Source organism: Canis aureus, chromosome 5 (genome assembly GCF_053574225.1).
Source record: "Canis aureus isolate CA01 chromosome 5, VMU_Caureus_v.1.0, whole genome shotgun sequence".
NCBI lineage: Eukaryota > Metazoa > Chordata > Mammalia > Carnivora > Canidae > Canis > Canis aureus.
Window position 1 is genome coordinate 84,537,882 of NC_135615.1, and position 136,909 is coordinate 84,674,790.

Below are 136,909 nucleotides of genomic sequence, written 5' to 3' on the forward strand. Positions count from 1 at the left end.
AAAAAAGGTAGCAGTGATCATCATAAACTGGTGGGAATTTGGGTTATATCTCCACCCAACTTCTCTGTATTTTACTGAACACCGTCCACACACATATTCTCTTTCCTTCACCGGTAGTGAAAATAAAGGTGTCTTTCATCTTAGAATGTAGGGAAGTGATAAGAGAAGCCTGGGGAGGACCTGGTACCAATACCGCAGGCTCCGGAAGCAGAGCTCTGGGGTGTCTCTACCGAGCCCTGACCTCCGCATACCCCACCCTGCCCTTTACCTGGTGCACAGGTCAGGGGTACCAGAGAAGGCATGCGAAGGCGCGAGGTACCCTCCCTGCTTCCCTTCCAGGTTCCCCCGGGGCTTTGGCCCTGAACTCACCCTTCTCCGCGTTTCTCTCTTCTCAGGGTTGGGCTCTGTCCATCTTGACTAAGTTTCCTTCCAGGTCTCTTGGACAGATGGACGATCACAATCACCTGTTCTGAGTGCTGCAGCAGCTTTGGTGGATGGAGTGGTTTCTCCTGGTACCAACGGCAACAGGCCGCACCTGCACACTCCTGACTTACGGTGACAGTGTTTGGTCCCTGAGGACCCCGGGTCCATTCCGCAGCCCCAGATCCAGCAGTGCGGCCTCCTAGACCACCTCCAGGCTCTGGCCTGGGGATCGAAACTGCCTATCACTGAGTGTCTGGCGGCTGCCATGGCATTCGGGGGAGTAGAGCCCAAACGTCCCCTGAGCTTCGCACCTGCCACGTGGCTCAGCCTCTGCTGTCACAGTTGCTCACCCCCCAGGGCCCTAGGTGCAAAACCCCTGCCTTATATTTAAGCCAGATGTTAGGCAGATGCTAAAATTAAAATCAATGCCACACTCATCGTGGTATTGGTTGAAGTGGTAACTCGTGGTTAATAGTTAATTTATGGTTAGCAGTCAATTTTATGTTGTGTGAATTTTACCTCCACTAAAAAAAGTGCCTGACAGAAGGTTACACAGTGTATGATTCCACTGATGTCAAGGATCCAGAATAGGCAAACCGTAAAGACAGAAAGTAGATTCACTGGTTGTCAGGAGCTGGAAACTGAGCGTAACCGCTGCTGGGCACAGAGTTCCTCTGGGGGCAAAAAAAATGCTCTAAAATCGATATGCTGGTGGACACACAGCTCTGTGAATAGACTGAAACCATGGACTTATACCCTTCAAGTGGATGAATTGTGTGGTATGTAGATTATCCCAATAAAGCTGTTATTTTTTTTAATGCCACACCTTGCACTCAATTTTTTTTTTAAATTTTGGAAAACATAACTTCTTTGGATAAAAATCTGGCACTTGTTCTCCATAGGTGATAGGTTGGGTACTGTTACATGTAATTGCATTAATAAACATGTTCTTAACATTTTTCCATTTTAATTAATATGGCAAGTATTAATAGACATTACCCCCCTAAACTGAAGCTCTTTGGGATCTTTGATACATTTTAAGAATATAAAGGAGTCTTGAGATGCAAACGTTGAGAACTGCTGACCTAGGAAGAAAGTCTACCCAAAAGGAAAGCAGTGGTTTCTCCCAACAGACACATGCAGCAGGCTGGGAGGCTGGGAGGCTGGGGGGTTGAGAGGCTGGGAGGCTGGGAGCTGGGAGGCTGGGGGGTTGAGAGGCTAGGAGCTAGGAGGCTAGGAGCTGGGAGGCTGGGAGCTGAGAGGCTGGGAGCTGGGAGGCTGGGAACTAGGAGGTTGGGAGGCTGGGAGGTTGTCCTCAAGACCCCTGGGTCCGAGGACTCCATCTCTTCCGTTCCTGATGGAGTTGCTGAGCATCCTGAGGAATACTCTGATGTCACATCTATTTCCAGAACTCTCCTCGTGCCAGGTCTCTGCCGGCGGGAGAGACATTCCGGAGGGAAGGAGGTGACTCAGAGCCCACGTTCCCAGGAAGTTCCTTGATAACTGTCCAGACCCAGCCCAGGGCCCTCTCCTGCACGGACGCGGATGCTGGTCTGGCAGGGGGCCTCAGAGGTGAGCTTTAGGCCGCTCCTGATGCCAGCTGCTCTCCCGCTCCAGCTCCAGCTCCAGCTCCAGCTCCAAATCCAGCAAGTAGGCACCACTGCAGCCAGGACTGTCAGATTTTCCCGTCTCCCACTACCACTCTGGGGCTTCTAAGCTTTTGCTCTTCCAAAATCTTTTCCAAATCTAAAGTGCAGGGGCCTTGCTCCCTGTCTCCTCCTCCCTGGTCTCCCTGTCCAGACCTTCTTGTGTCTCCAGCCACCAGAGGGCACTGTGGGCCTGGAGTTGGCTCCAGGGGGAGGGTCCCGGGGAAGGCACCCTGACCTCTTCTTAAATCAGGGGGAAACACAAGGAGAGGAGAAGAGGCAGGTGGGACATAACTGCCAGGGCAGAGGCTGGCTGGGGCGCCACTGGAAGTTTGTAAGTGGGGTTGTGACAGATCTGTTGCATGATTTCCAGTCCTCCCCACACCACACCACCCCCATTGCTACTGGATTGTGTTCCATGGGGGAGTTAACAGTGAAGCAGAGACCCCAGCCAGTAGACTTCATGCTCCGGGTGGGGGATCCTGGCTTGCCCTTGAGTGGCAGTGGGGTCGGCTCTGTAGACTTCCTGGAGGACTTGCTTAGAGCAAATGTGAAGTGTGAGGGGCCTAGAGACCCTCTAGAGCTTGGTCCTGACTTTCTGAGATTGAGAGGAATGGGAAGGGAACAGGTATATTTTAAAAAGCAAGAAGTCTGCTGGGCTGTGTTACATTGCAGATGATTACATCATTGAATGAAGAATAAAATCCAGTACAGAATAGCACATGCAATAGAATTCTATTCATATAAAACCATATATATATATATATATATACTCATTCAACAGCTACTTGCAAATGCCCCCAATTGATTTTGTATCTCATACCTGGTGGTGCAGGGTGGGAGGGGCAAGGGGAATTCCATCCAGCCTCACCACATTCCAAAGCCAATGCCCATAACCAAGGTGGTTTTAGGTCTGGAAGAGCAACTAAGTAACCACAGTTCCCCCGCAGTCTCTCCAGAGACTTCAGAGACATCCTATTTCTCAGATGGCTGGAATTGAGACCTGGAAGTGAACCCCACGGGCTTGCAGGCCTTTAAATTCATGCCTGAGTTCTCTGCCCCCCAACTTGGGAGCACCCAAATACATAAAATAGCTAATGGTGAACATAAAGGAACTAATCAATAATAACACAGGAAGAGTAGGGGCCTTTAATGCCCCACTTACACCAATGGACAGATCATCTAAACAGAAAACCAACAAGGAAACAATGGCTTTGAATGACACACTGGACCAGGTGGATCTAATAGATCTATTTGGAACATCACATCCTCAAACAGCAGAAGACACATTCTTTTCAGGTGCACACGGAGCATTCTCCAAAACAGATCACATATTAGGCCAAAAACAAGCCTCAATAAATACAAAAAGATTGAAGTCATACCATGCACCTTTTTTTTTTTTTAAGATTTATTTATTTATTCATGAGAGATAGAAAGAGAGGCAGAGACACAGGCAGAGGGAGAAGCTGGCTCCACGCAGGGAGCCCAGTGCAGGACTTGATCCCAGGACCCCGGGGTCACGACCTGAGCCAAAGGCAGATTTTCAACCTCTGAGCTATCCAGGTGTCCCTCATGTGCCTTTTCTGACCACAATGTTATGAAACTGGGAGTCAACCACAAGAAAAAAATCTGGAAAGACCACAGCTACATGGAGGTTAAACAACATGCTACCAAACAATGAATGAGTCAACCAGGAAATAAAAGAAGAAATTAAAACATACGTAGAAACAAGTGAAAATGAAAACACGGCAGTCCAAAACATTTGGGATACAGCAAAGGTGATCCTAAGAAGGAAGTTTATAGGAATACAGGGCTACCTCAAGAAGCAAGAAAAATCTTAAACAACCAAATCTTGCACCTAAAAGAGTTAGGAAAAGCAAAATGAATGAAGCTGAAAGCCAGTAGAAGAGAAATAATAGATTCGAGGAGAAATAAATGATACAGAAACTAAAAAAACAAATAGATCAATGAAGCCAGGAGTTGGTTCTTTGAAAAAATTAATAAAATATGATAAGCCCTCTAGCCCTCTTTTATTAAAAAGAATAGAGAAAGGACCCCAATAAATAAAATCACAAACAGGAGAGGATAAATAACAACAAATACCACAGAAATACAACTAATTATAGGAGAATATTATGAAAAACTATATGCCAACAAATTGGACAACCTGGAAGAAATGAATAAAATTCAGAGAAACATGTAACCTACCAAAACTGAAGCAGGAAGAAATGGAAATCTTGAATAGATCAATTACCAGCAAAGAAATTGAATCAGTAACCAAAAAACTCCCAAAAATAAAAGTTCAGGACCAGATGGCTTCACAGGTGAATTCTACCAAACATTTAAAGAGGAGTTAAAATATGCATTCTCTTCAAATTATTCCCAAAAATAGAAAAGCATGGAAAACTCCAAATTCATTCTATGAGGTCAGCATTACCCTAATACCAAAACCAGATAAAGACGCCACACAAAAAAGAGAACTACAGGTCAATATGTGTGATGAACATGGATGCAAAAATCTTCAACAAAATACTTCCAAACCTCGTCCAAAAATGTATTTAAAAACTCATTCACAGTATCAAGTGGGATTTATTCCTGGGATGCAAGAGTGGTTCAATGTTTGCCGATCAACCAGCATGATACATTATGTCAATAAAAGAAAGGATAAAAACCATACATGTGATCATTTCAATAGAGGCAGAAAAAGCATGTGACAAAGTACAACATCCATTCATGATAAAAACCCTCAACAAAGTAGATTTAGAAGGAACATAGCTCAGCATAATAAAAGTCATCTACGAAAAACCCACAGCTAACATCATCCTCAATGGGCAAAAATTGAGAGCTTCCCCCGCTAAGGTCAGGAACAAGACAAAGATGTCCACTCTCATCACTTTCATTCAACATAGTACTGGTCCCAGCATAGCAATCAGACAACAACAAAAAATAAAAGGTATCCAAATAGGTAAGGAAAAAGTAAAACTTCTGTAATTTGTATATGAATAGAAACCCAAAGGACTATATACATCGTCTCTATAGAAAACTCCAAAGACTCCACCAAAAAGCTGCTAGAACTGATGAATGAATAAAAATTTAAAAAGTCACAGCATAAAAAAAAATCAATCTACGGAAATCTGTTGTATTTCTATACACTAATAATGAAGCAACAGAAAGAGAAATTAAAGAATCAATCCCATTTACAATTGCAACAAAAATAATAAAATATGTAGGAGCAAACCTAACCAAGAAGGTGAAAAACACTGATTAAAAAAATTGAAGATGACACAAATAGACAGACATTCCATGCTCATGGACTGGATGAATAAGCATTGTTAAAATATCCATATTTACCCAAAGAAATCTACACATTCAATGCAATCCCCATCAAAATACCAACAGCATTTTTCACAGAGCTGGAACAAACTATCCTAAAATGTGTATGGAACTCTGAGTAGCCAAAGAAGTCTTGAAAAAGGAAAATGGAGCTGGTGGCATCACAATTCTGGACTTCAAGTTATATTACAAAGCTGTAGTAGTCAAAACAGTACAGTTCTGGCACAAAAATAGACACATAGATCAAAGGAACAGACCAGAAAGTCCACAAATAAACCCACAATTAATCTTTGACAAAGCAGGAAAGACTATCCAATGGGAAAAAGACAGTCTCTTCAACCAATGGTGCCGGGAAAACCTGACAGCTACGTGCAAAATGAAACCGGACTGTTTTCTTTCACCATACACACAAAAAACTGTGAGACCTGAAACCATAAAAATCCCAGAAGAGAGCACAGGCAGTAATCTCTCTGACATCAGCTGTAGCAACATTTTTCTAGATATGTCTCCTGAGGCAAGGGAAACGAATGCAAGAATAGACTACTGGGACTTCACCAAAATAAAAAGCTTCACACAGCACGGGAAACAATCCACAAAACTAAAAGGCAGCCTACCGAACGGGAGAAGATATTTTCAAATGACATATCTGATAAAGGTTTATTACCTCAAATATATAAAGAACCTATACAACTTAAGACCAGAAAACAAATAATCCAATTAAAAATAACCCAAGTAATCCAATTTTTAAAAATGAGCGAAAGACATGAACAGGTATTTCTCCAAAGAGGACATCCAGACGGCCAACAGACACGTGAAAAGATGCTCAACATCACTCATCATCAGGGAAATGCAAATCAAAAGTACAATAAGACATCACCTCACACCTGTCAGAATGGCTAAAATTAAACTTAAAAAAAAAAAACAAACTAGAAAGAAGTGTTGGGACAAAAGTGGGGGAAAAGGAGCCCCTTTGAACTATTGGTGGGAATGCAAACCTGTGCAGCCATTCTGGAAAAAAATACAGAGTTTCCTCAAAAAGTTAAAAATAGAACTACCCTATGGCCCAGTCATTGCCCCACCGAAGACAGAGGCACTCGTGCGAAGAGGTGTGTGGTCCCCTAAGTGTAGAGCAGCATCACTTACAAGAGCAAATTGTGGAAGCAGCTCGAGTGTCCGCGGACTGATGCAGCATGGCCAGGGCAGACGCGGCGGAGCCACAGCCAGGGGCGTCCAGAAACAGAAAATAGAAATCCAGACGTTCAACCATTTAAGGGAATGAATTCTTGCCATTTGCAATGACACGGATGGAGCTAAGGAGTATTGTGCTGAGCGAAAAAAGACGGAGAAAGACAAATACCATATAATTTCATTCATATGGGAAATTTAAGAAACAAACAAGCAAAGGGAGAGAGAGAGAGAGAGAGAGAGAGGGATGGAGAGAGAGAGAAACCAAGAAATAGAGCCATGACCCCGGAGAACCGACGGTGACCCGAGAGGAAGTGGGCAGGGAGATGGGCTAAACCCGGTGATGGCGAGTCAGGGGCGCACTTTTCCCGAGGAGCCCAACAGCCCACGCCTGAGTTCCCTGGGTATCGGCCTGCCCAGGTGCGCGGCCACGGGCTTCCCAAGAACAAAGAGAAAATCTGGTTTTGAATGACTCTGGCAGGTGTGGTTAGCGGCATCCCGGGGCCCCACCTGCAGTCACGGGCGCCTGAGAGCCAGTGGCAGGGGGCAGGGGACAGGGGGCAGACGGGGGGGGGTGGGGAAGGCCACCGCCTGTCTGTCCGTCCGTCCCGCTGGCCGCCCTCCCTGGCCGGTGCTTGCCCCATTCAGTTTGCTTGAACAGCAGCTGCCGCCCCGGCGGAGGACCTCCCGTGGGCCGCCGCCGGGCTCCGTGTGTCCGTCTGCATCAGAGACAGTCACTGTGTCCCCCGCTGGGGCAGGGACACGCAGAGAGGCGCGTGGCTCCTCCAGGTCACACGGGCTGCCTGCGGGAAACTGGGCCCCAGCGCCTCGAACCCTCGGCTGCGTGGTCCCAGCACCCGGCGCTGCTCACCGTGCATCGCGAGCTCGATCCGAGCCCCGGGCTCCTCCTGCTGCCGGGAAGCCTGAGACCCCCTGGCTCCAGGGCTTTGCTACCGTTTCCACAAACAGATGAAGAGCGCAGCCTACAGAGTGGGCCCCAAGCTGTGTTCCCCCAACGGGCAGCATCGGCGTTGCCTGCGAACCGGTTAGACATCTGCCCTCTGGGCCCCACGCCTGACCCGCTGACCCACGAACTCAGAGGGCAAGGCCCCCCGCGCTCGCCCCGCCACGCAGGCGCTGCTCAAGCCCGAGAAGCGGGCTGAGGCGGGGACGCGGGGGAAAGGCCCCGACGGGCTCAGGTTCTCTCTCCTTCCCACTCCTTTTTGGAAAAGACCAGGCGACCGTCGACCCCGATTTCGCCGGGGCTGCTGCTGCCGGTTGTGCAGCCTGATTTGCTGATCTGGCTACAGTGCTTTAGCCTGATTTCCGAATTCCTACTAATCCGATTCCAGCACTTCGGCACCTGTAGTGTTGATACAGTCTGTCTGTCTCTATTTTTTTTTTTTTAAGAGAGAGAGAGAGAGTGTGGGGGTGGCGCAGGGAGAGGGAGACAGAGAATGCCAAGCAGACTCCCCGCTGAGAGCAGAGCCCGACACAGGGCTCGATCCCATGACCCCAAGGTCAGGACCTGAGCCGAAATCAAGACTCGGACGCTTAACCGACTAAGCCACTCAAGTGCCTCCACGGCCACTTTTAATCTGTGTGTGAAAGGCCAAGGAGCGTCTTGGGCTCGTGCAGACCCACCCCCACCCCCACCCCCACCTTCCCAATCACCAGGAAAGGACTCGATGTGTCTCAGGGTTCGGTGATGGAACACACGCTGAGTGCCGAGGACTCCTGCCTGGCGTCCAGGCTCCAGATGAATGATGCACCCCTCCCCCTGACCGGTGTCCGCATCCTCAGCCCCCGAACCTCTGGAGAGGTTGCCTTATAGTCCAAAAGGACATTGCAGAGGTGACTAAGGATTTGCGACGCAGGGATTACCCTGGATTACCAGGGCCACGTAGTGACAAGGGTCCTGTATTTTTTTAAGAGCCCTCTCCTCCGCCTGCTGGAAGCCTCTGTGATGTCAGTGCCTGGTGTTACCACGGCTCAAGGGATGTTTGTGGGATGGACGGGCGGCTGCCGGAGGTGTGAGGAAGGCCAGCCGGGTGCCAGCCCCCAGCTATCACTTGGGGCTCTTCTCCTGGCACCAGCCCCCTCACTCCCCCTCCTCTTCCTGCCACCGCTCGCTCAACAAACATGACTTGCATGTGCCAGGCTCGGACTTCAGGAAACTTTGAGTCTGGTCGGGAAGACGGGGTCATTGAGCAGACTCCCGGAGAAGTGGGCGATGGCTCTGGAGTGTGCTGAGGTCAACCTGGAGGAGGCCTGGAGCCAGCAGGTGTCCTTGAAAGGGACGGCCCAGAGTCTTCCTCTACTTTGAGTCACGTTACGTGTGGCCCAGAATCACAGCCAACCTCGCGCGTACACACACACACACACACGCCCCCGAGCCAGGCGCACGGCAGATGGCCACGTCCAGCTGGTCCCAGGGTTTCTGCTGTCATTTCCTTGAAGAGACACAGGGCTGAGCTTGCTCTGCCACCAGCCCGCCCGGGTTCAAGTCCCAGCTCTTGGATTCATTCCCTGTGCAAACCCAGGCCAGCCCGGCAAGCCCTATTGTCTCGGTCCCCTGCCCTGTTCCCACTTCTGTAAACAGAAATGATGCTTATAATCCCGCCCTCGGGGCACCTACCGTGGATGGTGGTAGCGACCAGTCAGTGAGATAATCTCATTTAGGCCCAGATTCTGGCTTTTACTGCTTGTTCAACCCAGAATAAATATTAACTTTTTTTTTTCTGGCCTTTATTATTATTTATTTTTTTTCTCGATCATTTGCTAGAATGTGGTAGCAGGTGCCAAAAACGTAAGGCAAGGATTCCCGGAAGGATACTTCCATTCATGTCTTTTTCTCCCGAGCAGAATAAACAACCGTTGGTTGTGGCAGATGTGAGATGGGCTGGCGGAGGCCGAGAATTGTCCTGATGCCCTTCCACGGACGGACGGCCAGCTTCTAAAGGATGGACAGGCGGAGAGGTGACTTCCTCTCTGACGCTGGCAGGATTCTAGGGGGGCCCACTTCTCTCTGATTCAGAAGCGGGAGTAGCTGAGTTCTGGGAAGAGTGAGGGGTCTTTGGGCATCAAGGTGGGTTGGGGTCTGGACGGAGGTCCACCTTGGGGCAGGGATTTGGGGGAGCAGCTAGATGGAGGCTCGGAGTGTGGAACAGGACCGGGTCGTGGTTGAGTGGGGTGCAGCCCCCCAAGAGACAACGGTTCATTCGTTCGTCCAGCCGAGGATCACTCAGCGCCAGCAATACACCACGCGTGGCGCTCACGGTGAACGGGGATAATCAGGGTGGAGGCAGAAGGCAGGGAAGGCGGTTTGGAGACAGCCCCGGCAGGCAAGGCAGATGCGGGCTGGCCATTCCAGCCAGAGCTGGACTCCACCAGGGGACCCCATCCTGGGCGAGGACAGCACCACGTCCCTGCGCCAGGGCAGCTCCCTGGTTCTCCTGTCGCGCCGGGGTGCCATCCTCACTCTGGAGCACTCACTGACTCCCCCTCCTCAAACTTGGAAAAGGTTTGAGAGCTCAGAGGTGGAAGGGACATGCTGTGTGTCTTCCCTCCCTCTGAGCCCCGGGTTCAGTGCACGCCCTGGGGTGCGGGGGGGGGGACCCTGACGGCCTCTCCTGCAGGGACATCTGCTCTCCCATGGAGTTCCGCAGTGGGTGTCCTAGTCGGCTCCCCCCCCGTATGGACCTGGCGCTCCTGGAGGGTACGCACCACGCTGTGAGAACCCGCCCGAGCCATGTTACCTCGCTGGGCCTCAGTTTCCCTTCATGAGAACCGAGGGAGAGGCCCTCTGACATTCTGCAGAATCCTGCATACACACGACACTCCAATCCGCCCAAGAGCTTTAATTGTGGGATGGCAAAGAAAGGAACCCGAGGGTTTGGAGGCGGGGTGGGAGCACGCCTGGGCCAGATTCAATGCCCCGGGGGCTCCGGTGGGTTCTGGCCGCACTGCCCCTGGCGTGGCAGTTGTCAGAGGCGCGGGACAGGGTGCAGGCGAGGGGGGGGCACGGGGATGGCATGCTCCCGCCGGGACATAGCACACACGGGCGGGCTGGGGTAGGATGAGGTGTAAATGCTCTCCCGCGGGGCAGCCTTGGGTGCCAGCCACCTCCGCCTCAGCTGTTCGTAGAGTCCATAGTTTGTAGGGGGAGCTGCAAGAGAAAGCAGGGTGTGGGTGAACAGGGCGCGGGCTGGCCAGGGGATCGTGCGGCACGGGCTCTGGGGGAGGAGGGCTCGCAGGGGAGGCGGCTCAGGCGGGGCCCACTCCCCGCTGGTCCTCGGAGAGGTGACCCCCCGACTCGTCGGGATGGCCCTGCGGGCTCCTGGGGAGCCGCGCTACCCCAGTCCAGGCTCGGGAGACCGAGCCCCAGGAGAAAGCCCTGCAGGAGCATCGCACAGCGACAGGCAGCTCACCGTGGAGCCCGGTCCCTCTGCACCAAGGGCGGAGCCCCGGCAGCTGATGCAAAGAATGAGGGCGCTGGCGTGTCAAGCGGATGGAGGCACCCTCTTATCAAAACCCCTTGCTGCTGGAAGGACCAAATCCACACTCCTGCTCCCTCCACCTCAACCCACTGGAATGACAACTCCCCAAAGGCAGGAATTCCTCCCTGCTCATCACTCTCCGTCCCCAGGTGCCACTTCAGGGCAGGGCACCTGGAGGTAATAGTCACTATGCCAAGATGATTGATCTGAGGGCAGGGATGCCGCTCCCGCCACCTGTGCTCCGGGTAAACCGTGCTGCCGTGGTGCCCAGTGAGGCCTTCACCCCCGGGCCCCTCGGGTCGGGCCCCTGTGCTCGGCCTGGACGCCGTGGCCCCTCGCGGCCCCACACACGGCGAGTACCGAGGAGGGGGAAGTCCGATCTCTCCGGGAGCCACAGCAACTGGTGCCCGTTCCAGGTGCGCCGCGCGGGCAGCGCCGGGTTGTGACCACGCCGGTTGTAATGGTCGTCGTACGTGCTGATCAGATGGCGGCGGCAGGGCTCCTGGTGGCCTGCGAGCAGGTGTCTGTGCGGGAGGCCCTGGAGGGACAGGCGCAGGGGCCGTTACCTGAGGCCAGGCATCCCCGTGGCGGTGGCCGCTGGGGGTGTCACCGCCTGGGCCCTCGGGGCCACCGCACGGGACACGCAGCTGCCCGGCCCACCGCCACCCAGCTCACCTCCCACACACACTCAGCTCTCCGTCTGGGGACCCCCAACCCAGGCCAAGTGGGTTCATCCCTGGAACGGGCTGCCAGGGGCCCGCCGGAAAGAAAGGAGGACACGCAGCTGAACGGGAGGGTCGGGGCCACCCCACCGCGGCCCTTGGGGCTGCAACTACACCCTCTGACTTGTCTCTAGCCTCCTCCATCCGAGTGCCCATTTCCATGGCGGGTGCAAGACATTGAATACAGAGCCTGGCATGTGCACCTTGTACTGCAGTCAGTTGCTGTGGGAAGAGTCAGAGAACGGCCCATAAATCGCCTTCTCCTGCAAAGGATTTATGGCTCCCTCCGCTGGAAACTTCTCTGGTGGGAGTTATTTACAAGGAGAAGAAAGCCTCGTCCTCCTTACTCTGGGACGTTTGCCTGCTTCAGTGCTTTTCCTAAGAAAATCCTCTTGGCCCTGGAAGGGAATCTTGGAGGCCTGGGCTGATTTACAGGGGAGGATAATGTGGATTTCCATGCCTGTCCTCCTGTCTGGAGCAAACAGGGAGGTCTGTGTCTGCCGTGGTCTGGAAGTGCCGGCTGCACATAATATTTCAAGTGGTGGTTCCATAAATAAGTCAGATCACAATGCCAAAGGGAGACGAGGGGGACAGGCACAGACATTAGGCAGGGGTTCCCAAGATCCACATCACCAGGTGCCCGGAGTGGGTTTCCAATGCCCGGGAAGGCAAGTTGGAGGGGTTCCCAGGAACCAAGGGATGTGCTGACGAGGTGTCACGGCAGGGAAGAGAGACGGGGACTTTCTTGCTGCTCTTCCTGACCCGGGGCTTGGCCCTGCTGTCTCGATTATGGGGCTAGGATTTTTGTTCTGATAAGACATGGTTAGGTGACGGGTAGAGAGATAACTGCCTTTGAAAGAAGCGATATTGAAAGTTTATTAGTTTCCCGGGAGGGGGGCCCGCTGCACCCCACAGGGCCACAGAGGGCAGCGCCAGGCTCACGGAAGGAGCAGGAGAGACAGAGAGACCGACAGAGAGAGCGTGCGTGGCCCGGGGCATCCATGTGGTTTCCAAGGGAAGGAACAGGTAAGGCAGGGTAGGGAGGTTGAGATGGTTAGGATTGCAGCGTTTGAATGATTTCAGCAGGCTCTGGGTTAAAGGGTTGCCTCTGGTTGTAGGTGCCCGGCCCTGCAGTGATTTAGGGCAAAGGGATGTTGGCTTGGCATGTGAGCCTTACACAAAAGAGGTGGGTGTGGGCTCTGGATTGGTTGGCCTGTATCCCAAAGGTGTGCCTCCGGGCAGGCTGTTTACTGTCTGTAGGAACTCGCTAGCCCCGGGAGGGCAGTCTGGCCAGGATTAGCACGGCCCCTAAGACAACAAACCATCTAAAATACAGAACATAAAAAAAATGTGATGAATATACCTGCCTGGGGGGGGGACACAGGGAGGGGGTCCTCTGGGGGATGCTAACCCCATCTATCTCGGTTTTTTTTTTTTTTTTCTATCTCGGTTTAAGGGGCGCATCGGCATTTGGCCAGGAAGGAGGAAGTGCGAAGCTGGGATGGGGCCGGGTGTCCCAGGAGGAAGGGCGGAGTGAAGCCGAGCAAGGTCCAGGGTCCCCGGCACACAGATTTGAACGGAGTCCTTCGAAGTGAATATCTGATTACGTGGCTCTATTTTGTGTATGTGTTGGGGGGGGGAGTCCTTAATTTTAACCAGATTATCTAAAGATTTATTTATTCACTATTTTAGAGAGAGAGAGAGAGAGAGCAGGGGGAGAGAGAGAGGGAGAATGTTAAGCAGACTCCCTGCCGAGCGCAGAGCCCAACTCGGGGCTCGATCTCAGCCACCCCGCAATCACGACCTGAGCCGAAACCAGGGTTCAGATGCTTAACGGACTCAGCCACCAGGCGCCCCTTAACCGGATTCTATATACGTGTGTGTGGTTGTCTCCTCATCAGGGGTCTGTAATGAGTCCAGAGGGCACTAATGTGTATTGAGAACTAGGCCGAGAGCCTCGTATATACCGATGCTCGGGCACCGGGAGCCCCAGATCCTGGGTTCTTGTCCTGACTTCCTTACGTTAACGCGCGTTTGTGCCTTCAGCGCACACTAATGGTAAAGACCAGCAGCCGCAGAGCGTCAGCGCGTCCCGGGGATGTCGGTGCCATCCGGAGATGCCAGCTCGGGGCTGAAACTTGGGAGCTGTTTATACGGAGATGGCTCCCAAACGCAGGCGGCAGAGAGGCGACCCCAGCAGACCAGGAGGGGGGATTCGAGGACACTTCCTGCGTGATTTGCCGATCAGCCACCTGCTTAGCCCCTTACCCACCAGCTACACAGTCTGGGACAAGACATTCGCCTCACCCTCACCCGGGGCACCTTTTACTTGAAAATGAGGGTGCTGGGAGCGGAACAATCTCCTGGGTCCCTTCCAGCTCCAAGCTGCTCCCGTTCCGACAATGTCCGCCCCGAGTTTAGGCAGGTATGGGGTTGGGGGACAGGGTGGAGCAGGTGTGTCCTGAGGTCGCAGTGGCTACTTCCTGCTGGGGGGGGCCTGCAACACAGCGGCTCACAGCCTGGCACTCCCTTTTTATTTATTATTATTATTTTTGTATTATTTTTTATTGGGGTTCGATTTACCAACATATAGTATAACACCCAGTGCTCATCCCGTCACGTGCCCCCCTCAGGGGGAATGGTCCTTGACTTTTTATACAAAAGGCCAGGGCAGCCCGGGTGGCTCAGTGGTTTAGTGCCGCCTGCAGCCCACGGTGTGACCCTGGAGTCCTGGGATCGAGTCCCAAGTCGGGCTCCCTGCAGGGAGCCTGCTTCTCCCTCTGCCTGTGTCTCTGCCTCTCTCTCTCTCTGTCTCTCATGAATAGATAAATGTTAAAAATCTTAAAAAAAAAAAAAAAAAGGCCAGGAAGCTGGGGCACAGATGATACAAAATACTCCCATCCAAGCATCCACATAAGGCCTCCGGAGGGCCTTATGCTATCCCCCACCGTGTTCCCCTCCATTGTTTGTTGCTTTGGTCCCTACACCCTTTACCTACACCCTGTTGGGAGAGTGTGGAGGAACAGGGAGGGGACCCGGGAAGCGCTGGGACAGGGCAGGGGGAAGGCTACCAGCCTGAGATTTGGCGGATTGTAAATAAAGGTGAGGCCAACAGCAGCCCCCGGGTTGGGGAGGGGAGTGCTCGGGGACTACTCTCCTGCCCCTGGGGGGACAGAGCTGGCCGGTGGTGTCTCCTGAGTCTGGGGGAGCCCAGGCCCGAGTGTGGGGCCCCCACTCCTCTTACCTCAACTCTCCTCTTGCCATACCACCTGGAGATCTGGTCCGGCCTGTGGCCTGGGAAGGGCACATACTCTTTTCTGTAAATGCTCTGAGGTGTTTTCTCAGTGGCTTTGGTGAACTGGAAAAGATGAAATATTCAGGATGACTCATGCAACGCACCTTCTCAGGCTTCTGGAGCATCCCCTCCCCTCCGGGGCTACGGGAAGCAAGCGGAGCCCAGGGCATCCTGCACAATGCAGGCTTCATTTTGCTCCCTCCCCTCCAGAGTTTGCAAAGGACCATCGCTCAGGCACTCGGCACCTCATCCCTCAGCAAAGCTGTTACTCGGGCACCTGACCATTCCTCATGTCTGCACCTGTTCCCTTCGACTTCTCTCTCCGTTTGCCCCTCCTGCTTGCCTCCTTCCTCTCTCTTGCTTCTCTGTTTTCCACTCTCCCCCACCGCCCATCTTTTGTTTCCTGGTTCACTTTTTAAAATTTTACTGTGAAAAAAAAATAAAAATAAAAAAAATAAAATAAAATTTTACTGTGGTCAAATATACCTAACAAAATTTACCATTTTAATCATTTTTACATACAGAGTTCTGTAGCATGAAGTACACGTACGTGGTTGTGCAACCATCATCATCATCTGTCTCCAGAACTTCATCATCTTCTCAGACTCTGAACCCCTTAGACAGCTCCCTCCCGCAGCCCCTGGCACCCACCATTCTGCTTTCTGTCTCTACGAATTGGACCGCTCTAGGGACCCCACGCGAGTGGAATCATATACAGCGTCTGTCTTTTGATGCCTGGCTTATTCCACTTAGCATAGCGTCTTCGAGGTTTACCCCCATTGTAGCCTGTGTAAGAATTTTCTTCCTTTTAAAGGCTGAATAATGACTGCTTCATTGTATGCATGCGCTACGATTTGCTTATCCATCCCACACTGTGAATAATGTGAGCATGGATGTGCGAATCTCTCTCTTCCAAATCCCACTTTCGGTTCTTTTGGGTATAAACCCAGAAATGGAATTGCTGGATCGTATGGTCATTCTACGCTTACTGTTTTCAAGCAATTGCCATACTGTCCACCAGAGCAGGTGCACTGTTTTACATTCCCGCTGATCATGCACAAGGGTTCCAGTTTCTCCACGTCCTTCCCAACACCTGCTACTTTCTTTTTCTTTCTTTTTCTTTTTTTTTTAACCATAGCCATCCTAATGTGTGCAAAGTGGTATCTTACAGTTTTGATTTGCTTTTCCCTAATGAATGGTGATGCTGGGCATCTTTTCATGTGCTTATTGTCCATTTGCATAACTTAGAGGAATATCTGTTCAAATTTTTTTTCCCCATTTTTAATCGTTTGGGTTTTTTGGTCGTTGAATTGTAGTTCTTTATATATCTTGGATATTAATTAAGTCTGTTGATACTGTTCTTTGATGCATAAAAGTCTTCAATTTTGAGTAAAATCCAATTGATCTATTTTTATCTTTTGTTATCTATGATTTTGGTGTCCTCTCCAAAACAATCATTGCCAAATTCAATGTCACGAAGCTTTTCTCCTATGTTTTCTTCTAAGAGTTTTACAGTTTTAGCTAGGTTTTTGATCCATTTTGAATTAATTTTTGTATGCAGTGTAAGGTAAGGGTCCAATTTCACTCTTTCACATTTGGATATGCAGTTTTCTCAGCACCGTTAGTTGAAAAGACTGTCCTTTTGCCTTTGAACGATTTTGCCATCTCTGCTGAAATCATTTGGCCAGATATGTGAGGGCTTATTTCTGAGCTCTTTATCCTATACCATTAGTTTATATATCTGCCTTTATGCTAGTATCCCAATATTTGGTTACTGTAGCTTTGTAGTAATTTTTGAAATCAGAGAACATGGGTCCTCCAACTTTGTACTTCTTTTCAAGATTGTTTTGACTATTCAGTTTCTTGAGATTCCAATGAATTCTAGGGTGGATTTTTTAATTTCTGCAAAAAAAGAAAAAAAACAAAATCATAAGGACTGTGTTGATTTTGCAGGCCATTTTTAGGTAGTATTGATGTCTTAACAATATTATGCCTTCCAATCCATGAACATAGGACATCTTTCCACCTATTGGTATGCTTTATTTCTTTCAACAATATTTTGTAGTTTTGCCTCTGTGGTTAAGTTTGTTCCTAAGTATTTTATTCTTTTTAGTGTTATTGTAAGTAGAATTGTTTGGTTTTTTTTAGTCCCCCTTTTAGATAGTCATTGTCAGTGTATAGAAATGCAACTGATTTTTGCATATTGATTTTTATCTTGCTACTTTGCTAAAATCATTTATTAGCTTTGATAGTTTTTTCTGGATTTTTTGTTTGTTTTGTTTGCGTATGTGTTGTTTCTAAGGTTTGGTACAAATAAGATCCTGTCATCTGCAAACAGAGATAATTTTACTTCTTCCTTTCCAATTTCTGTGCTTTTTATTTCTTTTTCTTGCCTGATTGCCCTGGCTAGAACTTATAATGCTGTGTTGAATAGAACTGGCAAAGCAGACATTCTCATTCCTGATCTTAGAGGAAAGAAGTGAAGCCATCTAGTCATGAACTTTTATTTTCGAGATGTTTTCGTTCCTTACTAGCTATACATTTATTCAGATTTTCCATTCCTTCATGACCCTTTCTTCAATACATACTGTCATTTTTTGGCTCTTACAACAATTTTTTACTTAAAGCCTTTTTTTTTTTTCCTATGAATCAGTATAGCCAATGTACTCTCTTTTGGTTGCTATTTGGATGGGTATCTTTTTCCGTCTTTTCCCTTTCAACCTATGCATACCCTTAGATTTAAAGACAGTATCATATCTACACGTTCAATGAAATCCTTATCAAAATACCATGGACTTTATCCAGAGAGTTGGAACAAATAATCTTAAGATTTGTGTGGAATCAGAAAAGACCCCAAAAAGCCAGAGGAATATTGAAAAAGAAAACCAGAGCTGAGGGCATCACAATGCTGGATTTCAAGTTGTACTACAAAGCTGTGATCATCAAGACAGTGTGGTCCTGGCATAAAAACAGACACATAGATCAATGGAACAGAATAGAGAACCTGGAAATGGACCCTCAAATCTATGGTCAACTAATATTCAACAAAGCAGGAAAGACCATCCACTGGAAAAAGGACAGTCTCTTCAATAAATGGTGCTTGGAAAATTGGGACAGCCACGTGCAGAAGAAGGAAACTAGGCCATTCTCTTACACCGTACACATAGATAAACTCAAAATGGATGAATGATCTAAATGTGAAACAAGAATCTATCAAAATCCTAGAGGAGAACACAGTCAACACCCTTTCTGAACTTGGCCACAGTAACTTCTTGCAAGATACATCCACAAAGGCAAGAGAAACAAAAGCAAAAATGAACTACTGGGACTTAAGATAAAAAAGCTTCTGCGCAGCAAAAGAAACAGTCAACAAAACTAAAACAACCTACAGAATTGGAGAAGATATTTGCAAATGACCTATCAGATAAAGGGCTAGTATCCAAGATCTATAAAGAGCTTATTCAACTCAACAGCAAAGAAACAAACAATCCAATCATGAAATGGGCAAAAGACATGAACAGAAATCTCACCGAGGAAGACATAGACATGGCCAACACGCACATGAGAAAATGCTCCGCATCACTGGCCATCAGGGAAATACAAATCAAAACCACAATGAGATACCACCTCACACCAGTGAGAATGGGGAAAATTAACAAGACAGGAAACAACAAATGTTGGCGAGGATGTGGGGAAGGGGGGACCCTCTTGCACTGTTGGTGGGAATGGGAACTGGTGCAGCCACTCTGGAAAACTGTGTGGAGGTTCCTCAAAGAGCTGCCCTACGACCCAGCAATTGTGCTGCTGGGGATTTACCCCAAAGATACAGATGCACTGAAATGCTGGGACACCTGCACCCTGATGTTTATAGCAGCAATGTCCACAATAGCCAAACTGTGGGAGGAGCCTCAGTGTCCATCAACAGATGATGGATAGAGAAGCCGCGGCCTGTGCACAGGGGGTATCACTCAGCCACCAGAAACGACGACCACCCACCATTAGCTTCGACGTGGCTGCAGCTGGAGGGTGTGATGCTGCGTGGAGTCAGTCAGTCGGAGAAGGACAGTGAGCATATGGTCTCACTCACATGGGGAATATGACATAGTGGAAGGGATCGTAGGGGAGGGAGGGGAGCTGAGGGGGAAACATCAGAGGGGGAGACACACCACGGGAGACTCCTGACTCTGGGGAGCGACCAAGGGGCAGTGGAAGAGGAGGTGGGCAGGGGTGGGGGTGACTGGGTGACGGGCACTGAGGGGGGCACGTGACGGGATGGGCACTGGGCGTGATGCTATATGTTGGCAAATCGAACTCCAATAAAAACATATACAAAAAATAAAGACAGGGATCCCTGGGTGGCGCAGCGCTTTGGCGCCTGCCTTTGGCCCAGGGCGCGATCCTGGAGACCCGGGATCGAATCCCATGTCGGGCTCCCGGTGCATGGAGCCTGCTTCTCCCTCTGCCTGTGTCTCTGCCTCTCTCTCTCTCTCTCTCTGTGTGTGTGACTATCATAAATAAATAAAAATTTATTTAAAAAAATAATAAAGACAGTCTCATAAATGGAATACAGTTGCATCCTAGGTTTTGGGTCCCCCTCCCCCCTCATTTTGCCATTCTATGCCTTTTGATTGAAAGGTTAATCTATTTTCATTTAAAGTAATTACCGTCAGGGGAGGACTTTCTTCTGCCATTTTATTGTTTGTTTTCTTACAGGATTTTTTTTTTTTTTGGTCCCTCATTTCCTCCATTACTAACTTTGTTTGTGTTGATTATTTTCAGTGACAATTTTTATTTCCTCCTCATTTCCTTTTGTGTATATTCTAGAGCTATTTTTTGTAGTTATCACGAGGATTGCATATAACATCCTGAAGTTAAAACAATCTTTTTTTAACAACCTATTTTAAATTGACACCAATTTGACTTAGCTCATATATTAAAACTCTTTTTTTTTTTTTTTTTACAGCCCTTCCATCTCCCATTTTATGTTACTGGTGTCATAAACTCCAAGTTGATATATTTTGTACCCATTAACACGGATTTATAATTATTTTTATGCATTTGTTTTTTAAATCCTATAGAAATAGTGGAGTTACAAACCAAAATTATGATAATAGTGGTTTTTATATTTGTCCACGTGTTTACCTTTACCAGAGGTCTTATTTCATACGGCTTTCAGTGACTGTCTAGCATTGCTCCATTTCTTTTTTTTAAAGATTTTATTTATTTGTTCATGATAAACAGAGAGGGGGGCGGCGCAGAGGGAGGAGCAGGCTCCATACAGGGAGCCTGATGCGGGACTTGATCCCGGGACTCCAGAATCACACCCTGGGCCGAAAGCAGACTCTGAACCGCTGAGCCACCCAGGGAATCCCCTCATTGCTCCATTTCTTGTAGGGCAGGCCTAGTGGTAATGAACTCCTTCAGCTTTGGTTTATCTAGGGATGCTTTAGTTTTTCCTTCATTTTCGAAAATTGGTTTTGCTAGCTATAGTATTCTCAGTTGGTAAGTGTGTGTGTATGTTGGGTTGGTTTTTTGGGTTTTTTTATCATTTAAATATATCACCCTACCTCCTTTCGGCCTGCAAGATTTCTGCTGAGAAATCTACTGATAATCTTATAATCTAATAATCTTATAAAGGCTGCTTCGTACTTGAGTCATTTTGATCTCAACAGGTTGAGTATATGTCTTTTGTGTGGGTCCTTCCAGATGTTTCCTATTGAAGTTTATGGAGCTTCTTGGATTTGTACACCCATGTCTTATCTTTACATTTAGAAAATTTTCAGCCATTATTTCTTCAAATATTCTTTCTGCTCTTCTCTCTTTTTTCTCCCATAATATGTACACTGGTCTACACGATGGTGACTCTGTTCTCATTTCTTTATTCCTTTTTTTTTTCCTCCTCAGACTCAAGAATTTCAAATGATCTCTCTTCAAGTTCTCGGATTCTTTCTTCGGCCTGTTCAAGTCCACTGTCAAACACCTCTAATGAATTTTTTCAATGTAGTTATTGTATTTGTCGATTCCATAATTTCTGTTGATATTTTTTATAATTTCTATTTTTTATTGATACTCTCACTTTGTTCATATATCATTTTCCCAATTTCCTTTAGTTCTTGCTCATGTTTTCTTTGAGCTCTTTATGCATATTCGAGGTGGTTGTTTTAAAGTTTTTGTCCAGTCCATTTAAAGGAGGGTCTCCACTAACAGGTCATGTTCCAAGGTAAGTGAAGGCTTAAGTTCTCAGGAGTTTTCTGAACTTACATCTTGCCTGAACCCGTGTGTGTGTGTGTGTGTGTGTGTGTGGTATGTTTTTTATTTAATCTTTATACACAGCTATATTTAAATGCCTTATTTTCCCAAAGAGTGTATTTCTTGCTTCTTCTCAAGGCCTTTTATGTTCTGTTGCATTCCTCCACCTGTAATCTCTGGCCTCAGACCTCCACAGGTCTGTTGTGCCCTAGAAGCTTTCACCAACTGTAATCACCCCCACTTTTAACAGCTTTTCTTAGCCTGAAACATGAACTATGACATTTCCCCCTATTTGAGCTCTAGGTTAAGCAAAACAGAGACACAAATTCCTCAAGCAGCGTCTAGACAGATTAAAATATTGCTCTAAAAAATTAAAATGAAAAATAAAATAAAATAAAATGTTGCTCCACTCTCTCTGGGTTCAAGGGAGGTAACTGGGAGCTGAGCCATTGCTTCTCTTACCCTACACCATGCTGTTCTAAGGAGAAAATGAGAAAAAAGCAAGTAAAAATACCATGGCATTTCCTACCATTTTGAATGTGACTTTTTCTAAACTGGGCATTTGTGTGGTTGCTGCGGACCTCTGACAGCTTTTCAGAGCTCTTCCATAGTTATTTTAGGTAGGCTATAGTTTTTTGTTTTTTTTTTTAAGTGTTTCTGTGGGAGAATAAGGAGCTAGAGCTTATTAGTCTGCCATGTTTCTCATATCACTCCAACTCTGCTCTCTTTATGCAATCTCTTCTGGGCATAGGAGTAACTGATAGTATCCTAGAGGGATTGCTCAGCCAATCCTCCTTGCCCTTGGACCTTCCCTTACACACACCTGCTCCCCAAATAAGGCCAAGTGCAATGAGAGTGAACAATGGCCACAGGCCACATTTAGCTGGAGGGGTGGTGAATGCCTATGTTCTCCCTGAAAACAGCCTTTTCCAGTTCTCAGAAGTCACCATCAACCTTCCCCACGCTTACACCAAAGCTGCCAATTATATATCGCCCTACTTTCCTTGCCCATTTCCCGAGAAGATGGAAGGATATCTACATGTCTCTGCAGAAATTTAAGTGGCTCGGTCTTGATTGTCACAAATAAAGATACTCAATTTCAAGTAGGCCAGTTCAGGCAAAGTATTTTTGTGTTGGCCTTTAAAGCACGTGGGGACACCGAGAGCCCATGTGTTCTGTTTTGAAAGTAAAAACTGAAATGCTCAGGCAGGGCAAGGTTGTGGAACAGGTGTCAGAAGGCAGCAGCTCATCCCAGGACATCAGGGCGGGTTGGGGGGGGCGGTAAGTACCACACTCTGAGAAGGGCCAGGCCCGGGATATAGCAGGTGTTCTTCATCCCAAGGTACAGAGGAATTAGGAACAAGGAACGCCAGATGTCTAGGCACACTCCGCTCAAAGTAATGCTGTGAGTCACAACTCTGTTGACAACTCTGCTACAGCATTTTCAAGATTTCACGGGGACCTTAATGATTGCTTGAATGTAACTCCTCTGTGAAGAGCACAGACTCTATTACCACATTCTTAAGACATAACCACCTGTGGCCCTTAATTTGGAAATAGTAATGACCTCATTCCTACCTCTGCCTGCCAGGCCATCCCTAAGCCCTCTGTCCATTTTCCCCCAGGGGTTCCTTACCTTCCTCCTCTCTTCCACCCAGTTTCCAGTGAGCACTCGGGTTGAATACTTGGTCTCAACCTTCCAGCTTGGGGTAGAGAATGGGTGTGGACTTACTGCACTCAAAAACTGCATGGTAACTGTTTGCTCCAAGTCTTTTGACTTGACACAGTTTCAGGTTTCGGGAGTGGGGAGACGTTATGCAGTTGCTGAGTTTAAGGAGTCTTTTTCATCTTCCCAGTCACCCTTCTGGGTGCATATATGTGACACCCTGCCAGTTTCACAAAAATGGCCTGAGAGTCTACTTTCAGCCTCCAGGGAGAAGTGATGTGATCTTGGATTGCCTACTGTTGACTGTCTCCATGGTGATAGGCTGTGCATGTAAATATTCTCCTTAAGGGGGAAGCTGATTCTTCAGGAGCAAAACTGACCCCTTCAAAGCAAATCAAACCAACAATAACCACCACAAATGCAAGGCCAGAAGGTCCTCGTTTTAGTGGAGTCACCCCATGAGAAGCATCATCCTTGGGGCACATTTACAAGGGTGAGTTGAGATGATCTCATTCTTTTTTTTTTTTAAGATTTATTTATTTATTTATTCATGATAGACATAGAGACAGAGAGAGAGAGGAAGAGACACAGGAGGGAGAAGCAGGCTCCATGCTGGGAGCCCAACGTGGGACTCGATCCCAGGACTCCAGGATCGCACCCCGGACCAAAGGCAGGCGCCAAACCGCCGAGCCACCCAGGGATCCCCAGATGATCTCATTCTATTACTAATTCTATTACTCTCAGGCTGATGTGCTAGGCCCATGTGGAGACATTTGTATATATTCAGTCATTTAATTCTCACAGCCACTATGAAGCAGGTGCCGGTATTATACTCATTTTATAGATGAGATCAGTGAAGCAAAGAGAGATTAAGTAACTGTTTAAAGTCACATATGTGGGACAACTGGTATTTGAATCCATTCTGATTCAGGCATAGACTCCTGGGTTCCACTCAGTGCCTGCCTGCCCCTTTGCTTAAGGTTTCCACAAAGAATCCCGTCTTTGTGCTCAAACTGATACCATGTGGTTTATTCAGTTAGTCTTCATTCACCCCCACAATCATTTATTGAGCACGTGCTACATCTTGGGCATTGAGCTGTGGCTGTAATGCATCAGTAACTAGACCAGAGTCCCATTCCCACAGAGGGATCCCACTGAGGTTCAGTGGGAGAAAGGCCATTATTTTGTTTATTCACTAAGCAAAAAAAAAAAGCCAGGAACCACCTAATTATCTATCAAGCGAGGACTGGTTCAATAAATTGTGACACATCCATAAAATGAAGTACTCTGTAGCTGTTAAAAAATGCTAACACAGGGGATCCCTGGGTGGCTCAGCGGTTTAGCACCTGCCTTTGGCCCAGGGCACGATCCTGGAGTCCCGGGATCGAGTCCCATGTAGGGCTCCCGGCATGGAGCCTGTTTCTCCCTCCTCCTGTCTCTCTCTCTCTCTCTCTGTCTATCATGAATAAATAAATAAATAAATCTTTTTTAAAAATGCTAACACAGAAAGATGCCTATAATATGATTGAATTAAAGAAGTCGAGCCCTATCGTCTCACTTGCCACAAATGAGGACATCCAATTTCAGGTGGGCCATTCAGAGACCATATTTTCCAACAGCCTTTAAACAAAAATACAGGAACTCCAAGAAACTATTTGTTCCCTCTTGAACTAACCATATGGGGGGAAGGACACAAAGACACACCACAGAGCATGGCAAGCCTCTGTTTGGCAGGGACTCCAGTCTGGGCACTCGAGCCAGGAAGAGAGGATGTCCTTCCAATCCAAGTACAGGGGGGTCATGTGTTCTGTGTAATTCCATTTTTAAAAACTTTTCATATAAAATATAACATAATATGAACAAGTACATTAAAATTAAAGGTACAGATGAATGAATTATGGTAGGGCAAAACCCACAAAATCAGCATGGAGGTCAAGAGGAAGAGCACTGCCCGCGCTCCAGAAGAGCCCCACATGCCTCCTCCCTTTCCAACCTGACTTCTGTAGCTGCCACTTCCTTGCTCTTTTTAAATATGCTGAACACCAAAGGATGCATTTCTATACCCTTATGCTTCGCCTCGCCTGTTTGGTGAGTTGGTATAAATGGAGCTGTATAGTATTCATTTGAGTCTGATTTCTTTTCTGCCATATAGTTAATATTTTAAGATTCACTCATGTTGCATGTAGCTGTGGTTGCTAGGACCCTTTTGTACTGTCCCCTGCTGCCCAGGTCCAGCCATTTCTCTAGGGCAGTGGTTCTCAAATGTCTAGTTTCTTAAAAGTTATTGAGCAATCAAAGGGTTTTTGAAATATATATTGTATTGTGGTCTGCGGCCAGGTCATAGCAGCCCAGGGGAGCCAACTGTGTCCATTTCTTCCCAACACTACATCCTGTAAAATCACTTTGGTATCTCGAAATCATTCATGGTGGGAATATTTATATCACAGACTGGGCAAACCCAATAGGTTAACATAAATATATTGATTATTATTTATTGTTTTCAAAAAATTCCATCTGTGGTGATATATTGTTTTGTAGAAGGGAGAAAATCTAATCTCATATGGATATGTAGTTAGAAAAGAGAGAAATCTTTTAATAGACTTTGCAGCTAATTGTGGATATTCTCTGATACTACAGCAAAACCCAGTGAATGGTAGTTTCTTAAAGGTCAGTTACAATGTGGAATCTGAACTTTTCAGTCAACTCTCCGAACTCTGTTACATTAAAATCCACGGGTTGCGCTTGTGTTTTGGGCAGATCTTTCAGTTATGTGTGATTTTGTGGCATCGTGGTGGTCATTTGGAATACATTGGTATCTTGAGCCATGCACATCTTCCAAACATTGGCGTATTATATGATATTTTAAAAATTGGGTCACCTGGGTAGCTCAGTAGTTTGGCATCTGCCTTCTGCTCAGGGCATGACCCCGGGGTCCTGGGATCGAGTCCCACACCGGACTCCCCGCAGGCAGCCTGCTTCTCCCTCTGCCTGTGTCTCTGCCTCTCTCTGTCTTTCTCATGAGTAAATAAATAATATCTTTTAAAAAACTAAAATGAATCAGATTTTGTCTTTGTGTGTGTGTGTGTGTGTGTTTGGTAAAGTGTGTTTTTCTAGGAATTTACACATTGCATCTAAATTCTCAATTTTTAAGAAATGTTATTCATAATTTCCTCTCATTATCTTTTCAATATTTCTAGGATCTATAGAAAGTCCCTTTTAATTTCTGGTATCTACCATTTGTGCTCCCCCTTTTCTTTATTGGTCTTACTAGATGCTTATCAATTTCCCAGTGTTTTCAGAGCCCAAACATGGCATTATTGATCATCTCTACTATGTGATTATTTTATATTATATTTTATATTTTAGAAACTTTCCCCAGAAGATATAAGAAATTATATAAAGATTATATATACAGATAGATAGATAGATAGATAGATAGATAGATAGATAGATGTAATGCTTAATCTTTCAATCATTTTAGGAAATTCTCAGCCATTCTATGTTCAAATATCGCTATTGCCTCCTTTCTTTCTCCTTGCTTTCTGGGGCACCAGTTACATATTTGCTACACCTTCTCACTGCACTTCTCAATGCCTCTTGTGCCCTCCCCTGTGTTTTCTACCTTTTGTCTCTTTGTGCTTGATTCTGAATAGTTTCTTCTGACCTGTATTCCAGCTCGCATATCCTCTCTCTTAAAGGGTACAATTAAACCCACCCAGTGGATTTTTAGTTCCACTGTTGCATTTCTCAGCTCTAATATTTCTGTTCGATTCATAGACATGTCATATTTACAGTTCTAAATTTTTAATTGTTCTACATTTTTAATTTTTAATTTATTTATTTCAGAGAGAGAAAGAGAGGGAGCAGGGAGACGAGAGAGAGAATCTCAAGCCAACTCCCCACTGAGCACAGAGCCCAACACAGGGTTTGATCCCATGACTCCGCGATCATGACCTGAGCTGAAACCAAGAGTCAGATGCCCAACTGACTGAACCACCCAGGCACCCCCTACCTTTTGAATTTTTAAATCACCACTTTTTGCCTTCCAAATTTTCAAATCTATAGATTTATGGATTATACTTATATATTGTATTTAAATGTACAGATTATATTTATAAATTGTGTATAGATTTACCTATTCTACTTATATAGATTATATGTATAAATATATTTATGTAGATTTTATCTCCTTGGACATAGTAAGCATAACTATTCTACTGCATATGACTCCTTTTATTTTTTATTTACTCTCTACACCCAATGTGGGTCTCAAACTCACAACCCCAAGATCAAAATTCACACGCTTTTCCAGCTGAGCCACCCAGGGGCCCTCCTTTTTTTTTTTTTTTTAAAGCTGTTGTTTCTGTGGCTTCTTTTTGCTAGTTTTTCTTTTCTATGTACCTGGTACCTGAAAAATTATTTGCAAAAATAATGTAGGATGACATTATCCTCCTGCAGAGATGACTGTCATTTGCTTTTCTAATCACTTGTGGATATTAGAAATTGGAGATCACGTCCATCTAGTTTAGGAGCAAACATTCTTGGTCATTGTATGATCCCAATACTGTGTGATTAGCACTCTGTTAAAGGAATTACAGCAAGCTCTGCAAGCTCTGAGAAGGTCCTAACCCTGCTTGGCTTTCCAAAGAAAGCAGAACCTAAGATGAGTCCAGAGAGAGATCGTGGATTGACTTCTCCCTTCCTGGTCCAGCATGGCCTAAAAACACTTCTTGAAGATGACCAATCTGCTTTGGGTCATTTCACAGAGAAGATAATGGTGGTGGGTGTTAGACTTGGAACTCAGACACATTTGGCTTGAACTTCAAGATTGCCCAAGTCAACCTTGGTTTCCTAATCTAAAACCTGGGAATGAATACCATGTGCACCATGAGATTATGAGAATGCAATGAAATGTCATCTATAAAACACTTCATAAGATGCCTGTCACAATAAGGAGTAGATAAATATTCAGTTCCTTCTTCCCTTTGTGCCTAAGCCAAGTTTATTTTAGTGACAAAATCCATTCCTTCCCCTATGATAGAGGAGCATATCTGGAAAGTTGGAAAATATGAGGGCTTTTTCTTATGACTAGAAATGCCTTGAAATGGAGCCACACACTGTCTTATCTGATTCAACTCTGTGCAGTAATTCGCAAGACAACCAGCTACGATGTTGGGGCAGAGATATTCTAGCCAGGGAATAGAGCAAGCCATGGCAACCATGGGAATGAGGAGCCAATCTGCTGGCTTTGGCATCCTTTGCTTTCTTCTATGGGATGCAAAGATGTTTTGGAGGCACCAAACCAACAATGTTGGTCTGCCCCAACTCTTCAACTGACTCTTGTAGAGGTTCATTTGAGTGAAGGAACCTTCCTTTTTAAAATACAAGCATGTGGTTGAGCATCTGGCTTTGGCTCAGGGCGTGATCCCGGGGTCCTGGGATCGAGTCCCACATCAGGCTTCCTGCATGGAGCCTGCTTCTCCCTCTACCTATGTCTCTGCCTCTGTGTGTGTGTGTCTTTCATGAATAAATAAATAAATAAATAAATAAATAAATAAATAAATAAAATACAAGCATGCCATACCAACTTGGTCTCACCCAGCTGATTCTCAAGCCAATTGGTTTTCTTTTTGCCTTTGGGATTGATGGTTATAATCCATTGATTTCTCTCTCAGTTGAGATCTTCTGGGGAAAGGGAATGGGACAGACATCTCAGTAGCATCCACCAACATTTAAAATGTGCCCAGTTAACAGTTCACCTTGAATCCATCACAGAATCACACATGCAGAAGGGGGCGTGTGCCGATACATTTACTGTGGATTTATTTATGAAAAACTAGAAAGAGATCAAAAGTGTCTACCACTTGGGAATGGCTAAGAACTATAAAATAGTCACATCAGGGAATACTATGCAGTAGCTAAAAGGAGTAAGATAAATTTATATTGTTTACTAGGCTAGACTTTTAATGTGTATCATTGATTGAAAACATTCAAGTGTCACCACATGTACAGAATAATATCTTTTATGTACCAATATATGCAAAGTCACCCCACAAAATAATGCTTTACATATCTGTGTATGTAAAAGCATAGAAAAGGCTTTAAAGGATTGGAAGACCACCCTCTGTCAAAAAGGTGACAGTGGGTACCACCAGATATAAGCCGAGAGAGTGAAGGAAGGGTGATCAAAAATGACCGTTAGCCTTATCTCCAGTATTTGAAGGTTTTATTTAACAAGATAATATTGTGAAGCCTGGGTAGCTCAGTTGGTTAAGCATCCGACTCTTGATTTCTGCTCAGGTCATGATCTCAGGGTTGTGAGATCAAGCCCTGTGTCTGGCTCTATGCTCAGGGCAGAGTTTGCTCTTTCTCTCTCTCTCTCTCTCTCTAAAATAAAAAAAGAACTCTTTTAGGGGCACCTGGGTGGCTCAGTCAGTTAAGCATCTGCCTTCAGCTCAGGTCATGATCCCAGTATCCTGGGATCAAGCCCCATATTGGGCTCCCTGCGCAGTGGGAGCCTCTCTCTCTTCCCCTCCCCCCACTCATCTTTCTCTCTCTCTCTCTCTTGCTTGCTTTTTCTCTCTTTCTCAAATAAATGATATTTTTAAAAATCTTTTAAAAAATGAAAAGAATATCTTTGTGTATCACTTATATAATTTAAAATTAATTTTTTTAAGGTAGAATGGAAATCTTATGATTGAGAGCATGGTAAGCTGTAATATTGTCCAAACAATATCTGATGCCCCTCTCTGGGGAGAATGATGCTTCTCCGTCTCAACAAGGTCAGGCATGGCTGCATGACTTGGCCAAAGGAAGATGACCAGAAGCTTGCGGAGCCAGCATGTGATTTGCCATATTCTTGTCTCTTCTGCCGTGAGACTGGAGACATTTACAGAGAGGCTGCTCCATCAGCCTGGAAGCTGGAGAAGACAATTGTGGAGCAGAGCTCCAGTTGACCCGTGAAGGCCGTGTGATGTGTAATGTGAGCAGGAATTAGACCTTTACTGTCATAAGCCACTGAGACCATGGGGCCACTTGTCATTGTGGCAAAACCTAACCTAGCCTGACTGACCAGGGATAACAGAGAGCCAGCAGTCACTCTGGAGCAGGGAGTGCAGGCAGAGAAGGAGACAAGGCTTGGGGCCAGAAAGGCAGGGAGGTCCTGAGTGGGGGTGTGGAGAACCCTGAGGGAGACACCAAAAGGGAAGTGGGGAGAAGAGCAGGAGAGATGAATTTTGCCAATTTTCCAACTTTGCTTTAGAACTTTGTCCTCAGTTGCCTACTGATGAATGAGAGCAATTTGGGATGCAACACATTGTCCTTTATCAGACGACGTTTGCCCTGGCCTAACTGGTAGATCTTTTCAGGGAAGTCCTGGGAATTTACTGAGAAAACACTTGGACAATGTCAGGGCTTAATAGTATGTAGTTGTCCGATCGCCCTGAGCTGGTATTAGCTGGGCACCGCAGCTACAGTGACCAGTTCTAAAGTCATTCAGACTTTGACAAAGCTACAGTCAAAATGGTAAAGGAAACCAGGTGGCAAAAAAATACCTGGCTGCATCAACATGACTCAGATCGAACAATAGCAGACATCTAAGTGGATGGCAAAGGACTCAAATAAGCTCATATGGCTCAGTTGAGTCTTTTATTTTAATTCTGAATGATGGAAAAGGAAAGAGCTAATGGGCCACGGGGCACAACAGAAAGGAGGTGTTGTCAGGTGGATCAGGGTTGCAATGCACAGTACCCGGCCAACGACGCATCCTTGAACCTAACAGGAAATAAGCAGTATTATTAATGGCTCTGGGCCTCCATTTCCTCATCTATTAAATGGGTCTAAGAATACCTACTTTGTACAATTCATGTAAATAACAAACAAGTGTGTTGTGGGGGCATATTAAATTAAATTTAATAATTAAATTTAATAGTTGATATATTAAATTAAAATATGCAGATCATGACCTGCTGAATGAGGAGAAATAAGCTACCCATGTGGGGTTGGCACGTAGCTCCCTCAGCATCCGAGCTCCCACCTTGGGGAAGTGGAAACCCAGGGTCGTTTTGATGGAAGGTGCAGTTTCAATACACTCACACGAACGTAATAGACTCATGAGTTTTATTGCTTACAGATCCCAGAAACAGAGTTGGGGGTGCGATGAGCCAAGGGAAGGCCAGTCCTCTATCTCAGGTCTCAAGCGAGCAGGAGAGAGAGCAGGATAGAAAGCACCTGCTACTGATTACGTGGCTGGGGCAGAGATCACTCACTTCTTGAGGGTGTGGCCCTAAGTGGCTATTTTAAAAGGTGCCCTGGGAAAAGTAAAGTGGGAACTTATGGCAGGAATTCTAAGCTTGAGGTTTTTATCTACATGTCCAGACTGTGGAGCAGGGTTGTCATGCTGTAGAATGCCTGGGCAGCAACTCGAAATAGCTGTTTTCTCATCACAGTGAAGTAGAAATTTAAATCCAGAGATACTTCCAGTCCTGAAAATGTAGCCTCTAGGAACGCTCTTCGAGTTGCTCACACGCTCCGCAGCACCCCGCAGTAGAAGAGCTAGCCACCCAACTTCCCAGAAGGTCAGCCCGGTCCCTCCGCCTGTGTCCAGAGATGGAATGAAGCAATGAAGACCACACTCCAGGAGAGGAGTGGACTCAACCCACAGACCTCTTCTAGAAGGGACCATGCTCCTTAGATCTCAGTGCTGCTCAACAGCTGAGTGGCCACCAGATGAAGCGCCTTCAGCGAGTGGTTCCTATTTCTCCAACAAAGACACCTACTGTCCTGCCATGAATGAATCCAGAAGCCACCAAATGGGATTCCTCTTTGCCCCACGTTTTAGCACAAACATTCAACTGAAAGCAAGTTAAGGGCATGCATAGGGGCCTCTGTGCAGTAAACCTGGGCCTCGGCCTATGAAAACCGTTAGCCAACTAGGAACAGGGCCTCCAGAAGACCAGGTAGGACCAGCCTGGGAACTTGCACCAGCTCTTTCCCGGGAATATTTATTCCTCAGGGACAAGTGGTCACCTTGCCTAGTACTCCTTGACATCTCCTGCCATTTCCAAGTACTCTGACTCCGGGTTCACTTAGCTTCTGCAGCAGAGGAAGCATTGATAACCACCCAGCGGAGTAAGCATTGATGTCTACCGTAGAAGAGTTAAGTGTTGATGTGAGGAAACTCCTCCCTCCCTCCCTCCTGTTCTGCCCAAGCATGGGTGGAATTGACCCCACCCTCCACTCCAACTCGGGGCTTAGCCCGGGTCAAACCATTCCATTCCCTCGGTTGTGGCAACTGGACACACCCCTCAGAGAGCCCACAGAGCCATCGAGTTACAATGTGGTTTCTGCTGGGATGACTGGGAATGAGGCAAGTCTATAATAACAGACTTGACTCTGGAGAATGTAAGTGTGCTCAGGGCCATCATAGGCAGAAGTGACGGGGAAGTAAATGCAAAGGAGCGCAGGACGGAGGAAAGAGGAAAAGGCAGCTGGTGGCACTGTTTGAGTGTCTGGATCAAACCATACCTGATTTATCCCTGGAACTCACAGCTACCAATAGGTTCTTTCTCTGATTTAGGCCAGTTTGAGTTGGTTCCATGTCTTAAAACAGAAATCGTTTTTGCTGACACATCTTCCATCCCTCTGGCTCCTTGGACTCCGAGAGCTCCAGGGCACCCCCGTCAGGTGGCTCTGGGCTGTCTTCATCTGCCCCTAGGTGCCAACCATTATGGGAAACCTATCCTTTCTCTCCTGACTCTTCCTGCCCAGACAGTTAAGATTCCGAGCTCAGAGGTAGAGGAATAGCAGGGGAAATGTCACTGTGTACCCAGGGGAGGAGAGGGACACCTGTTTCTCCACGTCCACCAGCCATCGAGAACACCAGAGCCCCATCCTCTGAGCTGGACTGAAGAAAACCCTTGGGACTGCACATGACGTCCCTGCTTCATTCCAAAGCCAGCTGTGACGTGTGACGCTCCTGCTCCTCGCAGCCCAGACCAACCTGAACGCTCCTCGGGGAAGCCCTACTTGATGGTTCACTCTCAGGTGACCGCTGCAGACCGTCAGCCCAAATTTTCCCAATGGTGATCGTGAACAGAGCGCCACCCTCCCCCCAAACCTGTCTCTCCTACTGCTCTCCCTTCAGACATCAGAAAGCTGCATTCCACAGTTCCAGAACCTGAAGCAAGAAGGCCATGGCAACCTCGACCCCCTCCCTAGCCCCGCTCAGCATCACCTACGTCACAAGAGAGAGCCCTGCCGGGGAACTAGAAGCTGGTGGAATGTGTACTCTCGTAGCTCTAGCAGGAAGGAAAGATGATCACAACCTCTTTAGAAAATGGACTAGGGAATCCAGAATCCTCATGGAGCAGGGGAATTGCAAACACCCCATGTCTAAGGTGCTAAGCACCCCATGGAAACCATCCTCCATGTGGTACCAAGTCACCGGGACCCCCAGGTCCTCCAACCGCTTCTTGTACAACAGCGAATCGTCCCGGAGAAGGTCGTACTCACAGCTCACAATGCAAGCCTCGGGGAGCTGAGATATGACCTCATCTTCCGCAATCAGGGGTGAGTTCAATAAATCCAGAGCGAGGCTTGTCTCCAGATAGGCCGCCTCATTGAGGGGCTCTGGGAGCACTGGCCGGTAGGGTCTCTTCTTAAACCTCTCTGGGATATTTTCAGTGCCCAACCATTTTCTATACTTTTCCCAGACTTCAGCAGGCAAGTGGGCGCCTTTCAGGACGGTGCTTTTCCAGGAGGGCTTGATATCCAGGTAACGGTGCCAGCAGTAGAAGGCAAAGTCTCGACTGGCCAGCGGGACGTTCTTGTTCTGCTGATAGGAGGGGAGCTGGAAATGCACAGCCTGGAGTTGGGCATAGATCAGGATCTGAGCACGGATCTTGGGGAGATCCGGGCAGCCCAAAAATTTTTGACAGACTACCGTTGCCACTGCCCCTCCCACGCTGTCACCGCAGACCACGACCCGATCTGGGTCCACCCCGTACACGTTCAGGGACTTCAGGAAGTGGGTGGTGGCCGCGAAGCAGTCTGTTAGCGCCGCCGGGAACTTATGCTGGGGCAACTTGCGGTATCTAGAAGAGGAATCAAGAAACAACAGTTTACACCCAGCACCCTAGCAGAGCCAAAAATACCCGTGGCTAGCGTCCCGTAGGCCAAATTTCTTCCATTAACTTCTCCTGCGGAAGCCCGAGCAGGTGAAGTTAAGGTATGAGGTTCAAGTGAAGTGATAGACCTGAGGACCACAGTGCCTGGCACCTAGGCTCGGGGAGTGGTGGCTGCTGCTCCATCTGCCTCGATGCCCCTTTGGGGCGCAGACGGTGACCACAAGAGCCCTGTCGTTCACCTATTGGCCAACAACTTACCAATCATCAAGCACGAACCCATCTTTCTGAACGTACCTGTTGGTGCGTCCTTGGCTCACACTCGTCACCTCTTATGGTTCTTTTATGAGCAATTCCAGGTCTGCCTGGGTTTCTACTCTCAGTAGCCCTGCCCTGCTCGCGGGTTTTATGGGAGGAGCTTGTAAGGTCTAAGCACCACCGGGTGCAGCAGTTGGCGCGTGGGTCTCCCCCAGGCCGGCGAGTCCCCTCCGGACCATTGCTGCCCGGCAGGTGTGCCAGGCGAGTGCCGGAGCTCCATGCTCAGGTTGCTGCCAAGCAGGCTCACCACCTGGCACGCTAGGCCCTCCCTACTTTTCAAGAGATTCCAGAAATCTGTCGTGAGAAATGCTACCATCTCAAAAAAAAAAAAAAAAAAAAAAAAATATATATATATATATATATATTCTATGGGCTCAACGAACTTTTTCCATTATGATGCCTCCTGTTTTAAGCTACCCTGAGTTCATGCTGGGACAGCAAGGTTTCAACCCCAAGACCTTGTCTACCTCGGATTCATAAAATAATTTTCTTGCAGAAATTTGCTGGCCCACGATGTCGCGGTTCAGCCCCACCAGAGCTGTAAGGAGTGTCGTGGCCACCACCTGGATCAAGACGTCCTCCCCCCTGCAGCAGAGAACTATAACGTGAGTGGTGTCCCCGGGTCCCGCTCCCTCATCCAGGACCGATTCCTGTACTTTTTCACTCTTATTCAGCCAGCTGTGCCACAAGGGCAATGTATTCCTGCCAAGACAATGGTACTTCTCTATGGCCTGTGCGGTTAAAGGCAACCGCAGGGAAGATTAACGAGGAGGGACCACCTGCGCCCGTGGGACCGCGTGCCCGGGGCTGGGGGTGGGGAATGAGCCACAGCACCCCAGGGACAGCCGGGCACGCGTATTCAGTGTGCCTGATGTGGAGGCTCAGGGAAGGGCCATCCCGGTGTCCCCTGCGCCGTGTCCACCAAGGCCTCTTGGAGGCTCCAGACTTCTCCTCGAGGCTGCTCACGGCCCCTCCCCTGCCCTGGAGTCCCCGTGTCCCTCCGGGTCCCCACCTGCCCCGGTCCCGCCTCCCACCCAGCACCCAGCTCCAGCCCTTCCCTGTACTCACCCCACCGCCAGAACCACGGAGCCACTCTTCTTGCACAGATGACAGCAGATGGCATAGTGGGTTTCTAGAAGATAGAAGGGTTCTGGCGTCCACCCGGAGGCAGTGGCTTCCCGCCCGGCCGCCACCTCAGGCTGCCCCTTCTCCCCGCCGCCCGCCTGCGGGGGACCCGGGCTCATCCTAATGAGCTTCGCAGACCACCTCCCCGCTTCCTAGGCTTTCTCCTCGGCCCTCCTGTCCCCACAACTGCCCCTTCGCGTCGCTCGCCCCCCAGCGACTGCAGTTCCTTCGGAAGATCCGCGAGCTGTTGGGCCAGCGTCGCATGCGGCGCGTCCCCCGGCCCGAGGCCTCCCTGGAGGGGACACAACGGTAAGAGCAGGGCCGTGCGGGGCTGGACAACGCGTGGAAGGCGCTGCCGCGCTGCCTGCCGGGGGATCAGCGACTGTTAGCAAGATCACGTAAGGCCGATCGACACGCAGGCCAAACCGAACCCGCGGCTGCGTTCAGTCCTTTATTTTTCCAAGGCTCCTGCAGTGGCTGCTGGCATTCGTTTAGAAGGCAGGGCTGGAACCAAATGAAGGTGTCCCCACCCCGAATCCATGGGGCACCCGTGTAGGGGAGGTGAAGACTATAAAGTGGTCTCAGTTGTGAGTTTTTCCTCTCATTAGCTTTGCTCACATTTCTGGTTCTCCTGTCTGGACCAGAATACGTCCCGGGCAATACCAGGCATGAAACAAAAGCATGTGCTTTTTTGTTTGTTTGTTTTTTACTTAAAAAAAAAAAAAAAAAAATCGGGATCCCTGGGTGGCGCAGCGGTTTGGCGCCTGCCTTTGGCCCAGGGTGTGATCCTGGAGACCCGGGATCGAATCCCACATTGGGCTCCCGGTGCATGGAGCCTGCTCCTCCCTCTGTCTGTGTCTCTGCCTCTCTCTCTCTCTCTCTCTCTCTGTGACTATCATAAATAAATAAAATTAAATTTAAAAAAAAATTTTAAAAAATCATTATTTCCAACTAAATAGAGGTGGTGGTTGTAGACCACTGTACATGTACTAAATGCCACGGAATTGTACCATTTAAAGTGGTCAATTTTAGGGGCAGCCCGGGTGGCTCAGTGGTTGAGCACCTGCCCTCGGCCCAGGGTGTGACCCCGGGGTCCCGGGATCGAGTCCCACGTCGGGCTCCCTGCATGGAGCCTGCTTCTCCCTCTGCCTGTGTCTCTGCCTCTCTCTCTCTCTCTCTCTCTCTCTCTGTCTCTCATGAATAAATAAATAAAATCTTTAAAAAATAAAGTGGTCAATTTTATGTTGTGTGAACTTCATGTATATACACAGATACACAGACATGGATTATGTGCGTATATATATAATATTCCATACACAGGCCTCCTTACTTCCAGAAAGGGAGCAAGACATTCCGTATCTTTGCCACTGGAATGATCCAGGACCCACTAACCCTCTGGATGTGCCCTGTCCTAGCCTGGCTCATCGCCGCCAGGAGGGTGACGGGAGTGTGGCCTCCTGATGGAAGGTGGGCGCCCCCCAGCCCTGATTCCGAGGCTGCCCCACGACAGGTGGGCGTCTAAGGGAAGGATTCTTACTCAGGCTCCCCATGACTGCCCCGCCTCCGTGGTAGAAGACGATGCCAGGCCTGGGGGTGCAGGACAACCCCTTGGGCTGGTACAGCTTCACGGGGACTGTCCCGAAGAGGAGGTCGGTGACCACGACATCTGGATCCTCCTTGAGTGGCACCAGATCATGCACGAAACGGACAAATTGGGGCATGGAACAGATTCTCAGCTTCTCGAGAATCATTCCCTGTTGGTGAGAGAAGAGGGAATGAGGCAGGAAGGGTCTCAAGGTGTGACACAGCAGGGGGGGTGGCTGGAGGGCAGACGGGACCACAGCCCTGCTCCGCCCCCTGGGCCCGAAGGCACCTGCAGTAGCCCCACCCCACCTCGGCCTACATTGCTCCTCATCCTCTCTCCCCCGGACACCTGACAGCCAGCCTCTCCAACCAGGCTTCTGGCCACCCCACCGGGGTCCCTCTAACCCAGAACGCCCCCCACCGTGGCCTGGACATGACCTCGCTTTTCCAGGGACACCCTCCCAGACTAGCCTGGCCAACATGGCCATTCCAAGGGCCTGATAACTGCATTGTGGTTGTTTTTTAAAAGGGGAGGGGTTCTTGTCTTTAAGAGATACCTACTGAAACCTTTTGGATAAAATATGAGACCCAAGATCTGCTTCCTAAGAAATGGGAAGGAGGGAGTGGGGGGGGGGGTCACAGGTGAAACAAGATTGGCCAGGAGTCGGCAGCCAGCGCCGGGGGTGGGAGCACAGAGCGTCTCTAGAGTAGTCTTATCTTCTTTGCGGGAGGTCTGGAAGTCCACATCATAAAAAGTAAAAATAGACAAAGTGTTCCGCCCCGGGCACCCTCGCTCTGCGCCAAGGCCACTTGGGCTTTCGGTGATGCCCGTGAACCTCACACACAATGTTTTCGACACGTAGAACATGTGGGATTACAGAGGAAGGTGATGGTTCTTCAATCGTAGTCATCGGAACAGGTAGGTAGGCGTGCGGGGGGATGGAGCCCGCGCCTCCTGGTTAGGACACCAAGTAGCAAGAGCTGGCGGCCCGTCAGCACGATTACAAGCTCGGAGAAACGAGGCGCGCACACAGCTGCTCGCAGTATCTGCAGCAGACGCCGCACGCTCTGAAGGTGTCTGTGCTTCCCCTCGCTTAACAGAGCCTCGGCCGCTGCGGTCGCCACGCGGCCGGTGACCCTCCCTCCTCACGGAAGGGGACTCCACGCTTCCTGCAGAGGCCGGTGCACGTGGAGAGACTTTTACCTCCCTCCAAACTGAGAGACCCCTCGCCTTCGGGCGCCCTTGGGGATTCGGGGAACCTTGGCCTCAGGAGCCCTGTCGCACCCCCTGCCAGTGCCCCGCGCCTCCTCGCACCTGCCGCCCCGCAAATCAGCGTGTTCGGAGCGGATTTGCTGCTTCTCACTGTCCCCCCACCGACCCTGCCCTGACTTAGGCAGGCTCTGTCTGGGACTTCCTTTCTCTTGTCCATCCTTGACCCCACAGCGAGGACCGGCAGGCGACACATAGCAGTCACGCAACACATCTTTGTAGAAAAGAACCAAACCAGGGGCGCCGGGGGTAGCGGGGGGGTCCGCGATGGGCCTCTGCCTTCGGCCCAGAGCGTAACCCCGGAGTCCCGGGATCGAGTCCCACATCAGGCTCCTGTACGGAGCCTGCTTCTCCCTCTGCCTGCGTCTCTGCCCCTCTCTCTGTGTTTCTCATGAATAAATAAATAAAATATTTAAATTTTTAAAAATCAACAAATAAATAGCAGGAAGGCTGATACTAATTGAGGGCTTGCTCTGCGCCAGGTATCCTAACCCGCACGTGGGATGGCTTCCCTCCCCAGAGCCACGCTGCCGGTTATTTCCCCCTCTTCTGTTATTTTCCCCTTTTCTGCAGATGGGGAAACCGAGTCACGTTTGGGAACCCAGACTACGGACTATGAGGGCCAAGGCCAGGAAAACCACGACAGATCGAGTCTCCCGCTTTTCTAGACGCCGACCCCGCGGGTAGGAATCATCCACCTGCGGGTCCCTCTCCTCCTGCACGGAGGCTGGCAATCGCTCTTCCTCATGTGAGAGACCTAACCTTCTGGAGTCCCAGCGTCACCACCGGTCCCCGTGGGCAACATTGATGCGGATCCCCCAGGATCCGTTTGTATCTGTTTTATTAAATGCACACCCCAGAAAAAAAAAAAATAAATAAATAAATAAATGCACACCCCAGGAACCACGCGCAGAACCCGACCATGTCATATGAATAGTTGCCCGTCTCTCCAAGGTAACAAGACGTATAGAGACAGGTCATCTAAGGTCACATTCTGCAGTTTTGCTCATTTGTACTAATTTGCGAATTGGCCGCGTGTCTCTTTGCTGTCGCTGGTTCCAGCAGGTAGGAGGTGATGGAGCTCGAACTTCAGAATAACTCGCTCCTAACTCGACAGCACGTCGGTGCGCGCTGTGCGGACAGGAAGCAGGGCGAGCAGAGCAAGGGTGGGTTTTTTTTTTTCCCTCTTAACTGAGGAAGTAAATCATCTTTTCCTTTGGTGGCTGCGAGCCCGGCGCAGCTTGAGCAACACCCCCGAGGGCTCGGGAACCTGTTGGCTAATGCGTTACCCAACACAGGCCGTGCAGACCCGCGGACAACACGGGCAATGCGCAGCCGCGAGCACATTGGACCCTCCCGGTTCGCGCGTTCCCACCAGGCCCTCAGCCCTCGGGAGGAGGAGGACAGAAGCCACGACTCACCCACGTCATCAACAGCTCCAGGAGGCAATGGAGGACCCGCAGCCTCACGGGGTGGCCGACAGCCGCGGGGACGTCGGCGCGGAGGAGGTGGCTGCAGACTACCCAGAGCCCCACCCCCAGGGAGAAGGCGCAGGCCGCCTGCAGGACAAGCAGGAGCAGGGCCATCGCTGCGCCAGCGCCTGCGGCCCGACGGGAGGCCGTGCGAGAGCGGCCACGGGCCAGTGCTGGAGCCGGCGATGCTCCCGCACTTATACACCACACCCTGCCCTCCACACCTGCCCATCCCCACAGCATTGGCCAGGCCAGGTGAGTCACAGACTCAGGTGAGGACGTAGTTCTAGGACAGGGCCCATGCGGAGGACACAGAAGCTCATGCAGCCTGACTCAGCTAGAAAGGAGAGCTCCGGAGTTCCAGCGTGCATCCTGGAGCGCCCTTCCCGGAAATGGCCCTGGGGAGGTCACCCTGCACATCACAAATACCATTCCCTCCCACTGCGCTCTGTGGGCACCCACCACCCCCCTCATTCTGCTCTGGCCACACTTGCTATTCCTTAGTCTGCCAAGGAGGCCCCAGGGCATTTGCACCTGCTATTCTCTGTGCAACATCGTTCCCCGGACAGCCGAGCAAAACCCCTCGCCTACAGGTCTCTGCTCAAATGCCACCTTCTGAGGGAGGCTGGGCCTGGCCACCTTATTTAAAGGTCTAACTCCCCTCCAGCATCCCTCTGCCTGATCCACACACACACACACACATCCTCACTTTGTCTTCCAGGCCTTTATTATCACCCCAAATACCACACGCTTCACTCATTCCTTTATTGCCCGTGGCACGTCGCCTCTGTGAGGACGGGAGTTGTGGTGCCGCCCCTTCCTCAGAGGCTGGGTCAGGGTCAGCTACTTGCTGGGTGCTCAGTAAATGTCTATTGAATGAAGGAACCAATAGACGAGCTTTGTCCTTTTCGTTGTAAAGCAGGAAACACTGAGCTCACCTGCCTTCCCAGGTTGGGTCGGAGATTGATGTCAGCGTCCAGCGCTTCCCTGATGGCCCCACCTCAGGTGCACGGTCCTAGGTGCCTGCCCCCCGTGCGCCTCCCCGCGGCACCTCATGGGTAGACGCCGCCGGGGATGTTGCTCAACATCCTGCAACGTGCACATGACCCCACAATGAGGACTCACCTGGCCCGGCAGGTGGGGAGGCCCCAGGAGGAAAGGCCTGCGTTCGTGAGACTTGGATTAGAATCTCAGCTCTGCTCAAGCCCGCAGTTTCGCCGTGAACAAGTTCCTTACCCTCCCTGAGCCTCGGCTCCCAAGACTCTAAGGTTGGGACAATAACCGTCCCTCCCCGTAGTTCAGTGCGCGTCTCTGTGAACCCAGTGAAATAGAACATTGTTGCATGTCGTTTCGGTTATTTGGGTTTTTTTTTTCCTTTATGGACTCATGCGAATTTATTTTGTGCGCTTGTACCCTCTACCTATTTTGCTATTTTTGTTTATCCTCTTGCGCTGATTTCAAAGATATTTGCGATCACAATACTTGCGTGGTGGCAGATGGGGACTACACGTATGTGGCGAGCACGGAGTAACGTGTGCGATTGCTGAGTCTCCATATCGTACACCTGGAACCCGTAGAACACCATATGGCAGTTAGAGTTCAGTAAAAAAAAAAAAAATTAATTAATATTTTTAAGGATATTTTTTTCTATTTGCCTTTCAACTCTGTGAATGCTGTTTTTCTGGGTAGATGTTTATCACTGTTATGCCGTGAAATCCCTCATCCGTTCTCACATTATGCTTAGAAGAATCTTACGGTTTGTGAAACCATATGACACTGATTTTAAAAAGGAAGAATTTCTTTGTCAAAACATAAATATCTGAGGCGCCTGGGTGGCTCCGTCGGTTGAGCGTCTGCCTTGGGCTCAGGTCATGACCCCAGGGTCTTGGGATCGAGTCCCGCATCGGTTCCAGGCTTGGTGAGAGCCTGCTTGTCCCTCTGTCTCTGCTTGTCCCTCTGCCTCTGCCTGCCGCTCCTCCCACTTGTGCGCGATCTCTCCCTCTCTCCCCTCCCCCCATTCTCTGTCAAATAAATAAATACAATCTTAAAAATAGAACAAACAAAACATAAGTATCTGAACTTCACCCCAGAAATGGAAAACCCAGGTGGCCTGATTCCGACGAGAGGGACTGGAGATCGAGGAACACAACCTGGAAACCGTGCAAAAGCCGGGGCCGAATGAGAGGCTACCGACCTGTCAACCCTGAACCTTTTGTATCTCGGGCACATGTTAGGATAAGTAAGGCGGCTGCTCTAACAAATGGCCCCCGTAAGTCAGATTTTCAGGGGATTAAAGACCTTTCTCCCCCTCCCAACAGAGACGTCTGCGGGTCTGGTGGGCAACCAAGCCGCTGGGTGATTACGGCACCCGGCTTCTTTCCACCTGAGGCTCACGGCCCTAGCACCTGCCCTGACACCCCAAACCTTGCCGGGAGCCCGAGGAGCAGTCCGCTCGTGGAGGAACCCGGGCAGGAGAACTCGAGGGCCAGGCCTGGAAATGCATCCCCTTGGCCAGATGGCCTGACGTGGCCTCACCTGGACCCGTGGGATCCCGGGGAAGGCCAGGCTTCGCCTGCGGAGGATGAAAATGAAGCTGCTGAATTCACAGGCTCTTCCCGGCGGCAGCCTGTGGCCCCCCAGGCGGGAGGAGGCCCAACGCGGCGCCTTGAAACCCCCAGCCGCGTGGCAGGAGCAGGCGCCGAGGGCGGGCGGGCTGTCAGGAACCCAGAACCTGCCGGCGTCCCAGGAAACCCCTGCCGTCTGGGCGCCGGGGAGCTCGGAAGCCCCGGAGGCGAGGTCAGACGTAGAGGCCTCGGGTGGCCGGTGCTCCCCCGCCCGCCGCATCTGCTCTGCTGCCTCCCGGCTCACGGGACCCCCTCTCCGGGCCGCCGGGGCACCTGGCCCCCGACCCAGGACACACTGCAGAACAGGGAGGAGGGTGCACGTGAAGTGAATGCCAGGGTGATCGTGACCCAGAGCCTCGAAGCCCAACCATGGGGCCGAGGGCTCCCTGGGCCAAGGTCAGGTGACCCTGTGACGCATCCTTGCCCTGCCCACGCTCCCGAGTGCTAGTCACAGAACTGCTAGCAGTCTTTTCCTCTGCGTGTTTTGCCGCAATGTTGTTCGGCACAGATGGTACACCTGCTGTGGAAGCCACCTGTCCCCGACTGCAGGGGCTGCTCTAACAAAGGACCCCAGGCCGGGGGGCGGGGGCTTAGCCACCGAGGTTTAGGGCCCCCCGCTTCTGGAGGCTGGAGTCTAAGGCATCTGCAGAGCTGGCTTAGTGGGCTCTGCAAGAAAGAGCTGTTCCGGGGGCTGTTCCATCTACCGCGCCCCCCTCCCGGCCGCGGTAATTCTGCTACAGCTGCCTGCACCGACTCACGTCAGGACAACGCGCAAAGCCCGCACAGGCGAGCACAGCTGGTGACATCGGGGCTCTGTCCTCCTCCCCTCGGATCGGGGCTGCGTGGCGGGCTCCCTGTCTGCTAAGCCACCCCACGGGGGCAGGGCCGACTCGTCCTCCTCCCTAGGCCCCCACGCTGCTGTGCTCCCCCGTGCAGGCCCTGCAGGAAAGTGGATGGCACAGGATCCTGCCGGCGGGGTCCCCGCGGGTCAGCTTCCCAGGAGGAAGTGAGGGGCCACCGGCAGGGCCGAGGTGGATGCCCAGCACAGGGGTATTTGCCCCTCCAGCCCCTTGGCTCCTAGTCAGTTGGTGCTGAGCTCGCAGAGGCAGGGGGACCACGTTCTCCTTTCCCACGGCTGCCGTCACAAATGTCGGGCTTTAAAATGACACCAGTCCGTCCTCGCAGAGCTCTGGAGGCAGGAGCCGTAAATCAAGGTGTCGGCAAGGCTGGGTTCCTGTTAGAGACCCACACCTGCTCCCTGTCCTTTCCCGGCTTCTGGAGGCGCCCGTGTTCCTGGGCTCGGGCGCTCCCCGCACCCCTGCTGTTGGCCCACCTGCCCCCCGATGCCCACCTCTCCCGTCTCCCTCTTAGGGTGCCCGTGACTACCTCGCACCCACTTGCATGGTCCAGGGGAATCTCCCCACCTCAAAATCCTTAACGTCACCACGTGCGCAAAGTCCCTTTCGCCGCATAAGGTAACGTAATTGCGGGTTCCGGGGATCAGGACGTGAAAGGCTCTGGGGGGGCTGCTTCAGCCACGAGGCCTTTGGCTTTGAGAGGTCAGCGCGGGAGGTTTGCCTTCCAGACGCCTCCGCCCACTCCAGGAGCTCTTGCTCTTCCGATTAGGGTCGCCAGCGAGCCCCACCGAACTCCCCGCACCTTCCAAGGACGTCGGAGACTCCGCTCCTTCCTCAGGAAGTTCTCTGAGAATGACTTGTCTGATGCTTGCCAGGAGCGGGGAGTGCGGGCAGCGAAAATGGGTGAAGGGGGTCAAAAGTCACAGACTTCCAGTTATTTGTTTTTAAAGATTTTATTTATTCATTCATGAGAGAGAGAGAGAGAGAGAGGCAGAGACACAGGCAGAGGGAGAAGCAGACTCCACGCAGGGAGCCCGACTCGGGACTCGATCCCGGGACCCCAGGACCAGGCCCTGGGCTGAAGGCAGCGCTAAACCGCTGAGCCACCCGGGCGCCCCCCCAAACTTCCAGTTATAAGAGACATAAGCCTGAGGGCCGTGAGGACCCCGTGAGCAGCGCTGCGGGCTGCAGGCCGGCCGCCGAGGGAGGACCCTCCGGACCCTCATCACAGGACAGAGAAACCGAACTACGGGCAGCGACAGAGATTAACTAAATTCTTTCTGGTGATCATTTTGCAACGTGTCTGCATACACATTTGGAATCACTACGTCTACACCCAAAACGAATGCACTGCTGTCCGTCCGTCCATTGCATCTCAATAAAAAAACGAATAATTACCTGCCTCGAGTGTGGCCTATTGGTGGCCCTTGTCGGGGGCATGCTTGTCTCCTTTGCTTCCTTCCTTCCGTCTTCCGACCGTGTGCACCTCTGTGCATGTTTCACTTTGACTTCTTTGCACGTGAAAATCCTCTGTGAAAAGAACCATCAGTGACAAACCACGAGAGACCCCTAACTCCGGAGAACAAACAAAGGGTAGTGGAAGGGGAGGTGGGTAAGGAGATGGGGTGACCGGGTGACAGGCACTGAGGAGGCCACGTGCTAGGATGAGCACTGGGTGTGATACTACAGGTTGGGAAATTGAATTAAATTTTTAAAAATGTAAAATTAAAAAAAAAAACCATTGGGAATCTTTAACTTTTTTTCCCCAGCTTCCAAGTGAATAAAGGGGGAAGGTATGGAAAAAATGACTAGAATAATCCTCCTTAGTAGAGTTTCTGCCTTCAGAACTTGCTCCATAAATGGATACCGAGCACGTCTGTCTCCTTCCCCACCTTCACGCCCGCTGCGAAGGGCTCTTAGTCCCCTAGGAAAATCCAGCCGCGCTGGGGAAGGAAGTGAGGGCGAAGGGGCGGGGGAGCGGCGGGGCAGGTGTGCACGTTCTAAGGGAAAAATGAGCTGGAAGTGGTTTCCTGCAAACACATTCCCGGGCTTGAAGAAATAAAGGCAGAAACTCCCTGGAGCCAGACTGAGTCCCTGGCACGGGGTTTTGAAGGACGCTGCTTGGGGAGGAGGCCGACCGGGGGTCTGCAGGGGCGGGCGGGCTGTCTGCACACGGAGGCCGCAAAAGCTGTATCAGGCCACCTGACCCTTCGGGTCGCTTCCTCGGATGCAGGCACATCTAAGGGGCGACACTCGGGCGTGATGGTTCAGGGAGCCACGAGGAAGGGCCCCGCCCCAGGAAGCAGATGGCACATGAATTTAAACTTGGGGGCAGCCCGGGTGGCTCAGCGGTTTAGAGCCGCCTTCAGCTCAGGGCGTGATCCTGGAGTCCCGGGATCGAGTCCCACATCAGGTTCCCTACATGGAGCCTGCTTCTCCCTCTGCCTGTGTCTCTGCCTCTCTCTCTCTCTCTCTCTCTCTCTCTCTCTGTATCTCTAATGAATAAATAAGGAAAATCTTTAAACTTGGACCAGACTCCAGCGGTGCCGGCTCATCCTCCACGTGGCACCAATATGGCACCAGATTTGGAAAAACATGTCTCTATGTGTAACTCTCCTTGTTGGCAGCATGGGACAGCGCATTCATTCATTCATTCATTCATTCATAAGTGTTTGGGAGTGCGTAGTCTCCTGGCAGCTGTCTGGGGAGAGCCTTCCTGAGGAAGCCCCTGGGAAAGGAAGGGACCCGCTTGGGTTTCAGGAGCTCCTCCTACCTCAAGGACAGGTAAGCCAGCTTTGAGTTGCTAAAGGCTGAGTCAACTTTCCAAAATCTGAAGGAAGGAACCCTGGCAGCCTCTTCACAGCGGCTTTGTCAATAATCCATATCAAGGTCACGGTGGCTTTAAGGCTAGACGTGGTGGCCGACAGGTGGAGCACCTGCAGACCCGCAGGAACCCTTCGGGATATCCCACTCCGTCCGGATCACTCACTGCTGGGGGCTGATTGTCAGTAAAACAAGGATTCTTCATCTTTTTCACGCCGCACACCCCTTCTCAGAATAGTGTTAGTACTTTGGTAAAAACAGTGTTTCTAAATAACTCTCAAACAGACACAGATTTTCAAGGAAAATTAATTACATTAAGATGATTTTCAATTTCTGATATAGAAATAGAAGTGCCTTTTTAAAAAACCATTAAACAGCACGATCTAGTGGCAGATCTAGTAATGCCGCATTTCGAAAGAACGACGAACATAAAAGATGTTTTGTAATATTTGCCACAGCTGAAATACATGAAGATATTTGTGATTTCTATCGGTGATAAAATCTGGTCAAGCACTGTTACTGCGGCCTGTGGCCCTCCCTCATCTCTTCCAGGAAAAAAGAAAAATTCTAAATTTCAGTGAGAGTTTCATGAAAATAACAGTATGATTTCTCTCCCCCGTCAAGCTCTTGACACCTTGACTGCCGGCCACTGAGTCCCTGTTTGAAGTTACGATGATTCCGTTGAAAAAACTTGAACTGCAAAATAGACTTGGCGTTTCCCAAAGATGAGAGACCATGTTGGTTTCATGTACTCAGAGGAAAGAAGTCTTCCCACGAGGTACGAGGCAGATACAATCCCCTCCCTTCTGTAGCCACAAGCTGCTTAGTGGCTTGACAGGTTTGGATCCTAATAATTGATCCTGGATTTGAAAGGCAATAAAGCAAAGCCATACTGGGAAACACAATTACTGGGGTGTCTGCACTGTTTCACACCCTAGAGCAGCTGCATAAAGCCGGAGCTCTTCAGTGGACCACTTCTAATATTCTCAAGTACACCCGAAGATCAAGAAATGTGGGAAGTGGGGCCCCTGGGTGGCTCAGTGGGTTCGGTATCTGCCTTCGACTCAGGTCATGATCCCAGGGTCCTGGGATCAAGCCCCACATCGGGATCCCTCCTTAGTGGGGAGTCTGCTTCTCCGTCTCCCCCTCCCTCCTGCTTGTGATCTTTCTCTTTCATGTCTCTCAAATACATAAATAAAGTCCTTAAAAAAAGAAGGAGAATTAGTATGGGAAGCAGTAGGGAGCATCCCAAGCTCTCATGCACCACTGGTAACTTGGCACAACTGCTCTGGAAGACTGTTGGGAAGCGTCCACTAATTCTGAACACACGCGTGCTCTCTGATCCAGCACTTCTACTCCAAGGGATGGAGCCAAAAAGAAGTCGAGCGTGTGTGCTAAGAGACATGGACAGAAATGTTGATGGCGGCATTATTCGTGATAGCTAAAACTGGAAACAATCCAGACGCCCATCAAGAGTGGAAGGGATGAAGACATGATCATTTGTTCCCACAATGGGAAACTGAAGCGCAAAAAGGGTGAACAAGCTACAAGGACGTACGACGACGCGGATGACTCTCACCAATGTTGAGCAACAGGGGCCAGACATGAACGAGTACGGTCATGATTCCATTTTATAGAGTTCGAAGGCGGGCTAAATGAATCCGGTCTATGACATGGTGACAGAAAGAGGGCAGGGGAGAGGCTTCTGGGACACCGAAATGCTGCTTTTTGGTCTGGGTAATGGTAGTTGGTGTGAAAATGCATCAAGCTGTACACTTCTGATTCATGCACTTTTCTCTAGATTTATCCTCCTCTGAGAACAATTTTAAAAAAGACCAAGTTGAAAAAAGCCAGGCAAACGAGGCCATATACTGTATGCTTCCATTCCCATGAAATAACCACAACGAGCAAGTTCACAGGGACAGAAAGAAAATTAGCAGTTGCCAGGCTCTGGGTGGGGCCCAGGACGGAAATGATGGCTTAATGGACAGGGTCTCCTTTGGAGGTGATGAGAATGCTCTGGAACTAAACAGTAGGGATTGTTACCCAGTGTTGCGATGCCCTGAATGCCACTGAATTGCACGATTTGAAACGGTGACTTTTATGTGTGTTTTACCACGATAAAAAAGACTCATCTGAGAAAACCCTTATTTCCCCCTTTTAGAGATAAGAAAGCCGAAGCCAGCAGCAGATAAATCACTTGCTCAAAGTTGGCCAGTGCGCCGTCAGGGTCGGAATTCATCCAGGCCCGTCTGACTTCATTGCCTTTCTTGTGCTCCTAGGGTGATGTGACTCAAACTGTCGTGAGCACATGAATCACCTGGGAATCTGGTTAAAAATGCAGATTCTGATTCAGTAGGTCTGCAGAGGGGCCCCAGGTTGTGCAATCCCAGCAAGGTCCTGGGCGATGGTGGTGCTGCTGGCCCAGGGACCGCTGTTCGAGAAGCAGGGCTCCAACCAGCCGTTAACAGTAACAGCTTCTCCTTTATCTTCTGGATGGTTCTTCACAGAGGCTTCAAGGACGGGTTTCACCTTCCATCACAGGCAACTGCCTGTCTGTGCCCCTCCCAACCGGAGCAGGAGGAAAGCGTCGCCATCACAGTCGGAGAGCTTCCATTCTGGGTTCGGTGAGGGTGAGCCCATGCACAGATTCGTTAGGAAACCAGCAGCAACATTCCTAATCTTCTCAGCTCCAGAAGGACGCCCACTAATGCCGCAGTGTCGGCGGCTCCGGGAAAGCCACCTTCAATGTGGCACCAGGTCACTGGTACCCCCTTGGTCCTCCAGCCTCTTCTTGAACGTTCGGGGTGTCACCTCGGAGGACGTCACACTCAGGGCTCACAAGACAAGCTCTTGGGGAGCGGTGGATGATGTCACCCTCAGCAACAAGAGGCAAATGTTTTAGGTTAAGGATTTCTCTGCTCACCGGATGGGCTTCCTCCCTAAAGGTCATGAGCACGCCGTGTCTGCACTGACAAGCCAAGTCAACCAAATCGGTCACCCACTGGTAGACCCAATATGACCCCACGCTGGCTCTACATGTCCCCTCCAGCGAATGCAGATGAAACTCACAGCCAGCCAGCACGCTAAGGGGGGAGCTACTGCTGCGGCCAGGTTTAGGGGCTCCTGTGTCTCTCCCATGAACGATATATGTTGTTCCCAGTCCCCTGCAGCCGTTGGAGCCCCTCTGCTCTTTGTAACCACACCAGAGGGAAAGGCAGATGTGACACAGAGAGAGGACGTAGGAATATTGCACAACCCAGGGTAGAGTTTCTACCTTCTGGCACCTTCTCTGTGCGCTAACTTGCCCCTTGCTTCTTGCCGTGTGGATTTAAACCTTGTGACTCGACCAACTTCATTCGGTCTGTGAGCCTTTCTGTTCAGTGACCTTTAGAATTCCTGGCTTGGTGGTATTGGGGGCTACACTGTGCCAAGCTAATTTCCCATAGAACACGTGGCTTACATTGAACAAAACTGTGGGTTAGGAACTTGCCTATGACCTTTTCTTTCCCTGTTATGCCTACACCCTGCCCCACAGCCACCTGGGTTCTCTCCAGTAAGATCTGCTCCTTACTCTGGTGACAAAGATTTTTTCCCTCTACACACTGTCTTATTAACCAAAACTTTTCTGTCTTGTGTATCACTCTGTCATCTTACTGCTGTTATTTCCAATCTGAGTTTGCAGAATCCACCTTCAAAACATGCCCTCCTTAGAAATTTAAACCTGGAATTGGGTTTAGGTTACAAATTAAATAAACCCACAAACTTAGTTTGGAGTACGCTGCCACCAAGTGGCACAGCTACACCTCTCCATTCGTGAAGGAGTGAGAAGAGGGAGATGAGAGGGCTCCTAAGGGTGGAGCGCAGAGGCCCTTAGGAATTAGGGTGGTTATGGAGAAAGCAGTTAATGAAAAGCCAAAAGCAAAAATCTAAGGCTTAAACGGAAAAGAAATTTGATCCTCCATAGACAGAAATGGAGATGAGCTCTGCTGACTGTGCCTTGTCTTGGTTACATTCTTGGTGACTATAAACCATACTTCGGGGGGCTCTGGAGCTCATGTGGGTTCAAGGGAGAGGCTGGGTAGATAGACCTTCTGTCTAGACTTAACCAGACAGCTCTGCCTTTCTGTGTTATACATCCGGGTGCCTTAATCATTTTCATCTGATAAAAAGTTTCTATAATTTAAACAAAGGGACTGTCCTATGTTTCAAACTCCCCTCAAAAGTTGTCATTCCATATATGACATTATTATCATTCTTTTAAAGATTTTATTTTATTTATTCATGAGAGACACAGAGAGAGAGAGAGCGACAGAGACACAGGCAGAGGGAGAAGCAGGCTCCATGCAGGGAGCCCGACGTGGGACTCGAGTCCCCAGGATCAGGCCCTGGGCTGAAGGGAGCGCCAAGCCACCAAGCCACCCGGGCTGCCCTATTATTATCATTTTTAAGCTATAAATACTAGCTTATCCTACAGACCCAGCTCTATGGTGGGTGGTGTGCTGGGCAGGGAGGAGGGGAGGACAGCGTTTGGAGATGGGGGGGCCCTTCTCGGTGAGGGAGAGGACATGGACGGCCCTCGCCAACAACAGGAAAGTGCTAGACTACGTGTTGTCAAGGAAGAAAAGTCCACTCCTGCGACAAAATTTATAAAAGATTGGTAGTTAGGGGGCGCCTGGGTGGCTCAGTCAGTTAAGCATCTCCCTTCGGCTCAGGTCATGATCTCGGGGTCCTGGGAGCGAGCCCCACATCGGGCTCCCTGCTCATTGGGGGAGTCTGCTTCTCTCTCTCTCTCTCTCTGCTCTCACTTGCTCACTCTTTCTCAAATAAATAAATAAATATCTTTCAAAAAAGAAAAAGGATTTGTAGTCAGGGCCCAATGCAGCCACCAATTGCAAACTGAAACCAACACCACATATTCCATGGCACACAAGAGTCTCTAGTCAAGGGGACACCTCCAGATACTCGGATGTCCAATCCCGAAACTGGAGAAATTACCCCTGACTTGTGATGGCTTCACTCGCAACCACTGTCCAGGACCTGCTAGCAGGGAGCTCTGTCTGCTTCATTCCTCATCATAGGACACCACCTGGCACATGCCAGGTGTTCAGTATACATTGTCGAACCAAGGTCATTGCCCAGGGCCACCTGCGCTTTAGAGCAGAACCAGGACTTCAGTCTGCCTCGCATGGAGAGTGCGGTCATGTGTTTTCCACGGCGTCATGTCTCATCAAGGATTAGTCCTCAAACATGTGTGCAGGGTATTTTAGTGGACATTATTGGTTCCTTTTCTTATAATCCTTGGAGAATTAGCCTGTCCACACCATTGCCAGCCACCCCTTTCAGCAGAGACACAGGGTTATCCATATGCCTCTCTATCTGGCTTATCATCCATCTTCCTGAAAAACATGGACCCAGGGAACTGCCTCCAGCCTGTGAAAGCGCCTCCCATGGAGAAGAGACAAAGCACAGAAGGAAAATCCCTCTGAGTGGGTGTCAGGAGACATGGCTTCTAGTCTTGTCTTTGCCACCAATGGCTCTGAGGACAAGACCCTTCACTCATCCCATCCCAGAGGCCTTGTTGGAAAATGAGGGCCCCTGATTAATCCCTCCTCCTCCTCCTGACACAATCCGGTTCACAGGGCCCGGGCTCCTGCCCCAGTCTGGCTGTCCTGTCGGAGTCCTGTGCTGCTGGCTGACATCGCCTTCCTTCAGCCTCCTGGAGGGGAGATCCCACCTCCTTACTCTTCCTTTTCCTTTTCCTGAGGATTTGGCCAGCTGCCTCTCCCCTGCTACTCCAGGGTATATAGGAGGTCAGTTCAACTCGAGGAGACCTGAGCTCCTTCCTCCCTCCCCAACCCCATTGCCCACCAGCACTTTACCCAGGGCACGCTCTTCCTTACTTACCCAATGGACAGAAGTACAGAGCCTCAAGGTTAATAAGCTCATGAGAATTTTTTTTTCAGATCTGTTTATTTGAGAGAGAGAGTGCGTGTGCAAGCACGGGGGGAGGGGCAGAGGGAGAGAGAACCTTAGGAAGGCTTCACGCCCAGCATGGAGCCTTGCACAGGGCTTGACCTCACAACCCTGAGATCATGACCTGAGCTGAAATCAGGAGCCGGACGCTCAACCATCTAAGCCACCCAGGTGCCCCTAAGCTCATGAGAACTTAAAAGAAACAATGCTAATTGCTGGTGGAGACGAGGAAAGATCCAAAAGCCAAGATCACGAATGCGGATTCTGTTGAGCGAGTGCAGGTTTTTACGGCCGTCCACAAATGACCTCTATTGCCGGATTTTCCAGAGAGGCTGTGCCACGTTACATCTCTGCGAACAATGGATGAGGGAGCGTCCTTGCCAACATTTAAGACTACCGCTATTTTATATTTTAGCCAATCTGCTGGGAGTACAGTGATATCTTGTGATTTTCTGTCTGTGTCCGATCATGAGAACAAGATGGCATAAAAGGCGCATCCACTGGATAGTATATATCATCCTGGCAGGACACGGGAAAATAATTCCATCTTACATAGGTCAGTATTTCTGCGGTAAACCTGTGAACACTCACGTACGTGCAATAAGCAAGGGCAGTATGTATCCTCATCCCAATTTAAATCCAAATGTGCCAACCAAGGAGTTCAAGTCAGATGGGGCCACCAAACAAGTCATGAAAAAAATTCTCAAATTTCCTAGCTGTCTGGATTTTGGAATTCCAGATAAAGAACTTGGGGCCTGTTGATAAATAATTCCGAATGGCCTAATTCCAGTAAGGCACTAGGGGGATTGACTCAGTGGATGGTAACAGGCGAGGCTGTCGTTCTTCACTTACTCTATGAAGCTGGGTGAGGAAGCCCCTTATCCAGGCTTCCAAGTACCCTGCTGCGTCCGGACTGGAAGATGATGCCTTGGTGGGGCTGGGGGACCCCCCTTGGGGCTGCAACAGCCTCAAGGGTGCGGTTTGAGAGTCTACTCTTTTTTTGTTTCCATGCTGCCATGTACAAAATGGACGATTCTGGGCACTGAGCACATTCCCAACCCCGCAAAAACACGCCCCCGTGTGAGAGGGCGAAGGAGAGGCCACTTGCCCGGTTTCGGGATGAACCAATTCGCTTCACCCAGCTGGTACTGCCCCCCCGACTTGCTGCCTCTTTTCAGTGAGGTTCTTTCTCAGACGAAACTGCCCTTTGGATGTCCTCTGAGTCGTTCCCCCCCTGGAGGACGGATGGACGAAAGCCGCTCATAAAGCTCTGGAAGGTAGGGTGGGTGTGAACGAGAAGGAAGAGGGAGCGATTCCCTCTCACTGGACAGAGCCCCACCCCTCGCCAGCCTGTCCTCCGTGCACAACACCCTCGGCCCAGTTAGTCTTCATCTGCGTGGGCTCTTGACTCACTTCTGACCCCCCAGCGCCTCACTTGCAAAGCACTTGGGCGTCTTCACTTTTTCTTTCTCCGTTCACTCAACAAATATTGGTGGAAGCCACTCTTCTCGAGGCCAGGGGGGGACACATGATGACTTTCACAAACCCCCCCAGGCCCCCGTTCCTTCATTTCTACTCTATGGCAAAGCCAAATGGCTGACCCAGGATTTGCCCTTGACTTAGGCCCCTTGAGCACAGACCTTGCAAGCTGAGACCTCAACTCCCACTTGTCCCTGACGCCGCATGCTTTTACCTAAACCGACTGCACCTTCATCTCAGCCACTCCCTCAACAAAGGAAGCAATGAAATGTGCCTCAAAGAGTTTCTAGGTGAATTAAATAGATTTATTTGTGGAAATGGCCATAGAATCCACTCTGCGAAGACTAGTTACCTTTCCTATGATGTCGTGAGCGTCTGCTTGTGGCTGGTGGGAACTCAGCAGGACACTCCTAAGTGTGAGAGAGGTAAGGCTCAAGGGCACAGGGCCACAGCTAAGCCCATAGTAACTTCTGATTTTTGAAGGTGGAAAAGGTGTCCCTGGGTCCTGCTGGCCACTAACGTCCCACAGAAATGAGCCGATTTGCAGCCCCGGTGGCGCAGCCTGTTTAGCACCGCCTGTAGCCCAGGACGTGATCCTGGAGACCCTGGATCGAGTCCCACATCGGGCTCTCTGTATGGTGCCTGCTGCTCCCTCTGCCTGTGTCTCTGCCTCTCTCTGTCTCTCTGTCTCTATGAATAAATAAATAAAATCTTTAAAAAAAAAAAAAAAAAAGAAATGAGCCAATTCGCTCTACACCAGCCGTGGCTGGGATTGACTTACAGGAGCTTTATTCGTTATTCTGCAAACAGGGTCATTGCTCAAAGGTGACTGGACACATAGGAAGCTGACTGCAGTTGGTATATAACTACCTGGGGACCCTCCACGTGGCCTCGCAGCTCACTCGAGGACCTTTGAGCATCCTCGGAGCCCCCCCCCGCCCCGCCTCCCCACCCCAGCCCTCTGTGTCCCCTGCTCACGCTGGCCTCCTTGCTGTCTCCCAGACACACAGGCCCCTGGACCACCCTTCCCCCAAGAGGCTCCTGCGTGTCACTCCTTCACCTCCTGGGGCAATTGCTCCGAGTGTCAAGGCTCACCAAGGGCCTCCCGGGCCAGGTATTTCCATCCGCCCACCCGCCTTTTCTTCTCCATCGTACCCAGCCTCTCCCAGCACTGTGTGGTTCAGTGGGCAGCTGAGCGCTTTCACTGGTTACCCACCGACCCACTAGCAAGTAAGCTCCCTGGGAGACTTGTCCTTTTCATTCAGCACCGTGTCCCCAGAACCTCCGGCAGGGCCATGCTGGTTGCCTGCTGGTTGCCTGCTCTACCGATCTGCGTTCTTACCGTGGAAACCTTGCAAACCCGTGTACCGCGCCGTCCTCGACTCAGGGCATGCACATCTTTACACTTATTTGAGAATGCTGACAGGTGGCTCATCTTTTGGTTTCCTTTCTCAGGTTGTCCTGAGAACAGAGGGTTTCCTGGGCCTTGTCCCGGGATCGGGCCAGCAGGGCCTCAGCCCTCCGGCACTCGTTTCCAGAAGACCGTCCCCAGGCCCGGCCTTCGACAGAGTGCCCTGCGTCGGACAGGGGCCCAGTCAGCGTTCACTGAATAAAGGACTGATGAGGTGAAGCTAAACAAATGAGGTGGTAAACATGGACATGCAACGGACCCCAACGCAGGCCACTTCACACAGCCGAAGAGTGAGCAGCAAAACGACATGAGCTCCAGCTTCGGTTCTATCCAAGGCAGAAAGTTGAAAGACAAAAAGGTGAGAACACCTAGATCCAGCGTGGTTAAGAAATTTGTTCTGAGGGATGCCTGGGGGGCTCAGAGGTTGAGCGTCTGCCTTGGGCTCAGAGCGTGACCCCGGGATCCTGGGATCAAGTCCCGCGTTGGGCCACCCGCAGAGAACCTGCTTCTCCCTCTGCCTGTGTCTCTGCCTCTCTCTCTGTGTCTCTCATGAATAAATAAATAAAATCTTAAAAAAAAAAAAAAAAGAAAGAAAGAAACTTGTTCTGAGTCGCTGAGCTGGCTGCTGGCAGATTAGGGTTCGGCCATCCCTCCACTGCTCCCCAGATGCCTCCACCTCTAAGTCAGGTTTTGAACAAGGGAACTAACAAATACTGAAATGCGCCTTCACTTTTTGTAGCTGGCTTGGCGTCCTTCCTTCTGTCTTAGATGGATCGTCTCTGCTCCTTTGCCCCTCACAAGCTCCGCGAGCCACTACCTCCTGTCCAGGCCAGGACGTAAGGGTGTGTCACCCGCCTACAGCTCACATCATGTCTTTTCCTTTCTGTAATAAACTTTCCAGGTGGGCATTTCCTGCTGAGGAAGTTGGGACTCAGTAGAGCTCCAGGGCATCCGGAAGAAAGGGGACGTGAACCCCAGTCTGCTTGACCTCAGAACAAAATCCATACGACCCTCTTCTACTACTGAAGAGCTTCTCAGCCTCGGTGCTTTTGACATTTGGGACCGGATAACTCTTAGTGGGGGCCATCCTGCGCCCTGTAGGATGTTTAGCAGCATCCTGGCCTCTACTTACAAGATACCAGTAGGGCCTCCTCGGTAATCACAACCAAAAATGTCCCCAGACATTGCCAAATGTCCCCTGGGGGGGGGGGCAAAAGCTCACACACTCCTGCCCCTGTTGAGAACCACTGCCCTACATCATGGCACTTGGGACCCTACCACACAGGACGTTACTCAACATGGATGCACATCACATGCCCCCTCAAAGAACACGGAACCTACTTCGCCTCCAGTTTGGTATAAAAAGGCAGTTTAGCATAATGTTCTTCAGCAGATGTTCCGCAGCTGGAATGCCTGGGTTCAAGTCCCGGCTCTACAGCCAACCAGCTGTTGACTTTGGACAAGTTGCTTAATCTGACCAAAAGGAATGACCATATGACCAGACTCGGGAAATGAAGTGAGAATAAATGTGCAAAGACTACCGCAGGGGATCAGAAGATGCCACCCCCCAAACGGGCCACTTTGGCACAAGGGTTTCTGTGAGCTGAAGACAATTGAAAAACAGGGAACCCAAAATAACTCTCTGTTCTCCCTCATTTGCCTAAACGGAGGATATAAGTGTCCCTTTGTGCAGATCCCTCCCCTCCCCTCTCTCACACCAGGAAGGACTGGAGGAGACAACACTAGGCCCTCATCAGCCCAGAGGTGCCACCAGAGGAATCTGCACAACCGATCTAGGATCAAGATAAACATACCCTTAATCCCCTCCACTTATTTCCCCCATCCCTCCACCCAGCTCCCCTCTGGTAACCAGCAGTTTGTTCTTTATAAGTCACGAGTCTGCTTTTGGTTTGTCTCTCTTTTTTCCCCTTCATTCATTTGTTTTGTTTCTTAAACTCCACATATGAGTAGAATCATGCGGTATTTGTCTTTCTCTGACTTCACTTAGCACTATACTCTCTAGATCCATCCATGTTGTTGCAAATGGCAAGATTTCATTGCTTTTTATAGCTGAGTAATATCCCACCGGAGACATATACCGTCTCCTCTTTATCCATTTCATCTATCGATGGACACGTGGGCTACTTCCATAAATTGCCTGCTGTACATAATGCTGCTATAGACATAGCGGTGCATAGATCCTTTTGAATTAGTGTTTTCATATTCTTTGGGTAAATACCCAGTAGTAGGTATGATTGCTGGATCATATGGTTGTTCTTTTTTTTTTTTTTTTTTTTTTTTTTTGAGGAATCTCCATGCTGTTTTCCAGACTGGCTGCACCAGTTTGCACTCCCACCAACAGTGCAAAAGGGCTCCCCTTTCTTCCGCATCCTCGCCAACACTTGTTGTTTCTCATGGTTTTTTTATTTTAGCCATTCGGACAGGTGCCAGGTGATGTGTTTTTGATTGGCATTTCTCTGATGATGAGTGATGTTGAGCATCTTTTCATCTGAATGTCTTTTTTAGCAAAATGTCTTCTCACTTTTCAGTTGGGTCGTTTGGGTTTTTTTGTTTGTTTGTTTGTCTTTTGTTTTTTGTTTTTTGGGGGTGGTTTTTTTTTTTGTTTTTTTGTTGTTTGGGTTTTTTTGTTTTTGTTTTTGTTTTTGTTTTTGTTTTTGTTTTTGTTTTGGTGTTGAATCATAAAAGTTCCTTACATATTTTGGATATAACCCTTTATTGGATATGTCATTTGCAAAGATCTTCTCCCATGCAGTAGGTTGCCTTTCAGTTTTGTTGATTGTTTCCTTTGCTTTATTTTGATAAAGTCCCAGTAGTTTTATTTTTTTCCTTTTATTTCCCTTGCCTCACAAGATATATCTAAAAAAATCTTGCTACGGCCAGTGTCAGAGAAATTACTACCTGTACTCTCTTCTAGGATTTTTATGGTTTCAGTTCTCCCATTTTCTTTAATTTTTGTGTATAATGAAAGAAAGCGGTCCAGTTTCATTCTTTTGCATGTAGCTGTCAGGTTTTCTGAACACCATTTGTTGAGGAGACTGTCTTTTTCCCATTGGATAGTCTTTCCTAGCTTTGTCAATGATTAATTGTGGGTTTACTTGTGGATTTTCTGTTCTGTTCTATTGATCAATGTATCTATTTTTGTGCCAGGACCATATTGTTTTGACTACTGCAGCTTAGTAATGTAACTTAAAGTCCAGAATTGTGATGTCCCAGCTTTGCTTTCCTTTTTCAAGATTGCTTTGAAAAAAAAAAAAAAAAGATTGCTTTGGCTACTCAGGGTCTTTTGTGGTTCCACACAAGTTTCAGGATTGTCTGTTCTAGTTTTGTGAAAAATGCTATTTGTATTTTGTTAGGGATTGCATTGAGTACATAGATTGCTTTGAGCAATATGGACATTTTAACAATGTTTGTTCTTCCAATCCATGAGCATGGAATATCTTTCCATTTGTTCGTGTCATCCTCAATATTTTTTTTTTTTTCATCCTCAATATTTTTCATCAGTATTTTGTAGTTTTCAGAGTACAAGTCTTTCACCTTCTTAGTTAATTAAGTTCATTCCTAGGTATTTTATTATTTTGTTACAATTATAGATAATTTTCTTAGCTTCTCTTTCTGCTGCTTCATTATTAGGGTAAAGAAATGCAAAGGATCTCTGTACATGGACTTCACATTCTGTGACCTTACTGAATTCATTTGTCAATTCTAGTAGTTTTTTGGTGGAGTCCATAGGGTTTTATATATATAGTAGTATTATGTCATTTGTAAATAGTGAAAGTTTTACTTCTTCCTTACTAATTTGGATGCCTTTTGTTCCTTTTTCTTGTCTGATTGCCATGGCTCTGACCTCCAGGACTATGTTGAAAAGTGGCGGGAATGGACATCCCTGTCTTGTTCCTGATCTTAGGGAAAAACTCTCAGTTTTTCACCGTTGAATATGATGTTTGCTGTGGGCTTTTCATATATGGACTTTGTTACATTGAAGTACATTCCCTCTAGACCTACTTTGTTGAGGGCTTTTATCATGAATGCATGTTATACTTTGTCAAATGTATACATTTGCATATATTAAATAGTGATATTTATTTATTTATTCTCTCATTGATGTGATGTCTCATGTCAATTGTTTTGTAAATATTGCATCCCAGGAATAACTCTCACTTGACTGTGGTGAATGATTTTTTTTAATATATTGTTGGATTCAGTTTGCTATTATTTTTTTGAGGATTTTTGCATCTATGTTCATCAGAGATCCTGGCTTGTAGTTTTCTTTCTTTTTTTTTTCTTTTCTTTTCTTTTTTTTTTTTTCTGTAGTGTCTTTATCTGGTTTTGGTCTCAGGGAAATGCTGGCCTCATAGAATGAATTTGAAAGTTTTCCTTTCTTTTTTATTTTTTGGAATAGTTTGAGAAGAACAGGTATTAACTCTTTAAATGTTTGGTAGAAGTCACCTGTGAAGCTGTCTGATCCTGGACTTTTTTTTGTTGGGAGTTTTTAAATTATGATTTTATTTCATTGCTGGTAACTGATCTGTTCAAATTTTCAATTTCTTCCTGAATCATGTTTCTAGGTATTTATTCATTTCTTCTACATTGTCCAATTTGTTGGCATGTAATTTTTCATAGTATTCTCTTACAATCCTTTGTATTTCTCTGTTGTCAGTTGTCATTTCTCCTCTTGTATTTCTTATTTTGTTTGAGTTCTCTCTTTCGCTCTCTCTCTCTCTCTCTCTCTCTCATTTGATGAGCCTGGGTAAAGGCTTATGAATTTTGTTGATTCAATAAAACTAGCTCCTAGTTTTATTGAGCTGTTCTATTGTTGTTGTTGTTGTTTTTTGTCTCTATTTTATTTATCTCTGCTCTAATCTTTATTATTTCCTTCCTTCTATTGATTTTAGGCTTTATTTATTCTTTTTCTAGCTCCTTTAGGTATAAAGTTGTGGTGTTTGAGATTTTTCTTGCTTCTTGAGGTAGCCCTGTATCACTTTAAACTTCCCTCTCAGAACAGCTTTTGCTGTATCACAAAGGTTTTGGATCATTGTGTTTTCATCTTCATTTGTCTCCATCATTCTTTTTTTAATTAATAAACTTCTGATGAGACCTTTGGTGGTGAACAGACTATGGTGGTCCCCATGATCTCTATCCCCTGGCATTCACACACTTGTGGGATCCCCTTATATGGGCAAGGCCTGAAATTTGCTACTAACAGAATATGGCAACGGTGATAACATATATGTGATTACAGGGACGCCTGCGTGGCTCTGTGGTTGAGCATTTCCTTAGCTCAGGGTGTAATTTGAAGATCTGGGATCAAGTCCCACATCGGGCTCCCTGTGAGGAGCCTGCTTCTCCCTCTGCCTATGTCTCCGCCTCTCTCTGTGTGTGTCTCTCATGAATAAATAAATAAATAAATAAATAAATAAATAAATAAATCTTTTTAAAATTATGTGATTCCATATTTGTAAGTATTTTAGATTTTAGTGGCCATCTTGCTGGAATCTGTCTCTCCCTTAGTCACTCGAAGGAAGCAAGCAGTCATTTGGAGTATCTTATATGGCAAGAAACTGTGAGTGGTTTCTAGAGTCTAAGGGTGGCCTCTGGCTAGCAAAGAACTGAAGCCCTCAGTCTACAACCTCAAGAAACTGATTTCTGCCAATGACCTGAGTTAGAAGTAGACTTTTTCCCAGTCAAGACTCAGATGAGACTACAGGCCACAGACCAGACTCCTGATCTACAGAAACTATGAGATAATAAATGTGTATTGTTTTAAGCCACTAAGTTCACTGTAATGTTGTTATCCAGTAACAGATAACTAGCATGCTCTTCCATCAAAGTTACTCACATATAACACATGGTTCATGATGCCAATAGGATGTCCTGAGAAACTCAATCCGAATTCCCTTTGTAGATATTTGTCTTCTTTCCAAGGCTCCAAGACACCTGTAAGAACCCCTCCTCCACTGATCACAAATGAGGTCCTTGGTACCAAGAGAGGCTATGGTTGACAGGAAGGGAAAGCCTCCAGCTCCAGCACTTAGGTGGATCTAGACAGGAGTGAGGCTCTGTGATATCACAGATGCATCTAGCAAACATCGGCCCAATGTAAAAATTAATGTGGAGTGCACAGCACCAAGATTCTCTTCCCTCTCCCTGCAAATGGAGAAAGTGATATGGGCTAAGCAAGGACACGGTTCCTTTTTTTTTAAAGATTTTATTTATTTTTAAATAATCTCTATACCCAATGTGGGGCTCAAACCACAACCCCAAGATCAAGAGTCACACGCTCTACCAACCAAGCCGGCTAGGTGCCCCCAGGACAAGGTTCTTTGTAAAAGTAGGAACAATACATAAGCTCACCAAAGAAAGAGTGTGTAAGAAGATATCTGCCTTTGAGGATGCAGTTTGCGTATTCCAGATGGCATCCAGAGGTTCCCAAGACAGCTTTGGCCCTGAGAGCCTGCCTCTTGGTAGTCAGGGACCTGATTTTGGAATTCAGATTAGAGACTTGAGCCCAGACAACATTCACAGCCCCCCAGAGCCCATTCTTTCCCGCACAGCCTCTCTTTTCCCTCTTCCCCCTCTCCTTTTCCAGTCACGTCCCCTGAAACTTGCCTTTAGTCCAGTCGACAGGTTGCTAACTTGAGAGAAGAGTTCTACTGCAACAGCATTTCTCCGGCTGCATTCTGATCTGGAACCAGTCTGTAATTTGGCTGGTGACCTCTGACCCCAAGAACAATTAGGTGCCCCCTCCTCCAACAGGCAGCATGGCCCACCAAGCCATGCTTTCGCATCATGAGTAGATTCACCAGGGACGGTATGACTAGTTGTTGGCATTCATTCTGCACAGATGTTGTGTGCTAGGGCTTTGAGAAATTCTTAAAGACATTTGTTCCTTCCTCTGATATTTATTTCACCTGAATGAGAATGTTAGCGAGTGCTACTAGATTCAGGATTAACCATTGCTGGTGCCAGAAAGAAAGAGCAACATCTTGGATTTTCTTAGATACTAAGCAGGACTGTTGTAAGCTTCCTTATCCTTCCCTTGTGGGCCGAGCATTGATTTAGCATCTCCTTGATCAGCAAAATAGAATCCACCAAAGGACACAATGCCCCAGGGTTACTATATGCTCGTTATATAACTGATGACAGCGTTTATAATTTTCAAGGCGCATGGGAAAAAGAAAAACTTCTTATCAAAAAATATCAGGGACCCATGGAAGCCATCCTCCACGTGATACCACATCACAGGGACCCCTTGGTCCTTCAAGCGCTTCATATAGAGCAAGGTGTCATCACGGAGGACATCATTCTCACAGCTCACCAGGAAGGCCTCGGGAAGCTGAGCGATGACCTCATCATCCCCTAGCAGAGGAGCATTTGTTATATCAAAAAGATGTTTGTTTTCCAGGTAGGCGGCCTCATTAAAAGGGCCGTGAAATTCAGGCTGGTAACCTGGCTTCCTGAAACTCTTGGGTATGTTGTCAGAGCTGAGCCACTTGCTGTATTTCCTCCAGATGTCCGGGGGGATGAAAGCACCGCTCAGGATGGTGTCCCACCAGTGAAAGTTGACAACCAAGTATTTAAGCATACATATCATCATGATCTTCTGGGAGAGGAAAGGGACGTTCCGGTTCTGCTGGTGGGATGGCAGCTGCAAATTGATGACCTGAGTAACTGGATAAATCAGCACCTGGGCCCTGATCCGGGGAAGATCTGATCTGCCCACCAGGTGCTGGATGACACAGGCCACATTCCCTCCCCCAAGGCTGTCTCCGCAGATCACAACCCGGGAGGGGTCCACCCCGTAGGTTTTGAGGCCCTTCAGGAAGAGAATGGAGGTGTTCAGGCAGTCTTGGAAAATGCAGGGGTAGTGGTGATCCGGAAGCTTGCGGTACCTGAGGAGCAAGCAGGGAACACAAGCACAGCAATGTGGGCAGCGGTCTCTGGGAGCCGTTTTGACTGTGTCCTCGACCCCCCCTTGTAACACTGTCTCTGACTAAATCCTCAGAATGGCCCTGTGAGGTAAGGAATTTTATCCACCGCCCCCCCCCCCCCTTCTGCAGATGAGGATGTAAAGAGCCTCTCCTTGGTCTTGCAGGCAGGGACTCTTGACCTCTTGACTCCCACACTAGGCTCTGTCTGCTGCTGGGAGATGCAGACACTCCACACAAGGACACACAAGTTGAAGTGGAAACAGAACAACCAATAATGGCAGGAAAGGCAAAGGAGGCTGCTGTTCCTCCCGCTGGCTCTCTGGAGAGAAAGGGCTGAAGGAACTAAAGCTCAGATCGAAGGGAAGTTTCTTTCAGGAAGAATTTTTTTTTTTTTTTTAATCAAACATCTAATGACCAAGGTTTGTTCTTTTTCAAGGACTCAAAGAGCCGCCTTCTCTTTGAGGTTTGGGGGAGGAGGGAGCGGGTTGGGAGGCACCCCGAGGGTGAAAGTGTAGGAAGGCTAAGCAGCAGCCAACACACACTGCTCGGGATCTGAGAGCACCCCGAGGGCTGCCCTAGGCAAGACCCCAAAGTGTGTCTCTTCGTGGGAATTCAAGGGTAAAGAGAATGGACTTCAAAATGAATGTCTAACATGTAAACTACAGAGGAATATTATTCAGCCACAAGAAGGAAGGAAATCCTGCCATGTGGGGCAACATGGATGGACCTTGGGGACACTACAAGTATTGCAAGGGGGAGTCAAGGACATAGCTAAAACTCACACTAAGTGCAGGAAGTCAAGCAGAGAAAGGCAAATACCGTGTGATCTCACTTATAAGGGGAATCGCAAAAGCCAAAACTCAGAATGGTGGCTACCAAGGGTCTGGGGCAGATGGGGGCAGGATAGTCAAGAGTATGCACTTCCAGTTCTAAGTGACGAGGTGTGGGGCCCTAAGGCACAACATGGTGATTACAGTTAACAGCACTGTGTTGTCTCCTGGTAAGTTGCTAAGGGAGTAGACCTCAACGTGCTCACCAGGGCAAAGGAGGAGTAAGTATGTGATAGACCGAGGTGTCCCCAATGCCATGATGGTAAGCATTTTGCAATATGGAAATGTATCAAACTGAGGCAGAGGGCACCTTAAAGGTACCTAATCTTATATGTCAATTATATTTCAACAAAGCTGGGGGGGATGCACTTACATAAATACAAAAACGCAAGCTACAGAGTGCAGGAATCAAGATTGGGAAAAGAGAAGGGAATGAATTTTAAAAAAAATAAACAGTCTGCCTAGTATTGTACCTTCTAGTTCCGTCCGCATCATTGCAAATGGCAAGAGTTCATCTTTCTGACGCTGAGTAACATTCCCTTGTGTATACAGACCACATCTTCTTTATCCATTCACCTGTTGATGGGCATCCGGGCTCTTTCCATAGTTTGGCTCTTGCGGACATGACTGCTGTAAGCATTGGGGTGCAGGTGCCCCTTCGGATCACTACACTTGTATGCTTTGGGTAAATGCTTAGTGGGTCATAGGGTAGCTCTATTTGTAACTTTTGGAGGAAATTCCATAGGCAAGTACCATGATTTCACTCATATGTGGGATTTAAGGATTAAAACAGATGAACATAGGGGAAGGGAAGGAAAAATAAAATAAGAGGAAAACTTAGAGGGAAGCAAACCTAAGAGACTCTTAAGTGTCGGAAACAAACAGGGTCGCCGGAGGGGGGATGGGGTAACCGAGGGACCGGCGTGAAGGAGGGCGCTGGATGTCGCGGGCACTGGGTGTACATGCAACTGATGAATCAGCAAATTCTACGTGTGAAACTATGAGATAGAGAGAAATAGTTTGGCTAAACGGCTTGGATTAGACATTTTATGTAAAACATGGTTGGTATTCCAAATTTTTGTTTGAAATTGTCGCTAATTGTCTTTTCTCTTCTTCCAACCTTTCATTTGAAAGGATCAAACAAGTGTATTCTAACTCTAAGATTAAATTTAGAAGACACTCAAGAGGGAAAAATGAGGGCAGCTGGGAGGTGGGGGGTGCTCAGCAGTTTAGCGCTGCCTTCAGCCCAAGGAGTGATCCCGGGTTCTGGGATCGAGTCCTGCGTCCGGCTCCCTGTAGGGAGCCTGCTTCTCCCTCAGCCTGTGTCTCTGCCTCTCTCTCTGTGTCGCTCATGGATAAATAAATAAAATCTTAAAAAAAAAAAAAAACAAGAGGGAAAAATGACACCTTAGACTAGTGGCTTTTAAACTTTGTTAGAAGGTGGCTGGGGGCTCAGTCGGTTAAGCATCTGATGGGCTCAGGTCCGTATCTCAGTGGGGAGTCTGCTTCTCTCCCTCCACCCCTCCCCGCACTTGCACCGTCTCTCTAAAATAAATAAATCTTTCTTTTTTAAAAAAGCAAACTTTGTTAGAACAGCAATATTATTTTTCTTATTAAAATGATACAAGGAGCCCCGCTGTAGAAGGTAAGTAGGTAGCGGTGGTTCTGGCTTTGCCCAAGGCTAAGGGACCTGAGGCCTCCCACTCACTCTTCCTCCTCCTTGACCTCCTTGGCCACCTCTAAGACAGTGAAGGGAACCCTAGTGCCCCGAGGAGCCCAGTTTGAAAGCCACTTCCTCCTGTTTGACCTTGATTTTCGTTTCCATTAAAAGTTGCTCCGGGCATCATCTTTAAGGACAGGATTTGATCAACTGCAATTTTGCAACATTTCTTCAGTGAGCAACATATTGATAAATAAATCAATGTTACCAACGTGGGTTTTCATTTAAACTCAGCAGAACAGGGATCCCTGGGTGGGTGGCTCGGCAGTTTAGTGCCACCTTCAGCCCAGGACGTGACCCCGGGGTCCTGGGATCGAGTCCCAGGTCAGGCTCCCTGCATGGGGCTTGCTTCTCCCTCTGCCTGCGTCTCTGCCTCTGTGTGTGTGTGTGTCTCTCATGAATAAATAAATAAAATCTTTAAAAAATAAAAAATAAATAACTCAGCAGAACATATACTACTGGGTAGGGTCCTCGCAGTGAAAGGGCCCCAGCCCCCAGCAGCAGCAAGCACAAATTCAAGCTCCATTTTCCCCTTTCTAGAAGTGAATCCACCTCACTGAATGTTGACTGTGCAAATCTGACATAATGAAAGAAATAACAAACCCTACGTGCTTTCCATTAGCAGAATCCTGATTTGCTGGAAAGAGACTGTAACGCCCCGTGCCCTCCTGTATTCTCTCTTGACCACCGAGGTCAGGGGTAAAGGCTTTGCAGGACCAAAAGGGAAAGAGACAGATCCTCTCCAGGAGCTTAGGTAGGGAGTCCCATTATGCGGTGATAAGGAATTACGAGTATTTCAGATTCTGCACATCTCTTCCTGTGTCTCTAAGTCTTTCCTCCTGGACATGGTCCACCTGCAGTCCCCCTGGCAGCCTGAAGAACCTTCCCCGCCTTTCTACCTCCACCAGCCACTCTATCAAAATCAGTCTTGACCACACCCTAAGTCTTCTTTTTACTCCTTCTCCTTCTTTTTTTTAATTTTAATTTTTTTGAGAGAGAGAGACAGAGAGAGCATGAGAGATGAGGCAGGGGGCAGGCAGAGGGAGAGGGAGAGAGAATCTTAGGTAGACTCCACTCTGAGTGCTGAGCCCATCTCAGGGCTGAGATCATGACCTGAGCTGAAATCAAGAGTCAGATGCTTAACCAATTGAGCTCCCACCCCCAGGTGCCCCTTGGGTCTTTTCCAGAAAGACAATATCCTAAGCGATTTCCTACAAAGTATTCATGCAGGTGTTTGTTAACACTTTCATGTGTTTGAGTATTTTCATCAGCACAAGGGCCTTCTTGGATGTAGAGCCTGATGGAAACAACGGGTCCCTGCAGTTAGTTAGTTGTTTTAATGACACAATAAGCAGAATCATCACCCCAAACAACAGCCAGGACCTTGACCATAACCATCAACCAACCCTGTAATATCCTCACCAGCATCTCATCTCACTGCCTTCCTCATCTGAGGGAACAGTTCCCTTGAATCTGGCATCCATCATCCCTTTTCTTTCCTTTTTACATATGCAGATTCCTTACAAACACTCTTTTGATTTTGTTTTTAACTTGATAAAGTCTCAAAAAAAAAAAAAGAAAAAGAGATGTCTCAGGATTTATGTAATTTTTTTGAAAAAATTTTTCACTGAATTTTATATGGCTAAGATGCATTCACGTTCTTTTGTGCCCTCCCAGTTTGTTTATTTAAATAGCTATGTTTTAAAAAGGCTATGTAATTTTAATAAAAGAGAGGAAAAGAACCGTATGATCTTGTCCATAGATGCAGAAAAAGCATTTGACAAAATATAGCATCTTTCTTGATAAAAGCCTTCAAGAAAGTAGGGATAGAGGGAACACACCTCAGCATTCTAAAGGCCATAAACGAAAGACCCACAGCTAATATCATCCCCAATGGGGGAAAAACTGAGAGCCTCTCCACTACAGTCAGGAACAAGACAGGGACGTCCACTGTCACCATTACTATTTAATAGCACTGTAAGTCCTAGCCTCAACAATCAGACAACAAAAAGAAATAAAAGGCAACCAAATTGGCAAGGAAAACGTCAAACTTTCACTGTTTGCAAACGACATGAAAAACCCGAAAGACTCCACCAAAAAATTGCTAGATCTAACACATGAATTCAGCATAGTTTCAGGATATGAAATCACTGTGCAGAAAGCTGTTGCATTTTAATACATCAATAACAAAGCAGCAGAAAAAGAAATCAAGGAATCGATCCCATTTGCAATTGCACCCGAAACAATACAATACCTAGGAATAAACCTAACTAAAGAGGTGAAAGATCTGTACTCTGAAAACTATAGAAAACTTGTGAAAGAAATGGAAAAGCATTCCGGGCTCACAGATTGGAAGAACAAACACTGTTAAAATGTCTGTACCACCCAAAGCAATTTACAGATTTAATGTAATCCCAATCAAAACGCCAACAGCAGTTTTCACAGAGCTAGAACAAACTATCCTAAAAATTGTGTGGAACCGCAAAAGACCCCGAATAGCCAAAGCAATCTTGAAAAAGAGAAAGGAAAGCCGGGGGCATCACAATTCCAGGCTTCGAGCTCTATTACAAAGCTGCAGTCAGCAAGGCAGTAAGGTGCTGGCACAGAGACAGACACACAGATCAATGGGACAGAATAGAGAACCCAGAGATGGACCCACTACATGGCCAACTCAATCTTCAACAAAGCAGGAAATAATATCCAGTGGAAAAAAGACCGTCTCTTCAGCAAACGGTGTTGGGGAAACTGAACAGCCGCATGCAGAAGAATGAACCCGGACCCCTTTCTTACAGCACACACAAACATAAATTCAGAAAGACCTGAATGTGAGACAGGAAACCATCAAAATCCTAGAGCAGAACCCAGGCAGCCCCCTCTGCGACCTCGGCCGTAGCGACTTCAGTAGACACGTCCCCGGAGGCAAGGGAAACAAAAGCAAGAATGAAGTGTTGGGCCTTCATCAAGGCAGAAGCTTCTGCACAGCGGAGGAAACCGTCAACAACACTAAAAGGCAGCCTACGGAGTGGGAGCAGGTATTTGCAGAGGACACATCTGATGAAGGGCTAGTACCCAAAATCTATAAAGAACTTATCAAACTCAATACCCAGAAAACAAACAATCCGGTCCAGAAGTGGGCAGGAGGCAGGGAGCCTGGGGGGCTCCGTCGGGTAAAGCATCTGCCTTCAGCTCAAGTCATGATCCTGGGGTCCTGGATCGAGCCCCACATTAGGCTCCTTGCTCAGCCGGGAGTGTGCTTCTCCCTCCCTCCTCCCCCTACTTGTGCTCTCTGCCTCTTTCTCTCTTTCTGATAAATCAATAAGAAAAAGAAAGAAAGAAAGAAAGAAAGAAAGAAAGAAAGAAAGAAAGAAAGAAAGAAAGAAAAAAGGAAGGAAGGAAGGAAGGAAGGAAGGAAGGAAGGAAGGAAGGAAGGAAGGAAGGAGCAAAAGGCATGAACATACACTTTTCCAAAGAAGACACTCAGAATCCTTATATTCAGCATCACCCATCATCAGGGAAATACAAGTCAACACCACAACAAGCTATCACCTCACACCTGTGAGAATGGCTAAAATTAGCAACACAAGAAACAAGGGGTGTTGGTGAGGAGGCGGAGAACAGGGAACAGCTTGCCCTGTTGGTGGGAACACAAACTGAGACCAGTTTGAAGGGTCCTAAGAAATTAAGAATAGAACTCCTCTACGACCCAGCAACTGCACTATTAAGTATTTACCCAAAGGATGCAGAAATACAGACTCCAAGGGGGCACCTGCACCCCAATGATTATAGCAGCATTATCAACGATAGCCAAACTACGGGAGAGACCCCAAAAGTCCGTCGACTGATGAATGGCCAAGGAAGATGCGGTGTGCCTATCCAATGGGATGTTACTCAGCCTTAAGGGGGAATGAAATCTTGTCATTTGCGAGGACGTGGGCGGAGCCAGAGAGTGTTAGGCTTCGTGGAGTAAGCCAGTCAGAGAAAGACAAATGCCATAGGATTTCGCTCAAATGTGCAATTTCAGAAACAAACGAGCAAAGGGGGACAAAATAGAGAGAAATAAATCAAGAAACAGACTCTTCACTATAGAGAACAAACTGGTGGTGACCAGAGGGGAGGTGGGGGGGAGAGTGACATGGGGGACGGGATTAAGGAGAGCATTTGTCCCGATGAGCACAGGCTGATGTATGCAAGTGCTGAGTCATGTCCTGTACACCGGAAACTCCTATTACACTGTACCTTAACTAATTGGAATTTAAATAAAAACTTTAAAAAAGGGGATCCCTGGGTGGCTCAGCAGTGTAGCGCCTGCCTTTGGCCCAGGGCGCGATCCTGGAGACCTGGGGTCGAGTCCCACGTCGGGCTCCCAGAATGGAGCCTGCTTCTCCCTCCTCCTGTGTCTCTGCCCCCCTCTCTCTCTCTCTCTCTCTCTCTATGTCTATCATAAATAAATAAATAAATAAATAAATAAATAAATAAATAAATCTTTAAAAAACTTTTTTAAAAAAAGGAAAAAAGAGTCTGGTTTTTTCTCTTTGTCTCTCTTTTTTCCCTTTGTTCATTTTTTTGCTTCTTAAATTGCACATATGATTGAAATCCCGGTATTTATGCCCCTCTGACTGGCTTGTCTCTCTCAGCACTGCTCTCTAGGTCCATCCGTGTTGTTGCAAATGGCAAGATTTCACTCCTTTTAGAGAGAGGAAGGCAAAGCAGAAGAGACCCTGAACAGTAAAGAACAAACCGAGGGTTGGCAGGAGACAGGTGCATGGGGAGGCGCTGCGGGGGGCGGCGCTGGGCATCAAGGAGGGCACGTGCTGCGATGAGCACTGAGTGTGTTGTGTGAGTTATGAATCAGTAAAAAAAATAAAAATTAAAAATAAAATTTCATCCCTTTTATGGCTGAGTAATACTCCATTATAGAGACACCAGGTGGTCTTTATCCACTCATTAATTAAGGGACACTTGGGCGGCTTTTGCACCTTGGAATTGTAAATAATGTTACGAAAAACCCGGGGGCGCACACATCCTGTCCAATTAGTGTTTTCGTATTCCCTGGGTAAACACCCCGGAGTGCGATTACTGGATCACGGGGTAGCTGTATTTTTAACTTTTTGAGGCCCCTCCGCCTCGTCTTCCGCAGCGTGGGTTCCCAGCCACGGTGCAGGAGGGTTCTTTTTCCTCCGCATCCTCGCCAGCGCGTCGCTTCTTGCCGCGGTGTATTCACACACCCTGTGGGGCGGGGGGCATGTGGATTGTTTCTGGGTTTTTGCCCTTTTGCACATGCTGTGCCAGGGTCTGCACTTGCTCACGCAGGAGTGCCTCTTCGGGGGTGGGCCCTCCCTCTCCCACGGCCGATGCGAGCTCATTCCCGCCTTGCCCCACGCAGGCGACACCCACCCACTGTTCCCAGCGACTCACCCAATCAACAGCAGCACCGAGTCAGTCTCCACGGCCAGCTGACTGCACAGGTTGTGGTAGGAGTCTGCAAGACAGGCCCGGTCACGGCAGCGGCCACCCCTGTGTCCCCTGCAGTCCCCCACCCCGCCGCCCCGGCCCCCAGGGAGAGAGCCCGCCAGCCTCATCGTCTGTGGGTGTGACATTGTCCTTCTGTTCCTGCTCTTGCCTCCTCTGCAGCGACACTGGCTGGCTCTGCCTCGGCACAACCAAAGAGCCAGCTCACGTCAGACGCCTGACACCTGCTCCGGTCCCTGATGTCGGGGCTCCGATGTGCCTCGGGGCTCACCGGCGGCAACGTTTTCTTTTACAGTGGGGCGCGGGGAGGGGGTGCGGGGGGACACTGAGGGCCTGGAAGGCCCTGGGTGTGGGGACCGTGACTCTACAGCCCCCGGGTTTCAAAGCGCCGCCAGGCTGGAGCCCGCAGCTGGCCCTGCCTCCCTGCTGGGTCGCCCTGGGGCATCCTCTCCTTCCCTCGGCCCAGCTTTGGCGCCTGCACCTGCGTCCCCTCCGCCGAGACCTAACAGGGCAGCACCGGAGCGAGGCAGGGTCTCACCATGGGTGCAAAACCCAGGGCGTCAAGATGCTCAGCAACCAGGATAAATGCAACTTCAAGGAATCCGAGCAAACGCCACCGGCTCCGCGGCGAACAGCCTGTGGAACTCTTACATAGACAAGAGCCTACTTGGCCTTCGTGCAGTTCACCGGCCCTGTTTGGTTCATCGTAGAATTTTCAAAAACAGCGCATAAAACTATTATTCATCCTGAAGACTGCGCTTCGAGATGGTGGCCCGGGTGACCCTCTTGCCTCCCTTGCTCCCGCAGGCCTCGAACACTGTGTCCAGGGCTCTTCAGGGCTGGCTCCTCCTCACCGGAGGGCGGGGCCTGGGCTCAAATTTTAGCTTTTTTTGGAAAGGCTTTCTCTGGAAAAACTGAAGATGCTCCCAAGTCATCCTCCCATCCAAGCACTAACCAGCCCCACCTGCTTAGCTTCCTAGCTCAGGCGAGATGGGGCGCCTTCGGGGCGGTACCGGCATAGACGCCCCCGATTCATTCTCTGCTCCGTCCCCTTGTGCCAGCACTCTGCGGAATCACCCTACTTATTTGTTCTCTTTCATTGCCCAGCGTCCTCAGGGGGAGTAGGCTCCATGAGGGCCTTTCGTGTTCTCCACTTGGTCCGCTGCCCCCGGCAGAGGGTCTGACACAAGGCAGATACTCCGGGAATACTCGCTGAATGAGCTCTGGCTTTACTTCTAGAAATAACATCAAGCCCCAGCGAGGAAGGCTAACGGTCCTAGCCGACTGACGGGGTGCTCCTGGGGTCTCTGAAAGGGAAGAATGGTCTTGGGGCCAGTAGGGGGGAGATACCCATTGTTGACTTCTGAAAAGGGAGAGCAGCGCAGCAGCCAATGAGGATGTTGCTACGCCCTCCACCAGGCGGCGGTGCGCCCCAGTTTCAGGGACTTTTGGGGCACCTTTGCTCCCCGGCGTCCCACCGTGCGCCCATCCCTTCGTGTGTTGGCTCATGGGCACATCCTTCCACCCATCCGCACTCACGCGCTCGGAGAGCGGTTCAAAACTTTAAAACCGCAGACAAGGCACAGGGGACAAGGCAGAAAGGGGCGCACGAGTCTCCCCAGCACTCTTGGGGCCTCCGGGTTTAGTTGGGGAAGAGAGACCATAGATAAGGAAGCACACAAAGGCCGAGACCGATTCAGAGGGTAACAAGTGCCATGGAGAACATTGAGAAGGACGATGGCAGGGGCGGGATGGGGCGGAGAAGTGTCAGGGACGCTTCCTTAGGCAAGCCGTCACAGGGGGCCACTTGGACAGGGGGACACTTGAGGAACAAGGGCAGGCCCACCGACAGCTGGCGGGGGGGCGCCAGGAGGAGCCTAAAGGCGGCCAGGCGGGCAGCAGGGAGCACAGGGCAGCCAGGAACAGAGGGCAGGTGCCCGGCGCCATCGGGGCTCCAGGGCCTGGCTCCGGCCGCACCCCGCCGAGCATCGAGGGGGCCTTGGCACCGAGCGGCCGGCCCGGGCTTGAGCTCCCTAAATGCCTCCACCAGGTGGGGGGTGGCCTGAGCGGTGGCAGGGGCAGAGGGCTGCTGGGGCTGCCAGGGTCGACGGCGTGGGCCAGAGGAGCCGGGCCTAGGGTGCGGGGGCGCAGAGCCCGGGAGCAGGGGGCGCCTGGTGGGGCATGGGCACGGGGGGAGTGGATGCCTGGGAAAGCTCTCCTGACATGCGCGGCCTGCACACCCTCTGCTGACGGACGTGACCCCAAAGCCCTTACTCTGGGCTCCCCTAGAAACCTGCGACCGCTGACGCCTCTGAGTTACTCCACAAAGGTTCTCATGGGAAGGGCGGGCAGAGGTGCGGACGGAGCTGACATCCTTACCCAGGCTCCCCAGGAACCCGCCTCCTCCGGGGAAGAAGATGATGCCTCGCCGGGGGCCGGAGGACGCGGCCTTGGGCTGGAACAGCCTCACCGGTGTGGTCCCCAAATACAAGTCAGTTACCACAAGTCTAGCATCCCTCTTTACTCTCACACCGTTTTGCAATAACTGGAGAAATCTGAGCTTGGAGCATATTCCCAGCTTCTCAAATATTTCCGCCTGTTGGAGGTAAGAGAAAGAAAGGGAAACCTTAGGAGAGGTCAGGACCCTTCTGGACCATCGATGACGCCCATCACCTGCAATTGCCAGGATGCATTTGCAGTCCCTCATGTGCCTCACCCGCATGGACCCTGGGCTCACCAGGGAGGACAGGCCCTGAGTTGTGTCCCGAGTGAGGGCTTGGTTTCCAGAACTTCCTCCTGAAAGACCTTGATCGAATAACTGGAGGAATTTGCCAAAGAGATCAACCACATTGGGCCGAGTGGTTGGGCACTGAATTGAACAAAGCCAATGGTCCAAGGCAACTGGCCGGCAGCCCTCCTCTTTGTCTCTCCAGCCTCAGATGGCAAAAAAAGGTCATCACCGAGTCAACAGCTGCCATCGCCCACCCGGAGCCTGGGCTGTGATGGATCCTTAAGCCATGTTTGTGTTCAACAGAAGGAAGTAATGGGATCCATTAGGGATGTCTGCTGTTGACTCAGGAGGAGGGAGCAATACACGAGGGCCACTTATTTGCCAGATGTGTGTCGAACAAACTGAGGGTCATTGAGGGAAGAGGGGTGAGGGGATGAGGTAACTGGGTGATGGACATGAAGGAGGGCACGTGATGTAAGGAGCACCGGGTGTCATACAAGACTGATGAATCACTGATGACTCTTCCTCTGAAACCAATAATACATTATATGTTAATTAATTGAATTTAAATAAAAAAAATGTTCAAAGAATTCCATTTTTTTTAAACTGCCATGGTCATTCTAGCTGTAAACAAACAGGTGTCTGAACATATCACGAAATATGGTCCCAAGTTATACTGCAAGTACGGAGTGCATTTCAGGCATCTTGGATCGTCTCTTCCACGGATCTCACACTAAGTCTGCATCTTTGTCTGTCATAAGGAAAACAACATGAGATAATGATAAGATGAGAAGGACAGCCAACAGTATGAGTCACCTACAGCATCCCAGTATTGGTCCAAGTGGGTATGAAATGGATTCAGCTTCTCAGCGATCCTTTTTTCTTAAAAAAAAAAAAAAAAAAAAAAAGATTTTATTTATTTATTCATGAGAGACAGAGGCAGAGAGAGAAGCAGGCTCCATGCAGGGAGCTCAATGTGGGACTCGATCCCGGGACTCCAGGATCACACCTTGAGCCAAAGGCAGAAGCTCAACCCCTGAGCCACCCAGGCTCCCTCTCAGCAACCCTTCTAAGTCACGCAGTTATCAGCTCCATTTTACAGAAGAGGGAAACTGAGGAACACCAAGGTCAAGTGCTTTGCCCACCAACCAGTAGGATGCAGAACACGTGTTCTCAACCACTAAACTAGAAAGAGCTTGGATTCTAGAGTCCAGCAGATCTGAACTCAAGTTTTAGTGTCTCACCAACTAACAGAACGGCATTGGGCATTACCTTCTCCGAGCTTCGCTTTCCCTCATTTATAAAATAGAATGGTGTCCATGGCCCGAGGATGAGGCTTGGGAATTAGATGTGACCACCATGTAGAGCATCTCCCTGGTGAGTCCTGACAAGCGTGAGCCCCACCCCCTTTCTTGCTCACACCCACTAGGTCTTGTCCCAGGTCCCCTTGGGATGCTTCAGTGCATTCCCTCCATGGGGAGACCCAAGGCTTCGATTTCTTGAAGGAGAACTCCAAACAAAACCATTATCTCCCTTCTTGAGCTGGAGAGAGAGCGACGTGGGCCACGAGATGGAGAGGACCTGCTTGGCCCCCATCTCAGGGCACCAGACCTCTGGACCGAGACTACTCAGACCTTCCCTGGCCAGCTCTGCTCGGGCGCCCAGACTCAAGTGGCCCCCAGCCCTCACTGGCCCCGTAGTTTCCCCACACTCCCTGAACTCACCCCCGGCTCACGTTGTTTCCTGGAGCCCTTCTTCCTGCCCACCAGGTAGATGGGCGCCAAACTGACTTTCAGCTCCAAGCTCAAGACCACGTTCTCGTTGACCAACGCCGTCCCTCTCACTCCCTCTGAAGGCTGCTGCCCCCCCACCCCCCGTGAAAGCTCTAAGTTTTCCAAGCCCTCCGTTTTCTTCAGAGTCCCTCAAGGCTTTATCACATGGATATGGTCACCCATGTGTCTCCCTCCACCAAACCGAATGCTTCTTGTCATCACATCTCATCCATCTCCGTGCCTCCAGCATCTAGAAGGGTAAATGTTTGAGGGATTCTGAACAAGGCAGCGTGATGACAAGCCTCTCTTAGTATGACCTTCTGAAAGGTCCCTAGATATAGCCAGGAAGTCAGATCTGGTTCGGGGTGGCTTTTCCAACAGTGAGTCCACAGTTTCCAGAGCTGGCAATTTAAGACAGCGGGAAGGGAAGAAACATCAATACTTATTATTACTTATAATATTATAACTATATTATTTACATGTAACTATAATTAATATATTTCTTATAAATTGTAAAGTTATAATATATTATTATATTATATAAATATATATAAAATATATATATAAAATATATAATATAGGGATCCCTGGATGGCGCAGCGGTTTGGCGCCTGCCTTTGGCCCAGGGCGCGATCCTGGAGACCCGGGATCGAATCCCACGTCGGGCTCCCGGTGCATGGAGCCTGCTTCTCCCTCTGCCTGTGTCTCTGCCTCTCTCTCTCTCTCTCTGTGACTATCACAAATAAATAAATAAATACCTTAAAAAAAAATTTAAACCTTTAAAAAATATATATAATATAATATATTATTATATTATAAAATTTGTAATAATGTATCAGTAGTCGTATAAATGGGAACATCAGTAAGCTAGGAATACCTGTGGTCCAGAACTTTAGATACAGACTGAAAACTCTTTCACACCATATTCTAGCGGCATTTCCCCCTTTAAAATAAAATCAGTAGTGTCTGTTATATTGTTCTTTAAAGCTTTTAGGAAAGCTGAAATCATTCGTACCAACTCTAAAATTATTACAGAATAATTCCAGGAAATGCTGTCTTTGCCCTCGGGGACTTGACATGCATTCTCCCAATAATCTACTTTCATTGAACCCTTTCTAAGCGCCCAGCCTTGTGCCACACACCTCATATGCATTCCCCTTCAATCCCTTCACCACTCCTATAAAAAGCACCTCTCTGCTATCCTCATTTTTCAGGGGGAAAAAATTGAGGTTTGAAGACATTGGGCCACAAAGCTAACAAGTGGGAAATGTGCTCAAACCAATGGTCATTTGACACCAAAAGCAGGCACCTGACCCTTGATCTTGGGGTCCTGAGTTCAAGTCCCATGTTGGAGGTAGAGATTACTTAAAAATTGAATAAACTTAAAAAAAAATAAAGTGATTTAAATAAAAATTAAATAAAAATCTCCCAGGGCGGCTGGGTGGCTCAGTCAGTTCAGCATCTACCTTTGGCTCAGGTCATGGTCTCAGGGTCCTGGGATCCAGCCCCACATCGGGCTCCCTGCTCAGTGGGGAGTCTGCTTCTCCCTCTCCCTCTGCCCCTCCCCCCTGCTCGTGCACTCTCTCTCTCTCTCTCTCAAATACAAAAAGAAAATATTTTTTTAAAAAAGAATTTCCTCCTAAAAATTAAAAATCTCCCATCCTCCCTTAACTTCTGAAAACTTAAAACTGTAACTAAATGCAAATAGAGTCAAGAGGTACAAAAATAAAATAAAATAAAATAAAAAATAAAATAAAATTTTAAAAAAAGAGGTACAAACTTCCAATTATAAAATAAGTAAGTCAGGGGGATGTAATGCTCACGGGGAGCAGAGACAAGAATATCCTATTAACTTTGGGTGGCGACAGGTGCTAACTAAAGTTATCATTCCGATCTCCTAAGGCCTCTAAATGGCGAGTCACTATGTTGTACGCCTGAAACTATCATCATCTTGCATGTCAATTAAACTTCAACACAAAAAAATAAATAAAAGGAAAATAAAACCAAAACCAAAAAAAAAAAAAAAAAGGCAGGCACCTCATTTCTGGGCCATAAACGTCTTTGTTAGGTATTTCCTCCTCCTCTTTAAATTCCTTATCCCAGGGGATCCCTGGGTGGTGCAGCGGTTTGGCGCCTGCCTTTGGCCCAGGGCGCGATCCTGGAGACCCGGGATTGAGTCCCACGTCGGGCTCCCGGTGCATGGAGCCTGCTTCTCCCTCTGCCTGTGTCTCTGCCTCTCTCTCTTTCTCTCTCTGTGACTATCATAAGTAAATAAAAAAATTAAAATAAATAAATAAATAAATAAATAAATAAATAAATAAATAAATTCCTTATCCCAGGTGGCCCAGGGGGTGAGTGCTGCCTTCAGCCCAGGCCATGACCCCGGGGTCCCGGGATCGAGTCCCACATCGGGCTCCCAGCATGGAGCCTGCTTCTCCCTCTGCCTGTCTCTCTGCCTCTCTCGCTCTCTGTGTCTCTCATGAATAAATAAAATCTTTTTAAAAAATGAATAAATTCCTTTCCCTCTCGTATCTGTCTGTCTTCTGGCACCCAGTGAACCCGAACCACCTGGACAGCATTCTCCCGGGACGGGCAGCGGGGCCCGGGGAGCCGTCCCAAGTACCTGGAGCTCCTCGAGGGCGCCCAGGGCACCCCCGGCAGGTGGAGCGGGCGGCAGCAGGGGCCTGGGCGCTGCAAACCAGCGGGAGGGCCCAGTGGGCGAGCCGCCTGCTTCGCTCCTCCGGTGGAGCGCACCGATTAGATTCTAATTCTAAGGAATTAGATCACAGCATCTAATTCTTTCACCAACGTGATGCGATGGACACCATGGATTCCCTTTCACACATGAGGAAGCAGAGAGGTTCAGGATCACACAGCCAGAGCTGGGGTGCACACACTGGCGGGCTGGCTGCAGCCTGGGCTCCCTACCCTTCCACACCCACCCCTGGCCTCCCACCAGGTAAGCAGCGTGAACTGTTGGGCCCCTATCACCCAAGGTTAGGACATTGGAGTTAAATCCAGTTGCCTGTCTCCTACCAGGTGCCAAACCTTTGCTTCCAAATCTTCCGCGGCTCCAGGAACGTACTGGCCTGCCCACACCCCCAGTCCCTGCTCAGAGCCCGGCCAGCGTGGCTGCTCTGACATGCTGGGTGAAGGAAGAAACGGAGGAGGGGGTGGGAGAGGAAGGGAAGGGAGGAGGGAGGGGAACAGAACCACAGCACAAAAGTGTAGCAACGGCTGTCTTGGGGGAGTCTGAAGATGAAAGGAGGGGCCAGGTACAGGGGAAGAGGAAGGGAGCCCAACCCATTACAGAGCCTGAGAGCAAACTCACCAAAATGACCATGTACAGGAACATGCAATGCAGAAATCTGAGCTTGATGGGATGTTGCAAGGTAGAGGGGATATCTGCGGTGAGGAAGTGCTGACAGACAGCCCAGAGGAAGACTCCTACCAAGAAGCTGGACAGTAACAGCAGGCACAGGAGGAGCATGTTCCCAGGGCTTGGAGGAGCTGCTGCTCTGAGGAACTTGTGTTAGGAGAACCTGGACTGGTTATGCAAGCTCCCTCCCAGATCCCCACTGTTTTGGGGCTGAGCCCTGATGCAGGGCTCTGACCTGGCTTCTCACACAGAAACCTAAATAGGCTAATGGGAGCTGGAAGGACTACTTCTCCCAGCAGCAACGCAGGCACCAGGAAAACCAATCCTGCCCAGCAGGGGGCGTCTCGGGAGTGGGTTTCCCAAAGGCTTGGCACAGGTGGGCCTCAAACAGCACCTGGCACGGGGCATCCAAGGGAGAGGCCTCGCGTGCTTGTGCAGGCCTCTGCGGCCTGGCCTTTCAATTGTAGAATAGGACACGTGCGGCCAGCCTTCGTCGCCAGAGTCCAGTTAGGGTGGGCAAAGCATATCTCGTTGCAGTTAGCTACCCCGACCCGCCTTGGACGCTCCAGTCCAGGCCATGAGGGGAGGCAGCCTAGCCAAGGGTCAAGAGGACTTACCAGATGCCAGCCTGCCTGGGTTTGGATCCTGCCCTTTCAGCTTACTGCTCTGTGGCCTTAGAAAACTTCTATCTGTTCTCTACATCTCATTTTCCTCTTCTAAAAGAAGGAGATAATTAGCTGAGGGATTATGAATAGGGCTGGAAGGAGCCCAGGTGCACACATAGCCTCTCTTTCTCAATCAAATCTTATTTAGCTATAATAAATGTATGCATGCACCTGCATGTGTAAGACCACATAAATTTTTAGGTATACAGCTTGGGGAACTTTCACAAAGTGAACACATCCACACACCAGCGCCCAAACCGGGATATAGGACATCTCTAGCATCTAGACGGTCTCTCCTCCCCATCTCCACCGCTGCCTCCCCATTACTACACGCACCTTAGGTAACCACTGTTATTCCTCTAACAGCCCAACTCAGTTGGCTGATTTCTGACTTTCACGTCAATGGAATCATCCAGGGAGTATTCCTTGACGTCCGGCTTCTTTCACTCAACACTGTGCCGAGTGTCTGTTCCACGTCGTCTGAACCACGTCGTCGGTTCATTCATTCTCATTCCTGTATAGCATCCCCTGGTATAAATACACCACAACTTTTTATTTCTTCTGCTGCAGATGGGCATTTGCGCTTTTGCCAGTTATCAAGTTATTGCCTTTCTGCTCCAAATGCAATTTTTGTCTGCTTTGTAAAAATGGAGCTGGAACTTTAAGTATTTCTCCTCTGCCCATTGGCAACGAGGCGTTGTCGGGGAAAGGTACTGAAGAGACATCTGAGGACAGAAGGCTCTGCTGTCTGCTTCCAGGTGGTCACACGCAGGCTCCTGGAGCACAAGTGGCTTTGCCAGGGCCCAGCTTCTACAGTGTGTGAAGAAAACTAACATAAGGAACTATTAACTATAATAGGGTATAGAAGTCACAAGAGATTAGCTAACAAGAAGTAAAGAGAGCTCAAAAGTATATAGGAATTATAGGTACAAGAAACAACTATTCCCTCTAGGGCTGAAAGAACACACTTCCCACCCCATAGAGCCAAGGTCTAGAGCTTATTGGAGAGGCTGACATGACTCACCGACTTGGCAAAGAAGTTGCTCTGCTGTACCAGTGGGACTTGCAGCAGCTATCCCGCCGCCCCCCACCTCAAAAATTTGATGACAATCTTCCCCCGTGGGCAGTAGGGAAAGCCATTCATTCATAGAGTGGTGTCTTGCTGGAGGCACTCTCTGAAATGAGACTATCTAAATGGTAGCTCTACCAAGCTCTTCCAGGAAAAGGGAGAGCTAATGCAGGAGCTTAGAGCTACAAAAGTCACGCATACAGCAGGATTGGAGGACTGGAGAAGCCACTCACACTACAGGAGCTGAACCTGCAGAAAGCAAGAACAATGGTGTGCCCCAGGGTGTACTTGAAAGCAACAGTCACTAGCCTGCAATTAGTGGAGGTTAAGACCTGGGTGACAGCAACAGAGGCAGATAGCTTAACAGACAGATCAGAGAAACCCAAAGAGAGCCCTAATGAAAACCACACCATCCCAGGCTGGTTATACACTGCCTAAGTCTACACCCCCTAAGGAGTAATGTCAGAAGCTGTACACCAAGGGAAATACTTTCCTGGAATGGTCCATCCAAGTCACTAAACAAACAAGCAGACGCTATGGGCAAAAAGCTCAGGGAGGAGCGGCGGAGGAATCCCTGCCCAGCGTTGCTGCAATATAACATCTAAGCTTTCAACAACAAAAAATGAGACGTGCTAAGAAACAGGAAAGCCACAGAAACTACCTTTGAGAGCACTCAGATGTCAGACTTAACAAAGACTGCAAAGCAGCTATTATGGATGTGTTCAAAGAGCTAAAGAATATCATGCTTAACTCTACCTCTGAAACTATTAATACAGTATATGATCATTGAATTTAAATTTAAAAATTTTTGAAAAAGAGTATCATGCTTAAAGAAGTAAAAGAAGGTTATGATGGCAATATTTACAGAGAGAATACCAACAAAGAGATAGAAACTATATTTTTTGAAGGACCAAACTAAAATTATGGAATTGGAAAGAATAGTAACCAAAATTAAATATTCACCAGAGGGGCTCAACAGTAGACCTGAGCTGGGAGAGGAAGTAATCAGCAAACTTGAAGGTACATTGACAGAGATTAGGTAATCAGAAGAACAGAGAGACAATGAATAAAAAAAAAAAAAAATGAACAGAGTCTTTGAGAAAAGTGGGGCATACATAACATGGGGGCACCAAAGGAGAGAAGAGAGGAAAAGGAACAGGAAAACTGTCAAAGAAATAATGGCTAAAAACCTTCTAAAGTTGATGGGAAACATCACACACATCCCAGAAGCTCAATAAACTCCAAGTGTGATCACCAGAAAGAGACGATTTCACCAGGAAATTCTATCGAACCCTTACAGAATTAATTCCCATTCTTGATAAACTCCTCTTAAATAGAAGAGGAGAAAACATTTCCCTAATCATTCTGAGTCCAGTATCATCCTGATATCAAAGACAAAGAAAGAAAAGAAAACCACAGACCATCTGAACATACATACAAAAATCCTCAACAAAATGCTAGCACATCGAATCCAGCAGCATATAAAAAGGATGAATTACCAAGTGAGATTTATTTCAGTAAGCAAAGTTGGTTTAACACGTGAAACTTAATATAATATACCGTATCAATAGAACATAGGACAAAAACCACATGATTATCTCAATAGGTGCCAAAAAACCACTTAACAAAATCCAAAACCATTTCAAGACAAAACACTCAAAAAAAAAAAAAAAAAAAGGGATCCCTGGGTGGCGCAGCGGTTTAGCGCCTGCCTTTGGCCCAGGGCGCGATCCTGGAGACCCGGGATCGAATCCCACATCGGGCTCTCGGTGGGTGGAGCCTGCTTCTCCCTCTGCCTATGTCTCTCTCTCTCTCTCTCTCTCTCTCTCTGTGACTATCATAAATAAATAAAAATTAAAAAAAAAACCTTAAGATAGAAAATAAATTTAAAAATTTAAATTCTTAATGATGACCTGATTAAGAACATCAATGAAAAAGAACATGCCCCCCTCCATACCATAAAAAAAGAAAAAGAACATGCCTAACATTGTACTTAATGGTGTGTATTAGTTTCCATTGCTGCTGTAACAAATTATCATAAATTTAGTGGCTTTTTTTTTTTTTTTGAGAGAGAGAGAGCATGCAAGAGGAGGAGGGAGAAGGAGAAGGAGAAGGGGTGAGGAAGTACCAAGGAGGCTCCATGCTCAGTGTAGAGCCCGACACAGGGTTTGATCTCATGACCCTAAGATCATCACCTGAGCCCAAATCAAGAGTTGGACGCTTAATGGACTGAGCCACCCAGACGCCCCACAGGTTTAGTGGCTTAACCAATACAAGTGTATTATCATACAGTTCTGGAAGTCAGAAACCCAATGTGAATCTCACTGGGCTAATATCAACATGTCAGGAAGGCTGTGTTCCTTCTGGAGGTTCTAGAGCAGCATCTGTTTCCTTGCCTATTCTACCTTCTAGAGACCACCCACATTCCTTGGCCCACAACCCTTTCTTCCATCTTTGAGGCAAAAAAAAAAAAAAAAAAACACTGGGCCAAGTCCATCTCACACCACCTTCTCTCTGGTTCTCCCTCCTCTGCTCCCCCTTCTACTTTCAAGGACTCTCGTGATTACATTTGGTTTACCCAGATAATCTAGGACGATCTCCCTATTCTACATTGATTAGCAATCTGCAACCTTAATTCCCCTTTGCAGGTGCTAGAATTAGGATATGAATATCTTTGGGGGGCTTCCAGGTGATAAAGGCAGACTGCTTTCTCCTTAAGACGAGACACGGGACAAGCAAGTCCACTCTCATAGTGAGTCACTCTCATTTCTATTTAATATTCTACTGGAGGTTCTAGTCAGGGCAATCAGGCAAAAACAAACAGACAAATAATTAGAGAGATGGACATAGATAGAGGGTTAGATTGAGAGATAAGCAGCATCCAGACTGATAAAGAAGAAGCAGGCAATATACACGTTTAATGCAATCCCTATCAAAATACCATGGACTTTCTTCAGAGAGTTAGAACAAATTATTTTAAGATTTGTGTGGAATCAGAAAAGACCCCGAATAGCCAGGGGAATTTTAAAAAAGAAAACCATATCTGGGGGCATCACAATGCCAGATTTCAGGTTGTACTACAAAGCTGTGGTCATCAAGACAGTGTGGTACTGGCACAAAAACAGACACATAGATAAGTGGAACAGAATAGAGAATCCAGAAGTGGACCCTGAACTTTATGGGCAACTAATATTCGATAAAGGAGGAAAGACTATCCATTGGAAGAAAGACAGTCTCTTCAATAAATGGTTCTGGGAAAATTGGACATCCACATGCAGAAGAATGAAACTAGACCACTCTCTTTCACCATACACAAAGATAAACTCAAAATGGATGAAAGATCTAAATGTGAGACAAGATTCCATCAAAATCCTAGAGAAGAACACAGGCAACACCCTTTTTGAACTCGGCCATAGTAACTTCTTGCAAGATACATCCACGAAGGCAAAAGAAACAAAAGCAAAAATGAACTATTGGGACTTCATCAAGATAAGAAGCTTTTGCACAGCAAAGGATACAGTCAACAAAACTCAAAGACAACCTACAGAATGGGAGAAGATATTTGCAAATGACATATCAGATAAAGGGCTAGTTTCCAAGATCTATAAAGAACTTATTAAACTCAACACCAAAGAAACAAACAATCCAATCATGAAATGGGCAAAAGACATGAAGAGAAATCTCACAGAGGAAGACATAGACATGGCCAACATGCATATGAGAAAATGCTCTGCATCACTTGCCATCAGGGAAATACAAATGAAAACTACAATGAGATACCACCTCACACCAGTGAGAATGGGGAAAATTAACAAGGCAGGAAACAACAAATGTTGGAGAGGATGCGGAGAAAAGGGAACCCTCTTACACTGTTGGTGGGACTGTGAACTGGTGCAGCCACTCTGGAAAACTGTGTGGAGGTTCCTCAAACAGTTAAAAATAGACCTGCCCTACGACCCAGCAATTGCACTGTTGGGGATTTACCCCAAAGATACAAATGCAATGAAACGCCGGGACACCTGCACCCCGATGTTTCTAGCAGCAATGGCCACGATAGCCAAACTGTGGAAGGAGCCTCGGTGTCCAACGAAAGATGAATGGATAAAGAAGATGTGGTTTATGTATACAATGGAATATTACTCAGCTATTAGAAATGACAAATACCCACCATTTGCTTCAACATGGATGGAACTGGAGGGTATTATGCTGAGTGAAGTAAGTCAGTCGGAGAAGGACAAACATTATATGTTCTCATTCATTTGGGGAATATAAATAATAGTGGAAGGGAGAAGAAATGTGTGGGAAATATCAGAAAGGGAGACAGAACGTAAAGACTGCTAACTCTGGGAAACGAACTAGGGGTGGTAGAAGGGGAGGAGGGCGGGGGGTGGGAGTGAATGGGTGACGGGCACTGGGTGTTATTCTGTATGTTAGTAAATTGAACACCAATAAAAAAAAAAAAAAGAAGAAGCAAAATCATTTCTATTAGCAGATGACATTAACTTGTATATAAAAAAAAATCCCAGCATCCACTTTTTCGCATCCACTTAAAGAAACTATGAGAGCTAATAAACGAATTCAGCAAGGTGCCATGGTACAAGATCAAGATCAATGTATAAAAATAAAATGTATTTCTAGACTAGCAATGAACAAACTGAAAATGAAATTAAGAAAACTATTCCATTCACTATAGCATCAAAGAGAATGAAATATTCAGGAATAAGTTTAACAAAAGACTGCAAAATGTGTCGTCTGAAAACTCCAAGACACTTGAAAGAAATTAGAGAAGACTTAGGTGAATTCAACCCCTTATTTATGACAGGAAGACAATATTGTTGAGACGGCAGACCTGTCAACTTGATCTACAGATTCAACACATTCTCCATCAAAATCCCAAAAGTGGTTTTTGGTTGTTGTCATTGTTGTTTTAGAGACAGAGAGACAGAGAGAGCGTGGGGTGGAGGAGAGAGTGAGGAGAGAGAAAATCCCAGGCTGGGCATGGAGCCTAATGTGGGGCTTGATCTTGTGACCCCAAGATCATGACCTGAGCTGAAATCAAGAGTCAGACACTCAACCAACTGAGCTACCTAGGCGACCCCCACCAACTGTCTTTTTTTTTCCTGCAGAAATTGACAAGCTGATCCTAAACTTCCTATAGGAACACAAGGGGATCCAGGATACCCAAAAAAATCTTGAAAAAAGAACACAGTTTGAAAAAAGGACTCACATTTCCCTATTTCATTTTTTTAAAGAATTATTTTGAAGATCTTAGTCTCTTTCTTTTTTTATTTTTTAAAGATTTTATTTATTCATTCATGAGAGACAGAGAAAGAGAGGCAGAGACACAGGCAGAGGGAGAAGCAGCTCCCTGCAGGGAGCCTGATGTGGGACTCGATCCCCGATCCCAGGATCACGCCCTGAGCAGAAGGCAGATGCTCAACCGCTAAGCCACTCAGTCGTCCCTCCCAATTTTAAAACTTAATGAAAAGCTATAGTAATCAAGACTGTGCAGTCCTGGCATAATAAGGATAAATATATGGATCAATGGGATAGAATTGAGAGTCTAAAACTAAACAGTCCCATTTAGGTCAATTGATTTTTGGCAAGAATATCAAGATAATTCAATAGGGGAAAAAATAACCATTTTCCCAGAAATGGTGCCAGGTCAACTGGATATCCACATGCAGAAGAGTGAATTGATATCCTTTCCTTACATCATACACAAATCTACAGTGAGAACTTGAAAATACTACTGAGGAATGCAAGGAAGACTACACAATATGTCCTTGGATGGAAGGACTCAATATCATAAAGCTGCCAGTTTCCCCTGGTATAACTGTAATGTGCAATGACATCCCAACAAAAGTGCTGATAGATTTTCTTCCTGACCCCCGAAACTCACAAAGCTACTTCAGAATCTCAAATGGAAAATAAAGAAGCAAATTTATCCAGGAAACTCAGGACGAACAATCGAAGGCCAACTATTAAAACATATTCCAAAGCCTTAATAATTTGAGTAAATACCATACGAATGATATGGGACCATTTGGGTAGCCAGATGAAAAATAAATAAATAAATAAAACTGAGTCCATGTTGTAGGCTGTGCCCCATGATAAACTCCAAATGAAGTAAATACAAACTTTTTAAAATGAAAATTATAAAAGCACCAGAAGAAGACATGGAAGGACTCTTACAACTTTGGAGAGGAAAAGAAATTTATAACTATTCTTAAAAATACAGAAATCACAGAGGAAAAGATTGATGATCTCACCTACCTAATAGCATTTGTTTATATGGAAATAAATAATCGTATCTTCACAGTGACTCTCTGGATGGAGGGAGTTGCTTTGCCCATCAGTGTTTCCAATCTTTCCATAATGATGATGTATTATCTGTGTAATTTAAGAGACAAAATTCTTCAAAAGGTTGAAGCAGAAGCAATGGCAGCTTGGTCTTTAAAACCCATACTGTAAAAAAAAATAAATAAAAATAAAAAAAATAAAATAAAAAAAACCCATACTGTTCTGTTCCCTATAAATCGACTGTTGAGCCAGAGAGTAGACTGAAAGGCCTCCTCAGCCCTTTCCTCTGGGGCACCCATTCTTTCACTGGCCCATTTATTCAACAAGCACTCACTAAACACCTACTATGCCCCCAAACACTACGTTTTGTAGGAACGAGGTTGGAATTCACGAGAGACAATATGGTGTGTGATGAAGACCAGCTCCAGCCTTTATCAGACATGTGGCCTAACTTAACTCAGCTCTCTGAGCCTCAGGTCTCTTATCTGTGAAATGGGGACACTGATAATGCTTGGAACTAAATGAATGCTCCGTGTTAAAACCCTTCAAACAGATTTAAGCACTTTGGATCTAACAGAGAGCATCCATATGATCAACAGAAGACATGTAAAAAAAAATGTTCCTCAAGGCATTACTTGTGATAAACCAAAACTGGAAATAAGATCCTAGAGGTTCATCCCGAGTGAAATGGAAGACAGACAGTACATCCACACAACAGCAGTGAAAATGAACAAAATAGGACAAGACGTTAACCTCATAAACACCATGTTTGCCCAAGATCATGAACAGGGAGGTCCCACGTAGGTAAGGCTCAAGGAGGGAGGACTCGCCTGTGGGTGAGAAGTCAGGACAAAGCCCTGAGGGTGTGTTTTGCTCTGGGCGCCCACCAAGCTCTCCTTCTCCAGCAGGTGCGGGTCCCCCAGGAGTGTCTCGCGGCCGGACACGGTGCGCTCTCCCGGGTCCTGCAGGTGAGGCAGGGCACCGTGCTGATGAGCGAGGCAGGCTGCGTACGAGCCAAGGCCGGTGTGCATGTTGGTACGCTTTGCCCACAAGGTACTCACCAGTTGTGCCCAGGACTTGTTTGCTCTTGTTTCTTCTAGAAATAGGCAACTTTGTCAGTCCTGTGCTTTGATCCTTCCATTTTTGATAGAGACATGGGTACAGAGTAATATTTCTTTACTTTAAGAAAAACAATAGTAGGGGAGCCCAGGTGGCTCAGTTGGGCAAGCGTCTGCCTTTGGCTCAGGTCGTGATCCCGGGGTCCCGGGATCGAGCCCCACGTTGGGCTCCCTGCTCAGCGGGGGGTCTGCTTCTCCCTCTGCCTGTGTCTCTGCCTCTCTCTCTCTCTCTCTCTCTCTCTTTCTCATGAATGAATAAGTAAAATCTTAAAAATAAATAAATAAATGAAATTTCCAGAGCCAGGGGAAGTAAGGAGGCACCGGCCGCTTAGGCGGAGCGTCAGGTGGGGCTGCTGATGGCTGGAGTCCAGGTCTCAAGGCAGCCACGCAGCTAAGGAGCAGCTGGCGCTTCCCACGGGCGGCCACGCACCCGTCCTGCCGAGAGCCGCGGGGTGGACGCCCTGGCCTGGGACAGGCTCCAAGGCCACAGCCAAAGGTGAAGAACTTCCACCGCGGGCATGAGGCTGTTAGCTTTAGGCAGGTTCCCACAGGAACGCAATCCTAACATGGGGGGGGGGGCGCAGCGTGGGAATCCTGGTTTCAGCTCAGGGCATGACCCCCCAGTCGTGGCACCGGGCAGAGTCGGGCTCCACGCTCAGCGCGGCCGCTGCACATCCCCTCCCTGGGCTCCTCCCCGGCTCTCTGCCTCTTTCTCAAACAAAGAAATAAAATCTTTTAAAAAGTGAATAATAGGGATCCCTGGGTGGCGCAGCGGTTTGGCGCCTGCCTTTGGCCCAGGGCGTGATCCTGGAGACCCGGGATCGAATCCCACGTCGGGCTCCCGGTGCATGGAGCCTGCTTCTCCCTCTGCCTGTGTCTCTGCCTCTCTCTCTCTCTCTCTCTCTGTGACTATCATAAATAAATAAAAAAATTTAAAAAAAAAGTGAATAATAGTAACGTCCACAACGACAATAATAAACGAGGTCCAACCGTAGTTTTGTGCCCACAGGGAGCGGGCCCGGCTGTCTGAATCTGCTTGGTGCGGGCAAGCTCCCCGAGAGCTAGGTCCTCGCTTCGCCCCCTCTGCACAGAGGGCAACACCGAGTGGCTGATTGGTCCCTAAGCAGCTCGCCCACACTTAGCACGCCAGGACGCAGGAGGGCTCAGCCTACCGATGGGTGGACGGACAGATGGACAGATGAATGGACGATCATGTGGGCAGAAGGCACCTTACCCCAGGGACTCCCCGCCCCACAGAAAGACCCTCTCGGAAGCTAGCCCGCCGCGCCTGAGCCCATGGGTGGGCACCTCTCTGGAAGGGGGCACTTGGGACGTCACGGAACACCGCCGGGTTTTGAACTGAGATCCCAAAACAGATGCTGGAGGCAAAAGCCATACAGGGCGCGCTGGGGGGCAAATCAGAGCTTCCCTGGACGTGGCCACCGAGGTCCCCACGGTGCCCTGAGGACAGGGCATCCTGTTGGGCTGGGGCTTCACCCCGTCTTCCCCAGACACCCGGAGAGTCTCCTGGGGTTGTCCCGGGGCTGCGGGGTGACATTAGGGACGCCATCCTAAGGGCGAGAACGCGGTACAGTGGGCGGCGGTGCGGGCCAGTCCCCAGGCCCCGCGTCCCTCCATCCCCAGGCCCCCTCCCGTGCTTGGTGCTGCATCGGCTGGGCTGCGTTGGCTGGGCTGTACCCCCTGCATGGTTGCTCTGGGGCCTCAGCCCTGCTGGGAAGCCCTGGCCCCATGGGAATCCTTGTCCCAGATTCCCTCCCCACTCCACCCTACTCCCCCCTCCCCCCTCCCCACTCCACCTTACTACCCCCTCCCCCCTCCCCACTCCCAGGACTGCAGCCTGAGGCCCCTGGTGTACCAGAGGACCCAGCCCCGACCCAGCCCTGGGAGGCCAACCCCTTGCTGACACTCCCAGAGCCAAGAATTCTAAGAATTCAGGGGGTGGGGCCCTTGAGAAAATGGGGTGTGTGACTTGATATTTGGGCCAAGGCAGCACTTCCGTCCCTGGCCTGGGAGGGCTCACAGCCTGAGGCTGAGGGAGGCTCCCAGCGGGAGAGACCCAGGTGCACGGGCAAGGGCCAGAGCGGGCAAGGGCCAGAGGCTCACCGACATCTCCCAGCCTTCAGGGTGTGGGCCGGGAAAACCCAAGCAGTGTGCGGCCCAGAACCCTCTGGGGAACGAGCTTCCCCTTGGACGCTGGGAGGGGGCGAGTGGGAATCTGGTTAGATTTCAGATGCAAAGGAACACCCTCTTCCTTGGGCTGGAGAGGTCTCTAACAACAACAGCTCCTAACACCGACCTAAGCATTTCCAAAGACCCAGGCTAGCAGCAGCGGAATGAATACTGTGCCCATCTTACAGGTCAGAAAACCGAGGAACTTGGCCAGGATCCCACAGCAAGTGAAGTGGCTGAGCAGGGAGTCTGACCCAGAGCCCGTGTTCTGACTGCGTGTGAGATCCCCTCCACCCCTCTAATGGGCGTCAAAGATGACACCTTTGGGGTCGTCCCCACTAATTCCCACACTCTGGCCATTGTGAGAGCCCGCCACTCGCAGGGTACATATGGCATCACAAGGGCTCATTGGCACCGTACAACGCAGCCTCAGTCGCCCCGATGAGCCAGGGTCCTGACTTAGGTGTGACAAATCACACGGGGAGGCGGGCGAGGGGGCCTCTAAAGTCCCTTCGTGTCCCTGCAGGAGGCAAGACTGGTTGGGACCAGAACTGTTTGGTAATAGAACTTCCAGGGTTTGCTCCCAAGTGAGAGGCCCAGGGGGTGCTGGGCCTTCGTCGGGGAGCTTCCCCCACACCCCCACATGGCCCTGAACCCAGAAGCTTCCCCGTTTCACAGATGCAGACGCCCAGGCTCGGGAGCTGCAGCCTGCCCTCCGCTAGGGTGGCCGTGGGGGAGAGGCGGGGAGAGGCAGGTGTACTAACCTCCGGCGGCTGCTGCCACAAATCACCACCAACTTGCCTTAAAACAGCAGAAATTCCTTCTCTTGCGATTGCAGAGGCCGCAAGTCGGCCGCGGAGGTGTGAGCGGCCCCACGCCGCCTCCGAGGTCTCCCCAGGAGCTTCCCTCCGGCCTCCTCCCACCTCTGGTGAGCCCGGGTGTCCCCTGGCTGGTGGCTGCCCCTCTGCAGCCCCGGCCTCCTCCCCGGGCGCCGCTCTTCTCCTCCAAGGACACTTGTCATGCAATTCGGACGGAGCCCATCTGAGTGATCAAGAATGATCTAGAATCTTAGCTTCATCACATCTGCAAACACCTTTTTCCCCCCAAATTATGACACTCTGGAGATTCCCGTGTGGACATATCTTGCTGGGGGCCACATTTCATGTCACTACTGTAGGATTTGAACCGGTCTGGCCATCAGCCGGGGACGTAGAAGGCATAAGGAACCCCCACAGGTGCCCCGATGCCAGCCCCCAGGGAGGGGGAGCGCAAGACACACACAGCCCACTCCCTCCAGATGCCTGGTCCCGTGGGGACAGTGTCGCCTGAGGGTGTGGGGGACAGGGATCCCGGGTGGTCTTCTCCCATCCAGTATAGTTTCCCCAGCCCCACTTACCTGCGTGCTGTACCCCACCTTCTCCTATAGGACATCCCTGCAAGTGCGAAGTTGCTTCTATGACCCGTGGGTTCGGTGTCCCCACCACGTGCGAGGTTGGAGGACAGGGTGCAGACCTACTGCAAATCCAGTGTGGAGCCCCTGTGGGGGCTGTGACCCCAGCACCTAGAGCAGAGCCCAGCCCATAGTAGGTGTTCAATAAATATTTATTGGGTGAGTCAGTTCCCACCATACAAGTGAGGGATCTGAAGCTTGGGAGGGGTCAGGGCACCAGGCCAATGTGGCCGGTGAAGAACTCTTGGTCTTTTATTAACCCATCGGGGGCCTCAAACATGGAGTTCCCATGTGTCCTAGTGATTCTGCTCCCAGGCACACACCCAAGAGAAGTGAAGACATATGTCCACACAAAATCGCATCTGCGAGTGTTCCTAGCATTACGCACCATAACCAAAAAGTGGCCATCAGCTTAAGAAGGGAAAAGAAAATGTGGTCCACCCATATGCTGGAATATTGTTCAGCCATAAAAAGAAATCTCAACAAAGCTGTTCTTAAAAACCCCACATCTAAAAAATAAATAATTTGAATTTTTTAATAAAATTAAATTTTAAAAACCCACGTCCGAAAAATAAATAATTTAATTTTTTTAAATAAAATTAAATTTAAAAACCGCACATCTGTGTGTCGGAAGCCAGGAAGCAGATGGGCTTTTTGAAGCTGGGCTGCCTCCCGGGAGGAGGTGTGCTCACAGCTTAGGTGACTGGGAGCTTAGGTAACTCCCTGGCCTGTCCATAACAGAAGCCTTTGTTCCCTTCTCGGAGGCAGGCCTTCCTTTCCAGATCACAGCCCTCTCCCTTTGCCCCAGTCTGAATCTGGGGGCAGGTGAGACCTAAATGTGGCAGGTGGCTGCTCCTGGCAGGCCAGGCGTGGCGGGGGGGAAAGCCCATCTTGGAAGGCGGCCCTTCTTTGTCCTGGTTGAATCAGTAGTTGATTCATTGCTCAATTTGTTCAACAAACATTTCCTGCTCATTTCCACCGTGCCAGGCTCTGTGCACAGGAGAGGATTCCCACCCCCTCCTAATCCCCAGGCTGGGGAGGGCCACCAAAGCAAATAAATATGTGTTTCTGGTGCTCCAGTGGCCGTCCTCCTTGGGTGCAGAGCAGAAATAAGTGCGAAGTCATAGGAGCCAGACACAGGACTGGCTGTGAAATGCCCTGTGAAATGAAAATACATCCCCCTTGTACTACAAAAATGATTAGGGATTTCAAAATGGCAATAGTGGAGCATCAAACCAAGTGTGGGAGGCCTTCTAAGTGTGGGGTCCCATGTGAGAGCATGGGTCATATGCCCACAAAGCCACCCAGCCCCACCCTCTAGAGGCTCCCAATCTCATGTAAGATTTGGACAGGTTATTTCCCCCCTGCCTTCTTTATCTGTCAATCAGGTTTGTACCTGCCTCTTATATTGGGTTGTTAGAAACATTAAATGAACTTTTATTTTTTTAAGATTTTTTATTTATTTATGCATGAGACAGAGAGAGAGAGAGAGAGGCAGAGGGAGAAGCAGGCTCCACGCAGGGAGCCCGACGTGGGACTTGATCCCGGGTCTCCAGGATCACGCCCTGGGCTGAAGGTGGTGCTGAACTGCTGAGCCACCTGGGCTGCCCTTAAATGAACTTTTTTTTTAAAGGAGCTTCCATACCCAGCGCGGAGCCCAACCCAAGGCTGGAACGCACACCGCTGAGATGGAGACGTGAGCTGAGATCAAGAGTCGGATGCTCAATCGACGGAGCCGCCCAGGCACCCTGAGCATCGAATGAATTATATTCCTACATCTCCTAGAACAGAAACGAGTGTACGGGAGATCGGCGATCGACAGTAGCCCTCGTCCCCCCAGCAGGCTCCCAGAAGGAGAGAAGGGCCCATGTGGGGGGAGCAGTTCTGAGAGCGGCTTCCCTGGAAGTAGTGTTGAGTCCGCTGTCGCCCCGAAGTACAAATGCAAATGCGCGTCCCCCACCAGCATTGGCCCCAGATTTAGGGGACCGTAGTGGTGGTAGGGTCACCCCGCTGGCTGTGCTTCAGGTACTCGCTCCAATTAGTGTCCCTTTCCCCGACCCGCAGGCTCGGTGGCCCAACCGACGGCGCCCGCCCCTGCGTGACCTCAGCGCCTCCGTGCTCCGTTTTCTTCATCTGTAAAAAGAGCATAATAACAGGATACACACCTCAGTGGGCTGATTCCGAGAATCGTGCGGGCCAAGCCCTTAGCGCCGGCTGGCCCGTGGGAAGAGCTTTCTGTTTTAGTTGGAGGAAGCGCCCAGGGTGTCTGGGGTGGCAAGAAGAGACCGTGAAGAATGACCTAGGACCAAGCCGAGAGACTTGGTTTACAAAGTAAGTGACCCGGGGCATCTGGGTGGCTCAGTCTCACATCGAGCCCCGCATTGGGCTCCCTGCTCAGTGGGGCTTCTGCTTCTCCCTCTGCCTCTGCCCCTCCTCCCTGCTCGAGCTCTCTCTCTCTCTCAAATTAATTGTTTTGCTTAAGTCTTAAAAAAAAAAAAAGAAAAAATCCCAACAAAGTACCTAACCTGGGTCTTACCCTGCGCTGGCTGCCGTAACGAAATCTCAGAGGCAGGGGCGCTGAAACAACCGAGATTAACTTTCTCACAGTCCTGGAGGCTGGAAGTCCTGGTCAAGGTTTGGTTTCTCCTGAAGCCCCTCTCCTTGGCTTACGGGTGGCCGCCCGAGGCCCCAGGCAGGCCACCCCAAGTGTACCGCAGCGGCAGTGGCGGACCGATTATCTTGAACTGAAGCTCCTTGGAAAGCGATCGGTGGCACAAGGACGCTCAGACCCTCCTCCGTCCCCTCGAGAGCAGGACACCAATCTCCCATGTGAAAAACACCCTCCCTGCACTAAGAGGCAAAAAGACATCCTCCTCGGGATCCCTGGGCGGCGCAGCGATTTGGCGCCTGCCTTTGGCCCAGGGCGTGATCCTGGAGACCCGGGATCGAATCCCACGTCGGGCTCCTGCTGCATGGAGCCTACTTCTCCCTCTGCCTATGTCTCTGCCTCTCTCTCTCTCTCTCTGTGACTATCATAAATAAATAAAAATTAAAAAAGAAAAAGTAAAAAGACACAAAATTATTGAAATACAAAAAGACATCCTCCTCACCAGAGTTAGGGACTTTTTTTTTTTAATTCTTTTTTTTTTAAGATTTTATTTATTTATTCATGAGAGACACACAGAGAGAGAGAGAGAGGCAGAGACACAGGCAGAGGGAGAAGCAGGCTCCCTGCAGGGAGCCCGATGTGGGACTCGATCCCGGGACCCCGGGGTCATGCCCTGGGCTGAAGGCAGGCGCCAAACTGCTGAGCCACCCAGGGTTCCCCCAAGTGAGGGACTTTGAAGACAAGAAAACTGTAGAAACGCTCCGTGCTGGGTTTTTTCCTAGTCTAGGGCCTCAGCCTAAATTTGCTCAGAATTCCGTGCTAATTAAAGCTCCCAAGCACCAGCTTCCTTTTATCCTGTCAATTCCTCACCCAGTTATCGTCCCTTTGTCTAAGAGGTATAAACACGGCCTGCCTCGGTCTTTGGGTCTCAATTTCATTATCGGGCCTCTGCACGTGTAAGAAAGCTTTGGTTTTCTCTCCTCTTACTGTATCTCCTATCAATTTAATTTTTAAATCAGCTAGTACAACCCAGGGGGGAAGGGGTAAGATCTCTCCCTCCCCTATAACCGGTGCAGTTGGCAGGATCCTTTAACCCGCTGGACACACTTGCCCTGAACACTGCCTCGGCCCCAGAGATCCTGGGACATGTGACATTCAGCCGACAAAAGGTGAGATTTCCGACCATCTGTCTGTGGGGTCCAGTGGATGGAGAATGGTGAGACTCTTGTTTTCCTCTCCCTGAATTTAGATTAGCAGGATAACATCTAGCAGAGCTAGTTGGGGCTTAGCCACTCTTGGTAAAAAAAAAATTGGGTACAGTACTCCTCGGTTACAGGTCCTCGCAGAGACAGCCCCGTTTTCCTTTGTCTTTGGTGTCATTTGTCATAAAAAGGAATGGCCATAGGACAGAAGGCAGGTACAGACCCTGTAAGGCTGCTGCTCGGGCCCACCTCCCAGCCTGCTGAGTGCATGGGGCTCATCAGACCTGCATCGATTTAGACAAACTTTGCTGTGGGTCCGCTCCGTAAAAACCGGATGAGGAGGGGCGCCTGGGTGGCTCAGTGAGTTAAGCATCCAACTCTTAGTTTTGGCTCAGATCATGCTCTCAGGGTCATGAGCTCGAGCCCCACATCAGACTCTGTGCTGGATGTGGAACCTGCTTACGTTTCTCCCTCCCTTTCCCTCTGCCCCTCCCCACCCATCTGTCTGTCTGTCTGTCTCTCTCTCTCTCCCCCTCCCTCTCAAAAAAAAAAAAAAAAGCAGATGAGGTTTCTCCTTTGGTCTTGTTCTATGTCCTAAGAGCTTGGCTTTGCGACCAGCGAGAACATCCTCTCGGGTCTCTGCCATCCAGAGGGTACACTTACCCAAGGGCACCTTGGTGGCCAGTCACATAGGCCAGGGAGCTGAGACAGACAGTTACGAGCATCAGGGGCGTTTTGTCATGAGAGGTCTCAGCCCATCAGGGCCTTTGTCGTCTCACCTTTCGTTGCTTGTTAATGCTAGGAAGTCGCTATCCAGTAGCCCCCGTCTGGTGTCACAGATTAACGCCTCACGTCTTCCTGGGAGATGGGAGACACCTCTAAAATTATTTTATTTTATTTTATTTTTTAAATTTTTATTTATTTATGGTAGTCACAGAGAGAGAGAGAGGCGCAGAGACACAGGCAGAGGGAGAAGCAGGCTCCATGCACCGGGAACCCGATGTGGGACTCGATCCCGGGTCTCCAGGATCGCGCCCTGGGCCAAAGGCAGGCGCCAAACCGCTGCGCCACCCAGGGATCCCTCTAAAATTATTTTAGACAGCTCTCATGCCAAGCAGTTGCCTTATTGGTATTCATGGGAAGATCAAATCGAAAGGAAAATACCCAAAAAACTATAACGGGAATCTCTTCATAAAATGAAAGAACAGAAGTCAGAAGAAAAAGCAAAACCCAAATCTGACATAAACCCTCTTCTTACACCTCCCTTTATCCCCAACTTCCCGCGCCTGGCCCTCCAAAAGGTCTATAGGCTTTTGTATCTCTGGGCCCCTGATCTCGATCTCCCCTTTTCAAACCCAACCTCAGCTTCTCAATCAATTTCCTTAAACCCTAAAACCCCCACGTCCCCAGAAGAACCCTCAAAGAACCCGCTGCCAGTCTGAAGCTCCCTTGCCTTCCCGGCTTTGCAGAGAGCACTTGGGCCGGATCTCCAGGCTCTGGGAGTACAGGTTTCTTGTGCACATGCTGAATGTCAGGAAGTCAATCTCATAAGAGCACCAAGGAAGGGCAGTAAAGCTCGTTTTGCGGTGCCTCTTAATTCCTCATATTTTTCAGGGCTTTGTGATCAAGCTCTGCCAGTTTCAGACATTCCTATGCAATGTCCTTTAGGGACCCTCACCGCCAAGAGTTCATGTCCTCTGGACAGCAGAGACCTGTTAGCTCCTCTCTCAGAGTATCTACCAAATTTGGAGAGGAATTAGAACGACCAATGCACAGCCCCACTCACAGAGAGCTTGACCGGCTTCCGGGGGAGTCCTTCCAGCCCATGACTGTAGGATGGCCCCCTGGAGAAACATCCCGTGCTGGGGACACATGGCCAGAGCCCTCCTCGCCCTCCCACGACTCCCCAGGAGCCGGCTCTCCCCGAGGCTGATATTTCAGGGTTAATAGGGCCACTAGAGGAGGGCTTTCCTCTCAAAGTTAATTGGTCTCAGGCTGAAATATACGCTCAGAAAGAAGGGGAAACACCCGAAAGCCTCTGTTGAACAGTTTGCACAAACTTTTCAAAAGCACGTTGCATTAAATCTGGAAGCCCCAGAACATAGAGATCTTCTCATTTCTGCTTTAATGGGAAATTTCCTCCCTGATATTCAAGACAAATCCACAATCACATCATGGGTTATACTGGACGACCGCTAAGGGTAATGGGGGCAGCTACCCAGTCCTTTGAAAAGAGCTTACCAAAAGCAACAGTTCTTGCTTTGCGTCTTGAATCTCTTTAAAGGCAAGAGCATGACTCGGAATAACTTGAAGTCCCCTCACAGACCTCCCTGTTTGCCTCCAGACAATTGCAGACATTGCAAAGCAAAACAAAACGAAAACAAAAACAAAAACAAAAAACTGAGGACATTGGAAGAGAAATTGTCCCACACTTAAGAAAAGAGAAAGTCTAAAAAGCAATTCCCCTAAACCCCAGACCCACCCCCAAAAATGAGAGGGTCAGCCAATCTTAAGTCACACAGAGCCCATCATAAGACTTAAATAGAGGATCAGGAACCGGATTTCATAGCTGACATGGGTGTGACTTTCTCTAGCATTGATTTGGAGGATTTGTCTCCACTGGCCACCTCTGATCGATCGTTCCAGGCTCTTATTCTCAGGGCGACCTATCCCACGGCCCAGACCTCAGCCCGGCCCAGTATCTATCTGTAAGCCTCCTCTCCCTCACCTGGCCTTTCTAGCACGCCACTGTTCACCTGCAAACCTTCTTGGTGGAGATCTGTTATGTAAATTTAATGCATCTATAAATCACAGTGAGAAGGGTGTTCTTGTTTCTCATCAGACCAAGTCCCCATTTTCCTACTTTCTTCCTACTTCTGTTCCAAATTCCTCTAAAGAAGGTAAGACTTTTCAAGATGTCCCAATCAGGGCCACATGGCTAGTTCAGTCAGTAGAGCATGGACTCTTGACCTCGGGGTTGTCAGTTGAGTGTAGAACTTACTTAAATTAAAAGGTGGGGGGCAGGGACGCCTGGGTGGCTCTCTTCACATCAGGCTCTCTTCATGGAGCCTGCTTCTCCCTCTGCCTGTGTCTCTGCCTCTCTCTCTCTCTTTCTCTGTGACTATCATAAATAAAATAAATAATAAATAAATAAATAAATAAATAAATAAATAAATAGAAAGATGATAGATAGATAGATAGATAGATAGATAGATAGATAGATAGATAATTAAAAGGGGGGCACTTGGGTGGCTCAGTCAGTTGAGTGTCTGCCTTCAGCTCAGGGCATGATCTCAGGGTCCTGGGATCGAGTCCTACATTGGGCTCCCCGCTCAGCGAGGAACCTGCTTCTCCCTCTCCCTTTGCCTCTCCCCTCCACTTGTGTTCTCTCTCTTTCAAATAAATAAATAACATCTTTAAAAAAAAAAAAAAAGCTCAAAGATGTCCCAATCAGTCTTTGGGTTACACATGCAAGTGAAGCTGGATTGTTATGAAGTGGGGAGTGTATGAACATTTCTTGGGAAAGAAAACATTTTGATTAGTGGCTCTGCACCCTCTTTCCAAAAATACAGGTGCAAGGAATTGAGCCTATAATAGACTCTCCTGCAACAGGGCAGCGTTGTCTCTACTCTCCCGCCCTGGAACATCCCAACCTTGCCAGTAAAGAAAGCAGGCAAATTTGACTTGGAGGGAGACCAAGTTTATGGATTCATGCAGGACCTGGGGGCAATAAGGTGTTTTGTGACACCTTAGTAGCTGCGGTCCCCAACACAGCTGATACATCATTCCTGATGAAGCAGCCTGGTTTACAGAAATAGACCTCTCCGGCTTTTTTTCAATCCCACTGAACCCTGATTCACAATTTTTCTTTTCTGCATTTATGTTTAGAGGGAGACAGTTAACCCAGATTCACATACCGCAACATACTGTGAATCTCCCTCAATGCTTTCCCAAGTCCTTAAAGCCGATCTAGACTCTATAACCCTTACTCAAGGTTCCACGCTGGTGCAATATGTTGATGACCTTTTACTCTGCACTCGAACTAAGCAGGGAGCTCTTCTGGATTCCCCCGTCCTCCTGCCGGCGCCAGCTGGACGAGGCCATGAAGCCCGTAGATCTAAACTCCAATGAGTGCCAACAACTGTTCTCTGCTTAGGACGTGAGAAGCTCACCCCAAAATGCCTTCGGTCAGTTCTGTCCACCCCTCTCCTCAAAACGAGAAAACAGTTCCAGAAATTTTTAGGGGTCACCAGCTACAGCCACCAGTGGATTCCTAATTTTGCAGTTTTTACCAAACCTTTGCTTGCTGTTCTCTCTGATGTCACCTTAGAGTCTATTTCCTGGATTCCAGAGGCATGAGTCTCCTTTGAAGCCTTCAAATTAGCTCCGTCCACACCCCGTGGCTCTTGGCGTAACTTAATTTTGACAAGCCCTTTCACTTACATTGCCATGACAATAATGGCATTGCTGTGGGCATTCCAGAACAAACTGCAGCCTCTCCGATATGGCCTATTAGCATATTTCTTATGCCAACTAGACCCTGTGGTATCACATATGTTCCTATGCTATGTGCAGTGGCTGAAGCTGCCACCTTGATTGACAAAGCCAAGGACCCCCCACCGCCTGTATGTTCCCTGTGCGGGCCTTGCTCTCTTGCAAGTTCATAGGACACAGGACCTCTCTACACGGCCTCAGACCACTTACGAACAGCCTCATTTCACTAACCCTTCCATCAGCTTCCATCAGGGTCGCTGGAGAGCCCCACTCTATTCCCCACGACTGCCTCACAACCACAGACATGGTCTCAAAGCCACTAGCGGACCTCTCAGACATCCCTCCAGACAATCCAGACGTACTTCTGTTTTGTGATAAATGAAATCTCCAAGGAAGCATAATAATTGGTTATGCTATAATTTCCCCGCATGAAACACTGGAGGCTCATTCTTTACTCACCCACAGCCCAAGTGGCTGAACCCCTAGCTCTTACTAGAGCCTGCACGTTGGCAGAAAGGAAAACGGCTATTTACACAGACTCTAAGTTGGCTTTGCTGTTGGCAAAATTTGGAAATCCCGGGGATTAACTTCTCCCACTGCTCGCGGGCATCTCGTTGCTGACCTACCACAAGCTATTCGCCCCCTTCTGAAACTGCCATGGTGCCCTGCTCAGCCCTACTAAGAAAACACGCAGAGCTGCTAAGTATGCAGCCCTGAATGGACCTCCTCATCCTTTCTCCACCCAATTTCTGACTCTGCCTTCATCTGTGAGTGATATTATTCATTATGAGGCAAATGCCCCACAACCTGAGAAAGACACTCGGGCCCCAAAGGGTGCCAAACAACTATCCGACGGATTCCACCCCGGGCCAGAGGACTCACTGGCCCCTTTCCTTGTAACCCTTTGCCTTGTACTTACCTCCCGCCCAAAAGGACATACATGCAAACAGGGGGTAGTTAAGAAACTAAAAGACAATCGGTTTTGCCCTGGCATCCACAAAATTTCTGGCCAAATTATTTCCCAGTATGCTGCTTGTAAATGTCACCAGATTTCTGGAAAAAATCAGTTTACCCTTTTTGACCTACACTGTCCTTTTTGACGTATCAAATGGATTTTATAGATTTGTCCTCTGCATTGGGCTGTTCTCATTGCTTGATTATTGTCTGCAGGTGTAGCGGATAAATGGAATGCTATCCAACTGGATGTCCTGATGCCACCACAATGGTCAAGAATTTTTTTTTTAATTTTTTGTTGTTGTTTTGTTTTGTTTTTACTTATTTATAATAGTCACACAGAGAGAGAGAGAGAGAGGCAGAGACACAGGCAGAGGGAGAAGCAGGCTCCATGCACCAGGAGCCCGACGTGGGGTTCGATCCCGGGTCTCCAGGATCCCGCCCTGGGCCAAAGGCAGGCGCTAAACCGCTGCGCCACCCAGGGATCCCTGGTCAAGAATTTAATACCTGGGCAGCCCCGGTGGCTTAGTGGTTTAGCGCCGCCTTCAGCTCAGGGCCTGATCCTGGAGACCCGGGATCGAGTCCCACATCGGGCTCCCTGCATGGAGCCTGCTTCTCCCTCTGCCTGGGTCTCTGCCTCTCTCTCTCTCTCTGTGTGTCTCTAATAAATAAATAAAATGTTTTTTAAAAAAATAATTTAATACCTGAGATCATTCCTTGTTTTGGCATTCCTTTTTGGATTGAGTCGGACGAAGGAATACACTTTAGCAGAGATAAATCACTTTAATTACAAAAATTGGGGGTACTCATTAAAATTCCATACCCTAAAAAATTAAATTAAATTAAATTAAATTAAATTAAATTAAATTCCATACCCGATGTCAGCCTCAGTTATCAGAGCAAATGAAACATAAAAATCTACACATAAAAAGGAATTTAGGAAATATCTGTCAAGAAACCAGTCTTAAATGGCCAGAACCATTGTCCTTGGCCCTTATTAAGATCTGGGAATCTTCAAATAGGAGATATGACTTGACTTCTTTTGAAACAATGTTTGATGGTCCAATGCCCATGGACATCTCTAAACTTTTCATTTGGGGATTAAGTGAACAATCAGATTTCGTAGGTAATCATGTACAAGACTAGCTGGTACCCTTGCAGCATACCACTAAGAGGCAAAAGAGGCATGGCTTCCACCACCTGATGAGGCTTGTCACCCCTTCCCCTAGGGACCGGGTGCACATGAAGATCTTTAGAAGAAAACAGACTTTCACCTCGCTAGGAAGGACCCTCTGAGGCACTACTGACCACTTACACTACCATCAGAATAAAAGAAAAATCCTCCTGGATTCGTGCGAGCTGCACCAACATAGACCTAGATTATCCCCCTCAAGGCAACTGGGAGACAACTCTTACAGGTGACCTGAAAATAAGGATTTCCAGAGCCAAGTCCCAGGCCCCAGAAGCAGATCACATCACCATGGAGACAGTTTTTCCTAAGAGCACAGATCAAGAAACTTCTCCTTCATCTACCCTTCTCATCTTACAGACTCCATGATATTAAAAACAAAAAAAGAAACTTCCTTTTGAATACTTTTTCACATTTTAAGTCACTTAACAGAAGGCTGACTGGGGAGTACTGGTCTCCACCCATCTACCTTCCTCTGTAAGCCTATGAGATCTTTTCCAGCCTGCGTCTTGATCTTACTGACCTTCTCTTTCTCAGCAGGTCAGGCACAAACCAAATACTCCTTTATGCCAATTTACCAAAGCTGGCCACGTTAACTACGCAGTCCGATTGTCGGCTATGTCAACATTCAGATAATGCAAAGAACCTGACCCGATCTTCGTTGCTGCCCGTGTGAATACCTGGGGTACTGAGCATGGAAGACAGATGGGCCACAGGTATGGAATCCACGACCAGGAGAATGCCACATAGCCTTCTCCCTGAAGAGTTATTTGGGCACCAGAAAACCTCTACAAAAGCTCAAGGACTAGCCCTTGTCAGAGTAAAAACAATAGCTGAAAATGATTCCCTTTGCTCTGAAGACAGACATGCCACCGGACTTCTCCTGGGAGACAAGCCAGGACTGTACTGCAACCAGACCCCGTGGCTTGATGCTGACAATGGCATCTTCAAACTTAGCAAGGAGATTAAAAATAACTAGCACAGACATTTGCCAAATCGCCAAATGTTTCTGCAGATCAGCGTTGTATGACGTGGGATATCGCAACTGCCCCCCTCATTAGATTGCCCAATACCACAGACTATATTTGGGGGGATCAAAATTCGGGACTTACTTGGCAGGGTGACAACACTAAGCTTTCTTGCTGCCAGAACCAACCATAGGCCTCCTATATCAGCTATTTCTCAACCTGTTCTGTTCTCAGAGACTGACAGGATCACATGACAAATAGAGATAGATTGGTTGTTAACATTATCAGTAGCAAAGGTTTCCAGACTTTGTTTTTTTTTTTTAATTTTTTTTTATTTATTTATGATAGGCACACAGTGAGAGAGAGAGAGGCAGAGACACAGGCAGAGGGAGAAGCAGGCTCCATGCACCGGGAGCCCAATGTGGGATTCGATCCCGGGTCTCCAGGATCGCTCCCTGGGCCAAAGGCAGGCGCCAAACCGCTGCGCCACCCAGGGATCCCGGTTTCCAGACTTTGAAAGCTACAGGTCCTAATCTAACCTTGGCTATAAACCACGCTGGTCTTTTTTTAATTTCATGTGGCAAAGTACATAAAGTATTCCCACCTAAATGGTCAGGATGATGTGGACCTGGATGCCTGGCTCCTTCTTTCACTAAGCACTCCACCCTAAATGCCAGCTGAATTGCAAACTTGGGCTCCTTTGCTCAGAAAATTATGCCACATAAATATGCCCATCGAGGAATCAAGAAAACCCGCTGGGATGTCACAATTTCAAGTTCTATTCTGCATTAAAAGTCTTATTCCCAAATTTTAGAGATTACAGATTAGAAAAGGCAATCCTAAATCTCTCTCTGGTTGATGGAACAAGAGTTCAATACCACCGTGCAAACTTTGATGATACTCTAGTCAGGGGTTAATAGTTTAGCCTCCTATGGTTTTCCAGAATCGTCATGCCCTAGATTCACTGGCTGCACAGCAAGGAGAAGCCTGTGCAATAATCAGTGAAAAATGTTGCATCTGTATAAATCAAACAAGCCAAGTAATATGTGACTTAAATCTGTTACAAGAAAGAGTGAATATTTTTCACCAGGTAAAGGAAGCGTAGACATTATATTGGGGTGATCTGTTTCCAGAGCGGGGGACTGGTCTAGTGGGAGGCGCAGAAATGTGCTCTGGTTGGTTCTTTCCTGCTGGTTCATCCTCATTCTGATCTATGTTATTTTCTCTCTTTGTAGATCTCTTTAACAGCCATTTAGTAACTCAATTTCTCCCTCCCCAGTCACCAGCTCAGCTTTTGGTATGTGAGCTTCCAGGGCAGTTTCAGAGTTGGGAACCGTAAGGCCCCAGGCAGGCCACCCCAAAATGTACCACAACAGCATATTGATTATCTTGAATTGAAGCTCTTTGGAAAACGATCAGTGGCACAAAGACACTCACACCCTCCTCCGTCCCCTAGAGAGCAGGACATCAATCTCCCACATGAAAAACACCCTCTCTGTACTAAGAGGCAAAAAGACGATCCTTCTCACTAGAATTAGGGAATTTAAAGCCGAGAAAGCTATAGGAACAAACCATGCTGGTTTTTTTTTTTTTTTTTTTTTCCCTAATTTAGGGCCTTGGCCTAAATTTGCTTAGAATTCCTTGCTAATTAAAGCTCCCAAACACCTGTTTTCTTTATCCTGTCAATTCCTCACCAAGTTATCGTCTCTTTGTCTAAAATGTATAAGAACAGCCTGCCTTGGTCATTGGGTCTCAATTTCATTATGGGCCTCTATGCACGTGTAACAAAATTTGATTTTCTCTCCTGTTAATCTGTCTCATATCAGTTTAATTCCTAAAGCAGCTAGAAGAACCCAAGGGTAATAAGGAGATTCCTTCCTCCCCTGCACCACCTTCTCCCTACAGCCTCACATGGTCTCTCCCCAGGATGCTTATATCCCTGGGGTCTCCTTGTGTGTCCAAATTTCCTCATTTTATAACACAAGTCAGACTGGATTAGGACCACCCTCACTGCTTCATTTTAAAGGTCCCATCTCCAAATATAATTGTGTTGCATGGTACTGGAATTAGGGCTCCAATATATGAGTTTAGGGGAAACACAGTTCAGCCCATAGCAAACTGTGCTTTTCCAAAATGTCAAGGTCATGAAAGTCAAAGAAAGGTAGAAGAGCAGAGTGTAGGAGCAAAAGAGGCATGACAACTAAGTTCCACGTGTTCCCTTGGCGGGGATCCCAGGCTAGAAAAAAAAAATATTTTTTTCTTTTGTTATAAAGGATTTTAGTGACACAGTTGGAAAAATCTGAATAAGGCCTGTAGATTATTACATGACAGCCTTGTATCAATATCAACTTCTTGATTTTGAAAAAAAAAAAAAAAACCACTATAGGGGCATGTAGGTGACTCAGTTGGTTAAGCCTCGGCCTTTGGCTCAGGTCATGATCTCAAGGTCCTGGGGGTCAGCCCTGCACTGCTTCTCCCTTTCCCTCTTGCCCCTCCTCCCCACTCATGCTCTCTCTCTCTCAAATAAATAAAATATTTCTTAAAAATACTGTAGTTATGTGGTAGAAGTTCTTATTTTTAAAAACTGTACACGAAGTGTTTGGGACTATCGGGTAATTGGGCCTGTGACATAATTTCAGGAAAAAAAAGTACAAAGAGATGATGGATGGATGGATGGATGGATGTAAGCAACTATAAAACATTAACACATGAGTGAAGAGTACACAGGAATTCTTAGTCCTGTTTTTAACAACTTTAATGTAAGTCTTTTCAGACCTACAGTTCACAAACTTTCAAGCCCTGAGCTGTGAAAACCTAAACAGTGGGTACCCACGCAGGGGCAGTATGTTGGGGGAAGGACAGGAGAGGAAGGACACCTCTCCAGCATCAGGGGGCCCAGCCGGGTAAATAATAGGACCCTCATTTTCAACCTGAGGACGTGGAGGCACAGAGGGCTTAACAACCCAGCCTGGAGTCACTCGAGCTCTGTGAGGGCAGCGCCCACTGCCAGGAGCCGCTCCCGGGCAGCGCAGCCTCCCTCACCTGCAGCAGCAGCCTTGGAGAAGGGCCAGTCCCCACAGGGAGGCAGTGGGGACAGGGGGCGGGGGGTGGGTCAGGGCTGGATTTCCAAACCTGTGGTTTTCCCTGTGTCCCAAACCTCAGGATTAGCCTCAGCCCCTTCCAGTCCTGCAGACGTTCGGCGCACAAGTAAGGCGAAATAAAGAGCCAACGTGATCCGAACAAAGTGTTTTTATAAACTCATGGAAAAAGCCCTTATCAGAAAAGGTTTAGGCGGGAGGCGGGCGTGGGGGGTTGTGACAGATGCCTGGTCACTTCTGCAGGCTCCTGGCAAGCAGTGATCATTAGCAGATTTTGTTCTGGGTAGGCTCAGTGTCAGCTGCACATTATGGGATTTTATGGGATTTACACACAGAACTTTCCTACAAAGCAAGGTATTATAGGACGGATTAGGCAGTTCCAAGAGGCAAAGGCTCTGGCTCCCCGTCTTATTTGTTAGCAGATTTTTTTGAAGAGGCCCATGGTCAGGGGCTCCGTGGCCTCACACCAGAACTCCCGTATCCTGCTGGCTCTAAAACGATATACTTGTACATAAAGATCATCGGGTGGATTTTTCTTAACAGAAGCCCATTATAGACCGTTAGGAATATGTAGAAAGACCTAAAAAGGAGATGAAAACCACACGCGCCTACTGTCATCCAGAGGCAGCCACTGTTGATGTCTTGATGTGCTCCTCTCTTGTTTCTGTGTGTGTGTGCACATGTGTGTGTGCGCGTGTGTGTGCACGCCGAGAGAGACAGGGAAAGACACAGGTCCAGAGCCAGGAGAGAGAGAAACAGAATATAAAACCGAGTTAAATTTGAATTCCATACCTGCCACTCACTGGCTCCATGACTTGACCAAGCTGCTTGACCTTCCTTTCCATAGACTTAAACGAGAAATACGGATCCTTCTCCAAAGGAGCCATTTTGATGAAAAGGGATTAAATTCAATGAAAGTGAGGCATTTAGAATACTGCCCGCCCGGCACACGGTAAATCCCGACCAAATGGTGACTAAATAAATACGAATATGTACTTTCAGCTTTTTCTTTCCAAACATGGGATCATGCTGGTGAGATAAATGTGTATCCTAACACTTTGAGGGTTTTACTGCCCTAACTGTGGGAAAACGGACTTCTCTTCCCAGGGAGATTAAAAATAAAAAAGTATAAAATTCCCAATTATGCCCTGCTCCTTAGGCGAACTGTAACACGTAGTGTATTGTCAATATTGAGCGTCTGATTTGCGGGGGAGGGTGTCATTCTTTTCCTTCAAAACTGACGTCCCAGCATAAGCTCAACAAGCACCTGACTGAGGCTTCAGAGTCACAAAGTCCAGAAGATCAGATTTTTCCATGTGCTTTAGCGACACCACCCAAAACTGCACAACTTGGACTAGTTGCTCCCCGTATGTGGGCTTCAGCTTCTTCATTTGTTGAATGGGGACAGAGCCCCAGCAGCCAGTGGCCGTGATGGTTCAGGAAGATAATCCACACGAAGCACAGGACCTGGCGTCTAACAGGTGCTCAGGAAAATGTAAAATAATAATGATTATTATTAATTTTCCTATATTTAAGACACATAATCTTATCATGAATATACATGCTTCAATTTGTCTATTTCTTTACTCGTATTTTATTTTATTTTACTTTATCTTTTTCTAAGATTTTATTTGTTTATTCGTGAAAGACACAGAGAGAGAGAGAGAGAGGCGGAGACACAGGCAGAGGGAGAAACAGGCTCTGTGTGGGGAGCCCGATGTGGGACTCGATCCCAGGACCCCGGGGTCACGCCCTGAGCTGAAGGCAGACATTCAACCACTGAGCCACCCAGGCGTCCCCCATCTACTCGTATTTTACAAATTGGTTAGGGCAACATGCAAAAAGACACTGAAGTAATTGCCCAAACAGGGGCTTTTTGAGGAATAGAACCAGAGCTGGTAGGAGGGAGCCCGGCGTCCCCGCCCGCTGAGCGACAGCGGGCCAGGTGCCACAAAGGAAACGGGAGTCTGGAATACCTGGGATGCACATGCAGAGCCAAGGGGACCGGGAGACTGGGCTCTCTTGGTCATCATAATAAACAGCACTCTCATAATAGATGGCAGAGATGCCATAAATCTTAGGGGAGGCCCCTAAGATGAGCGGCAACAAAGGGGAGGCCCTGGGATGGCAAGTCAGGCCCCGAGAGGCCTACCTCCTGCTTGAGAACTTACAAGTGGCAACATTTGGGGATCTCAGGGTCCCCATATGTTAGAACTAAATGAGATATTGCATTTGAGCATCTACAGATAGCACCCGGGGGGCGGTGAGCATTCAATAAATGTTCACTAGTTGTGGGGCCTTAAATCCACCCTAGACTCTCACGTCTTACTGCTTTTTTTTTTTTAACTTCTCAATACATTCAGTGTCCCTAGTGATTTTCCACCTCTTAGAGCGGACGTCAATGCGGGCCAGGCCCTGCGATCCATTTCCAGAAAAAGGGCAAGAAAACAGAGCCTGCTCTTCGGAGGTTCGCACTTCGTGTATTTCTTAGGTCTTGATGGTGGTCGTGGTCGTCTAGGGCAGAAACGGGCAAACGACGGTCCACAAGGCAAGCCCGGCACAAGCCGTTTTGTGTACGGCCTGCAGGTCGAAGAATGGTTCTTAGGTTTTTTGAGTGTTTGGAAAGTAATCAAGGCAAGAATGATATTTCGCCATCTGTGAATTCTATGAAATTCACATTTCCGTGTCCATAAATAAAGTTTTGTTGGCGCACATCCACGGTCATTCGAGAAGGCTCATCTTTAGGGCTTTACGTGTCGTCTGTTCACATACTGTCTGTCGCTACCACAGCAGAGTCCACTTGTTGCAGCAGAGGCCGTCTCTACCGGAAAGGGCTGCGGCCTCCTGACCCAGCGTAAGGGTGGGGCACCTCTGTGGCCCCAGCTCCAGGCCCGTCCTAGTGCCAGGGAAGGCTTCGTGCACCCTGCCGCTCAGATAGCCCCTCCTTACCCCCCATGGTGACCCTGTCACCCAGGCTCTCCCTCTGCCCACCCCACCCCTGACAGTGAGGTCCTTAAGGACGTGTTGCCAGGACAAAGGAAAAGAACACCCACTGAGCATCTTCTCTCTGCCGGGTACCAAGCCCCCCAAAGATGTCCTCTCCGTAGGTGGTCACAGTTCCATGCTGGGGACGGGAACACAGAGGCTCAGAAAGGCAAACAGCCCGCCCCGCTCACACAGTGACTAAGCAGGCAGGGCTCGGATCCGAGGTCAGGATCATGCCAACCCCAGGGCCACCCTCCCACCAGTACTCTGCGCCCTGATTTAGGATTGTGGGACCCACCCGGAGGCAGGCGGCAGGTGACAGCCACTGGGTGCCCTCCTGGCCTCCACCCAGGATTTCTCGGGTTCACCCCCACCCCAGCCGCCCCGCCAGCCCATCTGTGTTCCTGCCACGTCTCCGGCCTCGGCGGTGGCCCGCGTTCCCACCCAGCCCCGGCAGCCAGAGGAAACCCAGTGGCCCCAGCACCCACGTCCACTCACACGGAGCCCAAGGAACCCCCTGGGGAAACCTGCCAGCACCAGCAGACCCCGGCCAGAGAGGAAGGACGGGCAGGTGTCGTTCCGTGGGAACACTCCCCTGGCCAAGGGGGCTGTTTTCCATGCACAAGAGAAGCCCTTCTATCTGCTTTGGGTTTGGGGTTTTGGTTTTATGTACGCACCCAGTCCTCCCAAGGGGAAGGGGCCCACCTGGTAGATGCTCTATGGGGGCGGTGGTTACTGGGTTTCTGAAGTCTCCAGCCTTGGCAGACCAAGCGTCCCCTCCCCACGGGGGTTTTCCTCTGTCTCAAGCCCGTTTCCCCCTCTGTCCCCCCCTGCCCACCCCATCTTCTGTGGCTCCTCGGGCGCCAACCCTGCAGGGTACCAGCCCTCCAGGCCGCCCACCCTGAGCTCCAGGAACCGGCCTCCGCTGCACCTCGAGGTTCTCCAAATCCTGCCTCTCCCTCCCCACCGCCAGCTTGTCCTGCTCAGGGCAAAGTCACCCCCGGTCACACGAGGCTGTGCATGTGTGTGCGTGTGCCCACGCGTGTCAGCCCCCAAGTGATCACCGTTAAAATCCTCCTCAACCGCAGGGCCCCTCGGAGGAGGGAAGGCACCTCCCGGGAGGTCCCCGAGCTGGTGCTCACGGCAGCAGAGCCTCCGTGTCGCTGCCCAGCCACCTCTGGCCCGACGCCTGCAGCCTCCCCATGCGGCCTCCCCCTGGCTCTGGTCCCCGCAGCCACCACCGGTCCCTGCAGGTCCTCAGGACTCCGCCCCAGGAGCATCTCACCTCTGCTACTGTCACACTGGACATGAAACCCCCAGTTTTCCTCTTGGCCCCCAGAACCCAACCTCACCCCTCTCGAGCTTCGATGTGCATGTAAAGCACCTGGGGGTCACATTCTAGAAACTTCAGGAGGCCAGGGCGGGGCTTGGGCGATGCTGACACCGCTGGTCCAAGGCCACACTGAGCCGCAGACCCCAGGGGAGCTAGCCCCACCCCCCTCCCCCCTCCTCCCCACCCGCCCCTTCTGGCTCCTCCTGCACACCCAGCACTGTCCTGCCTGGGGACTCCCAGTTCCTCCCCTGTGCTCCCTCACCCGGATTTCTGTGGTCTCGCTTCCCCTCCATTCAGGTCTCTGCCCCACGGTCGCCTCAGAGAGGCCTTCCCGGGCCACCCCCTCAGGCAGCTCTTCAACCACCGCCATCACTCAGCCCCTGCCCGCCCTCATCCCTCTGTACCCCTCCCTGCCCGTCTCCTTCCTGGTGCTCTTCGCCTCCCGACCAGGCAGTGATGCCCGCCCCGGACCTTTCTATCCTCGCTGCTGTCTCTCCAACATCTAGAACGGGGCTTGGCACATAGTAACTGCTCAATAAACAGCTGGTGGATGAATGAATGAATGAATGAATGAATGAATGAATGAATATCATTTGCAAACTTCCCCTACCTCCGCTCCTAAGGCTTGGCATTAGTGACTCAGTTTGGGGATGGGGGACAGCGGGCCCCACGTCATGGCAAAGCGCGCACCTTAACAAGGATGGATTCCGACACGGTGACAGCAGAGCATCCAGCCCCTGGGGGCCCAGGGCCACCGCGGGGGTCGCACGGCCATCCCGCTCGTCTAGCCTCTACCCTGAGAAGCTCCCCGACACTGTGACTGTCAGATGTGGGACGGGTCACAGCGCAGTGTGAGTGTGCTGGGAGCGAGGACACTGGGGGCAAGCGAGGGGACCCCGGGCCAGCACTGGCGGAGGCGAGGACGCCGGGGACCCAGGGAACAGCCAGGAGGAGTTTCCTGGGGGAAAAACAAAAACAAAAAACAAAAAAGAATAGGAGCTAAAGGAAAGATCACAAGACAAATAGGAGTTTCCTTGGCCCGCAGGGAAGGGTCCCAGGGCGTGTGTGGCGGGGGGTGCGGGTGGACGGCCGGGGAAGCGTCCCCTGGAGAGCTGCTCCAGAAGCCCTGCTCCAGGGCGGGCGGGATCCCCGCAAACCCTGAGCCTGTGGGGCCCCCCTGGCTCCTCAGCAGGGATGGAGGGGCCTGATAGGCAGGGGCCACCCCGCCACAGACACAAGAGCACTCGCTGCGCCCCTGGCCGGGGATCTTGTCGTGTCGCATCCTGATCCACTCTTTGCAGCTGAGGGCACCTGGAGAGGAGGGGCTGGGAGCGGGGACGTGATCCGGGGCTGCCGGGCTCTGCTGGCTCTGCTGGCCTCGGCGTCAGGGGCAGCCAGATGGGGGACCCCCCGCGGCGGGGGTCGGGAGAGCGGACCAGACCAAGCACCCCCGAGTGAGGCCCCCAGCCTGTCCTCCCCAAGCGCAGGGAACGGGAGGGCTTGCCCAGGGGCGGCCAGCAAGGGAACCTTCCAGCAGGCGCCGCAGACAGGCAGCCCGGGCAGTTCTCAGACGCTGGGTGCCCAGCAACCCCCTGCCCAGCCTCTGTGCACCCCCGTCCCGTATGCAGCCTGGAATCTGTATTTTCACAAGCGCCCCAGGTGATCCTACGCGGTCTCCGCGGGGATAAAGGAGACAGACCAGGGCTCAGGTCCCATCTCCATCTCAGCCGGGTGGTCTTGGGTGACTTTCTTAACTTCTCTGAGCTTCATAAATAAAAGGCAAGGTTTGATGCCCGTTTGTCTTTCCAGTCTCAGCCGAGATGGTGATAAGCAACATGCCATGAACGTTCGTGGGCTTGGCACTGGGGCCGAAATAGTAGGTAAAGACTAGGGGACCCAGAGGGGGACGGAGACAGTTACAGGCCGGTGGCCTATCCAAGGCCTGCTAGTCTCAGGGGAGGCTCTCCTGGGGGCCCCCCCTAACCCTGGCGCCCCCCCCACCCCCCCTCCGGCTCCGGGCTGGAAGGCAGCTCCAGAACTGCCCTGCTGGGTCCTCGCACCTCCCAGGCCCGCCCCGCGCCAGGAGAGCTGAGTCATGGAAAAAGTTAGTTCTCCAGGCTACAGCTCACCCCCACTCCATCAAACCCACAAAGGCTCCTTTCACGGGTTTTTTTTTTGGTTGGGGGGAGGGGGTGCGGCTGGCTGTGGGGCCCTCTCCCTGCACTGGGATGTGAAATTTCAAACTTGGGCCTGGAGTTAAGTCCCCCACCCCTTACCCCCAAGGAAGCTTAGGGAGGAGAGGTAGCGAGAGCAAAAGACAGGACGATGGGAGGCAGGAGGGGCATCCTGTCCCATGCGGTTCCCACTAAAGCCAAGCCACTGGGACCCTCTGGACACCCTGCAGCGCAGAGCCCCCTCAACCTCGTCTTTTTGGGACCTGTCTGTGGGGGGTCCGCCCAGGAGGCGGCAAACAGCACCCCTCTGGGCAGCTGATGAAGCAGCCTGAAGCCCACAGGGATGGCAGGCCCACAAAACCCACATCCTGAAGGTAAACCGAGTAGGAAAAAGGTGTCTGCTTCCCAGCCAGAAGCCATCCCCACCCCTTTCAGGGCTGCCTGACTTATTCCTTTTTATTCTGCTTCCCCCCCAAAGCTGCTGGCTGGGAGAGGGAGGGGCCCCCCCTTGTGGCCTCCCGTGAGTCACCTGGATATGCTGTGCCTCTGTTTCCTTCTGCGTTAAATGGGTGTGATGGTCCCACCTCTGCAGGCAGTGTCATTTCCTTTATTTATTCTTTAAAGATTTTAATTTATTCATTAGACAGAGAAAAGGAGAAACAGAGAGCGCACAAGCAGGATGAGTGACAGGGGGAGGGAGAGGGAGAGGCAGTCTCCCCTTGGAGCGGGGAGTCCGACGTGGGGCAAAACCCCAGAACCCGGCTCAGGACCTGAGCTGAAGGCAGACGTGCAACCACCCACCCAGCCTGCCAGGTGCCCCTCTTTTATTTTTATTTTTTTAAGATTTTATTTATTTATTTGAGAGAGAGAGAGAGAGAGAGAGAACACAAGCACGAGGGGAGGGATAGAGGCAGAGGGAGAGGCAGGCTCCCTCCCTGAGCAGGGAGCCCGACTCGGGACTCGATCCCGAACCCCGAGATCATAACCTGAGCCAAAGGCAGACACTTACCCGACTGAGCCCTCCAGGCGCCCCCCAGGCGCCCCTAGCCGTCTCATTTCTTAAATCAGAATAATGTGTAACACTACCCTGAAGGCCCGCTGCCTGCTCTGCAACCCAAAGACACACGCAGGGGACACGTAAGCAGGACCCACGGGTCCCCCAGCGGCTCTGGCGTCAGCACGGGGCGGGTAGCAGGTTGGGCACCAGGGGACACAGGCAAACGTGCCACTGTGCTTACGAGGGGCTTAATGCATGTGCCGAGGTGGGGCTAGATGACCTTCTCGGCCCGGGAGGCTTGGGGTGTTGCCCCCACGCGGGAGAAAGGTCTGGAAGGGAAAGGAGAGCTGGTGAGCGAGCAGGGACCGACGAGGCAGCGGCGGGGGCGGCCTGGAGGCGCAGTGTCCCGGGCAGGCCACTAGGCGGCTCCGAGGATAACAGATGACAGATGACAACAGGCTGCGGGCGTTCCCGCTCCAGGCTCCCCGGCTCCGGAGCAGGCCCGCGGACACCAGGCGCGGCTGGGACCAAGGGGCCGGGCTCTCTCAGGTTGGGGTTCTTCTCCATTTTTAGAGGACTCCAAGGTGGGAGGGGACAGGCACTTTGACAGAGTCCTGCCTTTAGCCAGGGCCTGGGGGTGAGGATGGCATCGGCCTGCCCTCTGGTCCGCGTCTGGGGGGCTGAATGGAGACAGGAGGGAGCCCCCGTCCGACCTCTCTCCTGCGAGCAAGCGGGGTGCGGTGGGAGGGGAAATCGGGTCCGTCTTTGAATCCCTCCTTCCTGTCGCTTCTGGCTGGGGCACCAGGGAAATGGAGATAGGAATGTCCCCACTGCAAGGTCAGTGGGAGGCTTTGGATGTCAGAACCTAAGCCGTCCACGAAGGAGGACCGTCCTCCAACCCCGCCCTGCCGGTGGCTCTCCAGATGCTGCGTCTCCCAACTCACCCGGAAGGGAGCCTCACCTGCAGAGCTCCTCCCCAGAGCTAGAGGCTTTGTGGCCCGGGTAATCCACAGCCCCCCCTCAGCCCCAAGTCAGCTTCTCTGAAAGCCACGCTCTCCCCCTGATCCTCAGCAGAACTACCAGGTGGGGCCCCGAAGCGCCTGGTCCCCGCGCCCTGCGCCCCGGGCTCCGGGCCCACCCAGCCCCGCTGAATCAGACCGCCTGGGGGTGAGGCCCGAGCAAGCCTGGCGCGGGGGGCAGGGGGCGGGGGGGGGGGGGGTAACTGCTGCCCCAGATCACAGAGGAGTTCCCTGCCCACCCTCCTCCTCCCTCCTCCTCCTGGCCCGGACGGTCGGGGGCAGTGGGAGGCAAGTCCCATCAGCACTTTAAACCGAGGCTGCTTTTTTGTGACTCACCTCCCAGACTTCCTGCAACAGGCATCTCTAAATAGCAGGGTCCCACCCTCTGGCACAGCAGACGTTCTCCCCGGGGGGGGGGGGGGGGGGGCGGGGAGGGCGGGAGGTGGCAAGGTGGGTGCCAGGCTAGGGCAGCCCAAGGGGGACCCAAGGACAGAAGACGCGCGGCCTGCGCAGCTCAGGGGGCGCCCTGGTAGGACATCCTGTTTACAGGCTTTTGTTATTAAAGGAATTGCTGTCAATCAAGGTAATTCTAACCCTAGATGAGCAATAAATATGCTCCCAGCTAATCTTATGGGGATTTTATTGGCACCTTGGGGGCAGAGGTTCCTTTACCCTGCTCACCCCCGCCTCTCAATGCAAAACCCTGCTCCCCAGCTGATGCCCCCACCTCCCTCTCCGACCCTCCCCAGCCACGAGACTAAGAAGTGAAGACAGAAGGCGTCCGGGCACCGGGCGAGGGCGGCTTCCCGGGGCTACCTGGAGGCAGGGGGTGGCCAGAGAGCCTGACATAACCCCGGGTCGACCTGGCGGGATCAAGGCGGGCCTGCCCCCGGCCCCCCGGCCCCCCGGCCCCCCGGGCCCCCGGCCCCCGAGGAATGGCTCCGGGAGGGAGCCGGTCTGCAGGAGTCGGTCCCAGCGTGCTCCAGGGGCCCGGCCGGCAAGTCCCGGCGCGCGGAGACAGGGCAGCGGCCCGGCCGAGCGCCAGCCGCGGCGCCCCGTGTGCGCGCCCGGGAGCGCGCGTCGCGCACTGCGCAGGGGGAGGGGAGGCCGCGGCCGCCGCTCGCGGGCGCGGTAGTGAAGCCTCCCAACAACTTTAACTGTCAATCAGACTTAATGGGGTATTAAAAAATGGGGGGGCGGGCGGGGGGGTGGAAAGGGCAGCCCTCCCGCTCCGCGCCGCTGCGGCCCGGGGCGCGAATGAATAAGGCGGCGCTGCCGAGGGCGCCCGAGCCACACGCGAGGCGCACCCGGGCCCTCTCCAAGTTGGAAAGGACAAAAAGAAGGCAATAAATGCTAACGAGGCCGGGAAAGGGCGCCGGATCGAGCGGCCAGCCCCGGGGCTCCGCCGGCAGCGGGAGGCCGAGAGCCGGAGGCACCGCGAGCGCGCGCGGGGGCGAGGCGCGCGCGGAGGGAAACTGACACCCGGACCCCCCGCTCCTCGCGCGCGCTGCCGGCCCCGGGTCGCGGTCGGGCAATTTGCAGAATAGCAATGGGTCGGGAGACCTCCGCGGGCTGAAACTGGGAGCTCCGCGCACGCCCCCCGCCCACCAGCACCAGCACCACCAGCACCACCAGCACCACCAGCACCACCAGCACCAGCACCACTTTTTCTCTATTTTTTTTCCTGGAGAAGGGGGGGGGGCGCGCTACAATTTGGAACCTTTTTTTTTTTTTTCTTTTTTTCTTTCTTTTTTTTTTTTTTTTTTTTCCAATCTTGCACTTTGAAACCTCGGGACTGTAGCAGGGTGCGCGCGTGCGGTTGGTGCCTCCCCACCCGCCCCCCCACCCCCCCACCCCCACCCCCACCCCCGCCGCTGCCTAAACTCCTCTGCGAGCCTGTAAACATTTACCTGCGAATTCCCCAGCCCCGGCGGCTGCTGGGGCAAGAGGCTTCTTGTTAGAACTTTCCACCTCCGGCTTCCCCTCCAGCCCTCTCTGGCTGTCCCGACCTCCGCAGACGCTTTTGCTCCTCCCGAGCAGAATTTATCCTTGTTTTGTTTTGTTTTGTTTTTCTTCTTTTTTTTTTTTTAACCCTCACCCCCTGTGTTTTGCATTTGGGGAGGGGAGGAAGAGGTGGTTTCCAAGAGTGACCAAGGTGGGACGCCTCTCCGACCCTTAATTTGGGTTATTTATTATTATTGTTTGCGGTGTTTTCTTTTTTCTTTTTTTTTTTTTGATTGCTGTGTTGCTGGTCCGGGGAGTTCCGCCGCGCCCCCTCCCCTGCGCCCTCACCCCCACCCCTCCCCGCCCCCCCGGCCCGGCTCCGCGGCGCGGAGGATGGTGTGGAAATGGCTGGGCGCGTTGGTGGGGTTCCCTCTGCAGATCATCTACCTGGTGGCCAAAGCCGCCGTGGGGCTGGTGCTGCCCGCCAAGCTGCGGGACCTGTCACGGGAGAACGTGCTCATCACCGGCGGCGGGAGAGGCATCGGGCGCCAGCTCGCCCGCGAGTTCGCAGAACGCGGCGCCAGGAAGGTACGGGCCCCGCGCGGCGTGGGGAGGGCGCGCAGGTCGGGGGGCGCGCGGGCCGGGGACGCCCACCTGCAGCCGCGCCGGGACCCGCGTCCCCGAGCTCGGCACTGTCACCTTGCAAAGGTCCCGGGCTCCCAACTGTCTTCCTTGGGCAGGTCCGGAGCTGCTCCGCTCCCGTGGCATCGGCGCCCCTCCGCCCACCCCCATGCACACCCCGAAACCGAGGACGCCCTCCCATTACCCCCGCACTCCGCCCGCCCCCCTCCCTCCCCGAGGAAGGTGCTGCGTGTCCCCCGGCGCCCTCCCCTCGGTGCCGCCACCCCGGGGAGTGCAGGGTGTGTGCGCTCCTGGGTAGAGCTGGGAGCCGCCTGCTTGCTGGCTCCGGGTTTTCCTTGGCAACCCGCTTCCCAGCCCCAACCCGGGCGGCTGCAGCTCCCCAGGCAGCGAGCCGGGGGGATACTTGCTTCGGGTCTGAAAGGGGGGAGAAGAGGTCTCGCTCGCCTGTGCAGCCGGGCCTGACCAGCACTCCCACGCCCAGGTGTTTGGAAAATCTAGAAAGAGGGGGACAGTAGCTGACACAGAGTCCTTGTTCTCACCTTCAACCCTGCCCCCTCCCCTCCCCCAGATGCAGCCCCAGAGGGGTTCCCTCCCCATTAAATGAGGAGGTGGCACTGCGCGGGGAGGGCCCCCTCGCCCAAGGGCTGCCCTTCGCTCTGGGGCGGTTGCAGCATCTCTTCCTCTGGTTTTCCCAGACCTGGTGCCTGCGAGTGGGGAGGGTGAGCCGGCTGTCACCCAACTCTGACCCAAGCCAGGCTGACTCACCCAGTGACTAGAGCAAAGGAGAGAGAGAGAGAGAGAGAGGTTGGAGGCTGGCAGGCGGGACTGTCTCCAGCCGGCCCTGCGAGGAGGAAGAGCAAAAACAGGGAATTAGTTTGAAACTTCAACTGTGGAAGAACGAGGGGGTTGGGGGGGTGAAAGGGCCAGCAGAGCCAGCTGATCTGACACGGAGCCACATACCTAGGGGATTAAGTAAATATGTACTGTAGAAAACCAAACCTGCATGTAATTCCAGGTTGCTTTTGTTTTGTTAAATACTGCCCTGAGATTTACAATTCCTCCGGGGTGGCTCCGGCTGGGACTGAACTTTGGAGTCCGAACTATCAGCCAGAGCCGATGGCTCCTTAACTCTTCCCCTGCCGGGCGGCGTGGGGGAGGGGCGGCCTGCGGCCGAGCGGGCGGCGGTTGGCTGTCCCCGGCTCCCGCTTCTCCTTGGGTGGTTTGGACAGCTGCTTGACCTTGCAGTTGGAAGGGTAGTTCGGAAGTGTTTTTAACCCTTGGACACACCGAAAAAGGAGAAGTGAGAGTTGTTTCATTTTCCTGGGGTGAGGCCCGTCGGAGGGTTCCCCAGAGCCCTGGGTTGGGGGGAGCAGGATGGCACACGGAGGTGTCCTTGTGGGGGTATGTGGGGTGTGGGACGCTCGGTGTGATTGTCATTCCTTAGCTGTCTGCATCCCGCAGAAACTTTCTTCGGACTCTTCCAGCTGGCCCAAGTCCTGGTCTCTTTTACTGCTTTTGTAACTGGCTGCAGTAGGCTTGCGAAGAACTCTTTTAGTCAATCTGGAAAAACTTGACTGACTATAAACAATCCTAAATTAAAGAAGTATATGGCATTGGCGGCGGCGGCGGGGGCGGTGGGGGGGGTGTTGGTGACTCGTAAAACAGTGCAGAGTGGCACCCTGCAAGTTCATGCACCGGGGGACCGTGTCCCACCTTACTAGGAATGGACATCCTCTTCCAGGGAATAAACTCAGGGCCGGTTAGAAATATGTCTTAAATTGGTATCCGGCCACCGGGAACGGGATCCATGGGGGCCTGTGAAACTTGCAGTGCCATTCATGCTGGGGTTAGTCATCAGCCCTCAGGATGAACCAGAGTGCTCCCTCTAACTCGTAACTGTCTGACCAATTACTAAAGCTACTTTTTAATGAGCCCTCCACTTGCTGCCATGGTGGGGAATTTGGAATCTGTCTGAGTCCATCTGGGGCCAGTGAGAAGGCCCCGGGACAATCCCGAGCCAGGAGAGTTTGGGGGCCCACTGGGCTTGGGACAGAGGGCCGGGTGTTGTGGTGGGGACTTTCCAGGAGCCCACTGAGTGGGTTGTGGGTTTCGGGGTGGTCCTGGAGCCACTGCAGAGAGCCAGGGAGGGTGGCACCAGCCACAGCCTGATTCACAGATGACTGTCCTTCCCTTCACCTCGGCGGAAGGAGAGGCTGCAACTGACAGCCCTTCCAACCTGGATTTGGGGCGGATTGGATCTGGAGGGGGAAGGTCCCCAAAAGGGAAAGAAGGAAGGAAGACCATAGCCTCTGCCAACAGGTGGCATATCCCAGAGGGAAATTCGTTTACCTTTGGGAAAGAGTGACAACCCAGTTTCCCGTAATGATCTTTGGCAATATGTGCCGGTGGTGAGGCGGTGGTGTAGTGTGCTTTAGGCTGCAAAGGTGACCCAAGGGAGGGTTTTTCTTAAAGGGACACAAAGGCTCCGGGAGCTAGAAAGCTCCCCACCTGGAGACATCTGTCCCTACCCACAACTCACGGGGGTCAACAGAGGTAGGGCTGGCCATGGTTAGGGGCTCCAGGCGGAAGGGTCCTGCTCTGTTATTCCCACTAGACTCCTTTTTCTTATTTTCTGTGCTCCCTGGAATTCCTCCCATGAAAGCAATCACAGAGCTTGGGCCCATCCCTCTTCCCCTCAAGGCTCCTGGCTAGCTAGTCAGCCTGCACAGCCTCCAAAGTCTTTGACCTTGACAGGGTTATTGGCAGGGGCCCCTGGGAGGAGGAGAAGTGGACTATTTGTTTGGAAGTATTTGCAGTGGCTGTTCCAGCTTTGGCACCAACATGAGGCAAATGGCTAGATTAAAGTCCTGGGCTGTGACTGCAGGCCCGTGGAGGCAGGCAGGGGCAACAGATGGGGGCCCAGTCCAAACATTTTAAGGAAGGGTCCAGCTGGGACTCGGGGGGCCATTCATTTCAGGGGGATAATATGAGAGCTGGCTCAGAGTTGCCTCTGCTTTGCTGTTACTGAATTTGCATTATGTGGGTCGATAGCCTTGTTCCTAAAGCAGCTAGCGAGGGACTCGCCCTTTCTATAGATTTGTGAATCCTAGTTTCCTGCCCTGTCTGTTCAGCAAGTCCCACCTCCTTCCCATTCCTGGCGCTGGGGCAGGCCCAGGCCCGTCTACGCCATGATGACCGTCTGGTTCACCGAACCTACTTGCGGTGTCCGTCAGGTGTCTGGCACAGCTCTAGGCCTGGAGGGGGGTGGGGGTGCAACAGAGATAAATAAAGACCCAGAGACACGGCTAGGTGCTCAGAGGCAAGGCACCAATTACAGTGCGTATTCCTCTCCTGGCCGCCCTAACAAAGTACCACTACCTTGATGACTTACAGCGAAAATGTTCTCTCGGTTATGGAGGCCGCGGGTCTGAAATCCAGCTGTGAGCAGGGCCCCACTCTTTTAAGGACTCTAAGCGAGACTCCTTCCTTGCTTCTAACAGCTCCGTGGCTCCTGGCGTTCCTTGGCTTGTGGTGGCACCTCTCCTGTCTCTGCCTCCCCATGGGGCCTTAACCTCTCTGTCCAGCTCTGTGTCCTCTCCTCTCCTTGTAAGGATACCAGTCAGTGGGTAATGACGCCTCAACCAGTAATGAGCCTTAACTAATTACAATCTCCAAAAACCCTATTTCCAAATGAGGTCACATTCAGGGCTTCTAAAAGGGCAGGAATTGCCGGAGGTTGGGGACCGCCACCCCGCCACCCCCACCCCAGGGGCGGGGGCGCCCAGGAGAGCTGTTAATCTATAACAAAGGTTCGCAGAAAGCTTCCTGAAGGAGGCCGCATTTGGGTTCCAAGCAAAAGGGATGTGGAAAGGTCACTCCAGGCACAAGAAACCACCGGGTCGGAGACTATGTACCCCACTGGAACTGGGGAAGGGAGGCAGGAGGCAAAGAAGGACGGTATTATAGAGTGGGCTAGGGAGCTGGGGAGGTGAGCAAGCGGTCGGTGTCTCCGACCCTGAGTCAGGCCAGTACAGAGGAGAACAGGAAAAAGGAGGAAGAAAGGGGATGGGTCCAGGCAGGGATTCTTGTGGGACCCAGAGCCACCTGGACGAAATAGCTTCTTAAACAATGATGTGGGAAAGTCACCAAAAAGGGGGTGCTGCGGAAGACAGCAGTGGCCCATCTCCCCCGCCCTCACCCTGAATGCAGACTTTGCTGGAAATTTCTGAGAAAAGGATCTGGCGCCTGTTTGATGCGGCTTAGAGCAAGAAGGTAGGCCACCTGTCGGACCTGTGACATCCAGAGAAAGCCTTTCAGCTGGTGGCATCAGGTCCCTGGGTTTCCAACAAGGGGAAACTTGCACTTTGGACTATTACAAAGGAAGAGAGGGGATGGGTCCAGGCAGGGATTCTTGTGGGACCCAGAGCCACCTGGACGAAATAGCTTCTTAAACAATGATGTGGGAAAGTCACCACTATTCGTAATATCAATTACGATTACGATTCGTAATATCAATATTGACTATTACAATGGGCCCCTCCCTCCTACTGACCCACCCACTTTCCTCGGGGAACAAGATGACGCAACTGGGGCCCAGTCTTGAACCCGTGGCCTTTACCTGGGCTGGGAGGCAGAGACTGGGTTCAAGGCCCAGCTCTGCTACAACCCCAGGAAAGCACCTGCCTTGTCTGGGTGGCAGCTGAGAAGCACACCTGTAAAATGAGAGAGGGCACAACGGCCCCCAAGATCCTGGCCTTAGAGTTCTCATCTCGTGGACCCGCCATCCGGGAAAGCAACAGACTGCCAAGCTCCCCGCGTTGGGAGGAAGAGACCTCTTCAGAGCACATTTGTCCTGTTCGCTGCTGATCTCAGCCTTTCTTGCTACTCATCAGACCCACTGACTGAACGAGCAGCAGCGCGGTGCTGGGAACTGTGCCTGCGCTGGGCAGAGGCTCCCCGCCGCTGCTCAGCTGTCTCAGCACCTCCAGCTCGCCGTCTGCCTTGGGTTTATTTCAACTCTTACAGGAGATACTAATTTTTTTTTTTGACCTTTAGCTTTCAAGGGATTGAAATGTGGCCCAAATGCCCCAACTAGTGTATCAAGGAGAACTGCCAGCCTTTATCCTAAAGCCACCAAATTGTGCATCAGGGCTTTAGAGGGCGCCTACTAGCTCTAGTGATACTGAACCGAGCCAACGAGCTCGCGGTCAGTCCACCCAGCCCGCGCACCAGTGCTCACGTCGACTCCAGGCTCTCCTAAGCTTCAAGCTCCGCAGAGCCTGTGGCCCTGACCCCTGCACGGAGCCCTCTGCTCGCTCGCTCGCTCTCTCGTTCTGGTTACTTTCCCTGCTCCGTTTCCATCTTGTTATTCGTCGAGGTCACCACTGAGAAATGACCTCAGCTGTGTTTCCCAGAAGGCAGCCCTCGGCCGTCGTCGTCATTCCCTACCTAGGAAAGCTATCTGGTTGTGACAGTCACCGCAACTTGTCCCAGAAAGACCTTGTCCCGACCTGCCGCCACCTTCAAAACCCAACAGAGTTCTGGGCATCGGGGCAGGAATGATTCCAGACCCAACCTACTCCCCTTTCTCCTTGTGCAAGAGCATGACGGCACCTAGAATGTTAGAAGTGGCTTCCTTGTTGTTGACTTCAAAAGACACCATCTAAAAATACATCCAGTATATAAGATATTTGCAAGGAAACATTTGAAACACATGATTCAGATGAACCGTGAAGGTCAGGAAAAGTTAAAGCCAAATGAAAAGGAGAACAGGGAGTCTGTTTAGACGCTGGCACACGCGTCTACTGTGGGACCCGTGCGGGAGCGATTAGAGCCCCAGAAAAACCGGCCTCTGGATTCGCAGAAAGAGGGCACCAGATACCTGACCGGGTTAGCGAGTGAACGGTGGGTGGGAGCTCATTCATTCATTCATGCATGCATGCATTCGCTTGTTCATTCATTCCGCAAATCTCTGCACCTCCCGGGTGCCCTGTACACGCCCCTGGAGATGCAATAATGGGCAAAGCAGACAAAAATCCCCAGCCGCGCAAATAGCTGACAGTTTTGCGAAGGGGACCGACCGATAATAAACAAGACACATACACAGAGAGCACATTAGGTCGTATGAAGTGCTGAGGGGAAACCCAAAGAGGCAAAGCAGACCCAGAGGAGGGAGTAGCCTTCCAGGCAGGGCTGGGTGCAGGGGAGGGGTGGGGTGGGTGCCGGGCAGGGGTGGGGAGCAGGGCCAGGCAGGTGGGGATCAACAATCTCGGTAACGGTCTGTGGCCCAGTGGCCCGGAGGCTGAGTGAAGCTGGGAGCAGTTGGAGGGTTTTGAGCAGAGAAGTGAAGAGCTAAGGAAGTCTTCGCAGGGTCCCGGGGCTGCCAGAAGCCAGGACGAGGGGCGCGGTCAGGCGGCGGCCGGAGCTAGCTCTCAGGAGGCCAGGGCTCCCCTCCGCAGCCTCCCCGGCAGACTTGCTCTGCCCTCCTCCGAGCGCGTTCCCAGCCCGGCTGTGCTCTCAGCTTCGCGCGTGGGATTTCGGAGATGCTGGCCGTGTCCCCGACATCTCTGCGCCCGCGTGGAAGTGAAGGGGCCGGCGGCGCATCTAGGCTGCAGCGGCCCGGGCGGAGTGGGCGGGAGTCCTCCGGGACCCAGGCCTCAGATCAGAGTCTGCCGGGGACCTGCTCTCTGCTAGGTCCTGATCTGTCCTCGCTGATGCCACCCAGCTCGAGGGTGACAAGGCCCCGGGGTCATTGCGACTGCGTCCGATTGGCTCATCCATTCAGCCAGCGAGGCCTTGGAGCGGCCCCAGAGAAGCACATAAAGGAGGCTCTCCTGGTGGCACTTGGGGTCTGGTGTGACGACTGTCTCCAGATTGACAGCGCCCGTGATGTTTTGGAAACATGAGCCACCTCCAGCAAGGTGACGTTAATGGCAATAAAGATTAACGCTCCCCCCCGCCCCCTCCCAAAATAAAATAAAAGCAAATGTGTTGGTGCCCAGAGTGAAGGAGACACTTTTCTGTTCCACTTTGTCGAAGGACCTTCCGGAGCTTTGTGGTCAGTATTGGTCAACACTTCGAGAGGGTCCTTGAGCAGCTGGAGGGTGTCCAGGAAGCGGGCTCCAGATGACCAGGGCTAGAAGCCATGGCCTAGGTTGGATGGCAGGTCCGCGGTGTTCAGTTGAGGACTTCAGGGGCTGGGGATGGAGTCGGCTGCCTCACGACGCACGGAGGCAAGGGACCTGGTCCGGGTGGGATGGCGGGCCGCGCGGGGCAGCAGGGAGGCCTTGGGGATGCAGACCCCGGTCCCGCCCCAGGAGCGCCCGCCTGCCCTCCGGAGCTTCCTGTAGCCCAGCGGGCTGCTCTCTAAGTGTGAGTGCCGTGGGGAGGTTAGGTTCTGGGCGGCCACCTGGGTCCCTTCCACCCCTTAGGGTCTGGGCACCGTCGTTGCCAGAGTGACATCAGTGAGGACAGTGACCCGGGCAGGGGGCAGAAGGAGGGGTGGACACCAGCATCCATCAAGCAAGGTCTCAGCACAGCCTCCCCAGGGGCCTCCGGGGCTATGTCATTGCTCTGCCGGGGTTTTGCAGGGTGCTGGAGAGAGGAGGGCACAGGGTGCAGGGCCGGCCCCGTTCCCGTCCTTCACGCCGACCCCCAGTCACACCTCCTCGGGCTCCTAGGGGTCCCCGTGACCGCGTGCCATCCGCCGCCCTGGTGCTGTAGTGACCATAGTGCTACGGTGACAGTCCCCCCGCGTGACTGTGGCACCGTCCCCGGCTCCGTCCGGTGGTCTTGGTGACTGTTGGGTGCTGCTTCACCTCCACGGTCTTGCCCCTGCCCGGAGGCGGGTGGGATCGGCCGCCGTTTGTAAGCTGGGGGTGATGTGAGAGGCCCGGGAGGCTCGGCCTCAGGCAGACCTGGAACTCAGGGCTCGTCGCTGGAAAACTAGGCCCATGGCGGTTGGGACAGATCGTCTCGGCCTGGCCCTGAGCGTCCCGGCCGGGGTTACGGGCGTCGAGAGACAAGCGGCCAAGTACACAGAGGGCTCCAGGGCCCACGGGATGGAGCAACAGGATGGGCCGGGAGGGGGTTCAGGTCCCCTTGACAAAAACAGTCTTTCAAGCACCCAGTGACCATGGTTGCATACAGTGAACGGGGGACGCTTGCCAGGGGTCAGGGTATCGGGGCTTCGGAGGGTTTGCTGTAAACAACCAACTGCTAAGCAGGAAAACAACACAGTTGTGCTTCACTCATTTGACATCCAGGGTAGCACCTCCAACCAGGTGTGCGGGAACAGGGAGCGCCGGCTGTCTCCAGCTCCGCCACCCGGCCGGGCCCTCCCGCGCGACCGAGGGCTTCGGTGGTACAGAGAAGGGAGCAATCACTGTTCATGAGGTGAAATCTTAGAAGACTTCTTGAAGGAAGTGGCAGCCGAGGGAGTTGTAGTCAGTCTTAACCTTTTGCTGGTTGTAGGACCCTCTGAGGACCCGAGGAAGGTATAAACCCTGCCCTGAGAAGAATACACGATGCATGTTTTTTTTTTTTTTAATTTTATTTATTTATGATAGTCACATAGAGAGAGAGAGAGAGGCAGAGACACAGGCAGAGGGAGAAGCAGGCTCCATGCAGGGAGCCCGACGTGGGATTCGATCCCAGGTCTCCAGGATCGCGCCCTGGGCCAAAGGCAGGCGCCAAACCACTGCGCCACCCAGGGATCCCACGATGCACGTTTTTATACTCTTGCGGGGTCCTTGGGTGTCCCCGATGCCACCAGGTTAAGAAGTTTTGCGCTGGATCTAATCAAAATCCACCCAAGTCCCTCAAGGCTTGGCTTCTGGTTCAAGACTAGAGCTCATAGCACAGCAGGGGACCCTCCGGGGTCCTGTGACCCAGAAGCCAGAGCCAAGCCCGGGTGGACAGCGCAGATGGGCGGCCGGGTGGCTGGTACGTAATGCCGACGACAGCGGCCGCGCACGGGCCACCGGGCCCCAGCCTTCCTGGCTCGGCTGGCCATCCCTGCTTTGGGGAGCTCAACCTCGAATTCCCCTTTCGGAGGCCTCTCGGGGAAGCGGCTGGAAAAGCATTTCGATCGTGAACGATATGATCATTTTGTCCACATTTGAAACCTGCTCCCCGGGAGGTGTTTGTGGATACGTCTCCCCCGCGTATGCCGCGCTTCTCCACACCTCTGGCCTCTCCGGCTCCCCAGAGACCCCAATATACCACTGGAGTTTCTAGGATCCGGTTTTCCAGACTAGGTTCCAGAGCGTCCGAGGGATTCCAAGAAGGCGGAGCCACATGGGAGGTGGAGAAAATGGGGTTCGGAGGGGCCTCGCCTCCACTTCCCGAGACCAGCTTCACGTCTGTCTGTCTGCTATGCTTGAATTCCACGCAAAATTTTTGGGTGCATTTCGAAAGAATGACATTACTCTAAAGAAAAAATACATAAACACAGCTGTTCTAGGAACCACTCCGGCCACAGCCCCCTCCCCAGGCCACCCTCGCTGGCTCTGCCGCGGTCATCTCCCCGGGTCCCCAATCTTGGCTCTTTACCCCAAGGTGAGGAGGCTCCACATTGCCGGGTCGTCCTCTGAGCCGTTCCTTTGCCTACGGGAGAGGGTCCCCACCACTCCTACCCCAGGCGCGTGGACCCCCTTCTGCCGCCACCACGGGGGAGTCCGTGAGCTAGAGACCCCAGCGTCTCAGGCAGGATGGGGGCGGCCGCCCGAATTCCGCGTCCGGCCCTGAAGGCACGCGATGTGGCCCCCCAGCCCCAGAGCCGCGGCGTTTCGAGAGGCAGAGGCCGGCCCACCGACCCCAGCCCTCACGCAAGAATTTAATCCCCAAAATCCCAGCTCCCAGCAAGCTGCCCTGTGACCTTAGACCAGTAACTTTCTGTCTCTGGGCTCCAGTTCCCCTGTCTGAAAAACGAAGGTGTGAAGATTCAGGGAGATAACAGCGTTTGTAGGAAAGGATGGCTCCCTCCAGGCCGGGGTGGGGAGTCAGGGGCCGGGGCAGCTGGGGGGGACAGTGGACACCCCCTAACCGCGGCTTTCCACCTTTTGCTTATTGAAGCAGGTACGAGGTACGCCGCGGGGCGTGCGGCGGGGGGTGGGGGTGCAGAAGGCAAAGGACACGCGGCGGGATTTGTCCTGCTCCCGAGACTCCCCAGGAAGGTGGTGGTCCTACACGTGCCCCAGAAGCCCTCAGCAGGCTTAGCTCTTGACCCCTTCTAGAAGCAGCGGGAGGGACTCTCACCCCACAGGGAGGGCTCAAAGCCTCGTGCTGGTTCCCCCGCCAGGCTGAGGCCTCCACCCCTGTTGAGATGGCTGGTCACCACCCTTGGGCAGGGGCTGGCCCGGCGCAGGCCCTCCCGTGGCTGCCGGGTAGAGGCTCCGGCCCCAGCTGCCCGCTTCCCTCCGTGGGTGTAGCCGGCGTTTTCATCTCTGCATCCATGTGGCTCAATGGGTCGGGGTTGGCGGTGGTGAGGCCGAAGTCACAGGTTACCATGGCAACTCAGCACGCTTTGCGGCCCCTCATTGCCAGGTGTCTCTTCCCAGAGACTGCAGCCCGCCCCCCCACCCCCGGGAGCAGGGGACAAGGCTTCCTACTCGCCAGGTGTCCCGGGCACGGTACCAGGCGCAGGGGAGGCACTTCATAAATGTTTGTTGCCTGAGCAAATGCATGACCCCCCCGCCCCCCATCCTAGCTGGTTAGAGCCTGTGTTCACTGAGCACCTGCTGGCCCAGGTGGAGGGAGCACTGTACCTCGAGTCAGGGCGTTCACCAGGCTCCAGCCCAGTGGGCTCCAGCGCTGGTACCGTTACCCTCCTCTGCCCACTGGTCAAGGCCTTCGAGGGCTGGTCACACAGCTAGTGGGTGGCCAAGCAGGATTTGAGCCCAGGGTCCTCGAACCAGCGAGGTGCGGTGCCTCTGCGGAGCAGAACAGGTCCCGCGGACCGCACAGCAGACGGTGCCGCCACCGGGGGCTCCACGTGAGTCAGCGTGGGCAGAGGTAGCCCTCGGATTGCTTCGTTGACTCTCGTGACCGGAAGGCCCGTGGGCAGGTCTGCTGCCAGGCCTGGCTGGGGGCTCGGGACTTGGTCTGTCTTGGGCCGGGCCCCCCTCCTCGGCCGCCCGGCTGCTCACGTCTGCCCCCAGCTGCCTCCAGTGCCCCCCAGCTCCCAGCCCGCAGGATAGACCCGGGTCTTCTCCTCGGCAGTTCTCGAAGGGAACTCCAGTGCCCCCGGCTGTGACAGGGTTGAGCCTGAAGCCGTCACTACTGCAGGGTCACAGGCCTGTGTGAGTCGAGGGTGGACCAGCCCCAGCCAGTCACAGTGTTGGAGAGTGGCGAGGTGGCCTCCTGTTACAGGAGCCAGCGTGTCGGGAGCAGGTGTCAGCACTCCTGGTGAAGGTGTGCAGTCATCTCCGGTGGAAAGTTCCGGAAGAACCTGTTAGCCAGTCCTCCCGAGTCTAGTCCTGCAGACCTTGTCAGGTCATTTCCAGACACTCCGGGGCTCAAAGGGGGAGCTGAAACCTCCTTGCCCTCAGGGAGTCTGCAGTTCAAAGAGGCAAAATGAGCAGCCAGTCAAGGTAGACTTCCTTTGTACCCTTTTCTAGAAGATTGAAGGCCACCATGATGGGAGAGTAAAGGAAGGCCCTTTGCTGGGTCCTGTTCATAGTGATGTTTCCCGGGTGTGAGAAGCCAGTTCTCCCTCTTTTGCAGCTACAGGCAGGTGAGCAGGAGGGAGCCCATACTGGGTCCTTCCAGGACCCCAATTCTCTGCGGTCCTCGAGGCGAGGACCCCCAGGACCAGGGCCCCTGCAGAGCCCCGCCAGCCAGCGCAGGTGCTGGGAGCCTGGCAGGCAGGTCGTCCCGGGGAGCTGGGGCCAGGTGACCACGAAGGGCAGCGCGAGCTTCCTGCAGGCAGGCACCAGACACACCCACGCCACGACAGGCCACCCTTGGCTCCCGTCCCTGGACGGAAGATCCCGCCTCACCTCGCCAGGCCACTGCCCCGTGAACACGCAGCCCTGTGGGCGGGGAGGTGTGTCGTCCTGTGCTGGGGGCCACCGCGTGAGCCTTTGTGTTGGGAGGAGTGTGTGTGGGTGTGAGTGTGGGTGGGTGGGTGTGCCTACACACGCGCACGTGGGCTCACGCGTATTGAGCATGCACACCCGCCTTCGTTTGTTTTTCTTGCTCAGATTCAGCCAACTAGAGAATCCTAGTTCAGATTTTAAGCTCGAAAACCAACAAACCAAAGTCCATACGTTGGCTCTTCCGCTTACTTTGCTGAGTGACCCTGGGCAAGCTTCTAGACCCGTCCAAGCCTCAGTTTCCTCATCTGTAAAATGAAGACTCAGTGAGATAATGTAAAGAAAGTCCTGAGCACAGGGGCGGCGGCCCGGGGGGCTCAGCCCAGAGGGTCAGGGGCACTCCTTTGGAGGCTCTCGGGGAGGATCTGTATCCTTGCCCTCTCAGCTCCTAGAGGCACCTGTGTCCCTTGGCTCGTGGCCCCTTCCTGGGTCTTCGAAGCCAGCAGCTCCCACGCTCACATCTTCCTCTTCCTCCGGCTCCTGTAAACCTTGTCTGATTTTAAGGCCCCTTTTGGGATTATACTGAGCCCATCTGGATCATCCTGGATAGCCTGTCCTTTTTAAAGTGAGTTGATTAGCAAATTTAATTCCATCTGCAACCCTAATCCTCCTTTCCCTCATAAAGTAACACATTCACAAATTCTGGGGATTAGGACCGGGTGTCACCGGGGAAGCTTTGTCATCCGCAAAGTGACAGTGCTAATCCCAACCTCCCAGGGCCATTGGGAGGATTCCAGGAGTGGTCCAACCTGCTGAGCAGGGGCTCAGAAAATGCTGGTTGGACCTGCCCTGAGCACCTGCTGAATCCAGAACTCTGTTCCAGGCGCCACCCAGAGTCACCAGGGGTGGAAGATGTCGCAGTTCCCGCACGGCGCAGCTGGCACTGTGACCAGGGCAGTAGGACATCATCAGGGGAGGTGCCCTTGGAGAGCGAACCAGAAACAGGGGACTTTAATGGACCCTGTGCTGGGTGGGCAGCGGCTCCACATAAGAGACTACTCTGGGTCAACCAGGAAGGCCCTCTAATGGGGGTAGATTTGACAGGAGGGACGGGCAATCCAGGGGACGACCTTGGGTCGTGGGGACCAGGTGCACATCACAAGGAAAAAACACAGGCGCCTGGGTGGCTCCGTCGGTTAAGCATCTGCCTTCGACTCAGGTCATGATCCCAGGGTCCTGGGATCGAGTCCCACATCGGGCTCCCTGCTCAGTGGGGAGTCTGCTTCTCCCTCTGCACCTCCCCGCACCCCCGGCTGCTGGCGCTCGCCCTCTCTCTCTGTCTCTCTCTCTTTCTCATACACACTCACGTGGGCACACTCTCAAATAAATAAATAAATTCTTAAAAAAAAATAATAAGGTTCTGGGTCCCAGCCTCAGTCTAGCCGGGGAAATGGACCAGTGGCCCCCAGTGACGTGTACCACGTGACGACTGTTCTGACGGGCAAATCGTGGTGGGAGCCCCAGTGGGCGCGGGGTCCGGCTTTCCAGCCAGTCTCTGCAGTGCTTCCTCGACATTTAGTGATTTTCAGGGACAATCCGATTTGCTCCCCAGAGCAACCCTGCGAGGCAGGATATTCCTGTCCCCATTGTTAAAATGAGAAAGCTCGGGCTCAGAGAGGCCAAGTCCTCGCCTAACGTCACACAGCGCACAGGGTCATGGGACTGGCAGTCAGGCGCTCTGACTTCTGGAGAAGGCCTGCTGGCCATGTCAGCTCGGGGGCCTCAGGTGAGGAGGCATCAAGGAGGGTGAGGCCGAGACACCCCGGGGCAAAGGGGAAGAGCCAGTCTGGAAAATGGGAGACGAGCTTTCCTGGGAGAACTGGGGTGCGAGGAGGCTGGCCTCGGCGGCCACGGTGTGCGGGTGGGACTTGATGGCAGAGCACTGGGGGCCAAGAAGCCTTTCTACGCGGCGCGGGGTGGACTGGGCTCCTGGGAGGTCGGGGGAGGCTGCTCTTCCAGCAGAATCCTCCCCTTCCTGGGGGCTGGTGCTCAGGGGAAAGCCCTCCTGGCCCAGCTTCCTGGGCTGGGGCTGAGGCCCACGCGGGCGTCCTCTCGCCTGCGCACAGGCCTGGCCAGGCCGGTCCCCGCTGCAGGGTCCCACTGCTCCCCAAATGCCCCAGCCGTCGCGGCCCAGATCCCCAGCCCGAGAGCATGACGCCAGCCAGAAGGGTCGGCTCCCTGGCGTTTGACCTTCGTCCAGCAGAGATTAAACCAATTCCTAATTAATAGCCTGTGGGATAGATGGTTACCTTGGCACAGCTTGCAAGTCATTTAAAGCTTGTCCTCAGGAGGCCCGTCCATAAATCATGGTCCATGAGCCGAAGGTCTTCCTGGGACACGCCAGCTGTGTGTCAGTGGGCGCAGGACCTCGGGGGCCCCCGAATGTCTGCTTGGGTCGGGGTGGGGGATGCCGAAGGAGCTACCCCGGTGAAAAATCTGTCTTTTCTTTCCCAAAATCTGTATTCTCACCTCCACCAGCAGCCCCCAGGAGTCCTGCCAGGCTTGGTTTCCCAGCTCAGCCACTCCTGGCCGCGCCCTTGACCTCTCCGGGACCTCAGTGCCCCATCTGTAAGGCGGGCCAGCTCGGGTCCCCAGCCCCTTGCAGACTTGCTTGAATGTACGGGTGGAATTAAGAGGGGCACACAGAAAGGAACCGAGGACCTTGGAGATTTGGGGTTCGACAGGTTGCAGAGCCTGAGACCAGCCCCTGAGCTGTAACGCTGGCGACCACTGTACGTGACCGTTTCCCGCTAAATCTATTCCGCTTCTGTACCGACCGCTTTTGTGTCTTGCACGTGCAGAGTGGGGGTGCCGGCAACTGGGGGTCAGCCGCCCGTTGGGATGTGCCGCCCACTCTGCATCCTGGGATGCATCCATCGGAGCCGTGCTCCCTGCTGTCCAGGGAAGGGGGGGGCACGTGCCTTGGCTCTGGGTGCCCCTCCGCTCACAGCCCTGCCCGGCTTCCGGGGCGTGGCACCTGGGGGGCACTCAGGGCCCCACGCTCAGGAGGGTCCCGCATTTCTGAACGTCCTGCCGTTGCGGTCTTGAAATGCTCAATAATTCTTTAACCTGGGGCCCCGCGAGGGAGGTGGCCGGTGCTCACGGTCGCCGCACCGCGTGCAGGGTCCGGCTCACCCCTCCCGAGATCCCCCTCGGGACACCGTATCACCCGTTCCACGGGGAGGCAACATGACAACATGATTCCATTCGTTCATTCACAAGCTCCTCGGGCACCTGATGGCCGTGCCCGGTGCTGGGAATTCATCCCGAGAACCTGCGTTCTAGAAGGTGTGTGTCGGGGGAGCAAAGAAATGACTGTTAACGTTTCAGACCCTGACAAAGTGCCGTAGAGACAATAAAACGGGGTTATGTGAGGGAGACAGATTTAAGTATGAGCTTCAGTGCCAGGGAGGCTGGGCCGGGCGCTGGCGTGAAGCCGTGCTTTGCTGCGTCCCTGGGCCCCTTTATAAAGATCCGGGGTTATTTCCAGTCCCCCCCCCCCCGCCCAGTCCTCATAGGACTTCAGTAGTTGTTTGTTTTTTTTTTTTTTTTGAGGATATTAAACTAACATTTATTGAATGGTTATCACATACAGGTGCTGTGCCAGGTGCTTTATACCCATTATCTCATTTCATTTTCACAGTAACCCTATGAGGGAGGTACTATTGTTATCACCATTCCACAGATGGCAACAGAGAGGTCACGCAACTTGCCCAAGGTCACCCACTGGTATGTGTTAGAGCCAGGATTTAAACCTAAGCCTGCTGGGTTCTGGATCCTGCCCTTAGAACCAGGACACTGCACATGCCCTATAAATAAACAGTTGAGGCTTTGGAGTCAGAAGACCCGTGCGGGAGGGCTCCTTAGCCCGCGGGGCTGATTCCCCGTAGGTCCCCACGGCCCCAGGCACCCACAGTACACTCAGGAGGCAAGTGTGGTGGGTGGGTGAGCGGACGCCCTGCCTCCGTGTCTCCGGGCGCCTCGGAGGCCCGGAGGCCCGGGGCGGGGGGGGGGGGGGGGGTGCCCTGCTTGCACTTTTGACCTTTCCACCAGCACAGGGAGGCCGGTTTCGATTCTCCCCGCTTCCCCCAGAGGGAGATGGTGAAGCCCAGAGATGCCAAGTGACTCACCCAAAAGTCACACAGCAAATCGGCTCCAGAGCCCCGCGCTTCCCGCCCCCGAGGGCGGTTCAGACACCTGGCGCTGCCAAGGATCTGGGAGCTCCGGGGCCAGGGGGTCCCTGCGGCCGAGGGGCGGCCGGTGGGCGGCGAGGGCCGCGCTGGCACTGCTGACCCCCGAGGGCTCGGCCCCCAGCGCCTCTGCTTCCGCGAAGAGGCCCGAGCTTCCCAGAAAGCCGAGCACAAAAGGCAGGCACTTCCCCAATCCGTTGGGCAGGGCGCCCGCAGCTGACCCCCTGCCCCCGGGGAGGCCGCCCTGGGGTCCCCAGCCGAGAGGCCGACCCCAGATGGAAGCGGGGAGGAGGGAGGAGGGAGGGAGGCGGCGCTCCAGCTGGGCCGCTGCCGGCGGGGGGCGGCGAGGGTTCACGCGGCGGCCAGCAGACTGGCTGCGTGTTGCAATGTCTGGTGGCGTTTGCAGCATCCTGTCCGCGGCAGCTGGGGTAACCTCGGGCCGCGAGCGTGTGTGGCGCAGGCCCGGCCTCCAGGCCGCTGGCACCTTGCATCTCATCTGCAGCTCCGGGGTCAGCCGCGGGCCAGCGGAGCCCTGACGTCACGCGGCGTTTGTTTACCGGGCGGGAGGAAGCTGGGCGGCGGCTGGGGGGCGCCCCGACCGCCCCCCCACCCCAGCCCCGCACCCCAGCCCCACTAGGCCCTCCTCTGCCCCACGTGCACCCCGCCCCATCCCCAACGCAGCCCCCCCACCTCCCCTGCCCCCGCCGGCCCCCACCTGGCCCCTCTGCACCCCAGCCCCAGCCCCACTGGGCCCTCCTCCACCCCATGTGCACCCCACCCCATCCCCAAAGCTGGGGCCGCCCCACCTTCCCTTCCCTCCCCCGGCCCCCACCTGGCCCCTCTGCACCCCAGCCCCAGCCCCACTGGACCCTCCTCTACCCCATGTGCACCCCACCCAGCCCCAACCTCCCCCCACCCCACCCCCTCGGCCCCTCATTCCCATCCCCATCCCGGCCCCCCCACCCCTCCGGGCTGCTGCGGACACCTCCCAGACGCCCCCCCACCTCCCCCCTCCACATCTACCGCCCACTGCTCCCCAACCCTCTCCTTTCCTTTTCTATCCGCCAAATGGGCTCCCTGCCCAGTCCCCACCCAGGACTCCAGCCCAGCCCCACCCCGCCCCCTCCCGGGACCCCCGCGGGCCCCCACCCTGCGCCCGCCCCTGGGCCCACTTTCAGAAAGACTTCCTGGAGCCTCCTGCCAGACCCGTTGAGGTTTCGCCCGGGCTCCTCCTGCCACCCCCTCAGCCCGTCATGTGAGCGCGGACCCGCCTCCCTGCGGACGGTGGAGGCTCGGCGGCTGGTGGGGGGGCGCTTTGTTATTGGAAACTGGTGTGCTTCCCCGCGGCTAGGTGGGTTGGGGCGCTGGGCTGGCATCATCGGGCACCTCTTCCTGCGAGGCTGCCCTCGCCACCTGGGACCCGACCCTCCCGCGGTCCCTCACTCGCCACCCCCGCCCCCCCCCCCCCCCCCCCCCCCCCCCCCCCCGTGCTTGAGCAAAGTGTTCTGGAAGTAGAAGCACCTGGGGGTGGGAGTTAGGATCTTGCTCTTCTCCATACCTGGACTTGCTGGAGCACACCTTCCCTGGAGGGGGAGGCCCCGGGGCTCGGTGCCTGACATCGTTTTCCCATCTTCTCAGGCCAAACCCTCTTCCTGTGGCAGCCAGTCCTGAACCCCTCCTCTCCCCCCAGCTCCACCCAACTGCCCCAGCACCCCCCACCCCCACCTTCCATCCCTCTCACCTGTCCCCTGCCTGTAGAGCACCTCCTCACCCCCCCCCCACTGCTCTGGTTCCCACCCTCATTCCAAACCCCCCCATCCAGCAGTCAGGACTTATTCCAAAATCCAAGTCAGAGGCTGTTATTTCACGGGTCACAAGGCTCTGAAGGGCTTCCATTCTCGCTGGGAGTAGAATTCAAAGCCCCCCAACCCCCCCCCAGCTACATTCCCTAACTTCATGTCTCCCACTCAGCTCTGCCCCTTGACCTCCCCCAATACCCTGAGCTCATTCCCCCACCCCCACCCCCGGGCCTTTGCACTGGCTGTTCCCTCTGCCTGGAAGGTCCTTCCCCTGATGTCTGCATCCTTCCCTCTTTCACTTCCCTCAGTCTGCCCAAATGTTACCCCACCGGAGAGGCTTTCCCTGCCCCCACTTCCATGTAATACCACTCCTACCCCGTGACGGTCCACCTGGCCGGTCCTGCCCCGCCCACGCACCTTTGGCCACCTGCGTGTATTACATAGTCGACTTGGTCCTATGTTCATTGTCCTCGTCTTCCCCATTCACATGAAAGCGAATGCCGGAAGAGTGGGATGAACTTGCGCCCTGCCGTGTTCTAGGGCTTGCGACCCTGCCTGGCACGTAGCCGCCACGCAGTGATCTCCCTCGAATGTGTGAGTGAGTGAGGACAGGGAGCAGTGGAGGAGCTTGGCTTTGGGGTTCAGGTTGAAGCATTGCTTCGAGACTTGTGGCAGCGTAGCCCGCGTGGGTGACTCGGCCTGTCTGAGCTTCAGCCCCGCACTGCACTTGTGGTCGCGTGTCTCAGGATGGTGCTACCGACGATGTGCACCGTGCTACAGGGTGGCCTGCAACCGCTGGCTCTCCTCTCCCCTTCTCACCACCTCAAGGTCAGGTGGTGTTCTCTACCAGGAGGTCCAGACGGGGGAACTGAGGCAGAGGTCATGGGGCTTCAGCTAAGCAACTCTGGCCCGGGTTCCCCCCCCGCCCCCCCAGCTTTTGCCACGTGTGGTCGAAGGGTAGACAGACGGAGGTGCAGCCCTGGGGGCCAGGCCCATAGGCTCTTAATGTCTGTGAAAAGAAACATCAGCCCTTGAGTTTCTGGCTGGAAGTGGGAAGTTGTTCTGCTCTTCTGCAGAGTCAGCCTTTGAGGTAGTTTCCCCTGGAGGGTTTTCCCAGTGGCTCCCGAACCAAAAGGATTCACAAGAGTCACACCCTGGGATGAGACGGGACGTAGCCCAGTGGTCACACTTGGATTCTGAACAGTTGCGGAGACATGGCTCTTGGCAGATGGAAGTATGAGGTGGTGGGGGGCGGGTGGGGGGTGGCCTCTATCCTCAGGGACGTAGGACCTCCATCGTGGAGGGAGATGTGCGGCCCAGGGACCGGGAGAGATCTGGACAGTAAAAGAGCAGGGGCGTGCACAGGGATGTTTATGGCGTCTTCATGCCTAACTGCCGAAACTTGCACCCCCTGGCCCTCCCGTAGGGGAATGGATAAATCAACCGAATCATTCAAACAATGGGCTATTATTCGGCACCAAGAAGAAATGAGC

The 136,909-nt window shown here is 51.1% G+C and overlaps 3 protein-coding genes and 1 long non-coding RNA gene across 7 annotated transcripts; all 4 read right to left on the reverse strand.

Annotated features, from left to right (window-relative positions):
• Positions 1-10,432: 10,432 nt before the first annotated feature.
• CFAP107 (cilia and flagella associated protein 107) lies at positions 10,433-23,314 on the reverse strand. Of its 2 annotated transcripts, none has more exons than XM_077899578.1 (4): positions 22,989-23,314; positions 15,053-15,166; positions 11,447-11,624; positions 10,433-10,755 (listed from the first exon to the last, which is right to left on the reverse strand). In XM_077899578.1, the coding sequence occupies exons 1-4, from the start codon at positions 23,100-23,102 to the stop codon at positions 10,574-10,576; spliced, it is 588 nt and encodes a 195-aa protein (XP_077755704.1). In that variant the 5' UTR covers positions 23,103-23,314; the 3' UTR covers positions 10,433-10,573. The 2 variants fall into 2 exon arrangements, with proteins under 2 accessions (XP_077755704.1, XP_077755705.1); XM_077899579.1 differs by lacking the exon at positions 22,989-23,314 and adding an exon at positions 15,404-15,529.
• A 7,808-nt stretch (positions 23,315-31,122) lies between these two features.
• On the reverse strand, positions 31,123-43,340 carry AADACL3 (arylacetamide deacetylase like 3). The gene is made up of 7 exons (XM_077896514.1): positions 43,293-43,340; positions 42,446-42,829; positions 39,860-39,997; positions 37,122-37,338; positions 35,528-35,591; positions 33,019-34,111; positions 31,123-31,613 (listed from the first exon to the last, which is right to left on the reverse strand). The coding sequence occupies exons 1-6, from the start codon at positions 43,338-43,340 to the stop codon at positions 33,337-33,339; spliced, it is 1,626 nt and encodes a 541-aa protein (XP_077752640.1). The 3' UTR covers positions 31,123-31,613; positions 33,019-33,336.
• Positions 43,341-61,331: 17,991 nt separating this feature from the next.
• Positions 61,332-87,390, reverse strand: AADACL4 (arylacetamide deacetylase like 4). The gene is made up of 5 exons (XM_077899580.1): positions 86,941-87,390; positions 78,883-80,405; positions 73,428-73,644; positions 70,995-71,058; positions 61,332-62,990 (listed from the first exon to the last, which is right to left on the reverse strand). Exons 2-5 carry the CDS (start codon positions 79,039-79,041, stop codon positions 62,216-62,218), a joined length of 1,215 nt encoding a protein of 404 aa, XP_077755706.1. The 5' UTR covers positions 79,042-80,405; positions 86,941-87,390; the 3' UTR covers positions 61,332-62,215.
• Positions 87,391-93,202: 5,812 nt separating this feature from the next.
• LOC144314923 (uncharacterized) lies at positions 93,203-118,562 on the reverse strand. 3 transcript variants are annotated; one of them, XR_013380773.1, is made up of 5 exons: positions 118,332-118,562; positions 118,098-118,173; positions 117,740-117,826; positions 116,657-117,188; positions 93,203-93,858 (listed from the first exon to the last, which is right to left on the reverse strand). It is a non-coding gene; the product is annotated as an uncharacterized LOC144314923 (long non-coding RNA). The 3 variants fall into 3 exon arrangements; XR_013380774.1 differs by lacking the exon at positions 93,203-93,858 and adding an exon at positions 106,393-107,722; XR_013380772.1 differs by lacking the exon at positions 93,203-93,858 and adding an exon at positions 106,393-107,712 and having other exon boundaries at positions 118,332-118,561.
• Positions 118,563-136,909: the final 18,347 nt, after the last annotated feature.

Coding starts and splice junctions, on each gene's coding strand:
- AADACL3 (XM_077896514.1), bottom strand. CDS start 43,340: ATGTCACCAGCTGTGCTCGCCTGTGCGGGCTTTGCGCGTTGTCCTGAC. Junction 39,998..42,445: donor CCGGGATCCCACGGGTCCAG/GTGAGGCCACGT, acceptor CTTGTCCTGCAG/GCGGCCTGCGCCTTCTCCCT. Junction 35,592..37,121: donor GGCAGTCATGGGGAGCCTGA/GTAAGAATCCTT, acceptor TCTATCTTCTAG/AAACCCACTATGCCATCTGC.
- AADACL4 (XM_077899580.1), bottom strand. CDS start 79,041: ATGCTCCTCCTGTGCCTGCTGTTACTGTCCAGCTTCTTGGTAGGAGTC. Junction 71,059..73,427: donor CGGGTTCCTGGGGAGCCTGG/GTAAGGATGTCA, acceptor CCTGTCTTGCAG/ACTCCTACCACAACCTGTGC. Junction 62,991..70,994: donor TCGGTGCTGCTGTTGATTGG/GTGAGTCGCTGG, acceptor CTTGCTCCTCAG/GTACCGCAAGCTTCCGGATC.
- CFAP107 (XM_077899578.1), bottom strand. CDS start 23,102: ATGCAGTTTTTGAGTGCAGTAAGTCCACACCCATTCTCTACCCCAAGC. Junction 11,625..15,052: donor ATGGCAAGAGGAGAGTTGAG/GTAAGAGGAGTG, acceptor CTGTCCCTCCAG/GGCCTCCCGCACAGACACCT. Junction 10,756..11,446: donor ATCGGACTTCCCCCTCCTCG/GTACTCGCCGTG, acceptor TTTCTCTTGCAG/CTCCCCCTACAAACTATGGA.